This window comes from Apodemus sylvaticus, chromosome 19, assembly GCF_947179515.1.
Source record: "Apodemus sylvaticus chromosome 19, mApoSyl1.1, whole genome shotgun sequence".
Taxonomy (NCBI): domain Eukaryota; kingdom Metazoa; phylum Chordata; class Mammalia; order Rodentia; family Muridae; genus Apodemus; species Apodemus sylvaticus.
The window spans coordinates 53,994,153-54,138,331 of record NC_067490.1 but is presented as its reverse complement, the minus strand read 5'-3'; the positions used below and the strand labels follow the sequence as shown (position 1 = coordinate 54,138,331).

Genomic DNA, 144,179 nt, shown 5'->3' with positions numbered 1-144,179 from the left:
GCCTCCAGACCTTTCCCCTGTCCATGTTAACATGTCTTTTGTTCTTGTTTAGCTCATGCTTAAGAGGTGACACTCTTAAGATTTTAGGGTATAGCTTCTGATATTCCTTAGAGACCACAATCTTCCAGCAACTTCCTGTTCGTCTAGCTTTTACAATTTTTCTGCCCCCTCTTCTGCAATGATTTTAGTTTTATCATGTGTCGTAGATGCATTATGTGGGGTTGGGACCCACAACTCTGTATTTTGATTGATTGTAGTTTTCTGTAATGGTCTCCATCTGTTCCAAAAAAAAAGTTTTCTTGATAAGGAGTAAAGACTAAATTTATCTTTGGATGAACAAACATTTAGAATGCAGTTATAAATCAAATAAAAAGAATCCATTATGGGGTTAGAGGGAATGGCAGGGAACAAAATAATCTGATTGGGGAGATGGAAAAAGAGGGAACTCCAGTTAGGGACAGGGATGGAGATAAACACAAAAGAAAAAGAGGAAGATGAATGATAGTAAGGATTTCTGGAAAAGAGATAAATCATACTATTAACTTCAACCTACAAATATCTATAATATTCACAAGTTGATATATAGATATACATATATAGTTTATAATGAAAATTTTCTGTCTGACAATGCTTCCTCCAACATGCAAAGATTATCAAACAAAAACCCCACAAGCAGCAGGCACGAAAAAAATCCTCTTTTGAGTTGTCAGAGTTATCCAAGAGACTCCCAAAATATTGTCAACTCCTGCAATTGTTCTTTAACTGTTTGCCAGAGATAGAAGGTAGGTTTGTGCTTCTGGAAACACCATGTATTTCAGACACAGGGTCCAGAGTTCCCTGATCTGGAAGTGAACTGAAAGCTTACTCCCTGAGTATTTGCTTTCATAGTATCGAAAGGTATCATGCAAGCATCCAAAGGATAGAAGCAACCAACAGTCCTATGAACAGCATGACCAGCATTACATGATAACAGCAAGAATGTAGTAGTGACACATATACTCAAGAAATAACTAATAGCTCTCTAGTTTGTCTAAATACCAGCTCAGCAAACCTAGCCAACTACCCAGAACTACTGAAATCACGGGAACCAAGAATTGCCATATTATTAACCAGCATAATCCTTAACTAAATGAACCAAGCAAGAATACTAGTTAATTTAAAAAAAAAAAAAGCAAAGAGCTGCCTTAGAATTTGAGCTAGAACAGTTGTATACACATACACACACACACACCACACACACACACACACACACACACACACCACACACACGGGGGATGACTTTTGAGACCCCAGAAATGTTTAAATTACACTCCAATGGTTTGTGTGCTTAAAGGGAAGGAATATATTTTTGTGTGAGAACACTTGCACATATAGTGTGCATGCATGCATTTGTAAAGGCCAGAAGTCATTAATAAGTAACATTACTCAAGAGCCATCCACCTTGTTTTTGAAACAATGTTTCTTTTTTTATTAGATATATTCTGTATATATCTAATAAATAGATTAAATATCTAATAAATGTAAATGAATTTTACATTTCAAACGATTTTCCCTTTCCTGGATCCCCACCTACCTGAAAGTCCCATAAGCCCTCTTCCCTCCCTCTGTTCCCCAATCAACCTCTTCCCCGCTTCCTTGTCCTGGTTTTACTCTACACTGCTGCATGAAGCTTTTCCAGGACCAGGGGCCTCTCCTTCATTCTTCAGCACTATATGATATGTAAATTGTTTCTTGGGTATTCCCAAGCTTCTGGGTTTATATCAACTTATCAGTGAGTGCATATCATGTGTGTTCTTTTGTGATTGGGTTACCTCACTTAGGATGATATTTTCCAGTTCCGCCCACTTGCCTAAGAATTTCATTAATTCATTTTTTTTTAATTTTTTTATTCGATATAATTTATTTACATTTCAAATGATTTCCCCTTTTCTAGCCCCCCCACTCCCCAGAAGTCCCTCAAGTCCCCTTCTCTCCCCCTGTCCTCCCACCCACCCCTTCCCACTTCCCTGTTCTGGTTTTGCCGAATACTGCTTCACTGAGTCTTTCCAGAACCAGGGGCCACTCCTCCTTTCTTCTTGTACCTCATTTAATGTGTGGATTATGTTTTGGGTATTCCAGTTTTCTAGGTTAATATCCACTTATTAGTGAGTGCATACCATGATTCACCTTTTGGGTGAATTCATTGTTTTTAATACGTGAGTAGTATTCCATAGTGTAAATATATCACATTTTCTGTATCCATTACTCTGTTGAGGGACATCTGGGTTCTTTCCAGCTTCTGGCTATTATAAATATGGCTGCTATGAACATAGTGGAGCATGTGTCCTTATTACATGCTGAAGAACCCTCTGGGTATATGCCCAAGAATGGTATAACGGGGTCCTCCAGTAGTATCATGCCCATTTTTTGGAGGAACCACCACACTGATTTCCAGAGTGGTTATACCAGCTTGCAACCCCACCAGCAGTGAAGGAGTGTTCCTCTTTCTCCATATCCTTGCCAGCACCTGCTGTCTCCTGAGTTTTTGAACTTAGCCATTCTGACTGATGTGAGGTGAAATCTCAGAGTTGTTTTGATTTGCATTTCCCTGATGACTAAGGATGTTGAACATTTTTTTTAGGTGCTTCTCAGCCATTTGATATTCCTCAGGTGAAAATTCTTTGTTTAGCTCTGTACCCCTTTTTAATAGGATTATTTGTGTCTCGGGAATCTAACTTCTTGAGTTCTTTGTATATATTGAATATTAACCCTCTGTCAGATGTAGGGTTGGTAAAGATCTTTTCCCAATTTGTTGGTGCCATTTTTTTTCCTTTTGACAGTGTTGTCTTACTGAAACTTTGTAACTTTATGAGGTCCCATTTGTCAATTCTTGATCTTAGAGCATAAACTATTGGTTTTCTGTTCAGGAAATTTTCCCCTGTGCCTATGTGCTCCAGGCTCTTCCCCAGCTTCTTTTCTATTAGTTTCAGTGTGTAAGGTTTTATGTGGAAGTCCTTGATCCACTTAAACTTGAGCTTAGTACATGAGGATAAGATTGGATCGATTTGCATTCTTCTGCATGCTGTCCTCCAGTTGAACCAGCACCATTTGTTGAAAAGGCTATCTTTTTTCCATTGGATAGTTTTAGCTCCTTTGTCAAAGATCAAATGACCATAGGTGTGTGGGTTAATTTCTGGGTCTTCAATCCTATTCCATTGATCTACCTGCCCATCACTGTACCAATACCATGCACTTTTTAACACTATTGCTCTGTAGTACTGCTTAAAGTTGGGGATACTGATTCCCCTAGAATTTCTTTTACTATTGAGAATAGTTTAAACTATCCTGGGTTTTTTGTTAATCCAGATGAATTTGAGAATTGCTCTTTCTAACTCTATGAAGAATTGAGTTGGGATTTCAATGAGGATTGCATTGAATATGTATATTGCTTTTGGCAAGATGGCCATATTTACTATATTAATCCTGCAAATCCATGAGCAAGGAATATTTTTCCATCTTCTGAGGCCTTCTTCAATTTCTTTCTTCAGAGACTTGAAGTTCCTATCATACAAATCTTACACTTGTTTGGTTAGAGTCACACCAAGATACTTAATTATGTTTGTGGCTATTGTGAAGAGTGTTTGGTCTTTTCATTTTGTCCTGGATTTCCTGGATGTTTTGGGTCAGGAGCGTTTTGCATTTTTCATTTTCTTTGACTGTTGTGTCAATGCTTTCTATAGTATCTTCTGCATCTGAGATTCTTTCTTCTATCTCTTGTATTCTGTTGTTGATGCTTGGATCCATGACTCCTGACTTCTTTCCTAGGTTTTCTATGTCCAGAGTTGTTGCCCTTTGTGATTTCTTTATTGTTTCTACCTCCATTTTTAGATCCTGGATGCTTTTTTTCAATTCCTTCACCTGTTATGTTGTGTTTTCCTGTAATTCTTTAAGGGCTTCTCCCTGTTTACTTGTGTTCTCCTGTATTTTTTAAGGAAGTTATTTATGTCCTTCTTGAAGCTCTCTATCAGCTTCATGAGCTGTGATTTTAAATCCAGATCTTGTTTTTCTGGTGTGTTGGGGTATCCAGGACTTGCTGTTGTGGAAGAAATGGGTTTGGATGGTGCCATATCGCCTTGATATCTGTTAGTAACGTTCCTACATTTGTCTTTTGCCATCTGGTTATCTCTGGTGTTAGTAGGTCCTGCTGTCACTGGCTGGTGCTTGTCCCCACTGTGTGCCTGCAAAGCTGTCTCAGCACCCCTGAGTGGCCAGCTTTCCCCTGGCACAGATTGCTGCGGGTCTGCCCAGCTTCTGGGTGCAGGTGACTAGGCCCTGGCAGACCTAGTCCCAAGTGGTCTTACACTGGGGCGTTCTCTGAGTTCCTTGCTGCAAGAGCCTGCTCAGTTGCAGGAGATAAAATGGTGCCCTCACCTCTAATCGTGGGACTCAATGCAGAGCAGATATGCCCTAGCAGACTAGGTGCACATACATGACTTTGGTGCTGCCCAGCTCCTGGGTACAGGTGGGGCCCTGGCAGACCTGGAAGTCCCAAGTGATTTTCCACTCAGGTGATTTCTGTGTACCTGTCTGCACCTGTCTACACAGTCACAGGAGCAAAGATCGTGGCGCCCCACCTCTAAATGTGGAGCTCCCTCCAAATGCAGAACCCCCACAGGGCAGATGTCTCTTCCCCCATTCCCACCCAGCAGGCAGGCGCACAGACTGCTGTGGCACTGCAGAGCCCCTGGGTGCAGGTGTAGCCCTGTTGGGCCATGTCCCAAGTGATCCTCCACTTGTGTGATCCCTGCGTACCTGTCTGCACCAGTCTACTCAGTCACAGGAGCAAGGACGGCGGCACCTCACCTCTAAATGTGAAGAGACTCCTTCTTTTTTTTTAATTTATTGATATATTTATTTACATTCCAAATAATTTCCCCTTTTCTGGACCCCCACTCCCCGAAAGTCCCATCAGTCCCCTTCCCTCCCCCTGTTTTCCCCACCCACCCCTTCCCACTTCCCTGTTCTGGTTCTGTCCTATACTGCTTCACTGAGTCTTTTCAGAACAAGGGGCCACTCCTCCTTTCTTCTTGTACCTCATTTGATGTGTGGAGTATGTTTTGGGTATTCCAGTTTTCTAGGTTAATATCCACTTATTAGTGAGTGCATACCATGATTCATCTTTTGAGTCTGGGTTACCTCACTTAGTATGATATTCTCCAGCTCCATCCATTTGCCTAAGAATTTCATGAATTCATTGTTTCTAATGGCTGAATAGTACTCCATTGTGTAGATAAACCACATTTTTTGCATCCACTCTTCTGTTGAGGGATACCTGGGTTCTTTCCAACTTCTGGCAATTATAAATAGGGCTGCTATGAACATAGTGGAACATGTATCCTTATTACATGCTGGGGAATCTTTTGGGTATATGCCCAGGAGTGGTATAGCAGGATCTTCTGGAAGTGAGGTGCCCAGTTTTCGGAGGAACCGCCAGACTGATTTCCAGAGCGGTTGTACCAATTTGCAACCCCACCTTCTAACCACAAGCGAAAAAATGTTTCTCACTGGCTTGGAGGTTATTAATTAGTCTGTGCTAGCTAGCCAAAGAGCCCCAGGGATTTGCCTATCTTTCACCTTCCCAGCAATAGGATTTTTGCTACAAGTGTCTACCAGCATGCCTGGTTTTGCTTTCTTATTTATAACTGCGAATGTTGACCTTAACTTGGCTGATACTTGGAAACTTCAAGAAATCCTGGGATATGGATAAACATTCTAACCACTTCTATTTTCAATGTACAATCAAGGTAGATATTTTCTACCACACATGGAAGAGGCATTAGAATCCAATGGGAAGAAAATGGGTTCTGTAGCCAGACAAACCAGTTCAAAAATCTTGGCTTCTGTACTTAAAGAGAAGAAATGCCAAGCCAGCAATTCTCAAAACAAAATAGTACAAGATCCTGAGAGAATGTTAAAGATGTAAAGTCTCAGGCTTCTCCCCAAACCTACTGAGTCAGAAACTTCCAGAATCCAGTCCAGCAACGTAAATCTTGAGAAATGTTCCAGATCACTCTAACGATCTAAAATTTCAGAATACTCAGCTTACAGTTTTTCTTTCTGATTCTCACATGTATACTGCTGCATGAGTTTTACAAAGTAATAAGTCAGAAGTAGAAAATAATAGATATTGAATACTATCTTTTTTAGTCAGAGAGCCATAGTTTCAAAGGTATTATAATTTGAATAATGTAGATGGCTTGGGCTCATCCTCCCATGAATAAATTTAAAAATCACAATTTTCATTTGGTATAGTCAGAAAATACATCTGCCACAGAGAGTTTAGGAAAATATTGTACAATAAAATGTCTTAAATATCTCTTAGATTAGAGATACAGATCAATTATAGAGTGCTTGCCTAGCATTCATGAGATCCTGGGTTAAATCCCTCCTACTAAAAGTAGAATCCTCCTTTTCCATATCTCTGGTGTCTACACAGGAGGAGAAGCCCCAGTCACCCACATCTGCCACCTATGCTCTGTCTCTGAGTCCTTGCTTCTTTCTCTTCACTCTTCACATCTTGCATACACGTTACCCTTACAGAGTTCTAACTTTATCTTTGAGAAATATTTCTTAGTCCTTTTCTACTCCTACTTGGACCTGTGATCTTTAATGGTGGAACTTACTATCCTATTCAGGCACTTACAAAATATAAGATTTCCAAAATGTTTGCACACTTTTGAAAAACAGACATTTCCTGGGCAATGGTGGTTCACACCTTTAAACCCAGCACTCAAGAGGGAGCTAGGTGGGGGGTAGGGGAGCAGAGGTAAGCTGTATAAGTTAAGAGACAAGCCTGGTCAACAGAGCTAGTTCCAGGACAGCCAGGACTATGTAGAAAAATCCTGTCTTGAAAAACAAGACAAAAGGAAGGAGGGAGGAAACAAAGAAATATACAAAGAAACAAAAAACATAGACATAATTACATTTTAGGCATTAACTCACCAGCTGATTGTGAGCCAGAAGTAGAAAGAGAAAGTAGGAAAGTGCAGTGAGCTTGGGGAATATAAAGATGCTACAGCCTCCCTATTGCCCTGGAGAATTCCAGTCTTCACTGAGGGCTAGTTCTTTAACCAAGCTCCTTATCTTCCTCAGGTAAGGAATACAGTCATTTTCCCCCTCACAGAAATGAGTGTTATAGAAACCAAATCTGCTAGTATTGGGTTAGATAAGGTTTTAGTTTCCTACATAAAATTCTGGTATCAACTACCAGAAACGGAGAAAAATCTCAAACTAGAAAGAAAAAAATATGTACTTCCCATTTTTCTTCTCGTCTTCACTCTGCTTAAATAATGTTCCCAGAACAGAATTACAGTGTACGCCATAAAGGGACATTGACATCAAGTACATTAAGGTTGTTATACTAAACTATATACATATATGTATACAGCAGATTGCTCAGTTATATTTAAGTCATTTTAGACTTAAACAATGCCAACTACACAGCATTGAGCTAGAAGATACTTGCTGCATGCAAGGACATGGGATCAGATGACAGGGTCCAGAAGCCCTGAAAAGTTAGGCTTGACCTCTAATAGTTATGGATTGATCATTTCTTTTCTAGAGATTTTCTCCTTCTAAAATTGTTTCTGGAGGTGAGTATGCTGGCTGGTTTTGTGTGTCAACTTGACACAAGCTGGACTTATCACAGAGAAAGGAGCTTTAGGTGAAGAAATGCCTCCATGAGATCCAGGTCTAAGGCATTTTCTCAATTAATGATCAAGAGAGGAGGCCCCTTGTGGGTGGTGCCATCTCTGGGCTGGTAGTCTTGGGTTCTATAAGAAAGTAAGCTGAGCAAGCCAGAGGAAGCAAGCCAGTAAGGAACATCCCTCCAAGGCCTCTGCATCAGCTTCTGCTTCCTGACCTGCTTGAGTTCCAGTCCTGACTTCCTTTGGTGATGAACTGCAATGTGGAAGTGTGAGCTGAATAAACCCTTTGCTTCCAAACTTGCCTCTTGGTCATGATGTTTTGAACAGAATAGGAACACTGACTAAGATAGTGAGTCAGTTTCATTCTGTGAAACCATATTTAACATCATTCTCAGCAAGTCTCTGCTCCTAGATGGTGGCAAATCAATAAAATTAAAAGATAAATAAAGACTAAACAACTTTTTATAGCTACAACATATGTGACTCAGATGTATGCTTTTCCTCTGTTCCAATGGGTTATAGGTATATTTGAAGTACATGAAAAAATGAACCAGGAGCCAAGAATCTTACTTTACAAGAAAGAAAACACCATTTTATACTGGAGCCCATTTCTAATATGCAATCTATATGTGCTGCTATGTAGAATTTTCTCCAGTCCCAACAACAACAACAACAACAACAAAAAAAAAAAAACTAGCAAAGTTAATTCTTTTTTATCTTGCCTCTGTCTCTGTTTCTCTGTCTTGCTATCTCCCTTTCTGTGTCTCTGTCTGTCTCTGTCTCTCTGTCTATCTCTCTGTCTCTATCACACACACTCACACACATAGACATACACACACACACACAGACACACATACACATGTCCATGTTGTAAGTTTGTAAGTGTATTAGCTGCCAACAGTTTCAATTGAAAAGATAACTGAATTATCCTGAGATAGGAAGACTTCTGCTACCCTCAACACCTGCATAAAAGTGTCAGGAGTTTTATAAAGCAAGTAGCCTTGTACTCATTTTCTAACACCAACAGTATTAACTGCTGAAGCTAGACAAATAACACTTGACACAAAGGATAATCAACATTCTGCCAGGGTCTTAGATAAATCTGAGTTTACTAAGATTAAGGCAGATAACACCTGGAAACTCAGCAAGCAAAGAAACTGGGGAGGTAATACCTTCCAAAAAGACAGAAGTAATGAAAAATAAATAAAAAGCAAGCACATTATAAATACTTGTAAAACAAAATGAAATGTTAAAAGTAAACTTTAGATATCAAAAGATTGCATATCAGTGTTAAATTAACCCCATCTAAACATGGAGTTTGTTTTAGAAAATGTAAATTTAAAACAAAAGCAGTCTTTAAAATTATGTAAAAGTTGATAGTTGCAAGTACTAGAGAGGGAGAAGTAAGATTTTAGGGGCACTAAAATCTAAACATTGAAAATTTTAAAGCAGTCTTTTCAAGAAAAAATAGTTTAAGATCCAAAAACACAATTTGGAATTATGAGCTCACAGTGTATGGGAGCATCCACCACCACCTGTACTTCTCTTCCTGCCCACAGCAAAGATATTGCTGAATGCCCATGATCTCTAGCTGTCAAAGAAAATTAATACCAACTCAGACCAACTAAGGACAGTTTTCTTCTAGAATCCATTTTATCTGAAAAATCCAAAATAGTACTTTGACTCAGAATCTTATCATGTGTTGATGCATATCAGAGATCTACTTTTAATCTCCCAGTAAGTATTTTTATAAGAACTTGCTATATCCCGAAACCAGCCCTGAGCAATAAAAACACAAAGACAAAGAGATGCTATGCGCTAAAAAGCCTTCATCAGAATGTTCGTAATACAGTCTCACTAGTGGGAAACAGTAACTCAGGTCACACAAAGAAAGCCAAACTGTGATCATTCAACAAAACTATTGACCAAATTAAGCAAATTTCAATAGATATTGACATATTATTAAGGGAATTGGTTTTACCTATAAAGAAATATTGCTAAGATGCACTTTAAAACCCTGCTTTTCAACTGATTTCCTCTTCCACAGTTTTTTTTTTTACGTTATCATTGTTTGGTGTCTTACAATTTAATAAGGACTAATTTCTTCAATTTCTCTCTAAAAAATAAAAACATCTACGTAAGAGTCAGGCTCAAATATTTTTTTCCCATTCTGATGTTGTATGATACTCATATCTCATCTAGAATGCTTTTCTATTTAGTCTTAATGATTAGCTTTGAAGGGGCCTGCCTGGGCACATGGAAATATTCAGTACTCCAAATGGAAGATTTTCCTCATAGACCAGAATATAAATATTGACATTCTCAGAGAAATGGAAGAGCCCAAGAGGAGAATGCAAATGAACATAGTATCAAAGACTTTATTTCTTTAAAATGTTCAGTGCTCTTAATAACTATATTACCCAAAATTCTTGTCATATTTTTAGCAGCAGAGAAACATATACCTGGCTTTAATGTTATTTTATTATTGAATTATTAGAAAACTTTTATTTGTTGGACCATTTTACATAAAAGCAATTGAGCCATACCAGGGCATTCATTATTTTAACAGAAAATTTTGCTGGAGGAAACTTCTGCAAGAATGTTGCCCACATGCAAACTGCAATCACATGTTTAGTTACTAGAGAAAGGAGAAGAGATATGATGCTAGGATTTAACATCCCTTAGAGCCCAAAGAAAGGGGTTTCTTCTGCCTTTATAGCTTGAAAGCAAGTGAAACAAGCTTTCACCCTCCAAAGAATTCTTGTTTAAAACACTCTGCAATTTAAATTCACTTCCCAGAATATAAAATCAGATAGTTTAAGAGGAGAAAAATGATCCAAGAAAAAAAGCCATGTGTCATTAATTCAGTTATAAATTATTAGCCAAAAGCAGCTTCTCAGCATTTGTATTTGATGAACAAAAATTGATTGCTTCAAGGGCATTTCAATCCTTTGATGTTCCCATCTTTTAGCTCACCACAAATCTGAATCCTTAACAGAATGATTATAGCATTATAGTAATCCTGAGAGCCAATACTAAAGGATTTGCAAGAGCAATGGAGATCAATAGTTTGAAAAAAAAGAATGTCCTTTTGAATTGACAGTGCTGTCTCGCCTGATCGTGAACCTGAACAAAATAAACGGAGTCTAAGTCCACAAGCAATCGCACAGGCTGAGCTGAGCTGTTACGATGAGCCCGTTTTCTGAGCGCTTGAATAGACCTGAGCGCTGAATATTTCTAAAGGATTAAACCCAAACTAATGGCAACCCAAAGATATTTTGCAAACAATCAGTCTTCTGCTAAAATAGTTAAGATAATACATTAAGGGTCTTGATTTGGTATTCAAAGCAGTGAATTCAGCCACAGGTTCAAACATTTGCCTTTGCATAGTTTGAGATTATGGGAAATTGGATTAGAGGTAACATTTTATTATTGGTCATCTACTTTGGACCACTTTGAAACTGAAAATCCCTACAGCAGACCAGAGTGGACTGGAAAGAACCATATCCTTAACATATAACATATTAGAAAACCAATAGTTCAGAACTGTGTAAAGACACAATTGCCTACATCTATGAAAGTTCCAAATTGTTACATTATTTGATGCCTCAAAAGACAGAAAAAGACAGAGAATTGTTAAAGACTCCGCGAACAATTGAAGGATTAGCATAAAATTATATAGGAGGGTTAGACCAGCCATGCACTTGCTTACCACAGTGAGGGCATTGTTAGTGAACGCAAATAGACTCCAAGTGTGACGGCATCTTAACATCGCCTAAGGACCTGCATGCCTGAACATTGATGTATATATTCTCCAGTTCTTTGTTTCCTCAACAAGGGGTCAGCTTCGTCCACTGGAAAAAGAAGTCAGGAGTCTCAAATGGCACACATCTGGAGAACATCCCATGGAAAAATTGTGAATGGGTAAGTAATCTCTTTCAGAACCAAGACAAGGAGTGGTAATTTATAGTTTAACAGACTGCAAAATCTGCCATTAATTCTAACATACAGACTTTAAACCAAATGATTAAGAAATGGTAGAATAAGCAACAGCAATGAAGAAAAGCAAAACAATTTTGAGTAATATGAGCTCCACCATTGTCTTTGAAGGTGAAAGACTTTTCTATAACACAGCTTGTGTTTCTGGCCACTTTATGGGATAGCTTTGGTGTGAGGGTACAGTACCCCACATTCCTGGCATCTGAAGGAGTGGCTCAAATTAAAAGTGTTTTAAAGTCAATCCCCCAGAGCTGAACTGGACAGACATGGGCACATGTGATCCCTAAAGTTAACCTTTTTATCAAGCTGTTTAAAACGTTTTGTAGCTATTCTTGTCTAAATGAATCAAAAGAAGAATAAGCAGGAACTAGCATAAATAATAGCTGCCTTAAAAGGGAGCAGCAAAATTGATAGCTCTACAAATGGCAGCCACCTGTACCAGGAAAACTCAAAGAAAGAGGGTAAGGATTTAAGGATTCGAAGAGAAAGAATAATTGGAGATGTGACAGCAAAGAATAGGAATCACTCTCCAGAAGGTGTTTAAAAAGCTCTTCTCCTACTTAATCACTGTTCCCCTAAGCCCATAAATTAAAATGCAATGCATATGTTATATGCATTATGAGTACAAGTACCCACATAATCTAAAGCATCTTAACTCTGCCCAGATTGTTTTCATACTGACAGCCTCAATCCTATTAATGTTGAAAGAATAACAAGTTCTTAAAATGACCTTTTCTGCATCCCATTCTATTATTATTGTCTTGAATTCTGGCAATAATGATATGGCACCTTCTCATGAGCAAAAGTATAAGTGATAGTTCACTAAATGAAAAAGAAATTTGCAGCTGAATAGGGCAGTCTTTTGTGACTTCCACATTAACTAGGAGATAATTCAGTAACGCCTTTATTACAGTCAGATAAATATTTTAAAAGAGAATATTCTTGGCAGAAGAATGCATTATTCTAGCTAAAATTATTAAAAGAATGGAAAAATATGTATCTCTAACTTTTTTAATAATTCAGTTTAACTGTTACAACTAATAACAACTTGCCTCATAGCAAAGACTAAAGAGAAATAAAGCACTCTGAGGAATTTTAAAATGTAGTCAGGGTTGTCCAGGTGGCTCATTGTGTGTCTGTGCTGTGACACAACACCATGGTGAGTTCTTCCTCAGATCTGGCTTGGAGTCTCTGGAAACCTTTGAATTTCCTGCACTGAGTGGTGGTTTTTCTTATTCATTCTGAGCCCCTTCAATCATGTCTGAGTTTATACTAATGAGATTTCTCTTATAGACTCTAGATGGACCATGATTGAGACTGGTTTGGTCAACAAGAAGATCAAGTCTTTTGAGAATAGGAACTTTTCAAACCCACTCGCCACACTTCAGGCACACACTCTGAAGCACTGGGAAAGGCCAGAAAACTTTCTCCTGTACCTTGACCTATGCACTTTGTTCCTTTTGCTGCATGTGAGTTGTATCTTCTGTAATAAGTTTGAAATGTAAATAAAGCATTAATCTGAGTTCTGTGAGCCACTCTAGCAAAAAACAGAATTTGGAGTGGGAACTCTTAGTATAGGCAATTGACGAGAAGTTTGAATGGCAGCCTTACGTTTGGTGACTGAAGTAGAAGCAGTCTTCTAAGATTGAGCCCGTTGAGCTCTGTAATCTGACATTACGTCTAGGTAAACAATATAAGCATTGAATTGTATTGTACAATATCCTGTCACAGAGACGTAGACAATGGCTCAGTATGAGAAAACCATAGAGTTTTATATCAGAAATGATATTAACAGAAAAGTAATGTCTTTTCAATGACAGTACAATTATTCCTCTGCCATAGACAACAATGAAAATATTTTAAAAGCTGCTCATTCTGAGGGCTTTTGACACTATGTGCACATGAAAGAGCTATATTCAAAAATGTGAGAACAGAGGAAACCTTGGACACCAGACAATGTCAGTCTTCCCCAGATGCCATTTAAGATAAAACACTCATATCATGTTCTATGAGACACTAGCCTAGAAAAATGTTTGCTATAGAAAGGATTCTACCATCATTTCTGTTAGAAATCACTATAATCATACACCTCTGCAAGACCACACCGTATCTGTGTATAAAATCTCTTCTAAAAATTCTTGTCAATAAAAGAAAGATTTTAACTCTGCTTAAATAGAACATTTCACAGCATATTTGTGTATGGAGCTTCTATAGTAACTGATTAATTTGTTACAACATTAATGTCTCTAAAAAACAACAGTTCTAAGAAATGCCCATAGGAAATTTCACTGTGGACCAGTCAGGGTTGTCCAGGTGGCTCATTGTGTGTCTGTGCTGTGACACAAGACCATGGTGAGTTCTTTCTCAGATCTGGCATGGAGTTTCTGGCAGCCTTTGAATTTTGTGCATGATGTGGTAGTTTTTCTTATTCGGGGATGAAGTGCTAGGATGGACCAAAGTAGAGATTATTTACCTCTAAATTTCAATTTCTATCACCAAAAGCATTGAGTTCTTTCTCAAACTTGTGTTGGTGCAAAGTATTTTAAATATTCTTCACAGAATGTATAGCACTGAGACAGATAACATTCAGATTCTGACAATAGACAGAGAGGGAAAAGACATCTCTGTGTGGACTGGCATCATCCATTCACACAGTAGAATTGTATCAACAAAAATTCTGGCATGTGGAATGTAGAATTTAAATTCTACAACTACATGCTTACATTGTACGTCTTCATTCCTCTGTATATTAGGTATTGCACACAGTGGTTTCTAAATGACTATGACATCATCGCTCAGGTCCTTATCCTATAGAGAAACTCCCAGGGTTTTTTTTTTATCTCACTATTGTGTAGAACCAGCCAATTTCTCTACCTGTAAATATATATAACCCTTAAAACTCCACTCTGAGGTGGTAAAGTTCTCTTGGAACCTCTCTGTATCTTCTGGGAGCTTTCTCTCTTTGGTCTTTCACTTATTAACATCCCTACTACTTATTTATTCCTGTTCTTGTGGCTCCGCCCTTGTCTACAAGACAAGGACTCTAAGAACAGAGAAATTGCAACGGTCCTCACAAAACTACATCAGGGATAAATGAATTGAATCAGCTATAATTTCTTAAGCTTATAATACAATTATAAAATTAGACAGATTTTAGATTTGTACAACTAAAGTAGAAATATTCGATATTTTTGGTGCTTAGGCAAATAACCGTTTTTTTTTTTTTTAAAGGACACAAAGTTTGAATGCATAGAAACCAAACAACACAAAGACAGATGATATTTGGGGATGATATTTGGGGGTGGATGAATTTGTGTCCTGTTTTTAATGATGACTGATGAGAACCAAAAATAGAGTAATTTTTTACCAGGCATATTAAATACAAAGAGAATTAATTATACAGATGGAAAATAGTTCATAAAATGAAGGGCAAGAATGAGCTGGAATGCCAGACTGAGAACCCTGGAGGTTACTCACTGCAAAACTTTCAAAATTATATCTTAATTTCTGTCTTTATTTATTAATGCCTGCTCCATTCGTTTCTTCTTTTATAGACAAGATGTCTCTTCTTTTCTCCATCCAGGAACCCAGATCTACCTTGTTACAAAATGTAGTTCCAGACTTGCACTAGCTAGAAGTCTCAGACTCAATGACAAATTGGGGGAAAGAATATGATTGGTTCAGCTTAAGCTAGTTGTTCAAAATGATGGTGAAGGGAAGTAGAGAGAGGGGGGAGAGGGGGAGAGAGAGGGGGGGAGGGGGGAGAGAGAGAGGGAGGGAGGGAGAGAGAGGGGGGAGAGAGAGAGAGGGAGAAAGAGAGAGAGAGAGAGAGAGAGAGAGAGAGAGAGAGAGAGAGAGAGAGAGATGAACTTGTTGCAGAAGCCTTCTAAGTCTTCTATGTCTCTCATTCTCAACTGTCAATCTGCAGTCATCAGAGGCAGCATCAATTCTAAGTTGTTCCTGGTGACAGCAGGGACCATGGACATCTGGCTTTGGCTTCTGGCATGGACCATGTACACCAAAATGGTCTCTAGTGGCAGTACAGACCACAGATGTCAACATGATCCATATCCACAGCACAGATTACAGATACCATCATGGCCTTCAGTGATAGCATAGGCCACAGATATCAACATGGCCTCCTGCAGAAGCACAGACCATAAACATCTGTCTTCAGTGGATACATGAACTGAAGACATCAACATGGCTTCAGATGGCAGCATAGACCACAGATATCTGTGTGGACCCCAGGCATAAGCACAGCCTGGGGCAGCAGCACAGACCATAGACACCAGCATGTCCCTTGTCCTTGGGCATGGTTTATGGATACCAATATGGTCTCCCTGGGCAGCATGGACCATAGAGGTTTTTCAAGGAGACCAAGTCCAGAAAAATTTCTATCTCTGACATCTTGCTCAGAACTTGGCAATAGTACATTTGGCAGCATGTTTGCAAACAAAGCCTGTGAAAAACCCAGGTTACTGCATACCACCTTGCCAGACCTACACAACAAAGACATGTTCATCTGTCCCCTGAAGCCTTCCATACTGGCCACCACTGTTGGGTCTCTAGTTCCACTACCATGGCACAACTGATTCTCCATCACATGGCTATTCATCAAAGTGGCAATGAAAACTACATTGTGTCACAGAGAATATTTTTCCCAAACATCTGTACACACAAAGACTCACTGCAAGTCAATTGGTCTAGTTCAAGTTTTCTGCTTTCTGAGGCACCATAAATACTGTACCATTGCCAAGACTCATCTCTGATACTCTACTGTTGCCCAGACTTAGGTTTATCTTCCAGGGCGGTGGGCAGGATCTGTGAAAACTCCAGGACTTCACATACCTTATGGTGTGCCCTCAGTGCTCACTGCCCCAAAACCGTCCTTGTAGCCTGCAGGCAGCACTGCAGCCCCTCCTTCTCCTCCCTTTTCCATGCTTCTGGGCTAATATCCACTAATTTCTCTAATCAGAAATGCCATGTTCTTTGCTGTAGCCTCCCACACCCTGTACAGCCACATCACCAGTTTTGCATTCTCTGCTTAGCAGGCTGCTCTGCTCCGTCATCTTATCTTCTAACGTCATGAATTCACATTTTAAAAGGGTCTACCCATAATACCTGACTTTTAGTAGTTGTTCCAGAAATATTGTGTGCTCTGCAGACTCTTTCTTTATATATATAATTTTAATATATAACATTAATAATAATTAAAATAATATTGTGGTGATATAATTAAATATTTAATTTTATTATTAATATATTTATTATAAATATAATTATTTAAATATATAAATATATTATTTTAAATACATAAATATATATTATTTTAAATATATTATATATATATTGTTTATTTACACTTCAAATGTTGTCCCCTTTCCGGTTCACCCCCACCCCGCCCCAAAAATCCCATAAGCCATCTCCTCTCCCCCTGTTCCCCAATCAACCCTTTCCTACTTCCCTGTCCTGGTATTCCTCTATACCGCTACATCGAGCCATTCCAGGACCAAGGGCCTCTCCTGCCTTTGGTGTCTAACAAGGCCACCCTCTGCTGCCTATGTGTCTGGAGCAATGGGTAACATCATGTGTACTATCTGGTTGATGGTTTTGTCCCTTGGAGCTCTGGGAGTACTGGGTGGCTCATGTCGTTGTTCCTCCTGTGGCACTGCAAACCCCTTCAGCTCCTTGGGTTCTTTCTCCAGCTCCCCCATTCAGGACCCTGTGCTCAGGTCAATGGCTTACTGAGAGTGTCCCCCTCTGTATTTGTCATGCACTAGCAGAGCCTCCCAGGTGACAGCTATATCCGGCTCCACTCAGCCAGCACTTGTGGGCATCGATAATAGGGTCTGGGTTTTCTAACTGTATATGGGATGAATCCCTAGGTGGGGCAGTCTCTGGATGGTCTTTCCCTCAGACTCTGCTCGACATTTTGTCTCTGTATCTCCTTCTGTGGGAATTTTGTTCCCCCTTCTAAGAAGGTCCAGAGTATACTTCCTTGGTTCTTCCTTCTTCTTGGGCATCGTTTGATATGTGAATTGTGTCATGGGTTTTCCATGCTTCTGGGCTAATATCCACTTATAAGTGACTGCATACTATATGTGTTCTTTTGGGATTGGGTTACCTCACTTAGGATATTTTCCAGTTCCACACATTTGCCTAAGAAGTATATTAATTCATTGTTTTTAATAACTGAGTAGTATTCCATTGTGTAAATATACCACATTTTCTGTATCCATTCATTTGTTGATGGACATCTGGGTTCTTTCCAGCTTCTGGCTATTATAAACAGGGCTGCTATGAACATAGTGGTGCATGTATCCTTATTAAATGCTAGGTAATCCTCTGGGTATATGCCCAGAACTGGTATAACAGGGTCCTTGGGTAGTATTCTGCCCAGTTTTCTGAGGAACTGACAGACTGATTTCCAGAGTAGTTGTACCAGCTTGCAATCCCACCAGCAGTGGAGGAGTGTTCCCCTTTCTCCACATCCTTACCAGCACCTGCTGTCTCCTGAGTTTTTTACCTTAGCCATTCTGACTTGTGTGAGGTGAAATCTCAGGGTTGTTTTGATTTGCATTTCCCTGATGATTGAGAATGCTAAACATTTCTTTAGGTGCTTCTCAGCCATTCAATATTCCTCCATTGAAAATTTATTGTTTAGCTCTGGACCCCATTTTAATAGGGTTATTTGGTTCTCCGGAGTCTAAGTTCTTGAGCTTTTTGTATATATTGGTTGGATATTAGCCCTCTGTCTGATATAGGGTTAGTAAAGATCTTTTTCCAATTCCTTGGTTGCTGTTTGGTCCAGGATACTGATTGCCCCAGAAGTTCTTTTACTGTTGAGAATGGTTTCAGTTATCCTGGGTTTTTTGTTATTCCAAATGTATTTGAGATTCTATCTCTATGAAGAATCGACCTGGAATTTTGATGGGGGATTGCATTGAATCTGTAGATTGCTTTTGACAAGATGTCCATTTTTACTATATTAATCCTGCCAATCCATGAGCATGGGAGATCTTTCCATCTTCTGAGATCTTCTTCAATTTCTTTCTTCAAAGACTTGAAGTTACTGTCACACAGATCTTTTACTTGTTTGGTTAGAGTGATACTTTCACCAAGATATTTTATATTGTTTGTGGCTATTGTGAAGGGTGTCATTTCCCTAACTTCAGTCTCAGCCTCTTTATCCTTTGAATATAGGAAGGATACTGATTTGCTTGAGTTAATTTTATATCCAGCCACTTTTCTGAAGTTGTTTATTGTGAAATGACACTCTTCACAATAGCCACAAACAATATAAAGTATCTTGGTGTGACTCTAACCAAACAAGTGAAAGATCTATACGACAAGAACTTCAGGTCTCTGAAGAAGGAAATCGAAGAAGACCTGAGAAAATGGAAAGATCTGCCATGCTCCTGGATTGGCAGGATTAATATAGTTAAAATGGCCATCTTGCCAAAAGCGATCTACAGATTCAGTGCAATCCCCATCAAAATCCCAACTCAGTTCTTCACAGAGTTAGAAAAAGCAATTCTCAAATTCATCTGGAATAACAAAAAACCCAGAATATCTAAAACTATTCTCAACAACAAAAGAAATTCTGGGAGAATCAGTATCCCTGACTTCAAGCAATACTACAGAACAATAGTGTTAAAAACTGCATGGTATTGGCACAGTGACAGACAAGTGGACCAATGGAATAGAATTGAAGATCCAGAAATGAATCCACACACCTATGGTCACTTGATCTTCGACAAAGGAGCCAAAAACATCCAGTGGAAAAAAGATAGCCTTTTCAACAAATGGTGCTGGTTCAATTGGAGATCAGCATGCACAAGAATAAGAATTAATCCATTCTTATCTCCATGTACTAAACATCACTCCAAGTGGATCAAGGACCTCCATGTAAAACCAGACACACTGAAACTAATAGAAAAGAAACTGGGGAAGACCCTTGAGGACATGGGCACAGGGGAAAAGTTCCTGAACAGATCACCAATAGCTTATGCTCTAAGATCAAGAATTGACAAATGGGGCCTCATAAAATTACAAAGTTTCTGTAAGGCAAAGGACACTGTTAAAAGGACAAAACGGTATGGGCCTTGAATTCCTGTTCTCTCCAATACTTTAAGCATGAAAGGATGCTGAATTTTGTCAAATGCTTTTTCAGCATCCAATGAAATGACCATGTGGTTTTGTTCTTTGAGTTTGTTTATGTAGTGGATTGTATTGATGGATTTCCGTATATTGAACCAACCCTGCATTCCCGGGATAAAGCCTACTTGATCATGGTGGATGATTGTTTTGATGTGTTCTTGGATTCGGTTGGCAAGAATTTTATTGAGTATTTTTGCATCGATGTTCATAAGGGAAATTGGTCTGAAGTTCTCTTTCTTTGTTGGATCTTTGTGTGGCTTTGGTATCAGCGTAATTGTGGCTTCGTAGAAGGAATTGGGTAGTGTTCCTTCTGTTTCTATTTTGTGGAATAGTTTGAAGAGTAATGGCTAAGATTAAAAATTCAGGAGACAGCAGGTGTTGGAGAGGGTGCGGAGAAAGAGGAACACTCCTCCACTGCTGGTGGGGTTGCAAATTGGTATAACCACTCTGGAAAGCAGTCTGGCGGTTCCTCCGAAAACTGGGCACCTCACTTCCAGAAGATCCTGCTATACCACTCCTGGGCATATACCCAGAGGATTCCCCACCATGTAATAAGGATACATGCTCTACTATGTTCATAGCAGCCCTATTTATAATTGCCAGATGCTGGAAAGAACCCAGGTATCCCTCAACAGAAGAGTGGATGCAAAAAATGTGGTATATCTACACAATGGAGTACTATTCAGCCATTAGAAACAATGAATTCATGAAATTCTTAGGCAAATGGATGGAGCTAGAGAACATCATACTAAGTGAGGTAACCCAGTCACAAAAGGTGAATCATGGTATGCACTCACTAATAAGTGGATATTAACCTAGAAAACTGGAATACCCAAAACATAATCCACACATCAAATGAGGTACAAGAAGAAAGCAGGAGTGGTCCCTGGTTCTGGAAAGACTCAGTGAAACAGTATTTGGCAAAACCAGAACGGGGAACTGGGAAGGGGTGGGAGGGAGGACAGGGGAAGAGAAGGGGGCTTACGGGACTTTCGGGGAGGGGGGGGCTAGAAAAGGGGAAATCATTTGAAATGTAAATAAATTATATCGAAAAAAAAAAGGACAAAACGGCAACCATCAAATTGGGAAAGGATATTCACCAACCCCACATCTGATAGAGGGCTAATATCCAATATATACAAAGAACTCAAGAAGTTAGACCCCAGGGAACTAAATAACCCTATTAAAAATGGGGTACAGATCTAAACAAAAAATTTTCACCTGAAGAAATTCTCATGGCTGAGAGGCACCTTAAGAAGTGCTCAACATCATTAGTCATTAGGGAAATGCAAATCAAAACAACCCTGAGATTTCACCTTACACCAGTCAGAATGGCTAAGGTCAAAAACTCAGGACACAGGTGTTGGCAAGGATGTGGAGAAAGAGGAACACTCCTCCACTGCTGGTGGGGCTGTAAGATGGTACAACCACTTTGGAAATCAGTCTGGCAGTTCCTCAGAAAACTGGACATGACACTTCCGGAGGACCCCGCTATACCTCTCCTGAGCATATACCCAAAGGATTCCCCGGCATGCAATAAAGACACATGCTCCATTATATTCATAGCAACCTTATTTATAATAGCCAGAAGCTGGAATGAACCCATATGTCCCTCAAAGGAGGAATGGATACAGAAAATGTGGTATATTTACACAATGGAATACTACTCAGCAATTAGAAACAATGAATTCACAAAATTTTTAGGCAAATGGTTTGATCTGGAAAATATCATCCTAAGTGAGTTAACCCAATCACAAAAGAATACACATGGAATGCAATCTCTCATAAGTGGATATTAATTAGCCCAGAAGCCCTGAATACCCAAGGCACAAATTGCATAACAAATGACTCCCATGAAGAAGTATGGAGAGGGTCCTGATCCTGGAAAGGATTGATCTAGCATTGGAGGGGGATATAAGGACAGAGAAAAAGGAGGGAGGTGATTGGAGAATGGGTGGAGAGAAGAAGGATTACAGGACATATGGGGAGGGGTGATCCGAGAAATGGGAAATCAATTGGAATGTAAACAAAGAATATAGAAAATAAAAATATTTTTTAAAAAAAGAAGTTCTCTGGTGGAGTTTTTGGGTCATTTAAGTATACTGTCATATCATCTGCAAATAGTGATAATTTGACTTCTTCCTTTACAATTTGTATCCTCTTTTTATTGTCTAATTACTCTAGCTAGGACTTCAAGTACTATATTGAATAAATATGGAGAGAGGGCAGGCTTGTCTAGTCCCTGATTTTAGTGGGATTGCTCCAAGTTACTCTCCATTTAGTTTGATATTGGTTACTGGTGTGGGGTATATTGCTTATAGTATGTTTAGGTACGGACCTTGAATTCCTTTTCATTCCAAGACCTTTCACATGAAAGGATGCTGAATTTTGTCAAATGGTTTTTCAGCATCTAATGAAATGACCACGTAGTTTTTTGAGTTTGTTAATACAGTGGATTACATTGATGGATTTCCATGTATTGAACCATCCCTGAATCCCTAGCATGAAGCCTACTTGGTGAATGATTGATTGTTTTGATATATTCTTGGATTCAGTTGGCAAGAATGTTATTGAGTATTTTTGTATCAATATTCATAAGGGAAACTGGTCTGAAGTTCTCTTTCTTTGTTGGATCTTGTGTGGTTTTGATCAGTGAAATTGTGGCTTCATAGAACAAATTGGATAGTATTCCTTCTGTTTCTATTTTGTGGAATAGTTTGAAGAGTATTGGTGTTAGGTCTACTTTGAAGGTCTGATAGAATTCTGCACTAAAGTCATCTGGTCCTGTACATTTTTTGGTTGGGAGACTCTCAATGACCACTTCTGTTTCTTTATGGGTTATGGGAATATTTAGATGGTATATCTGATCCTGATTTAACTTTGATATTTGGTATCTGTCTAGGAAATTGTCCATTTCATCCAGATTTCCAGTTGTGTTGAGTATAGGCTTTTGCAGTAGGATCTGATGATTTTTTAAATTTCCTCGGTTTCTGTTGTTATTTCTCCCTTTTCATTTCTGATTTTATTAATTTCAATACTGTCTCTGTGTCCTCTGATTAGTCTGGCTAAAGGTTTATCTATCTTGTTGATTTTCTTAAAGAACCAGCTCCTGGTTTTGTTGATTCTTTTTATAGTTCTTTATGTTTCTACTTGGTTGATTTCAGCACTGAGTTTAATGATTTCCTGCCTTCTACTCCTCTTGGGTGTATTAGCTTCTTTCTGTTCTAGAGCTTTCAGGTGTGCTGTTAAGCTGTTAGTGTATGCTTCCTCCAGCTTCTTTTTGGAGGCCCTCAGAGCTATGAGTTTTCCTTTTAGCACTGCTTTCATTGTGTCCCATAAATCTGGGTATGTTGTGCCTTCATTTTCACTAAATTCTAAAAAGTCTTTGATTTCTTTCCTTATTTCTTCCATGACCAAGGTATCATTGAGTAGAGCATTGTTCAGCTTCCATGTGTATGTGGGCTTTCTGTTGTTTGTTTGTTTGTTGTTGTTGTTGTTGTTGTTGAAGACCACCCTTATGCCATAGTGATCTGATTGGAGGCATGGGATTAGTTCAATCTTTTTATATCTGTTGAGGTCTTTTTTATGACCAGTATATGGTCAGTTTTGGAGAAGGTACCATGAGGTGCTGAGAAGAAGGAATATTCTTTTGATTTAGTATGAAACGTTTCGTGTGTGTGTGTGTGTGTGTGTGTGTGTGTGTGTGTGTGTGTTAGATCCATTTGATCCAAAATGTCAATTAGTTTCACTGTGTCTCTTTTTAGTTTGTGATTCCCTGATCAGTCCATTGAGAAGAATGGGGTGTAGAAATCACCCACAATTATTGTGTGAGGTGCAATGTGTGCTTTAAGCTTTAGTAAACTTTCTTTTATGAATGAGAGTGCCCTTGTATTTGGAGCATATATGTTCATAATTGAGAGTTCTTCTTGGTAGGTTTTACCTTTGATGAGTATAAAGTGTCCTTCCTTATCTTTTTTGATGACTTTCAGTTGAAAGTCAATTTTATCCAATATTAGAATGGCTACTGCAGCTTGTTTCCTGTTGACCATTTGCTTAGAAAATTGTTTTCCAGCCTTTTACTCTGAGGTAGAGTTTGTCTTTGACACTGAGGTGCATTTCCTGTTTGCAGAAAAATGCTGGGTCCTGTTTAAGTATCCAGTCTGTTAGTCTATGTCTTTTTATAGGAGAATTGAGTCCATTGATGTTGAGATATTAACAAATAGTGATTGTTGCTTCTGTTACTTTTGATGTTATTTTTAGGTTTGTGTAGTTATCCTCTTTTGGGCTTGTTGAAAGAAGTTTACTATCATGCTTTTTCTAGGGTGTAGTTGCCCTCCTTGTATTGGTATTTTCCATGTATTATCTATCCTCTGTAGGGCTGGAGTTGTGGAAAAATATTGTGTAAATTTGGTTTTATCATGTAATATTTTGTTTTTTCTCCATCTATGGTGATTGAGAGTTTTGCTGGGTATAGTAGTCTGGGCTGGCATTTATGTTCTCTTAGGGTCTATATGAGATCTTTCATGGTCTCTGGTAAGAAATCTGGTGCAATTCTGATAGGTCTTCCTTTATATGTTACTTGGCCTTTTTCTCTTACTGCTTTTAATATTCTTTCTTTGTTTAGTACATTTGGGGTTTTGATTATTATGTGACAAGAGGAATTTCTGTTCTGGTACAGTCTGGAGTTCTATAGTCTTCTTGTATATTCACGGGCATCTCTCTCTTTAAGTTAGGGAAGTTTTCTTCTATAATTTTGTTGAAGATATTTACTGGCCCTGTAAATGGTAAATCTTCACTCTCTTCTATAACTATAATCCTTAGGTTTCATCTTCTCTTTGTGTGCTGGATTTCCTGGATGTTTTGGGTTACAAGTTTTTTACATTTGTATTTTCTTTGACTGTTATATAAATATTTTCAATGTTATCTTCAGCACCTGAGATTCTTCTATCACTTGTATTCTGTTGTTGACGTTTGCATCTATGACTCCCGATTTCTTTTTAAGGTTTTTAATCTCCAGAGTTGTCTCCATTTGTGATTTCTTTGTTGTTTCTACTTCTGTTTTTAGATCCTGAATAGTTTTGTTCAATTCTTTCACTTGTTTGTTTGTTTTCCTGTTATTCTTTAAGGAATTTTTGTGTTTCCTCTTTAAGGGCTTCTGCCTGTTGACCCTTGTTCTCCTATATTTCTTTAAGTGATATTTGTGTTTCCTCTTTATGGGCTTCTACCGTTTATGCATGTTCTCCTGTATTTCTTTAAGGGATTTTTTTGTTGTTGTATCCTTTTTAAGGGCTTCTACCTGTTGACTTGTGTTCTCATGTACTTCTTCAAGGGAGTTATTTATGTCTTTCTTGAAATCCTCTATCAGCATAATTAGATGTGATTTTTAAATCTAGATCTTGCTTTTCTTGTGTATTGGAGTAACCAGGACTTGCTGTTGATGGAGAACTTGGTTCAGATGGTTTTGTTTCTGTTGGTAATGTTCTTCATTTGCCTTTTGCCATCTGGTTATCTCTGGTGTTAGCTGGTGTTGAGGTCTTTGTGGCTTATCTGTCATGCAAGCCTCTGTCTGTGCTCCTGGGAGACCCGTTCTCTCTGTGTACACTGATATGTAGGTACTCCTACGAGACTGGATCTCTTGGTTGAATTTGGTTATGTAGCTCTGTGGCCCCAATCAACTCTGGGTGCAGGAGAAAATCAGAAGACTCCTGCCCCAGGCTGCACCTAGGCTCTTGTGCCCTCAGAGTTTCAGGCTGTTTCCTCTGAGCAACAGGGGTGATCCTACCTGTACTCTCTGACCTCTCTGCACTCCTGAGTGGTTAGCTGCCTCCATGTGCCACTTGTATATGGTGGTTGTGGCAGAGGGTGATCCCAAGCTGTTGACAGAAACCAGAGGGCTTCTGCCAGAGGATTCTGAGCGTGATCCTCTGAGTGGCAGGGGTGGTTCTACTTGTGCAGGTATGCCTCTCCACATTCCTGGGTGGTTAAGCTGCCTCCCTGCGCCACTTGGGTATGGTTTGCTGTCCAGACACCCTCTTAAAGCACAGCAGGGCAGGCCAGCACTCCTCACATGTGGCTGAGCAACTCAAATGAGTTGGGATATTCCTTACTTTCCTTGTGAGATAATGCAAATATATTAAACATTAAAAGTGCAACTTAAGGGATTGGAGAGTTGGCTCACTAAAATGAGTGCTTATTTGCATTTTAACCAATGAAGACATAAATTTGAATTCTCAGCATGGAGGTAAAAAGCCAGGACTGGCTGCATGTGCCTATAATTACAGCATCCATGGGGATGGAGACAGGTGGGTTCCTACAGCTGATCAGCTAAATCTAGATGAAATGGTAAGCTTTATTTTAGTCAGAGACCCTGTCTCCAGGCAAAATAGCAGAGGATGTTTGAGGAAGATACCCAACATCTTGCCCTGCCCCGCACACACACACACACATTTGTGCTATAACTTAAATCAATGTTCCAACAAAAGCTACAAAACACAAAATTCCAAAACAAACAAAAAAAATATGGCTCCTAAAGGCAGCCAGCCATATGTGCTTTACACCATCCAAAAGACACACTCAATACTCAGGTTCTAGGAATTAAATTCTTCTTTTCATTTATGTAAGTTGAGAAAGAATTAAAAGAGTTTTTGTCAGAGGAAAAAGCTTTCCAAGCAGGTTTTGCTCACTGAAGTTAGAGAACAGTTAATTTTAAAATATGTGCACTTAAGAACAACGTTTGATCTGCCAGCAAGTGAACCAAGAATTCAGTAAAATGGAAAAAGTTTTAAAATCTGGAAGTGATATAAAATTGTCTTGAAAAATAAAATGCTTCAGTTGTGTTCAGATAGTGGCTTAGTTCCAGGTCTGATGTACGTATGGAACCCAGAGATTTCCCAAACTAGGGTTCTGTAGTTAGAGAAGTGTTAGGCATACCAATCAGCTCTGATAGGCAGCAGCATTTCAGCACTGACATTACCAGTTTCCCAATTAAGTGTTGGGAGTTCCCTTAGTTCTAGGGTGGCATTGGTGAGCTACACTTTGCCTTTCAAACTCACTGTTGTTATTTCAAGACACACTTCCCCAGGACATGATAAGGCCCCAAGATGCTCTCAAATACCACACACAGTTTCCAAAGAGGTGAGAACTCTTTTTGCTATAGAGCCCACTCTAAATGGAACTGCAAAGGTAACAAAAAATGTCAACAGATAGGAAACAATTTCAGAGATTAGGATAAACTGGAACTGAAACCAAAGGCAGGAGAAGTCTTGTAGGGATTAACATAAGTATTTGGTAGAGGAGAAATCTGAATGTGGTTATCATGGGACTTTCTGTGGGAAGAGGCTGTCTGGAATTTGAGGGGGGAGAATGCACAGTGGGAAACACTAAAATGTGTTTTTTCTCTCTGAACTCAGCAAAGGAGCCTTGACATCCTCCCCAGACAGCACAGCTAACTTTACCAAAAAGTTCTACTTAAAGATGAAATAAGAAGGAACATAAGTCAGTCATTCAAGAGTTCATTAAGTACAAGTTCCCCAAAGCCTTATTAGAAATAAAATTAACAAATTAGTCACAGCTATTAAAATACTCTGTTAATTATGTATGCTATATGTTACAAGTTTTCAAATATGTGAGTGCATATCTTTCTTAAACATGAGCTGGCACAAACTATTTCAGGCCTTCTTCACATGCATATGTCTTATGTTTATTAAAGTGACTACATTTTTCTTTCCCTTACTGGTGCGGGAGGCCTCTGAAGTTCTCATTCTGTGGCAGGCACAACATCATTTAGCACCATTTATCATTTAGTTGAAGATGTGTGAAATTGCTAGTTAACACAATTCCCTTTGACAGTCTGTCATACAAAAAAAAAACAGTTTCTACTGTTTGCAGTATGTGTTCTATATATAAATTAACATATTATGACAGAAGTCTAAACCACAGCTAATATTGACATTATCATATCATTAAGCAAATACCCAGTAGGTGTTAGGAACTCCATGTTGCATCCTACATAGATGACACCCACATTCCACTCCCTCTGCTCCAACAGGTTCTTAAGTTACCCTGTACCACATTGCCATCTTATTACTTTTTAACTTGGCCAGCATTTCTTATTATGCCTTTCTTATATTTCTATGGACTGTGGCATATATTTGTTAAGTTAGGATGTGAAAATAACTCAAGAATGGAAACTGACAAAATTTGATAGAGTATTAAGCATCTTGGAAGAAGGGAGGATCTAATGGTTTGCAGGGAGGGGGTAATGTACCGTCTGTCCCAGCAGATAACATAACCCATTAGCATTCTAAGCAGGCTGTGTGAAGCTTTCAGACAGTGAAGCTGAACTGGCCCCTCTCCCCATGCACACATATCCCAGGAGTGTCTCCATTCAGGGAGGGGGCTTCACACAGGAAGCTGGCACAGCATCTGGCATTTAATCATCACAGCAGAGAATAAATCTGGACAGACCTTCTGCTGGCTTCTCCAAATTTTTCTCAAGACTGAATGATTTGATATGCATTAATTCACATGGTTTTCTTTGTAGTTGATTTTTGCAGATATTTGGTCTTTTGACACATTTGTGTTACAAAGGAAAACATATGTCCCTGCCAACTATTTCTATAAGTATAGGTTCCAGAGTTTTCTTATCCTTTTATTTCTAAGTTAGCTTTTCAAACACACACACACACACACACACACACACACACACACACACACGCACACAAACCACCTATTTCTATTTTAAAGATGGTTTTCTATAAGGGCCATATAACAGTCATATTACTTAAAATTCCTTAAGACGAATAGCATTGTAGTGAGTATATATTTACTTAGGGGATAAATAATGACCTTCAGTAGGATTAATTAACATGACCTGTGAAGAAAAAAAATCCTATGGATTTAAAACACAGAGGGATGTGTTTTGTCTATAGAATGGCTATGCCTCTTCTGGCATTTCTGCTACTCACCCAGATTCACACAACCCATTTCCTCTGAAAACTGGAGTTCAGAAAGAAAGGTAAATGATGTGAACCAGTATAATAATAATAAAAAAAAAGTAAGTCAGACAAAAAAAATAGAAAGTCCTAAGGTGTTATGTCTCAGCTAAGGTATCCTGGCCCTCTTGATCTGATGTTCATTTGCATCATTGTCAGTGATGTAATAATTACCTATTATCAGTGATATAATAATTACTCAATTATATAAACTATTTTCAGTTATGAAAGTTGTAGCCCCTTGAAGACATGTATAGTGTTTTCTGTTTACTTATCTCAAGAGTCTATAAATGACTGGGCCAAAAAAACTGAATTTTTTTGTGATTTACTTCTGTAATCCATATATAATGGATTCCTTGTTGTTGTACGATTAAAATTTCTGTTTATATTTCTAGCTATCAGTGTAGATTCTGTCTACTCATTAAAACTTCTCATTCTTGGGTATGCAGCTCTGATCATCCTCAAACTAGCCACGGTGCATAAAAACTCATTTGTGCTTTGAACAACTGCCTTCCTCTTCTGGCACCAGCTAGAGAGAAACTGTAATTTTAAAGGGGAGGTCGAAGTATGTCCAGACCACTGAACTCTCTATCTTGTGAGCATCAATTGACTTGTAATTACATCTGCAAAATCCCTTTCACAGTAGGATGTGGATTTGTTCAAGTAACCAGTAGATGGGAATTTTGATTGATGCTAGGGCCACATCTTTAATTCTGCCTACTAAAGAAAGTTTCAAAGCCACCATTTTGTAACACATTAAATCAGGCCTTAGCTCTCTGCTCAGAGGATTTGAAAATGTTGCTGCCTTGTAAAAGTTGAGACATCCAGTGCTTTTATTAAGAATCTTAAAGTAACTGGTCACACAGTTGGTAAAATGGATAATGGCCTCAAAGTATTAGATGAGGTCAGGAGTAGACAGTTTTCTGTTGTTGCAAAGTAAAACAGAAGACTCGTTGAGATGCTGGGAAGAGGTCCAGTTTCACAGGCCTAGTCTTTTCAAAGCAACACAAGCCTCAGAACATCTCAACACAAATCTATATAAGTCCTTCCTCCGCCATTTTTCTTCTTTTATTATATTTCTACTACATGTCCCTATTTCCTGAGGACATTATCAAACTTTTCCATAGAAAGAAGTATGAACTAGTTCTCCCTTGGGAACAAACGCTTGGTGGAATGCCTGTCTAGTCCTTCCAGCACCCATTGCACAGGTCTCTTTCTTCACACACCTCCTCAGAGCCCTCTAAAATGAGCACATTGTGTGAACTGTTTTTCTCTGCCACTTCTCAGCTGTGCCCCACATATACAGTGTGCAAATAATTTTGATTATGGATTTCCAAACAAATGCAGTTTTCCAGGACTAAGGATAAAACCTTCTGGGGTGTGTGTGTGTGTGTGTGTGTGTGTGTGTGTGTCTGTGTCTTTGTGTTTGTATTTGTCCTTTATTATACCACCCTGGGACTTTTAGGGCATGGTCTTGCTGGCCTTAAGGTACCTGCCTCTATCTCTTCCTTGTCTCCCCAGTGCTGCATTGTAGTTGTACACTAGCATGCAAAACAAAACAAATTTTTAAAACAAGAAGTCAGACAAGACAGAAAGCTCTACCTCATAATACAAACAAACAATACAAATTATTTTTTTTCTTTGGTAGAATGTATCATTAATGTTATTTGATGTCATTGACAAAATTTCTTAACTCTCCCTCACTAAAGTACAGGGGGAAATTTCATAGAGTAGTAGTTTCATAGAGATTAGTGTGTGGGTATAGAAAACTCAGGCTTTGGTTTCTGCAAGACAGTGATACAGATCATCAGTTCTGGAAATTGAACCACATAAATGGCTATTGTGAGAATTCAAGCAAGAATCTACCCTCACTTCCTAATGTGTTTGGTCTGCACAATTCCAGTAAGAGTGGAACTTAATTCACAGGTCCAAGTGAGGCACTGAGAGCACTGTCTTAAAGTTTTCCACACAGAAAGCATCTGATAATTATTCATCATTTTTATGAAAGGGTTAGATTAAAATGCCAAACTGCCTTCCTCTGCTAGTAATCTATGATGAAGTTAGCATAACATGTCATCATTATTTCTGTTTCTTAAAATCTATTTCAAGCATTTAAAATCTCTAATTTATTTCAAAAATTTTTAGCCAGAGTCTCTAATGAGACTGTGTTTCTCCTTCTCTACAAAGGACAGCCAAATACCTTGGCAGACAAAAAAAAAGTAACAAACCCTGAATTGTAGAACAAGTTTGTAAGACTACAGAGAAAGGAAGAGAAGTAACTTTAAGTTAACAGCAGAGCAGTGTAACAATCACACCAGAGATTCATGCCCACACAGTCTTTATTGCAGCACCTTCAGTCCCAAATGTCCCATCTCACTCCACTTAAGGGGAGCATAATGAGCGTTCAGGAGCCGAGAAGGCAGGACAGGATGGCTGCTCCAGGAAGCACTCAGTCCCCTCCCCCAGCCCTGAGTGTCAGCAAAACTCCAGCTCACAGGCAAGCTGCAGGAAGGATATGCTTTCTTGCAGTATGGGATAAATGAATAACGGATGGATGGCAAAAGAGGATATTCAAATGTTCTCCATTCTTTTTACTTTTCTCAGTTGGTGTTTGCCATGCAAAGGGTGAGAAACTTGTTCTTTTTTTAGTCCACTGAAGGGTATTAACGTTTTATGGAGAGAAGATGGATTGGTCTTTTTGAAGTGCTTGCTTTGCTATTATTGCTCAAAGAAAGAAATCAGTTCCGCATTAAGCTGAGGCTCTCGTGGTAGCCTGGGAGGCCAGGGGGATGTCATGTTTCCACTTTCTGAACTCAACACACACCAGCAAAGAGAAAGTCGTGGGCTTCCTCCAGGCTGCTGAGAGCCACTTGCAAATTAGAGTCTATAATTGGATCAACACTACCCAGCTGTGTTTGTTGCTAAATGGGTACAGAGAGAAGAGGCCCTTCTGGCCCCAGTGAAACTATCAGAGAGTGGGGGTAAAGCCTCAATCAGGCTTCTGATTAGACAAATAGTGATGTGCTCTCTTGAGCATCAGAGACTTTTACTTAAACTTTCTCCCGTGCTAGATAATGAGAAAATTGCGGGCAGCAACTTCAAGCATGCACACATATACTCATATTACTTCCGCTGGGCTCCCAGGTCATCATGTCTGAAAACTGGATGCTTTTCCTTGCTGTAGCTGAGCAGGCTGCATTCCAAGAGGACACATGACCTTTCCAAGTTATCTCACTACCCCATTCTCTCTCAGAAAGCTCTCTGGCTATCCCCCCAACAGCTCCAGTGCTAATATTGTCCTTATAGTCATTTCATGATTGACATATGCTCCTTGTACCACAATTGCTAAGCCAGACTTGCTTTTCCCACTGCATTCAGGCAGAAGCCTAGCACTTTATACTCAGAGCCTTACCCCAAATTATCTGACATCATTATTAGCTGATGAAAAGTCTGACTCATGACTCAGGTAACCTGAGAATGGTAGTCGAAAGCAGTAAAGATTTAGTGTTTTCATAAGTCCAAAGAGGAATAATAAGATACGAGGGAAGAGCAAATATTAGAAGTATCCCAGGCCCCTGCGCCTTTGTCCATTGCCAGGGTTACTAATTCCATGTTCTGAACACTGGAGTTCATATGTTGTTCCCCCTCCTAGTCCCCCCTCCCAGAATTCTTCACCACATCTCTCCTCCTCTTTGCCTCTGAGAATGTGCTCCTGCCCACTCACCCACCTCCTTTACCCACACCCTGCTGTCTCACCCCCACCCCAGCATCCCCACTCCCTGGGGCATCAAGTCTCTTCCGGATTAGCTGCATCATCTCCTACTAAGGCCGGACAAGGCAGTCCTCCATTACAAATGTTCCAGGGTCCATGGACTAGCTAGCCCATGCATGCTCTTTGCTTGGTGGCTTAGTGTCTGGGAGCTCTGAGGAGTCTGGGTTAGTTGATACTGTTGGTCTTCCTATTGGGTTGCCATCTGCTTCTGCTCCTTCAATCCTTTCCCTAACTTTTCCATGGGGTCCCCAACCTCAGGCCAGTGGTTGGCCATAAGTATCTGCATTTGTCTCAGTGAATTACTGGTAGGGCCTCTCAGAGGAAAGTCATGCTAGTCTGCAAACACAACATGGCATCAGGAATGGTGTCAGGGTTTAGTGCCTGCCCGTGGGATGGATCCCATGTTGGGACAGTCACTGGATGACCTTTCCTTCAGTCTCTGCTCCATTTTTGTCCCTGCATTTCTTTTAGACAGGAACGATTCTTGGTGAAAAATATTGCAGGTAGGTGTTTTCCCCATCCTTCCACTGTCTATCTACTGGAGATGGTCTCTTCCAGTTCCATCTCCCCACTGTTGGGCATTTCTGCTAAGGTCATCCCTACTAAGTCCTGAAAGGCTCTCATATCCAAGGTCTCTGGGATTTTCGAGAGGGCCCTCCACCCCCACTTCCCACAGCTGCATATTTCCATTCATTCTCTTGGCCCTCTGGGTTTCTCTCCTGTTTTTCCCATACTTGATCCTGCCCTCCCTCTCCTCTCTTCCACCCAGGTCCCTCACTTCCTATGCCTCTCATGATTATTTTCTTCTCCCACCTAAGTGGGATTGAAACATCCTCTCTTGGGCCTTTATTCTTGTTAAACTTCATACAGGCTATGAGTCCTTGGTATTCTGTACTTTTTGGCTAATATCCACTTATCAGTGAGTACATACCATGCATGTCATTTTGGGTCTGGATTAAATTGCTCAGAATGATATTTTCTAGTTTCATCTATTTGCCTGCAAAACTTATAATGTCTTTGTCTTAAAGTTCATGACTCCAGCAAGTGAGATTAAGTCACGTGAAGTTGGAAGATAGGTAAGTGACATCATTCCTTCAAACTTCACTCCCTATAAAGGGTTTTATTCACTGGTGACATCTTAGCTGAAAAGGCAGTGTCCTTTAGAGGACTCTTGCACTGAGGCCTAGAAGAAACAGTCTTGCACCCCACTGCTATTTCCCCCTTTCCCTTCAGAGGGTTTGGGTTTGCAGCTTCCTTTCCAGGTCAAATGTATCAGGAGGAAATGGTATGTTTCTGCTTTCTCTCTGGGCACCAGAGCAGCATATTTTATAGTGAGCCACAGATGCTAAATTGTTTGCATCCTTCTTCAGATGTTGCTAATTTACATTGTCTGTGGCAAATAAAAAGATAAGTACAATCATATTGCAAATACATCATACTATGATAAATCTGTAGGCTTCTTTCTCTGAGTCTTCTCCACCTCGTGGAATTTATATTGTAGTCATAATAATGTCAGACCTGCACTATGAATATCTTCCTGGTAATTATGCCTAGTTTGTAAAACAGTCCCCATTTATGAAGACAGCATTATGGTATGCTTGATTATCCCCTAAATAATTCTGTAAGCATAAAACATGCTGAATAATGCTGGGATTCCACTAAAGAGCTGCAATAAAAATAAAGCTATCACATACATTCCAATGTTGTTTTCCCTTCCACAAAGAATGTTTTCAATAAAATGCCGTGTCCTCTAAACCCTTCTTAACTAACAAGCCCACAAATTTCAATTCTTACAGGGCAACACTAGAAACAGGCATTACAGAATTTAGACCAAAAAAAAAAGCCAAAATGATATTTCTAATGATTAAAATAGTAATTGTAATAAATGTTTATTGAGTGAGAACTTATAATCTCTCAGGTAATGTGCTTCCATGTTTTAATGACATTGTTTTTATTATCCTTTATTAATTCTTCAAGGTAGATATACTTTTCACCCCATATTAAAGTTGAAAATATTCTCTTGTGTTCTAAGTATTTTGCTGATGACAAAATAAGATCTTGAGATCATATGCATTTAAGGTATGCAAACTAATTTCTCAGCTCCCAAATGCCCCAAAAACAGAAATGGAAAACAGTTCCTGTAGTCAGGCTCCCAGCCTATGTGCCCATCAATTCCTTTTTATTTTAATACAAACAAGAAAGACCAAATTAGAAGAGTTACATTGGAGGATTTTATAGTCAGAATCCTTATGTCAACTTCATAAAGTAAATGTCTATACATTGTTCTCTAGTCCAGCTCAGCTGCTTTGGTCCAGAAAGGCCATAGTAAAGCCATGCAAGACTATCACAATGGACCTGACATCCAGCCCTTCCTTACCTCAGCCATACTTTCACTGCTGCAGGCGTCTTAGAAAGGTAACCATAGCAACAAAGTTCACCATCTAAACATGGTCTTTTATGACTAGAGCAACCAAAGAACCACTTGCCATCCAAATAGCCCTGGCATTTTAAAACCTTAATTTTGGTTCCAAAGATTAATTGACAAGCAATTTGACAGAATGTACAGTTCTAAAGAACATATGTGGACCTATGACAGCATCTGGAATGTCAGTATTCTATCAGGACAGTTGTCTGTAGTGGGACCTGAATGTGAATCTAGAAAGTCCTATGAGTTGGTGGGAATATCAGTGTTGGGATCAGACCACTAAGAGTAAGAGATTCAATTTTACTCAAATGAACTTAAACACATTAATAATTATGATAGACTGAAGATACTAGAGTGTAATCATTGTTTATCATATACCAAAAAGGACAGATCATATTTCCCCATAATTTAAATTTTAAAATCTAGTGCTATAAAAAAAATTGAAAGGCTAATAGCATCATTAAAAACTACAGTTATTCCTACAAAAAACAACCTTAAATCTTACTTGATATAATTAAGTTATCTGGTATCTTCTATATAAAGCAACCTGAAATTACATGAATAGCACTTATGTTATCCCACACCCCAGGACATTACCACAAACAAAATCTCACACTTAACAAAAAGAAAATGACTCCATGTGACTTGGAGGAAATGGGAAACATTAGCACAGATCTCTACAAATGAATGTTTTTCTAATCAATTATAATTTATTAAGTGAAATTTGATTCAAAATTAATATTTCAAGGTTTATGATATTCTAATTCTTTCATATTTAAAAGATTTATATTTATCATTACCCTCACAGTTATTTTTAGAGAGAAATGAAGCAAAAAAAAAAAAACCCAGTTCAATTCATTTCTTCCAATATAGCCTTCTTGGACTGACTGATTTAAACCACAGATAAAGTCTCCTCTAGTCTCTTTCTCCCTGGAGCCTGAATCCAGAGAGACTCTCTCAATGTATGCTCAGCCACCAGCTACCGAAAGTCACTTAAGTAAACACATGGGCACCTTGGTGAAAGCAATTGCATGGTCTGAATACCATCAACTGACACTTCTAGTCAGTGACCCTCTCAGGTCTCAGAAATGGTCTTTTCAAATTCCAGGTCTTGAGGTATTGATTTCAATCAGCAGCTTTTCCTAAGAGCATCATCTCAAAAATAGCCCTGTCACAATTCTACTATCTCATCTTCACTTCATCTGGGCTTTGTATTCCTGTTTGAAACCATTTCATGAGATGACACCAGAGGCTTTTACCGAGGCATTGATTGAGCGTGAATCATACATGAGTAGTAGAATTTATTCTTCTGTATATGGGAAAATGTCCATATTTAAGTTTAGTGGAGGAAGGTTTGAGATTTAACAAACGAAATATTTTTTTCTCTTAGGAAAATATAATGTCAACATTAAATTATAGTCATAAAGCCTGCAAGCTTGCGGCTGACCTGGTGACAAGCCAGCATCAGTTTTACCTTTATGTGACATATAAATGACATTCAAGAAAAAACACCAGAAAGATGTGTGTGTGTGTGTGTGTGTATCTATGTTTCTGTCCCTGCCCATGTATGTACAATTGACTTAAACAAGAAACATAATGATTTCAATGTAATTTTTCCTTACTGGTCATCACATCTATACTTTTTCTGAAATTGTAATTATAAGCTACCCAACAAAGCTTTATTTGATGGCAGTGATGAAAGGGATATTCACTTATGGGATTGCAAAGGATTCTAAAAATTCTTGGCTTGCTTTTCTAACAATAATTTTCTGGTAAAAGAAAAGTCAAAGTGTTTCTTTCTACTTAAAGAAAATGAGTCAACATTAAATGCTTTCTATGTCCTATGGATACCTTTGAAAATGTAATCCAATGCACACATGAAGAAATTCATTTACAGGTATAAATAAATGATTTGTCAGTAAAGAACTGAAATCCAGGTCTTCAGAGAACAAATATGGGCACAAATTTAGCATCTATTGCTTTCTGTCACTATCTGTGGTGTGATGCATTGGTGACTGAATGTTAGGTACCCCATGCCTGTCCATATGAAAATAAAGTCAGCAACAAGGAACTGAATTACAACTAGCAATGTAGTGGAAATTAGACAGTTAAACTTTACACATTGAAATGTAGAAATATACATAAATTATATATATATGTATATATGTATATTTGTATCCAAAGCTCCTCATATTCATATTCATATACATGTTTATGTCACAAAGCAAGAATTTTTCACCTTAGGGAAAAAATGTTTCAAGTTAAAATAAATAACTATTCTGCTTGCCAAAAGGCATTTCATAAATTTAAGCATCCACCAATAATATAAAAGAATTTATAATTTTAAAATTTTTAAGGAAATACATTTTAAAATTGTGAAACAAACACTGCTGTTTACAATGGACAATCATTAAAGGAATTGATTCCCAAATAGCACCAGGAGAGAGCTAGCCTCCCAGGAGTGTAGACAATCCTGTGAGCGCAGGTAAAAGCACTACTGCTGCTCAGAGGGTACCTCCAAGAACCCTCAGGACACAGGAGCCAAAACGTGGACTGGAATAGGAGCCTCCAGCTTACCATCTGCACCAGAGCTGATCATGTGCCACAACACTACATACACAAATACCACCAGGAGAGAGCTGATCTCCCAGGGCTACTGACACAGAGGATTGAAGCCAGAGACAGGAAGCCCACCTAACACCAGAGATAACCAGATGGTGAAAGGAAAGGGGAATAACCTAAGCAACAGAAGCCAAGGCTACTTGGCATCACCAGAACCCAGTTCTCTCACTACAGCAAGCCCTGATACCCCAAGGCACCAGAAAAGCAAGACTGATTTAAAATCACATCTCATGATGATGATAGAGGACTTTAAGAAAGACATAACTCCCTTAAAAAAATATTAGTCTGGGCTGGCATTTGTGTTCTTTCAGGTCTGTAGAAGATCTGCCCAGGATCTTCTGGCTTTTATAATCTCTTGTGAGAAGTATTGTGTAATTCTGATAGATTTGCCTTTATATGCTACTTGACCTTTTCCTACACAAGTACACAGGTAGAAGCTCTTAAACAGGAAACACAAAAACAAACAAACAAAAATAACAGTAGGGGAACCTACTGTTACTGCTCTGCTAAATGAATATTGTATTGAACCAACTTCTAATGAACTTATCACTAAACCCAAAGGTATTTCTTTAAGGGAGTTATTCATGTCCTCCTTTTTTTCCTTTTTTTTTTTAAATTTTATTCGATATATTTTTTATTTACATTTTAAATGATTTCCCCTTTTCTGGTTCCCCACTCCCCAAAAGTCACATAAGCCCCCTTCCCTCCCTCTGTTCTCCCACCCATCCCTTCCCACTTCCCTGTTCTGGTTTTGTCTTATACTGCTACACTGGGTCTTTCCAGAACAAGATCCTGTATCATCATCATGAGATGTTATGTTTAAATCCCAATCTTGCTTTTCTGGTGTTGGAGTGTCCAGGACTTGCTGTGATGACAGAACTGGGTTCTGATGATGCCACGTAGCCTTGGTTTCTTTTTCTTAGGTTCTTGACCCTGCCTCTCACCACCTGGTTTTCTCTGGTGTTAGTTGGTCTTGCTGTCTCTGACCAGAACTTGTCCCTCCTGTTGGCCTGTGACTCTGTGATCTAAAGTGTATCAGCACTTCTGGAGAGACCAGCTCTCTCCTGGGCAGGATATGGGTGCAAGGGCTATGGGACATCTTTAGCTCCAGGGCACAGATGGAGACCATAAGGATCCTGTCCCAGCTGCTCAGCTGTTCCTGTGCCCTGTGCACTCCAGGGGCTCCTGCTTTGGACAGTTTTGGGAGCAAAAGTGTTGATCTCACCCCTGGGCTTAGAAGTGAGAGCACTCCTGGGAGACCAGCTCTCCTGGCAGGATTTGTATGCAGAGGGCTGTGAGACAGCCTTAGCTCCAGGTGCAGATTGAGACTGGCTCAATCATATCTATAAATAACCCCACTAATATTCATTGGTTTACCACATTGGACTTTGGTGATTTCCATATTTTGCTTTGTTGCCAGTTAGTATCTGTAAACAGTTGTTCAGGTCTCTATGGTTTCTTCCATATGTAGAATTTAGGAGAAAAATAAAGTGCATAGAAGTAAATAAATGGGACAGGGAATAAGATAATAGGGTAATCATGCAAGCAAATGTTATCTAAGTACACTATGTGCATGTATGAAAATGTCACAATGAAACCCATTACTTTGTATAAGGAAAATATGCTCCAATAAAAATAAATGAAACAAGAAATCAGATTAGGCTAAATTCATATTGGTGGAGAGACACTGAAATATGCAATGAATTGGATCACAAGTAATTTTTAGTTTGGTCAGTGTATATGTATGTGTGTATATACTTGGGAAAAGAATTAAAAATTCTATTGCAATAATGCAATAGAATATAAAACTTCTAAAGAAGGAAATCTAGCCAAAATTAATCCAAAGGAATAGGAAAGAGATGGTAAGATTGCACCAACCTGGTTGGGAATTCGGCTGCCCAGCAGAGTGATCAGCATGTGGAAAAGGTCCCAGCAACATATACCATCAGCACTCCCTGAAGGAGCAAACAGGCATCACCTGGTTCACAGAGACAGTCTGGGGCAAGGCACATTAGGCCTCCAAGGGCACCCAAGATGAGGGCAGCACATCAGCAATCTGTGACAGGGGAAACCCAGCCATCCAGTGTTGTGAAAATAACCTGACATCCTCACAGCAGGCTCAAACACCAGGCAGATGCAAGACCAACTAAAGCCAGAGATAACAAGATGGCAAAAGGTAAACATAGGAACTCTACTAACAGAAATCTAGGCAATATGGCAGTGTCTGAACCAAACTCTCCAACAACAACAAGTCCTGGATACACCAACACACCAGAAAAACAAGATTTGGATTTAAAATCACTGGTCATGATGCTGCTAGAGGAACACAAAAAGGACATAAATGAATCTCTTAAAGAAATACAGGGGAACATGAATAAGCTAGAAACCCATATAATGGAAAAACAAAAATCACTTAAAGAAATTCAGGAAAATAAGGCTCAAGAGATAGAAGCCAATAAAGAAGAAATGAAAAAAAAAAAAGAAAAGAAAAAAAAACCTTAAAGAACTGCAGGAGAAAGAGAGTCAAATGGCAGAAGTCATGAAAGAGGAAACACAAAAATCTCTTAAAGAATTAAAGGAAAACACAAACAAACAAATGAAGGAACTGAGCAAAACTTTGGAGATAGAAAACCTTGGGAAGAAATCAGGGGCCATAGATGCAAATAGCAACAACAGAATTCAAGAAATAGAAGAAAGAATCTCAGATGCCAAATATACCATAGAAACCATTGACTCAACAGTCAAAGAAAATGCAAAATGTAAAAAGCTTGCATCCCAGAACATCCAGGAAATCCAGGACACAATGAGAAGACCAAACCTAAGGATTATAGGTATAGATGAGAGTGAAGATTTACAATTGAAAGAGCCAGCAAATATCTTCAACAAAATTATGGAAGAAAACTTCCCTATCCTAAAGAGAAAGATGCCCATGAATATGCAAGAAGCCTACAGAACTCCAAACAGACTGGACCTGAGCAGAAATACCTCCTATCACATAATAATCAAAACCCCAAATGTACTAAACTAAGAAAGAATATTGAAGGCAGTAAGAGAAAAAGGTCAAGTAACACATAAAGGAAGACCTATCAGAATCATACCAGACTTCTCACCAGAGGCCATTAAAGATAGAAGATCCTAGGCAGACCTCATGCTGACTCTAAGAGAACACAAGTGTCAGCCAAGACTACTATACCCAGCAAAATTCTCAATCACCATATATGGAGAAACCAGGATATTCCATGACAAAACCAAATTTATACAATATCTTTCAACAAACCAAGTCCTATAAAGAATAATAGGAGAAAAACTCCAATACAAGGAGGGAAACCTCACACTGGAAAAAGCAAGATAGTAACCTTCTTTCATCAAACCCAAAAGAAGATAATCACTCAAATATAAAAATAACATAAAAAATGACAGGAAGTAATAATCACTATGATTTAATATCTCTTAACATCAATGGACTCAATTCCGCAATAAAAAAAGACATAGACTAACAGAGTGGATAAGGAAACAGGACACTATATTTTGCTGCATACAGGAAACACACCTCAGTATCAAAGACAAAAACTACCTTAGAGTAAAAGGCTAGAAGACAATTTTACAATACAATGGACTCAGGAAACGAGCCAGAGTAGCCATTCTAATATCAGATAAAATTGACTTTTAACCCAAAGTCATCAAAAGAGACTCTGAGGGACACTTCTTGCAGGTCAAAGGAAAAATACACCATGAAGAACTCTCAATCCTGAACATCTATGCTCCAAATGCAAGGGTGCCCTCATTCGTAAAAGAAACTTTAAAAAAGTTCAAAGCACATATTGCACCTAACACAATAATTGTGGGTGACTACAACACTCCACTATCCTCAATGGACCAATCAGGACAACAGAAACTAAACAGGGTCACAATAAAACTAATTGAAGCTTTGGACCAATAGCATTTAACTGATATTTATAGAACATTTCACCCTAAAGCAAAAGAATATACCTTGTTCTCAGCACCTCATGGTGCTTTCTCCAAAATCGACCATATAATTGGTCACAAGACAGACCTCAACAAATATAAGAAGATCGAACTAATCCCATGCCTCCTATCAGATCACTATGGAGTAAGAGTGGTCTTCAATAGCAACAAAAACAACAGAAAGTCCACACACACATGGAGGCTGAACAATACTCTACTCAATGACACCTTGGCCAAAGAAGAAATAAAGAAAGAAATCAGAGATTTTTTTAGAATTTAATGAAAATGAAGGCACAACATACCCAAATATTTGGTACACAATGAAAGCAGTGCTAAGAGGAAAACTCATAGCACTGGGTGCCTCCAAAAAGAAACGGGAGAGAGCATACACTAGCAGCTTAATACCACATGTAAAAACTCTGGAACAAAAAAAAGTTAATTCACCCAGGAGGAGAAGAAGACAGGAAATCATCAAACTCAGGGCTGAATTCAATCAAGTGGAAACAAAGAGAACCATACAAAGAATCAACAAATCCAGGAACTGGTTCTTTTAGAAAATCAACAAGATAGATAAACCCTTAGCCAGACTGAGCAAAGGGTACAGAGAAAGTATCCAAATTAACAAACTTAGAAATGAAAAGGGGGACATAACAACAGAAACTGAGGAAATTTAAAAAATCATCAGATCCTACTAGAAAAGCCTATACTCAACACAACTGGAGAATCTGGAGGAAATGGACAATTTCCTAGACAGATACCAAATACCAAAATTAAATCAGGACCAAATAGATCATCTAAACAGACCCATAACACCTAAAGAAATAGAAGGGGTCATAGAAAGTCTTCCAACCAAAAAAAGCACAGGACCAGATGGTTTCAGTGCAGAATTCTATCAGACCTTCAAAGAAGACCTAACACCAATACTCTTCAAACTATTCCACAAAATAGAAACAGAAGGAACACTACCCAACTCCTTCTACAAAGCCACATTTACACTGATACCAAAACCACACAAAGATCCAACAAAGAAAGAGAACTTCAGACCAATTTCCCTTATGAACATCGATGCAAAAATACTCAATAAAATTCTTGCCAACTGAATCCAAGAACACATCAAAACGATCATCCACCATGATCAAGTAACCTTTATCCCAGGGATGCAGGGATGGTTCAATATAGGGAAATCCATCAATGCAATCCACTACATAAACAAACTCAAAGAAAAAAATCACATGGTCATTTCATTGGATGCTGAAAAAGCATTTGACAAAATTCAGCATCCTTTCATGCTTAAAATCTTGGAGGGAACAGGAATTCAAGGCCCATACCTAAACATAGTAAAAGCAATATACAGCAAACCAGTAGCCAACATCAAACTAAATGCAGAGAAACTTGAAGCAATCCCACTAAAATCAGGGACTAAACAAGGCTGCTCCCTCTCTCCTTATCTTTTCAATATTGTACTTGAGGTACTAGTTCAGGCAACTAAACAACATAAGGAGGTCAAAGGGATACAAATTGGAAAGGAAAAAGTCAAACTATCACTATTTGCAGATGATATGATAGTCTACCTAAGTGACCCAAAAAACTCCACTAACTGACTAAGTGACTAAAAAACTCCTACAGCTGATAAACAACTTCAGCAAAGTGGCAGGTTATAAAACCAACTCAAGCAAATCACTAGCCTTCCTATACTCAAAGGATAAGCAGGCTGAGAAAGAAATTAGGAAAATGATCCCCTTCACAATAGCCACAAACAGTATAAAGTACCATGGGGTGACTCTGACCAAACAAATGAAAGATCTATATGACAAGAACTTCAAGACTCTGAAGAAGGAAATGGAAGAAGACCTCAGAAAATGGAAAAATCTCCCATGATCATGGATTGGCAGGATTAATATAGTTAAAATGGCCATTTTGCCAAAAGCAATATACAGATTCAACGCAATACCCATCAAAATCCCAACTCAGTTCTTCATAGAGTTAGAAAGAGCAATTCTCAAATTCATCTGGAATAACAAAAAACCCAGGATACCTAAAACTATTCTCAACAACAAAAGAAATTCTGGGGGAATCAGTATCCCTGACCTCAAGCAATACTACAATGCAATAGTGTTAAAAACTGCATGGTATTGGTACAGTGACAGGCAGGCGGATCAATCGAACAGGATTGAAGATCCAGAAATGAATCCACACACCTGTGGCCACTTGATCCTTGACAAAGGAGTTGAAAACATCCAGTGGAAAAAAGATAGCCTTTTCAACAAATGGTGCTGGTTCAACTGGAGGTCAGCATGCAGAAGAATGCGAATTGATCCATCCTTATCTCCTTGAACTAAACTTCACTCCAAGTGGATCAAGGACCTCCATGTAAAACCAGACACACTGAAACTAATAGAAAAGAAACTGAGGAAGACTGGTGAGGACATCGGTACAGGGAGAAAGTTCCTGAACAGAACACCTATAGCTTATGCTCTAAGATCAAGAATTGACAAATGGGACCTCATAAAATTACAAAGTTTCTGTAAGGCAAAGGACACCATCAAAAGGACAAATCGGCAACCAAAAAATTGGGAAAAGATCTTCACCAACCCTTCATCTGATAGAGGGCTAATATCCAATATATACAAAGAACTCAAGAAGTTAGACCCCAGAAAACCAAATAACCCTATTTAAAAAAGGGGTACAGAGCTAAAGAAAGAATTTTCACCTGAAGAACATTGGATGGCTGGGAAGCATCTTAAAAAATGTTCAACTTCATTAGTCATTAGGGAAATGCAAATCAAAACAACCCTGAGATATCACCTCACACAAGTCAGAATGGCTAAGATTAAAAATTCAGGAGACAGCAAGTGTTGGCAAGGATGTGGAGAAAGAGGAACACTCTTCCACTGCTGGTGGGGTTGCAAATTGGTACAACTACTCTGGAAATCAGTCTGGAGGTTCTTCAGAAAACTGGGCACCTCACTTCCTGCTATACCACTCCTGGGCATATACCCAGAGGATTCCCTAGCAGGTAATAAGGATACATGCTCCACTATGTTCATTGCAGCCCTATTTATAATAGCCAGAACCTGTAAAGGACCTAGGTATCCCTCAACGGAAGAATGGATGCAAAAAAATGTGGTATATACACAATGGAGTACTATTCAGCCATTAGAAACAATGAATTCATGAAATTCTTAGATAAATGGATGGAACTGGAGAACATCATACCAAGTGAGGTAACCCAGTCTCAAAAGATCAATCATGGTATGCACCCACTAATAAGTGGATATTAGCCTAGAAAATTGGAATACCCAAAACATAATCCACACATCAAATGATGTACAAGAAGAATGGAGGAGTGGCCTGTTTCTGGAAAGACTCAGTGTAGCAGTATAGGGCAATACCAGAACAGGGAAGTGGGAAGGGGTGGAGGGGGAACAAGGGGAGGGAAGAGGGCTTATGGGACTTTCGGGGAGTGGGAGGCCGAAAAAGAGGAAATCATTTGAAATGTAAATAAAAAATATATCAAATAAAAAAAAAAAAAGAAAATGTCCCCAAGAAAACAAGCAAATATCAGGGGCTAGGGATACATGGTTGAGTGGTGTAGTGCTTGCCAAGCACACACAAAGCTCTACGTAGTATCACAATGCTTTTAAATCAAATATCATAAGGAATCTGTGACTACACACATATTAAACTTCACACATCAAAGAAGAAAGGCAGAATGTGTTCAAGGGGACCACAGGGCTGGCCTGGCTCTCTTTTTTTGGATTTGGTTTTTTCGAGACAGGGTTTCTCTGTATAGCCCTGGCTGTCCTGGAACTCACTCTGTAGACCAGGCTGGCCTCGAACTCAGAAATCCACCTGCCTCTGCCTCCCAGAGTGCTGGGATTACAGGCGTTTGCCACCACCACCCGGCATGGCCTGGCTCTCTTAAGGCTGGTGTTTGTATCAGTATAACTGAAGAAGAGCAACCTAGTACTTAGGAAATACACGGGGTCTGCTGGAGTTGCCTTTTATTGGACGAGCTGACTTGATTTATGAAGCCATCATTTAGACACGGCTTTCCTTCTGCATATGTAGTATGATTATTATTACATACAGAAAGCAGAACAAACCACAGTATTGTTCTATATCAAATGTGCTGGTTCAAGTTTTCATCTCCATCACTTCCAAGCTTTGTGATTGACCAACTTAAGCACTCGAACCTCTGTTCCTTCAATAATAAAATAGAGAGAGCTGGAGTCCGCTTTTCTTGTAGGAAGAGATCTTCTCACTAACTTCTATAGTGAACTAACTTTGGTTTAGCATTTGATACACTAAGTACAAGTTTGTGTAAGTCTGATATTTAATAACTGACCATTGTTCTTTTTAAAAGTAAATTTATTTGGAATGAAAATATAGAGTCATCTCTGCCATTTCTTCTGGGAAGAGGAAAGGAGGCGGGGCAAGATTCAGGAAGGTTGTTCTCTTATAGTACAGGAGAACTTGGCCTTGATATGACAACCTTCCCTGGCAACAGTGACAAAACCCAGGTGTTAGTTCCAATCTATGCCCTATGAAGAGACAGGGAATATTTTATTAAATGATTATTCAAAGAACTTATATTTTTTTCAAGTATGTGAGAAAAAGGTATATGAGTGTTTTATGCTTACAATACTCTACAATGAGAAAGGATATTGGTCTCTATCTACTTTGTCATGTCCCCTATCTTCCTGCCTTATTGGGATGTGAATTTATTAAAGAGGTGGGGCCTGGGAGAAAGTATTGCAGTCACTTGATGGCATGTCCTCAACTCCAGTCAGGATGTGCTGCCTTGCCAAGGCCCCATAAACATGGAGCCAAATGATTCTGGACTGAAACCAAGAGAAAATTAACAGAAGCTTTCTCTTTATAAACTGTCTCAGGTGTTTGTCATTGTGACAGAAGGCTAACACAATATTCAATAAATATTATGGATTAACTTGGAAGTACAGTTATTTTGGAAAACAGGGTAGGTAAACATAAATTTATCATTGAAGTAAAAAAACACTAAAACAAGTATTTCTTATAAAATGTTGGAAAATATCTGATAAGTGTTTCACTGGTGATAAACATATTGATAGTGTTGGTGTTCTGCTATTTTGTTTGGCTTCTTTTTAAAAAAAAAAAAAAGCTTTGCAAAATACAAGCAACATCATTCCTACTGAATTTAAACAACACTGTCTAGGTTTGTGAAACTGGGCAGTAACATTATCTGAAATACACTATTACAAATCATAAATCTTGGGTTATAGAACAAGGAAACCATGAGGCTCACAAAAATTACCTAGGAAAACTATTTGTTTTTAACTCCTAATTTTGAACTTTCAAGGTGCTTGGAATGCCAAAACAAAAATTATACAGATATGATTTTTCATGTGCTTTTGAATGACAACATACTGAATCATCATCTGAAAAGTATAGGTTTTTTTCCCCTCTTAGGCGCTGAAGAAGTAACCTGTACCTGTGAATTGTATACTTAGTAAAGCGTAGTGAGAAATTTGCTGATGCATGGGGTCCGCACCAGATGCGGTCCTAGAGAGACAGGAGATGTGGACACATGCCCCGCCCCTAGCCCAGAAGCAGTCTACAATTGATAACTACTTGCAAATGAAAATTTAGTTTCCTCCAAGGGAGTTCCACTGGAGAAACAAACCACTCTTAACTGCTTAACCACCACAGGTGTGTGTAGACAAAGACCACAAAATGAACACCACAGCATCCTTGCAGATTCTTTTTTTTTTTTTCATATTAAGTCAGTATGTTTTATTGTTGCTGTTCTTTTGGCTTTTGGATTTTAGTTTAGGGTGTCCCCCGCCCTCATATTACAGGTTCTTCTTGTGTATTATAGCTTTTGGCTTTATGAGATTCCTTTCCTGAGTATGTGAATGTGTATGTGTCTTTATATCTATGTGCAATTCTAGTGCTTGTTTATTTATCTTATTTTATTATTGTTCCTTAGATGCCAATTTATTTTCTAATGAGAGGCAGAAAATGTGTGAAACTGGATAGAGGTAAGATAAAGAGGAATTGAGAGGAGTTGGGAAAGGCACAGTCAGAATATATGGGAGCTTGTGGAAGGGAAACTGGGAAGGGGGATAACATTTGAAATGTAAATAAGTAAAATAACCAATAAAAATGAAAAAAAAGAAATGAACAAAAAATAAAAGAAAAATAAGTTCTGATGCAAATATCCTGAGGACACACTAAGAAAGTATGCTCTGCTCTGGTGTCTAACAATAGACCCTTTGTAGACAAGTTACTATGTGTACATAAGCTGGTGGTCCTGTGTCTCTGTGCTTAGTGTGTTTGCAGAGAGTTGCCCAACCCCACCAAACCAGAGCTGTCATTTCTGCAGAGCACCAGTCTGGCTAACAAATCTCTTTTGTCCTGTGAAGAATCTTCTTTTGATGAATAACTCAGACTCAAACTGCATATTGGTAACTATATTTTAAACCAAAAATTCCTCACATAATAAATACATTTTATGCACATTAACTTCAATTTTACTTCAGAAAGCTATTTACAATATAAATAATTATAAATGGGACACTTTGCAAGATATCATTGACATAGCTATTATTTCCTACTTTACATTCCAAAGTAAAAGTTCAGATTACAAGTTTATACTACAATATCACTAAAAACTATACATTGCAAGAGGGTATTTCGAACCAGTATCTTCTCTCACAAATATAATCCTTTTTATATCATGTCAGTCAAAAAACAAGCATAAAATATTTTATTTTTCTTGAAGTGCCTCTAGTTTGTTTCTTTCTCTTTGAAATCTGTTACTTTGAAAAGAAGTGACAATTACTGTAAAAATTTGTCCATGCCAATTTCATTGCTTTTGAAATATAAATACATCGTAGTTATTGGGTAGAAATTGACTAGATATGTCTAAGATTAGCAGATTAGGACAAAGTCCTCCTACCTAGGTTATGAAGGCAAGTGCACACAGCAAATCCAAGTACATAAAACTACAATGCTTAGATTAAAATTATCAATTAGGATTTCTTTTGCGAATCATACATTCACATGACATATAGCACATTTTTAACTCCTCAAAGTAAGATAGAAGCATAGTGTGTGTGTGTGTGTGTTTGTGTGTGTGTGTGCTTTCTGCACAGTTTTAAAGAAGGAAATTTGAACAAATGTCCATACAGAATTGAGTGTCATCTTATCTTTTGAATTTAAGCACTATCCGTACAACCTTTGCGCACAAGAACCACACAAAACTTTCCTCCAAGAATATTTTCTATTTATGATATACTTGCATGTATCAGCTGTTCTGACACCCACTTAAAATTTAGAATGTCTTATGTACCATGTATTTTCACAGTAAGAGTTAGCCAACAGATTTTACCTACAGTGAAATCCTTATTCATAAAAACCTGGCATTTACATTAATTCTCAATTACATATTTAGAGGACTTTCTTTCTTAAGTCATTCACAAAATTGGATGTGTGTCTACATCTATTATTTGAATGAACTAAGATCCCAAATCTAGACATTCAAAATTTTTGACAAGAATTACTAATATCACGGTGGTAAGATGAGGGATTCCCAGTCAAATACTCAGTTCTCACTCTGTCAGTCCCAATTTCTGCTATTACTAATAGATCATACAAATAGCTTAGTTGTTAGCATGTTTTGAGAGAAAGAGACAGAGAAATACAGAGCAAGAGATAAAGTTATAACATAACAAGACTGTATCCAGTGTTGCCAGACATACTATCACTTACATTACCTAGATGTTGGATGGATGGAAATTTCATTTTATTTTAAGATATCTATTCATATTTTCTAAATAATCTTGTATTAAAATAAACTCCATTTAAATAAAAGAAAGGAAAATGGAACATATTATCCTTTTTAGGAGATCTCATTAAAGATTACTTTAAGTGAGACTCTCTGCCCAAAGGCAGTATACAGACAGCATTAAGAACAGTACATGCTGGGAATACTCTAGCCCTATAAACTATAACCAGGAAATAAGAAGTGGTTTTCTGTATAAACACTGAAGGAATTGTTTATTGCATCCTGTCTTTTGTGTGTTTATCAGTTCTGTCTTGTACAGGCAAATACAGTTTTTAAAAAGCTATCACATTAGATTTTGCATGTGGTGTCAAAAGATTTGTGAAGTTGAAGCACACGTAAATGTCTGGCTACAGTGTTTCTGACCTTAAAAATATATCAAAAAATAATACATCAACTGTATGTTTTCAGAAATAATTTTAACAGAATTTTCCCAAGGAAAATTTGGGAAACATGTATTTCATGGTCATCCACAGTTTTACATTTTATCTTGGTAAAACAAGCAAATGAGCACCGGAGATATTCTTACTTTTTCTAGATAGAATGGGCTTCATGGAGACTAAAGAACTGTGTGTGTTGTTCTTGTGTAATTGTATGTAACATGATTTTATGAATCCCCGAGGTGGGAGAAGGAAACATGCTTCCCAGGATTTCCAAGTTTTCAGTAAAGATAGGAAAATCAAGGATTAAAAATGAAGCAAATTTAAGCTTAACTAATTAATTGATTTAGTTATTGGGAATGTATTTATTTTACATCCCATTTTTTTACATCCCATATTTTTAAGACAGATGGCACATTCTTTATGAGCAAATATGTTCCTGTACAGAACAAAATAATGTAGGTTACAAATTCATTTTATATATCTACATGAACAGTAAGAAGTCACCTAATTGTGAAGATCAATTGATTTGGGATCATTTATAATAATCATGCCATTCAGTAAAACAATGTAAGCTATATATATTTTGAGTTTATGAGTCATTTTATGCAAAATTATAAAATTGCCACTGCAAAATGGACACTTGTTTAATGGTTAATATATTTTAAATGGGCTCATCTACTAACATTGTTAATCAAAATGTGATATAAGTGAATCTATCTTCCTTTAAAAATATTAGTTATGGCATTCTGGGAAGCATAGTTCCTCCTTATTAGGCTTTGTCTGTGGAGGTCACAATTTATTCTTGTATGAATTATTCTCTACATAAAAACTCTGCTGGAATTCCTTTAGTGACAAGCACCTCTCAGAAGGTACCTCTGATCCACTAATGTATACCTACCCAGCAATAGAAACTACTTGTAGAGATTTTCTGCCCAAAATACATATTTATCAAATATTTGTCTGATCTATAGAATTCTGTAAAACCTTCACCATCCTGAAAACCTCCCTCATGTTGAAACTTTATTCAAATAACCTGTCCTGTGAGTTTCTTTGACACAATTTTCTCAAAATTGTTGAATATTTTTCTTATGGAATTAAAATTTTAATTTTAATTTTCCTTTGAATATTTTTCAAAGTTATTTAAGTACATAAACTATATTCCCCACTGATTTGTGCATTTCCTAATTTTCATTGACAATGTTGTTCTGTTATGCCCAAGAAGTAGTGTTTAATTTTATGTAGTCTCTTCTCTCATGTACAAGTAACTCATTATTCAACTCCCAACTTACTGTCTTACAGACGGTCACCAAATGATTGTGTTGAGTGACGAAAATACAGTACTTATCCCTGAGTGTCCAATGCCGTGTAAAGTTTTCATAATTATCAAATCCACCCCCTCCTTAAATATGGCAAGAGTAACAGGCGTGGGAATTCTAAAAAATATTATCTATGAAACTTTTCTAATCATGCATGTCATTTTTCTTTGAATACTAGAGAACAGTGTATTAAATAAATTTTACTATTTTTTTTCTCGCATAAATTTCTAGCACCTACATTTGGCTACATCTTAAGAGAAAGTTGCCTGTAACTCTTCCTGCCTGAAGGAGCCCACACCTTGCTTAAATAACAAAGTATCTAGACCTCTGCTTATGAATGGAGAATCCGGTACCATCAGTCTTGGAAATTTATAGCAGAGTTTTAACTGCTTACAAGTTTACTTTCAGCGTACCAATGAATCCCAGAACCATGGACAAGAGCTGCCTTCCAGACCAGCTAGCCAAGACCCATGGACTGTGAGCAACGCATCTATGAGCCCCGAATCAAGTGAAAGGCAAGGTCAGAATGGAGACCTTGGCATATGATTCACTTGACTTTCTACTGTGTCACATGGACATATGAGCAAGTATGTTGTCTTGTTTACAAACAGCAAAGAAAGTCAGCATTTTCCCTGTGGCTTCCACACACACTCTTTGAACCACTTGTTTGTCTGCCTAAGCTTTTATCTTAGACTTTCTCCTGAGACTTTCCACATACTGACACACTGGCCTATCTGTGCTCTGAGATGTTCTTAAATGCTTATCCTGTTGCCATGTAGTGCTTGACAGATCTTTTTTGGTTATTTGTGTACTTACCAGCATTTTGTCTGGGTGAACTGATTTAAATTTATTTAGTATCTTCTGTATAGTAGCCGCCAAAATGTTTGCCTCCACCTTAAAAGTTGTTTAGAGATTTACTAACACTCTGCTCTGTCCTTTCCTTCACTGAGCCACTTAAAATTAAGTAAATCATATTTTTTATGTATCTCCCAACATATCAGTGGTATGACTTAGAAAATTCCTTACTGTTGTGCCAATACAATACTGGTCTATGTCTAACTCAAAAGCAAGTGGAACATCACCTTTTCCTGATTGCTTACAATGGATACCAGGTAACACATTGGTGTACCACAGCCAGAACCATTTCTCTAATTTATGCCTGAACCAAATGAGTAGACTAGTTTGAAATGATGAAGAAGAAATTGGTTTATGAGATATATCCCATTCTTCCTTAGTTATTTTGGGAACTGGTATTTCTTTGCGATCAATAAGGAAAAGAAGGCATTTGTATATTTATGCATGAGAAGTGTACATAGCAGTTTGTAAGCAGCATATGAGCTGTGTGTATAAGTTCTACTAGATTGTCACAACACAATGATTTTTATCCATCAGCCCTTCCATATAGTATATATGCTTAATTTGCATTAGTATTTTTCAATTCAAATGTATCAATTATAGTTCCTCTACAATATGTGGGCAATTTCTGTATACATTTTAGCTCATTTACCTGTGTATAACCTTGAATGTTGATACTGTTTTCTTAGATTTCACAGGAACTAATATCAAATAACCCTAAAATTTAACTTAGACTTTCTAACAATCTGTGGCATAGTAAATGCTGTTAATGGGGTATTTAGACTATAAATATGTTTCAGAGACCCTTGAAGAACAAAATATTTTAGAAAAACATCAACTTCCATTGGTTATTATAACAGATGTTCCCTTGTGTCCTTGTGCTGGGTCTGGTTGCATCCTTAGATGGGAAGTTACATCAAAGTGTGAGCCATTGCAGCCCAAGGAATAGTTTCTAATCGTCTCACTGTCATATAAATGTTCCAGGGCATAGCCAGTTAATGTATAGGCATGCTTATCAAAATACTGCCGGTGGGAGCCAAAACAGTTTGGAGAGATGGCAGGATGGTCTCCTGCAGTCTGATGAGGAGACATATCTGAATGTAGATAGTCTTTAGCCAGGATTAAGCTGGACTTTGTAATGCGATCAGAACTGGGACTACTTATCCGAGACAGTGCAGTGGGGCTGTTGTCATAGTCGTTCTCATGAGGGCTGAGCATTTTTCCCTCTCTCTGCTGGATATGGTCACATGGAGAAGAGCTGGCAAGAGCAGAGCTGTGGCAGACCTCACCTGCCTGTGGAGGCTGTTGATAGTTTGCAAAACAGAGGGAGTGTTTTTTCCCAGCTCCATTAATGGAAGCCAGCTGGTCTGGAGAGGCTTTCCTTAGCTGTAATCTGTTCTCTTCCTCTTTAATCATCTGCTGGGTAGCTCTTATGAGAGTTTCAATTTTGCTAGGTTCGTGTGGGCTATTTTGATACTGTTCGGTGCGGTATCGGTCACCGGATTCACTGGCTGACCCAGGGTCTGGCGAGCTGACCACACTATCTTCATCCCAGTGACCTCGACCTACATCACACACACAAAAAAAAAAAAAAAGCAGGTGGTGTCAAAATTCACACACACAAGTACATTTCTCTCCTGGAAAAAAAATCTTACATTTTTTATTTTAATGCAATGTTGAAGATAGAAAGAGGTCTATATGACAGAATATTGGCATTTGTACTAGAATTCAGATGAATGTTGGATTCATATGTACTGTAATCTGTACTTTAATTGCAGATAATATTTATAAAATTTTCTTAGAAGATAAACCTCACTCATGGGTTGAGAGTATCAATTAGTGATAAAGTTAAGTGCATTCATACTTCTCTGTATGTTATTGAACCTATACATCTACAAACTAGTATGAGAAAGATGAATGCAATTTGGTTTCTGCTATTTTCTAGAACACACTTACATTACATGGATGCATAGAAGTTTTTTTTAATCTACTTTAAAGAAGACAAGTGCATAAGGTGAACTATTATATCTTAAATGAATCATAATTCTAAGTTTATTTTAAATAAAGCTCTGTTAGTTTTTAGAAAATTAGAAGTTCACAAAAATGTTTGTATACGGATTTATGGATGGATGATGATTTAGCTATAGAGTCATAATCAAAAAATATAAATACTTAGTTAGCAATAGTAGAGCAAACACATTAGCTTCAGAGTAAACACATTAACAATGGAAACTCTGGTTATTTCTGAAACAGAAACATATTGCATTCCTGAAGCAGGCTCCTGAATATTAGTATTTTTCTGTAACAACCTGTTCTGAACAAAAGAGGCAAGTCTAACTAACCCTGACGAGTAATGTATGCAAAATACATTTCACAAACTGAATTACCCTCAGTCTGAAATAAAATTTTAAACAAAAATAAAATCAGGTAGGGACATAACAGATTTGTAAACTGCCTATGGTGGCAGAGTAGCCTTACATCACACAGACCATTACTTCCTTTCTTCTTTTCTTCTTTTATTTCTAAAATTTTCTTCCAAACCATATGGGTTAAGCCAGAGTTTTTCTTCTCACCTTTATCTACCAAGTAATTGCTCTTTGCCCTAGATTTCCATTGCCAGACTACAGAAATGTTCCTTGGTGCATAATAGATTGTTAACTCAAAGGAAAAACAGAAACATAAAAGGCAGCAATGGAAAGAAGTTAAACTTGTTCGCAGACGCCTTTGCAAACAGGGCCTTGTGCAAAGGGCCCATGGCCTCACATGGCTCTCGTGCTGAGAGTAGGGGTATTGAAAGGGCCTTCACAATGACACTGACTTTTAATAAATGGGGAGATCATCAAAGATCCACCTAGATCCACATTTAGAATTGCCAGAATAGTCTCTTCTTAACACATTTTCTTTGAAAAAAAGTAATTACTAAAGTAATTTACTTTTACTTTGTAATTTACAGAATAATTTAGTTTGAAGAAAGTAGTGCCAATTATCAAAGCTTTAACCCTAATGTCCTTCTTTTTTTTTTTTTCCGGTTTTTCGAGACAGGGTTTCCCTGGCTGTCCTAGAACTCACTCTGTAGACCAGGCTGGCCTTCAAACTCAGAAATCCACCTGCCTCTGCCTCCCAAGTGCTGAGATTAAAGGTGTGCACCACCACTGCCTGGCGTGATGTCCGTTTCTATGGGCTGGGGAAACCGTATATCTAACCCAAGATGAAAATCCTGGCGCTTCCTATACCTTTTCTCAGTTTGGTGTTTTGGTTGTCATAGATGGGAGGCAGTTTCTGGTAACTGATTCCAAGAAAAGCTAAACATCTATAAGCAAAGTCATAGTCCACTAAACAAAAGGTGTTCTTTCCAACATATCAATGGCACCCTCACTGATAAACAGCTGCTGTGTGAGGACACTACGGAAAATGTCATGGAAAAAAAAAACCTAAATACAACTACAAATTCAATAAATTTATAAATCACTGAAGCTTAAAATATAATCTTTACGGTTTTTAAAATGAGAAATGCACTTTGTTCTGGTCTGACATAAATATGTTAACACTACTAAAATACACTTAAGCTGAACGGACTCAGTGTACATTTTACAGCCTCCATCTGGGAATCTGGTGATCTTCACGCCCTTACCGTGGATTCTGTGGACAGAGGTGATGTGCGGCATGCAGTTCTCATAGGCTTCTCTGCTCTCCGGGGAGGCCTTGGTAAGCGGTAAAGCTGCCCGAGCACCCCACCAGGGGTCTCTCCCAGCAGGTGACGCTCCCAGGAAGTACCTGCCTGCCTCGCACCGCCCTCCCTCGCAGGCTTGGGTGTGGAAGTGCCTGTCCTCCACCAGCCTGGAATGATCCAGAGCAAAGCCATAGCAGAGCGAACTGCGATCTGGGAACTGCCTGTATGCACAGGACAGCTCGTGCTGAGAGCCAGGCCTCTCTGGGTCCAGAAGCTGTGGGGAGGCAGTATCAGTCAGGGGACTTCCACCCCACTGGCTGTCATGGTCAGATTCAGATCTCTCAGTGTGGAATCCTGAATACTGAAACCAAAGGGACAAGGGACAACATCAATAGTAAATAAGTCAACTTAAACAGAAACAGACTTCATTCTGTAAGTGCCAAAGGTCGCACAGGCCTAAGGCAGCCAAAATAAGACTCACTGTATCATTAAGGATTCAACAATTTAATTATCTAATTCCTATACAAAAAAATCCCCTGATTGTTGGAAGAGATAAAAATGATAGCAAACATCAAAGCCCTAGGCACTGAATGAATGAACTACCCCTGGTAGTTCTAATAATCCTTCTCTAGTGTAATATCAGTGTCCCCAGTGTGATGTCAGTGTCCCCAGTGTAATGTCAGAGTCCCCAGTGTAATGTCAGTGTCCCCAGTGTGATGTCAGTGTCCCCAGTGTAATGTCAGAGTCCCCAGTGTGATGTCAGTGTCCCCAGTGTAATGCCAGAGTCCCCAGTGTAATGTCAGTGTCCCCAGTATAATGTCAGAGTTCCCAGTGTAATGTCAGTGTCACCAGTGTAATGTCAGAGTCCCCAGTGTAATGCCAGTGTCCCCATTGTAATGTCAGTGTCCCCAGTGTGATGTCAGTGTCCCCAGTGTAAAGTCAGAGTCCCCAGTGTAATGTCAGTGTCCCCAGTGTGATGTCAGTGTCCCCAGTGTGATGTCAGAGTCCCCAGTGTAATGTCAGTGTCCCCAGTGCAATGTCAGTGTCCCCAGTGTAATGTCAGAGTCCCCAGTGTGATGTCAGTGTCCCCAGTGTAATGCCAGTGTCCCCAGTGTAATGTCAGTGTCCCCAGTGTAATGTCAGAGTCCCCAGTGTAATGTCAGTGTCCCCAGTGTAATGTCAGAGTCCCCAGTGTAATATCAGAGTCCCCAGTGTAATGTCAGTGTCCCCAGTGTAATGTCAGTGTCCCCAGTGTGATGTCAGAGTCCCCAGTGTAATGTCAGAGTCCCCAGTGTAATGTCAGAGTCCCCAGTGTAATGTCAGTGTCCCCAGTGTAATGTCAGAGTCCCCAGTGTAATGTCAGAGTCCCCAGTGTAATGTCAGTGTCCCCAGTGTAATGTCAGAGTCCCCAGTGTGATGTCAGAGTCCCCAGTGTAATGTCAGTGTCCCCAGTGTAATGTCAGAGTCCCCAGTGTAATGTCAGAGTCCCCAGTGTGATGTCAGTGTCCCCAGTGTAATGTCAGTGTCCCCAGTGTAATGTCAGAGTCCCCAGTGTAATGTCAGAGTCCCCAGTGTAATGCCAGTGTCCCCAGTGTAATGTCAGAGTCCCCAGTGTAATGTCAGTGTCCCCAGTGTGATGTCAGTGTCCCCAGTGTAATGTCAGAGTCCCCAGTGTAATGTCAGTGTCCCCAGTGTAATGTCAGAGTCCCCAGTGTAATGTCAGAGTCCCCAGTGTAATGTCAGAGTCCCCAGTGTAATGCCAGTGTCCCCAGTGTGATGTCAGAGTCCCCAGTGTAATGTCAGAGTCCCCAGTGTAATGTCAGTGTCCGCAGTGTAATATCAGTGTCCCCAGTGTAATGCCAGTGTCCCCAGTGTAATGTCAGAGTCCCCAGTGTAATGTCAGAGTCCCAAGTGTAATGTCAGTGTCCCCAGTGTAATATCAGTGTCCCCAGTGTAATGTCAGAGTCCCCAGTGTAATGTCAGTGTCCCCAGTGTAATGTCAGTGTCCCCAGTGTAATGTCAGAGTCCCCAGTGTGATGTCAGAGTCCCCAGTGTAATGTCAGTGTCCGCAGTGTGATGTCAGTGTCCCCAGTGTAATGTCAGTGTCCCCAGTGTAATGTCAGAGTCCCTAGTGTGATGTCAGTGTCCCCAGTGTAATGTCAGAGTCCCCAGTGTAATGCCAGTGTCCCCAGTGTAATGCCAGAGTCCCCAGTGTAATGTCAGTGTCCCCCAAAATTTGCTTTTCATGTTTCTTCTTAGAAAAAGAAGATAAAAGACCAAAGCTTAAGGTACCAAGTGTTCTGAGCCTTAATCTTTTTGTTAGATTCTATTTATTTGTATATTTATTTTTAATTATATACTGGGAGGGGTGTGGCATATGGATGTAAGTAATGAGTGCCCACAGAGGCCAGAGGCCTTAAATTCCCCTGCGACTATAGTTACAGGTAGTTGCAAGCCACCTAACATGAGTATTGGGAACTGAACTTCAGTCAGCAAGAGCAATATCATCTGTTGACCAAGGAGCCTTCTTTCTAGCCCCTGGATAATTTGTGCTAAACTGTTAACCATCTGAACTTGTGCCAGGTACATCATGAGTACAAGACAGAATAGCTACTAAGTGCTTCCCTAACTAAAGTGCAACGTAACTTTAAATGCCTTGCCCCATGTAAGCTGGATCTGTTCACAGTTATGCTTCTGAAGTTCAGTTACACACAGGATCATATGGGAGGAATTCAGGCCATTTGTGTTAGTTGGAATTCTGCTGATCACCTTCTCCAAACTATAACATCAGGTATTAAAACAAAATTTAAAATCTAAGCCAGCAGGATGACTCAGTGGGAAAAAGCATTTGCTGCCTAGAACTGAGTTCAATCTCCAAATCTCATAGCAGAAAGAGAAACAATTCCTACATGTTGCCCTTCTATCCTCCACACATGCAATGTGTGGTATATCCACATCCACACTCACACATGCACAGCACACCTATACACAGAGGTGCATACAAACATACATGCAATCATAAAAATTTATTAAAAACAAAAATATATAAAATGTTTCTCAGAACTCCTGAGAAATGTGCCCAGTTACAGGGTCCCCCTAAGCCACTAAAATTGGTAGTTTATTAGAGTTCGTGGTACTGGAAGGTACTCTAAATGCTACAAACGGAGAAAGGTAATCATTTATACAGCCACAAAGTGTGGGCCATACAACAGTGCCTGCGTACAAGATATGCTGGTGCAATAGAGGCACAAAAGTCATAGGAGTAATCAACCCTCATTGATAAAATTTCGGGCCCCGTACATGAGGTGTAGCCCATTCCTGACAGACACTGCTAGGTGGTTAAGAACCTGAGACTACATAGGCCATGGGCCTAGTGGAAAATCATGTACCATAGCAACCATGGCAAGAAAATGATTCCTGATAACATTCTAATATACTAATAGATCTATGCCTCACTCTACCATCATCAAAGAAGCTTCTGGAAGTAGATGAGAACTCACATGACGACACAGAACTGAGCAATACACAGAGAATAAAAGACTCTGGAGCACTCTGTCCTAAATGGGATATCTTCACTAAACTGCTCCCCTCAAGGAGCAGGTATCTGTTCAGAAGAGGAAGAGGAAAGATTCTCAGAGCCAGACGTAAGAGATGACTTAAAGTAAACAGCATCTTCCAGACCCAAGAGGACCGATGCACATTTAAACTACTTGAGACTGAGGCCACGCTCACAGCAGGGCCTGCATAAGTTCAGGCCTCACAGAGTTGCAGCTCTGAGAGGACAAAGTGCGCAGGGGATCCCACCCCTAGCCAAGAGACTCTAGACAACGGACACCGGCTTACAAAGGAAAAAATATTTTTTCCAATGCACTCTTACTGGTTTACCACACCTAAGGGCAGGTTCTATGCCCACGAGTAGTTGCCCAACACACACACACACACACACACACACACACACACACAAACCCTCAATGGTATTTTTGGTAGGCTTTTTGTCTCATATTGCTTTATTTCTGGGCTTTTCTTTTTTTAATCTTGTTGGTTGTTTAGCTTTGCTTTTATATTTTGGTTTGTATTATTTGTGTGTGTGTGTGTGTGTGTGTGTATTCCTTGTTTGGTTTGGTTTCGTTCATTTGTTTTTTAAAGAGAAAGAGCATGGAGTTGGGTGAGGGGAAGGAAAGCGTCTGGGAGGAGTTAGGAGAGGATATGAAAAATGTGTTTTCAATTAAAATAAATACAGAAAAAATGGCAAAAAGAAACACATAAAAATGGTAGTATATTAATTTCTGACAGAAATTCCTTAATACCAATCATGATTTAGATAGGAGAGATTATATGCTATGATAATTTATTGAGAACTTGATATTTGTTTGCTGAATGCCAATGTCTACCTACATTTATCAAGTGGTCTCCATAACCACTCTAATGCAGATATTAAACATTTCTGTTTAATATGTGAATGAACTGCTCCAATGTTTTCATTCTTTTTTTCCAAAAAAACCTGGACTCCAAAGCACAATTTTATACTTGAAGTCAAACACTGTCATTAAAACAAGGAGATGGCCAGGGAAACGTTTGTCACACAAGAATGAGGATCAGAGCTATAGAATCCTCATGACTGACATAAAGCTAGACATTCCCAGCACACACAACAGCAAACTAGATTCAGTCTCCAACAAGGTAGGAGAAAGGTGTGAACCAACAGCCAAGATAACCCTCTTACTACACATTCACACTGTGGAATGCATTTACCTTCAGATATATCTGAACACAAGCACACACACACACACACACACACACACACAGTCATACACAAGCAAAAGAAAAAAAGAATTTAAGGAGCTAAGAGAAAACAGGAACTAATGTTGAATACAATATTATATATTCAGACAGGAAGCACTGCTTTATAGATGCTGAAGTCCACAGCACACTTTCTCTCCTAGTCCACCAGGGGACTAGCAATACAGGGAGAAGTGTGCTCCACTACCTTTGTCACTAATTAGTTAAACAAATAATCTTGGCTGAGCCCTTCACAGGACAAAGCAAATGTCCCACCTTCTACAGGCCCACCCAGAACCTGACTCTTCCTACCTGGATGCAAGCAAGCAACTCTCTCTACTCAGGCCTCTTGGGAAGAGAGATGAGGCACCCCGGTTCTTGTCAGGCAACCAAAAACTATGTTAATAGGAGTCACACTCAGGACAAATCTGAATGCAAATTTCAACTTCAAGAATTTCAAGAATTTGGAATGGCCATTCTAATTATTATTTCCCAAATGAACACTTAAGAGCAATCAGCATTTTCTGTTAAGAAAAAGAAGTCTAACTTGTCTCCAAGCAGGACTGAACATGGAAACACCAAGGCAGCCTGAGTTCTGATGCCTGTATCATAACTCCCTGCCACAAACCCATTCTCCCATCACACCAGTCTCTTCCCACAACATAACAATTACAACAAAGCAAGGATTAAAAACACTACTCTTCCTGAGTTGGGAACTGAATTGGACATTTGTCTCTTCTTCAACAATGCTTACCTCAGAGAGGCTTAGACATCTCTGCTGTTCCAAGCTAGGAGTCAACCAGACATCACTTGTTTTTATAAGTATAAACTAGACCTTTTTTTTTTTCTGAAGTACTCCAGTCAAGACCTCTGAGCCTGTTGAGTGGGGAAAGCTTTCCTTGAGTGTATATGGGAAAGTAATATCACAGCAGAGAACAGCTCATGAAGAAAATACAACAGGAGGCAACCAAGGCATATATGAAGCACATATTTCAATAACACCTGAAAAGAATCTGAGAGGAAACCTCTTGTCAATAGCCTGGATAGCCTGGAAACTATAACATTAAAGACATTCGAGCAGGCATAGCAGAGTGGCACTCTTAAGACCATGAGTTTAAAACTGTTTTGACACTACAGTTGAAGTTAAGATAAAAATGTTTGGATTTTAAGAAAAATGAGTGAAGTTTTACCGGCATACAAAAATAAAACTCTGATACATAATTACTCCTTTTTTGTTTTATGTTGGCTTTTGTCTGAGTGTGTGTTTGTGTGTGTGTGTGTGTGTGTGTGTGTGTGGTTTTTTTTGTTTTGTGAGATGGGGTCTCACTGTATAGCCCTGAATGTCCTAGAACTCAATATGTACATCAGACTGGTCTACAGTTCAGAGACTCACCTGCGTCTGTTTCTCTAGTGCCGGAATTAATACCTGCACTAGCATTTCTAGCCTCAATTTCTTTTTAAAATGAATGCCACTCAATATATAAACTTTGTTCTGAATACTAAATCCCCATTGTTTGATTTGAAATATTTCTTTTTAAATTTTTGAACAATTCTTAACCATTATTTGATGAGAACATGCATCACAACTCAAAACATCAAGCTTCATATAAACCTCTGTATGGACAAAACATGAAAATGGAAATACAAACATTTGAGGAATAAAATTCTAATCAAACAATGCCAAAAATAAAAACTGTAAGGCTTCATTGTACATTGAATTAAGTAATATAAACCAATCTGGAGCTGCACATCTAAACACAAACATACATGCATTGCTGCACATGAATTAGGTGCTACCTGGGATTAGGAGTCTGACTTAGGTCCATTTAGAATTGGACCACAAATACCTACCACATGGCTGGGTTTGTTTTCAGTAGTACAGAGCTTAACGAGTATGTGTAATTTGAGGTTTCACACCCAATTCCATAATATATAAATAAATACTGTGAAAAACTGGATAGATTTTAATAAAAAAATTAATAAAGGAAACAGAAAATAGGATAAAACCACCTAAAAGAACAAAAATTAAAAGAAATAAAGAGAAAATGGTTGAGATTTTTCAAGTTTGACAGTTATATGACTAACAAAGGAACTAGAATTGTTAAAAACTGGGAAAAGAAAAATTAAGATAATGTGTCTGTCTAACATCAAGACACACTGTATCACTACTAGTAAATTTCTAAGAGACATACGTAGGTGGTTGTTAGAACCCAGGACTGGAATGAAGCCATGCAAGGAGAAATCTGAGTGTTTGTGAAAAAAAATCCAAGAAAACAAGACAAGTCCTGTGAATTCGGTTTCTTCAAAAGCATAAAATTGTTCTTGGAATGTGTTTTCATGACCCTCCCAGGTGTAGTGGGTAAGAGTGAATTTACTTCAGATTATTCAGATTATTAACAAATGGCTGATGTTATTTGTTGATATGCTTCTATGGAAGAAACATGTTTTTGTTCTATGTGATTCATCTCTACCTGGGGCTGATGCTCTGAATAAAGTAGGCTATTGCCTGGGGCTTCAGCCCACCTCACCCATCGGCTCCATTCTCCTAGGCCCCGCTCTACAGCAATGAACAGGTCATCAGACTAACAGAATATTACAGAGGACCCAAAAGCAATCCACGGAAATATCACCAATGTATGTTTGACGGACTTCTGACCAGTGTAAATGGTGATGGAGTAGCCTCTAAAACAAAACCAAATGAGCCTTAACTTAAGAGTTCCACTGACAATTATTTAAAAGAATGAGTCTTTGGTACTGGGAGGATGACTCAGCAGTTAGTAATCTTGTAGAGCTGGGCTCAGTTTCCAGCACTCACATGACAGCTCAATGCTGCCTCTAACTCCAGTTTCAGAGAGCACAATGCCCTTTTCTGGACCCCTCTGGTATCAGGGACACATGTGACATATATTACATGCATGCATGGATGCATACACATAAAATAAAATAAATATTAAAAATAAATATTAAGGCTAGGCGGTGGTGGTGCACGCCTGTAATCCCAGCACTCTGGGAGGCAGAGGCAGGTGGATTTCTGAGGCCAGTCTGGTCTACAGAGTGAGTTCCAGGATAGCCAGGGCTATACAGAGAAACCCTGTCTCCAAAAAAACAAATCCAAAAATAAATATTAAAAAAAAATAATCCTCTACCCTGACTTCTAGGTCCTTTCCCATTGTTCTCTTTCTTTTAAAATTATTTTTATATGAATAGAACTTATCATCTTACCAAGTATTAGATGAATAGTTTGGTGCCATTACTGTATTTTCACAATTCTGTGCCAGTGTCTGTACATGTGTGTGTGTGCGTGTGTGTGTGTGTGTGCGTGTGTGTGTGTGTGTGTGTGTGTGTGTGTGTGTGTGTATGCATATTCATGTGCTTATCATAGCCATTGCAACGAAGTGTGACTGGACTCTTTATCCTGGAAAACTGAATTCCATAGTCACTAAATGATAACTGTCTTCCTTTCTATTCCCTTTCCTTTGGCAACTACCATTCTACTTTCTGTGTCTATGAATTTGACAATTATAAGTATCTCAAACACGCCTCTAGGTAACTGTCTTATTTCACTTACCAAAATGTCCTCAGGTTTATCCATGTTACAGACTGCATCATAATTTCCCTACACTTTAAAGATGTAGAATAGTTCATTTGTTTATATGACATTTTTTACCTCCCCTTTCATTTACTGATGATTTGGCCAGTTTCCATTTTTATAATAAACATGCATATACAGAGATCTCTGATTAAGGTTCAATAGCTCCTCTGTAGAGTTCAGTCCACTGAGGGAATTGTGAACAAAAGTAGGGCTGCTAAATTATATGAAAATTTCACTTTTCATTTTTGAAAATTTGTCGTACTATTTTCCAAAGAAGCTACATACACTGTGCCTTCCTACTAACACCATACACAAAAATGTTCTAATTTTTCTGAGCATTCATCAACACTTCTTACCTCCTTGCTGTGTGGATCTATGTACATGTATACATGTCTGTGTGTGTATGTATACGTGTATGTGGGTACATGCGTACATTCAAACTTATCTGTGTATCATAGCCATTGTAGTGAAGGTGCAAGGCTGTATTTCACTGAGATTTTTATTAGGATTTCTGTAAGACTGGTGATCTTAAACCTTTTCAATGATCGCTGTACCTCTTCTTTGAAGAAACATTTATTAAAATCTTTTGCCTATGCGTTGGAGATATGGTTCAGCAGTTAAAAGCACTCCCTACTCTTCCAGACATCCTGACTTCAATTCCCAGCAACCACCTGGTGGCTCACAACCATCTCTAATGGGATCTGGTGCCCTTTTCTGGTGTGTCTGAAGGTAGCAATAATGTACTCATAAATAAAATAGGTAAATAAATATTTTAAAAAAATCTTTTCCCTATTTAAATGATTGCTTGATTTTAGTTTGAATTCTTATTGCAGAGCTTTTCTCTTTCTTTAATTTTTTTGTTTTCAGAATTCTAGACAATCAGTTTATGACTAGACTGTATCAAAATATGCTCTAATTTTAACAACCCCAAACTAGAAACAAACCAGTAATCCTTCAGACTGTGAATGGCTAAGTAAAACATACTGGATCTCTGCCATGAAACATTATTCAACAATAAAAGGGAATGAAATATTAATATATACAACATGGATGAATCTCTAAAGAGTTATGCTTGGGGAAGAGAGAGCCAAACTTAGGGAGTTATATAATTCTAATTATATACCATTCTTTGGTTATTATTCTATTTCCTCAGAACTTGAAATTAAATCCAGGGTTTTATGCATGCAAGGAGCTATATCTCTAGCCCTCTTTTTATTCTTTCTTTTTTAAAGACAAGTTATCATATTGCCTGGCTTTAGTCTTGATTGAGCTCACTTTCTAGCTCAGGCATGTTCTGACATTGCAGTCCTCCTTTTCAACCTTCTGAACAGTTGAACAGCTGAGGTGACAGGGCCGAGATACCAGTTACAGCTATATAAAATTCTTGATGGCAAGATTAAAAATAGATACAAAAATCTATAGGTGCTTGCTAGGGTTTAAGAACAAAACTGAAGAAAAATCACTGTGACTATGAAAAGGTCCCCATGGAGTTAAATGTTCTATATCTTGGCAATAACAATGCAATATCATTTTTATGATAACATATTGCAGTTTAGTGAGATGTTACCATTATAAGTATTGTGACAATTCTGGTAAAATAGCACATATATTTACAATTTTATCAATTACATGCTTCAATTTCATATGAACTTATATTCATATCAAAGTTAAATTTTAACTAAAATAGCTATAAAATAAATCAAAAAATATAAAAAAGCACACATCATCTGTAATAGAAAATAATATGACAGTGTTGAAAAATATATCAATGATGACAATAAGTTTAAATCAGCTTACATTACAAATAAGAAACAAGGTTTTTTAAACTAATCACAAAACAAAACATCAAACTACAATGATGATAGACAATATTTCATGTACTGAAAACATAAAGACTGTTGTGCAAGTGTGAGGATTGGAATTCAAATCCTAATACTGATATAAAAGTGGGGCCTGATCCTATGTGCCTGTGAATCACTGGAACTTGTTGGCCATCACCCTAGATCCAGGTTTAGTGAGAGACCCTAGCCCAAGAGAATAAGAAAGTAACAGAACAGGACACCAAAACCATCACTGTGGCTTTCTTGTGTACATGGGTATGTATACACTCATGTACATATACATGTTCCATGTGCCACACACACACCACATATACCTCTCTTACACGCACATGCACACACACATATGTGGCTCACAACCATCTGCACTGGGATCCGATGGCCTCTTCTGGTTTACCTAAAGACAGCTACAGTGTATATATATATATATATATATATATATATATATATATATATATATACATAAAACAAATAAAACTTTAAAAATATCTAATATATATACATTAGATAGATAGATAGATAGATATATTAGATTACATATATATGTGTATAATATAATGCTACCTTTCACGTAAATATAGGAGAAGTAAAACATTTATATCTTCTAATATTTACATAAACACCAGATGTATAAACCAAAGAACAAGCAAATCGGTTCCTACCAGGAAGGAGAAGGACTGAAAAGGAGGAAAATAGGAAGCTAACTCTTAACACTATCTGCTGAAATGGCCTAAAAGCAATGATATGCGCCCCAGAGAATAATCACACTAAATGTGTGTATCTTTGTTTCTAAATATCATTCTTCTCTGAAAGAACAGAGATCATTGGAGAAATTAATCCAGGATTGGGGGAGGAAGGAGGGGAGTCTGAAATACCTTGGAGAGGCATAAAGTAGGAAAGTGCTCAAAAAAAAAAAAACAAGATTCTGGAGATGTGTCAAAAAGATATAGAAACCAATTTTAACGAATTTCCACTGTCAAAATAGAGAAGATTTAAGCAAAGGCAAATAAAAGCAGTAACAGAAGATTCAAGTGCACCAAACACAGTAACATCAGTGAGCTTATGATCAGCAAAGAAATGGACAAACAGCGGAGAGCAGGCCTTCCCCACAGAACAGTGCCAATCAGCTGTGTGTCGAAGGAGGATTTAGTTTAGAAAATATTCCTGTAACCAACCTAACAAATATTTCTTTAAGCATAAATGACTACAGATGAGGAATCAAGAGAGTTTCATAAGGCGTAAACAACTTTTAAGGTCTTCAAGAGTGTAACCAAAAAAATTTCTTTTCAATTGAAAAAGATAAGAAGTGGTTATGTAGTGGAGAAAACAGATTATACCTTGGCCAGGTGATAAACATTGGCATCTTCAAACAACTCAGATGGATGCCAGAGGCCTCTAGGTGAACATACTCTGGTGATGGTGCTCATGGGAATACTTTAGCGGTAACAGGCAATTGGAGTGAACAATTGAGATGCAGCACAAACTCAAAAAAAATACACAAAACAACTGTGCTTTTTTCTCTAAAACAGACAATAACATAGAAGAAAAGTATTGAAAACAAGGATCTATTTAAATAAAAAAAATGTAATCTACAACATCTATGTGCAATATAAAGTCCTGGGTGGGAATATGTACTGCCAGGAAACTGCAGACACTTTGACAACAGTGCTGCCTTAGCTTTCCATCTGTAATATGAGGCTAAGGGTTTTACCACTGTGAGTTTCTGCAGACTGATCGTTATACTGAAGTTAACTGGAAGAATGCCCATGTCCAGATGAAATACACAAATACCAAGGTTTAGGTAAGCCTCCATCATGCATCTACTCTCAAATGATCCAGAAAAAAAATATAAAGTGAGAGTAGAGAAAAAATCATGGTAGAGAAAATTGAGGAGACCATTAAGTATTGGGAATGTAAACAGTGTATGTAGATAAACTATAAATAGTAGTGTTAGTGTTCTTTAAATATTCAATAATTTCAAAGTAAATATTTGAAAAATCAAAAAAAAATCTGATGTGTCTTATTTTTATAAAATGACTTGAAACAAAGTCCTTTATAAAAATACATTTTCCTGAATAGAAACTTGATCTAACAAATCTTAAACTTAATTGTTCAAACATCTTCATTCTCATTAGCGACTATGATCTTTGATCATAAAAACCAAGTCAAGGGCCTGGAGAGATGTCTCAGCAGTTAAGAGCACTGACTGCTCTTCCAGAAGTGCTGAGTTCAAGTCCCAGAAACCACATGGTAGCTCACAACCATCTGTAAATGGGATTCAATGTCCTCTCTTTTTAAGAGAAAAAGAGAAATCCCAGAATCCTCTATCTGTCCACTACCCCTGTAGATACGTGAAGATTAGAAAAGAGAAAAGTAACAACATCCTTCCTTTAATGTTTATACAAAAGGGACTATTTCCAACTGGTACACCCTACTAAGTGACCTTCACAATCACACTAAGTGTCCCACAATCACTAACACTCTCGAAAGGTTACACTCCTAGACACTCCTTTTTGTGCTATCAGTGCTAAAATCCAGTCTGCTTCCACAGTATTCCAGACAAGTGTCCTGCAATCCGGCTCAGGAAAAAAAAAAAATGCCAGGTGTTCCAACAATAGATGTTACAGTTATCTATTTTTATTCTAGCAGCTCATTGAGGTTTGATCATTTTTCGCTGCAAAATGCATTAAGAGACCCTCTGATGGTGAAGTTCTGTTTTCCATGAAAAACTTGCATGGGATCAAGCACAAGCAGCTTTCTTCTTGATTTGTGTCTGAATCATGAGAGAAAAAAATCGCAGATGCAGACTGTAGTGTATTGAGAACATATGCATACTTTTAAATCACTTTTATCTTACTTTTACTAATGTAATCCTGAAACATAAAATATGTAATTTTTTTCATTCATTGCTATGGGAAGAACAGATGGTGAAAGACTTAAAGTGCTATGGCATGTCCATTAGAATAAGATCACTGCATGGGATGCGTCTCTTAGTCAGGAGTCCTGTCTAAAACATGGCTCTGCCTTACACAGAGACGGAGTGGTAGAGGTTTCCTTGGGGATGAGGAGCAATTTTAAAAATGAAAATAAAAAAAATTAAAAAAATAATAAAAAATAAAAAATAATAAAATGAAAATAATGCAAGTTATTAATTTGAGGCTGACTGACTGCATGCGCCTATGATCACATAACTGTACAACAGGCAAACAATGGAGTACTTTTCTAACTTGAAAGAACTTAGGGCTCCAAAAACATTTCTGTAATTGTGAGATGAATACCAAAAGTGAATCACTTTCTACATTCTTGGTATCCTTCTAGACAAACTTGATACCTCTGCTTCAACTATAAATCATTGTCAGAAGAATAAGAAACAAGAATTCTGCATAAAATATATACCTAGAAAGGATAAGTGTAATGTGATTGCTATATAAATGTCACAAATACTTGGAAAGATCCCTCTGAGAAATTATTTAATTTATCATATGGTCCCAAAGATATTTTTAAAATATTTAAAAAATTAATAATAGGAAGTGGTCTTCCAGCCTGGGCCTTTCACCGGGGCAGATCATCAGTGTGTCTGTCCCTCTGAAGACCCCATAGTCTGAAATCCTCCTAGGGTATATGCTACACCCAGGGTAACAGGTAAGGGACCCTTCCAAATAATTGCAGCAGTCGGGACAACAGATTCAGGACCAATCCGCTCAGCATGAACTCTGCCTCCCTCTGGCCTGAGCTTTCCACCAGGGCAGATCATCAGTGAGTCTACCTCTTTGAAGACCCTGTAGTCTGAAGGCCTCCAAGGAGGTCTGCTGCAGACAGGGAAAAGGACCCATAGGCTAAAGGGAAAAGGCCTTCCAGGAGATAGGATGCAGCCAAGACCATAGGTCTCCTAGGAGACCTCCAGCAACCCAGGGACACTGGAGGCAAGTTCCATACAGAGACACCCAGACCAGTTAATACCAAAAATAACCAGATGGTGAGAGGCAAGCACAAGACCATAAGCAACAGAAGCCAATATACTTTGTCATCTTCAGAAGCCAGTTATCCCACTACAACAACCCATAGATATCCCAACACACCAGAAAAGCATGATGCTGACCTAAAATCCTATCTCATGAAGATAATAGAGTCCTTTATGAAGGTTATAGAAACTCACTGAAAGAAATACAGTAAAACAAAGGTAAACAGGTAGAAGCCCTTAAAGAGGAAAATTCCCTTAAAGAAATACAATAAAACAATCAAACAGGGGAAGGAATTATTAAACAAAGCAGACAAAGACCTAAAAATAGAAGAGGAAACAATAAAGAAATCATGAATGGAGGCAACCCTGGAAATGGAAATCCTAGGAAAGAGATCAGGAGATAGCAATATAAGAAAACAGAATAAAAGAGATAGAACAAAGAATTCCAGGGTTAGAAGATACCTTGGAAGATATTGACACAACAGTGAAAGAAAATACAAAACATAAAAACCCCTAACCCAAAACATCCAGGAAACTCAGGAAACAATGAAAAGTTCAAACCTAAGAATAATAGGAATAGAGGAGAATGAAGATTCTCAGCTCAAAGGACCAGAAACAATTTTAAACAAAATCATAGAAGATCACTTCCCCAACTTAAGTAAAGAGATTACCATAAATGTACAAGAAGCTTATAGAACACCAAACAGATTAGACCAGAAAAGAAATTTCTCCCATCACATAATAATCAAAACGCTAAATGCACAGAAAAAGAAAGAATATCAACAGCTGTAAGGGAAAATGGCCAGGTAACATATAAAGACAGACCTATCAGAATTACACCAGACTTCTCAACAGAGAACCTAAAAGGCAGAAGAGCCTGTACAGGGGTCATGCAGACCCTAAGAGAATACCAATGCCAGCCCAGGCTACCTTACCCAGCAAAACTCAATTGTAATAAATGATTTTGAGAGAAACAAAAGTAGTCCTTGACAGAACCAAATTTAAACAATATCTATCTACCAATCCAGCCCTACAGAGGATTCTAGTAGGAAAACTCCAACACAAGGAGGGTACCTACACACACACACATACACACACAGACACACACACAAACAAACACACACATACATCACATCACATAATTAATCATCTCACGACAACAGCAGAAGGAGGAAATCACATACACATAATGCCACCTACAACAACAAATATAACAGGAACTAACAATCATCTGTCTTTAGTATTTCTAATACCAATGGACTCAATTCCCCAATAGAAAGACATAAGGTAACATACTAGATATGCAAGCAGGATCCAGAATTTTGCTGCATAGAAGAAATACACTTCAATGACAAACAGACACTACCTCAGAGTAAAAGGCTGGGAAAAAAAGCTTCTAAGCAAATGGTCCCAAGAAACAAGCAGGAAATGCTATTCTAACATCCAATAAAATAGACTTTCAAGCAAAAATTATCAACCAAGGTAAGGAAGGACACTTCACATTCATCAAAGGAAAAATCCACCAAGTCTCATTTCTGAACATCTATGCCCCAAATGCAAAGGCACCCACATTCATAAAGGAAACCCTGCTAAAACTCAAAATATACATAGAACCCCACACAATAATAGTCATAGACTTCAGCACCCTACTCTCACCAATAGGCAGGTCATTGAAACAGAAACTAAACAGAGACACAGAGAAACTAACCAAATGGATTTAACAGATATGTACAGAAAGTTCGAGCCTAAAACTAAAAAATATACCTTCTCAGCATCTTATAGTATCTTCTCCAAAATTAACCATATAATCAGTCACAAAATAAACCTCAACATATGCAAGACAATTCGAATAATCCCATGCATCCTATCAGATCAGCATGGACTAAGCAACAAAAACAACAGAAGACCCACATACCCATGGAAACTGAACAACTCTCTACTCAATGATAACTTGATGAAGGAAGGAAGGAAGGAAGGAAGGAAAGAAGGAAGGAAGGAAGGAAGGAAGGAAGGAAGGAAGGAAGGAAGGAAGGAAATTAAAGACTTCCTGGAATTCAATTAAAATGAAGACACAGCATACCCAAATTTATGAAACACAATGAAAGCAGTGCAAAGAGGAAAATTCATAACACTAAGTATACTGGTAAAGAGATTGGAGAGATCCTAGAGATTTTACACTAGCAACTTAACAGTACACCTGAGCACTAGAACAAAAAGAAACAAAAACATGGAAGAGGAGTAGAGGGTAACAGTCAAACTCAGGGTTGAAATCAACCAAATAGATACAAAGAGAATGATACAAAGAATCAACAAAACCAAAACCGGGTTCTTTGAGAAAATTAACAGGATAGATGAAACCCTAGCCAAACTAACTAGGGCACAGAGATAGCATCCAAATTAACAAAATCGGAAATAAAAAAGGAAGCATAGTAACAGAATTCAGGAAATTCAAAAAAATCATTAGATCCTACTACAAAAGCCTATACTTAACAGAACTGGAAAATCTAGATGAAATGAATGGTTTTCTAGACTGATACCACATACCAAAGTTAAATCAAGAGCAGTTAAACTATGTAAACAGTCCCATATCGCCAAAAGTAATAGAAGAAGTCACTAAAAACCCCTCAACCAAATAAATAAATAAATAAATAAATAAATAAATAAAAGAAGCCCAGGGTCAGATAGATGTAGCATAAAATTCTAACAGGCCATCAGACCATCAAAGGCAACCAAATACCAACACTCCTCAAACCATTTCATAAAATAGAAACAGAAGGAACACTACCTAATTCATTTTATTAAGCCACAGTTATCTAAACCACACAACGACACAACACAGAAAGAAAACTTCAGACCATTTCACTTATGAATATCGATGAAAAAATACTCAATAAACTTCTAGAGAGCTAAATCCAAGAACACATCAAAAACATCATTCTCCTTGATCAAATAAGCTGCATCCCAGGGATGCAAAGTTGGTTCAACATATGAAAATCCATTAACATAATACACTATATAAGCAAACTCAAAGAAAAAATTCATATGGCCAACTCATTAGATGCTGAAAAAGCATTTGACAAAATTCAACACCCCTTCATGTTAAACATATTGGAGAGATCAGAAATTCAAGGCCCATGCCTATTATTTTAAACATAATAAAAAGCAATATACATCAAACCAACAGCCAATACCAAATTAAATGGAGAGATACTTGAAGCAATCCCACTAAAATCAGGGACAAGACAAGGCTTCCCATTCTCCCCATATCTGTTCAAAATAGTATACAAAGTTCTAACTAGAGCAATAAGACAACAAAAGGAGATCAATGGGATACAAATTGGCAAAGAAGAAGTCAATATATCACTATTTTCAGATGATATGATAGTATACATTAGCAACCTCAAAAATCTACCAGGAAGTTCTACAGCTGATAAAAAAAAACTTCAGCAAATGTGGCTGGATATAAAATTAACTCAAACACATCAATAGCCTTCCTTTAAATAAATTATAAACTGGCTGAGAAAGAAAATATGGAAGCAACATCCTAATAGTCACAAATAATATAAAATATCTTGGGGTAACTATAATCAAAGAAGTGAAAGATATGTATGACAAGAGCTTCAAGTCTCTCAATAAAGAAATAGAAGAAGAGCTCAAAAGATAGAAAGATTTTCCATGCTCATTGATTTGTAGGATTAACATAGTAAATATGGCCCTTCTACCAAAGGAATCTACACATTCAAAGCAATCCCCAGCACAATTTCAACACAATTCTTCACATGTATAGAAAGAGCAATTCCCAATTTCATCTGAAAAAACAAAAAACCCAGTATAGTGAAAACAATTCTCAACAATAAAAGGACTTCTGGGGGAATCACCATCCCTGACCTCAAGCTGTACTACAGAGCAACAGTGATAAAACCTCTATAGAATTGGTACAGAGACAGACAGGATGATCAATTAAATAGAATTTAAAACCCAGAAATACACCCACACATTTATAGTCACTTGATTTTTGACAAAGAAGCCAAAAATATATAGGGAAAAAAGAAAGCACCTTCAAGAAATGGTGCAGGGCAACTGGTCTGTATGTAGAAAACTGAAAATAAATCCTTATTTGTCACCTTGCACAAAGCTCAAGTCCAAGTGGATTGAGGACCTCCACACAAAACCAGATACACTGAATCTAATAGAAGAGAAAGTGGGAAAGAGCCTCAAACTCACTGGCACAGAAGAAACTTCCTAAACAGAATTAAAATGGCTCGGGCTGTAAGATCAAAAATTGATAAATGGGACCTCATGAAACTGAAAAGCTTCTGTAAGGCATCACTGTCAATAGGATAAATCGGCAACCTACAGATTAGGAAAAAAAATCTTCACAAACACCACATCTGATAGAGGGGATATATCCAAAATATATAAAGAACTCAAGAAGCTAACCTCCAAAAACACACAAAAAAATGGGTATAGAGCTAAATAGAGAATTCACAATAGAGGAATCTCAAATGTCTGAGAAGCACCTAAAGAAATATTCAAAGTTCTCAGTCATCAAAGAAAGGTAAATCAAAATGACCCTGAGATTCCACGTCATACCAAGCAGAATGACTAAGATCATAAGAACATGTTGGTGAGGATGTGTAGGAAGAGGACCATTCCACCATTGCTGGTGGGATTACAAACAGGTACAACTACTCTGGAAACCAATCTGGAGGTTCCTCAGAAAATTGGAAATAGAGCTACCTAGGTGGAGGGTGGGGAGGAAGGGTGTGGGGGAGGTTAGAGACATCCTCCTGGAGACAGTGGTGAGGAGGAATGTGATGAGGAATTGTGGGAAGTGAGACCAGGAGGGGGACAACAACTGGATCATAAAAAAAATAAATAAAATAAAAGTCATTTAAAAATAATTAAAAGAAGCATTCTCTCTCCTTCCCTCCTTCCCTCCTTCCCTCCTTCCCTCCTTCCCTCCTTCCCTCCTTCCCTCCTTCCTTCCAACCTTTTTCCCTCCTCCCCTAATTTTTTAGTGTAAGATGCTAGGTATGGAATTCAGATCACTGCTCATGATAGACAAGCATTCACCAATGAGGTGTGTATCACCAGTCCAGAGAAAATATTTCATTAGGCCATTCCTAAATACTGATTTTGGGAACTTGATAGTTTACCTCTTTCTAAAATGAAGAAAGAAATAACCCAAACATTTAGTTTCTAATAATTTAAATTAGTATTAGCTTTCCAATCTCTTGTAGATGAGTTTATTTACTACACACTTTCAAATTCAATACTCTTTTTACTTTAAAATATTTTTTAAAACAATATATTCCCATAGCAGTTTCCCCTTCCCCAACTCCTCTCAGATCCTTCCTACTTCCTCACCACCAAATCCATAATTTTTCTGGCCCTCTCTCATTAGGATACAAGCAGACATCTAGAAAAACAATTTAAAAAGTAAATATAAAGAAACCAGAATAGGACAAAACAAACAGAAAAATAAAGAACTGAAAAAAGCACTAGAAACACACACAGATACCAAGTCACACACTCACACACAGGCCGTCTCATAATACACCCCCAGAGACGAAGGTGTTTCTGGGATTTCATTTACTCCTTTGTCCCAGAAAAGTGACCATAATAGACATGTCATCTGCTGTCCAAATGATATGTACCTGGAACACTATCAGCATGCCAGACCAGGGGCTAAGTTTCCTCCAGTGTCTTTGTATAAGGCATCTCCCATCAGGTACAGAGCTAGTCCCAAACATGAGATCTGTAATCCATCCCTTTTGTAAATTCAAAGACAAATTCCTATGGACTTATAAGCATTTTCACTGCACAGATAATTTTAAACAAGTAGGAATAAACATGAAATAAATGTTTAACTAAAGCCTTTAAATCCAATAAATTCTAGCTGTAAAGATCAAGGATGTACCAGCTTGCTGTGGCAATCTTAAGTAGCTGCAACCCAATAAGTAAGCCCTGGGTTTCCAGAACCACTGGTGTTGATGTGAATGCTAATTATGGAAGTAAAGGTTATAGCAGCCAGAGCAACACTGTGCTCCGACTCACTCTCAGGTCGTCCACATGTCGGGAGCAGATTAGTTGGATTTGAATTAGATGCATACAGATTGTGTCACCTGCTCCAGCTCCTTGAAGCAGCTTTGCCTGGTATTTTCTGCTTTATTCTGGATCTAGAAAAAGGAAGCATTGCCCAACCTACTCTTGGCTGTGCCCTGAAACTATGTAGATATGTTGATAAGACACCAAAAAACATGTGTACTCTATAAGAAGACTTATATTAATGGCTTTGTGAAAAGAAACTGAAGATTGAAGATCCTCTGCTGAGTTAGCTCGGTCCACACTGTAGACATAAGCAGGAGGGAAGGTTTACAATTTCTTCTAAATACAGAGAAGTGAAGAAAACTCAAATGGTACAGATGAGATAGCAAACAATATGCACTGGACCTTTCTATATCTTAGTTGAGCATCATATATTTAAAGTATATATAACAAGGTAAGTGCACATTGTAAAATTATTACCACAAGCAAGTTTGTTAATACATCCATCAATTCTCTTGGTTAATGATTGGCATCTGTTATGACAGCTTAAATTTTCTTTCAACAAATATCAAGCACACATGTTGTCGCTTATCTACAATCATCATATTTAAGATTAGGATCCCAAACATATCCATCTTAGAACTGAAACTTTATACTCCAACCAACAGTACACAGTTTTCAGTATCTGGCAGTTACCATTCCACTCCAATGACTATGAATAGTTTATATTCTACATACAAGTGAAAACATAGATTATTTCCCATAATCTGTTCTATTTCATAAATTGCAAGATTACCTTCTTTTTACATTGAGTGATATTAGGTTATATATACATTTCTTTAGCCATTCATACATCAGTAGACACTTGGGTCAATTCCATTCCTTCACTATTGTAAATAATGTTTCATTACAGTTTGAGACACTGATTTACTTTCCCATAGGAAATGGGATTTACTAATCCCCAGGAAATGGGATTAATACAGGATGTGGTTACACCAGTTGTTTTTTTTTTTTTTTAAAGATCTCCTAGACTGTCTTCCAAATAACTATTCTAACGTGCATTCTGCTAGGGGCACACAGTGGGTGCTTTGTTTTGTGTCACATCTTCAACATTTTCTATCACTTCTCCTTCAAACTTTGTAGTCTACGGTTTTTCACTCAAGTCAAGCAATTTTTGTGTTTGAAACAACAGAGGTCCAATGCATTGTTTTAGTATCAATCAAAAGCTAGGTATCCAATTCCAGTTTTCCAAACATTACTTACTGAAGACACTGGCCTTTCCTGAGGCTGTGCTTTGGTGTGCTAGCTAATCAAGTAGGCATAATTTTATTTTTAGGCTCTGTTTTATGCTGATATGATGAGTTGATTACTGTAACTTTGTAATATAGTTTGAAATCAGGAAGCATGAGGCCTCCAGCTATGCCATTCTTCCCCTGAGTGATACGTGTCCTTGCTTTAGTGATCCCAGCTCAGCACAAATTTTCTCAGCATATATCTTGTGTTGATACTGATCTTTTTACATTTTATTCGTATGTATCAATATAGGTTTTGATATGAAAATATCATGGGTTTCATTATGACACTTTCATACACGTACTTTGATTATACAAAAAAAGAGGTGGGGGTTGGCTTTTCATCATGAAATACAGCATTAGCATCAAGTATGTCGTCTTCATTATACTACACTTGCTCTGTAACCATTTTTTAAGATTTTTTTTAATAAAAACATGCTAAATTTTGCTAAATTGCTTCATTGACCCTGTTTGGATAACCACATAAATTCTAAGCTTCACCATGTATAACATTCACTGGTCATGTATGATTTTTTTAATGTGTTCATCAACTTAGTATGTTAGCAGAGCTAAAAAGTCTGCTTTTTTGTTCACAATACTGCTGTCTTCTTTTTTTTTCTCCTTTTTTTTAATTCGATATATTTTTTATTTATATTTCAAATGATTTCCCCTTTTCTAGCCCCCCACTCTCTGAAAGTCCCATAAGCCCCCTTCTCTCCCCCTGTTCTCCCACCCACCCCTTCCCAATTCCCTGTTCTGGTTTTGCCAAATACTGCTTCACTGAGTCTTTCTAGAACAAGGGGCCACTCCTCCTTTCTTCTTGTACCTCATTTGATGTGTGGATTATGTTTTGGGTATTCCAGTTTTCTAGGTTAATATCCACTTCTTAGTGAGTACATACCATGATTCACCTTTTGAGTCTGGGTTACCTCACTTAGTATGGTGTTCTCTAGCTCCATCCATTTGCCTAAGAATTTCATAAATTCATTGTTTCTAATGGCTGAATAGTACTCCATTGTGTAGATATACCACATTTTTTTGCATCTACTCTTCTGTTGAGGGATACCTGGGTTCTTTCTAGCATCTGGCAATTATAAATAGGGCTGCTATGAACATAGTAGAACATGTATCCTTATTACATGGTGGGGAGTCTTCTGGGTATATGCCCAGGAGTGGTATAGCAGGATCTTCTGGAAGTGAGGTGCCCAGTTTTCGGAGGAACTGCCAGACTGATTTCCAGAGTGGTTGTACCAATTTGCAACCCTACCTACTGCTGTCTTCTTAACATGTCTTTTTCTGGTTGTTGCATAGGTAAAGAAAGAATCTGGCCTGTCAAATTAGTTTAAAAACTTGTCTTCAATTTTTTTAGACGACTTTAAAAAGATTTACATAAAATTCTTCTGTAAGAAAATCATAACTTGTCTTTCTTGGGAGAGTGGGAGGTTGGTTTGGTTTGGGTTGTGGTTGCTTTGTGCATGTACTCTTTGTGAGAATGTATGCCATGTATGTGAGTGGCCACAGAAACCAGCAGGGGGCATTGGATCTCCTGATTGAGGATTACTACATGTGGGTGGTAGAAAACAAACTCTTGTCCTTTAGGTATACACTCACTGATAAGTGAATATTAGCCCAAAAGCTCAAAATAAACAAGATACAATTCACAGACCACATGAAGCTCAAGAAGAAGGAAGACCAAAGTGTGGGTGCTTAGTTTTTTCTGAGAAAGGGAAGAAAATACTCACAGGAGCAATTATGGAGATAAAGTGTAGAGCAGAGACTGAAGGAAAGGCCATCTACAGACTATCCTACCTGGGGATTCATCCTATAAACAGTCGCCAAATCCTGCCACTATTGTAGATGCTAAGAAATGCTTGCTAAAAGGAGCCTGATATGGCTGTCTCCTGAGAGGCCCTGCCAGAGCTTTACAAATATAGAGGCAGATTCTAGCAGCCAACCATTGGAGTGCAGGGTCCCCAATTGAAGAATTAGAGAAAGGACTGAAGGAGCTGAAACTGCAGCCACATAGGAAGAACAACCATGTCATCCAACCAGAACCCCCAGAGCTCCCAGGGACTAAGCAGTTAACCAAGGGGTACACATGGTTCCAGCTGCACTGTAACAGAGGAATGCCTTTCGCATCAGGGGAAGAAGAGTTCCTTGGTCCTATGAAAGCTCAATAGATGTCCCAGCATAGGGAAATCAAGGGAGGCTAGGTGGGTAGGTTGGGTGAAGGAACATCCTCATAGAAGCAGGGGGAGAGAGGATAGGATGGGGTTTTTCTGGGAAATGTTATTTCCCAACCAGGATGGGAATAACATTTGAAATGTAAATAAAGAGGATTTTCAATTTTAAAAAAGTGGAATAAGTACTCCTAACTGCTACACCATCTCTCCAAACCTGTGGGATTTTGTTTTAAATGCTGATTCAATCTCCTTTCTTCCATTGATTATCTACTTATTAATGTCTTGTTCTTTGTAGGCATTATCTTCTAGAAGTGCATTTATTCTAAATTAGGCAGTTTTTTCATGTATAATTGTTCAGTCCTCTATATTTCCATAAATGTATAAATATCTGAAATATTGAAATGTCTCATTGCATTTAAAATTTATTTTATTTCCCATATTTATGCAGCTAATGATATGTTAGTTTGTGAAGGCTCTATTGCCAAAGACACCACTTACATAATTGAAAATGGGGGAATTGAGCTGGTGTTGAAGACTAGCAATCATGGTACTTGACGGTACTCTACAGACTACCAGAGAAAAAAATAATCATCACTATCACCCAGCTACACCTCCTGAAACCTACATTAATAACCTGCCTGAAAAATATACTAGTATAATAGCATCAAAATATTATGGGAGTTACCAACCAATATTTTAAAACTGGCCCAGTTCATGAAGATGAAAACTGCATCTAACATTGCTAAAGTGATCAAGAATCTACAACTACACAGGCCCTGGGCCCTAAGGAAAAACCTACTATGATTATTTTCCTAAAAAACCATAGCAACAAAGTGACTCTTAATGACATGCTTCTATGGTCTATGCCCATAGACTCAGGCCTCATCAGAGAAGCTTACAGTAGATGGTAATTAACATAGAAAACCAAAGCTAGACAATATGCAAAGAGTCAAAGACTTTAGAATATTCAGCTTTAAATGTGATATTTATATTAAGCTTTTCCCAACAAAGTTCAGGGAAGAAGAAGTAGTAAGATTGTAAGAGACAGAGGTGATGGGAGATTCCAAGGAAACAGTGTCTTCCAGACACAACAGGACTGATATATATATTATCATGATTATCATATATATATACATATATATATGATATATAGTATATATATATAGTATGAACTCACAATGGCTATTACAGCATATACAAGACCTTTGTAAATTCAAACCAGTTAGAATCCTAGTGCAAAGAAGGAAAAAATTAGCAAAACCCATGACTCTATGTTCAAGTAATACCTTATATAAAGGGAAATTCAGTATTCTCCATACTCTAGCTACTCCATTCTCATAAGTAGTTGGCCAACACAAAACAGACTTTATGGATTTGGGGTTTTTATGTCTTATTTTGTTTGAATGTTTCTGTGTTCTCATGGTTTTTTTTATTTTTTGAGAAATTAAAAAAAAATTAACATGAACTCTGATGAGGTAGGAAAAGTCTGGGAGGATTTGCGGGAAAGATACGATCCAAATATATTGTATAGAATCAAATGTAAGACAATAAATACAAATAAAAAATTTATTTGTATTTATTGTCTTACATACTTTGGCTGATTTTTCCATTTTATTTACTTGTAATCTTCACTTTATTCTTCTTTCTGTGAACTTCATCTTTAGGTATAAAAATAAATTGAAATCATTCCCTTTTGTTTCTGTTGGTTTGGGGTTTTGTGGGGCTGGGTAATAGGCCCAGTGGCAAATACTCTGCCTTGAGTTACACTCCACAGAGTCTTATTCTTTCTTACCAAACTCTATACTTATAAGCTTTTTCTTAGCATTTTTCTTGCTCTGTCTGGTAAAGCTTGGCAGATCTTATTTCCATTTTCATCTGTTTCAAGATTTCTGTTAGCCTTTGTTTCCCTTTGACTCATTGCTTGCTCAGGAATACATTATTTAATTTCCACATATTTGTGAATTTTTTTCAATTTTCTTCCTGTTATTGATTTCTTTGGTTTGATATCAATGTAGTCAGAAAAGATACTTGATATGATTCCAAGCTTCTTGAATGAATTAAAGGAAGAGTGGGCAGAGGCCAATATTCCTGAATACAACTCTCTTTTCTCTGCCGTACAGTTACCAAGAGAATGTGAAGGCAGAAGCTTCAGATTTGAGAACCCATGACTGACCACATCTTTTAATTCCTAACAGGCTAGTTTTGTCTCCCCACTATAGACATGGTTTCTAATACATTCACCTTTAGCACTTTATTGCCTACCTTAGGTGTTTAAGTAAATAAAGAACTTGACAGAAAACAAAGCAGAAACTCAAAGTGCATAGGGCTCAGCATACTGAAAAATATTTTCTAAAATAATACTGGTGTTTATATGTTACTTAGTTTCTCATATTCTGCTATGGTAATAGAAAATGGATTAAGACAGCATGTATAAGGCAGGAGAGATGGAGTGCTCTATCTCATAGTGAAAGAGTGGGGGAGAGGCCACAGAAACAAAGGGAAGACCTCATACCCACTAGGCCTAGTGTAGGCATAAGTCTCCCTGTAACCACGCTGACCTCACATACATTAGGCTATTTTTTTCCTGCACGTGGAGACTTTCTGTTCCTCAGCACTTAAGATGATCCAAACAGTATTTATGTAAGTCTTGTTTCCTTAGTCCATGTTTGGCCAAATATTCAGTCCAACAGAATATTGGAAACAGAAAAATGTGTCTGTTGCATTTCTGTAGTCAGAAGTGCAGCAGAGATGCACAGAGGGTGAAAGGGTGAGCAGAGCCATTGTGAGAACTAATGCGGACTTCAGACATCTCAGACCAAAATATTAAAACACTCTAGCATACTGTATTATTTTAAGTTTGTAGGTGTTTTGCCTACACATACATCTATGTACCTTGCATACATGTCTGGTATTCGTGGAGGCCAGATGAAGACTTTGGATCTCCTGAAACTGGAGTTTCAGACAGTTATAAGCTGTCAGATGCATGCAGAAAGTGGCAGCGGGGTCCTCTGGAAGGGCAGCCAGTGCTCTTAACAGCTAATTCATCTCTCCCTCTTGTCCCCAGTCCTCTTTGAATTCTGACAATTTAGTAAATAGCACATTAGAAGAAATCATTTGGAAACCTCTATTTCACTGTGCCCTATCTTTTTTTTTAACTGTATATTATACATGATGGTGGGGTTTCAGTATGTTGTAAGAGGAACTTAACCAAGAGGGCCCAGCTATGGATACTTCCTCCCTGAGCCAACCTAGAATATGCTGGCATGGCTAGAAACCACTGAAGCTCAATACCTGAGCCAATGTGAGAGAGGAGGGAGAGAGGAGAGAGAGAAAGAGAAAGAGAGAGAGAAAGAGAAAGAGAGAGAGAAAGAGAAAGAGAGAGAGAGAGAGAGAGGTGGCTACTTGAGAGCCAATGAGATGCTGGGAGGGAAGTATAAACGTTTGCCCAGCTCCCACAGGAGAGGAGTCTGCTTTTGTCACTTGTCTGACTCCTAGAGTCTCTGTCATTGACTTCTTACCCTGATCCCCCAAGGGTCTTGGTTGGGAATGCAAGCAACAATATGCTATTTTCATACATGTTTGTATAAGGTATTTCTATTTTACCCCTCCTCCTTCCTCATACTTACCCTTCCCCTCTCTGGCTATCCCATTTCTATTCCCTCATATCCCTTTCTCATGGCCTCCATGTCTTTTTTCTTCTACCTTCCATGAAAGAAAGAAGACCCAAGAGATCTGTCTTTCCGAGAATAGTTTATTTCGTTTGACACAATGATCTTTAGCTCTAGTTCTTTTCCTGAGAACAGCCAGTTTGCTGATGGAAGTAGTCTCAAGGTAGTTCTGATTTGTATTTCTCTTATGGCCAAAGAGGTAGCAGCCTTATTTCTTTCTGGAGAAATCTAGATGGATCAACAAATAGTTGTTGAGCTCAATGTTGAAAGCAAATCCAGTAATATTTAATGATGGATTATCCACTAGAAATTGCCTTGAGGATAGAGGACATGTCTGAATTTGGTATTTCCCTGTTTCTATGTATATCTCTTTCTTACATGGAGTCTTATAGTAAATATTGTGTTAAGAAGCAGTAGTCTCCATTGTGGAATGGTATATATGGACTGTTAATAGGTGAACAGATACCATGCCCAAGGCAACTCTTATAAGGACAACATTTAATTGGGGCTAACTTACAGATTCAGAGATTCTGTCCATTATCATCAAGGCAGGAAGCATGAAAGCATCCAGACAGGCATGGAGCTGAGAGGTCAATATTTTGTTCCGAAGGCAAACAGGAGAAGACTGGCTCCAGTGGAGTTATTAGGAGGGTCTCAAAGCCTACCCCCACAGTGACATTCTTACTTCAATAAAGCCAAGTCTACTCTAACAAGGCCGCACCTCCTAATAGTGCCGCTCCCTGGGTCAAGCATATTCAAACCACCACAGTACATTCGTAACTGTGATTTCCACATTACCTCACTGCTGTGGACGTAGGTATATCTGTGTGTACATTCATCAATATCTGTAAGATTGCAGGGGTTGTCATTATAGCTTAACTATGTCCTTTAATTCTATTATTGCCACTGGCTTTACACTATCCTTATCATTTTCTAACTGTGTTTTCAGTGTCCATCATAGAAATTCAGAATATAAGTTTGGCTCCAGTGAATGGCAAATAATATAAAATGCAAAAAATATTACTCAGGTTTTAGGCCAGTTTTCCTTCTGGAATCTTCAGTTAAAAGAGTATCTGTAACATAAATAGCCAGATTTGGCAGTTGTTGGGGCACTCAGGACCTATAGAGGAAGTCACGTGGGACTGGGCTTGCTGTCATGACAAGCCAATGATTTATTTTTGTCCCAGTGAGGTTGTATTGCCTTAGATATTTGCATGCCAACTCCAGGGGAGGGTTCTAGTTGTCATTTAGTTGTGACTGTATGTTTTAAATATGTTATCTGAGAACATGGGCTTTAGGGTTTAAGTCCCTCCCTGTCCCTTGGTTGATTTGGTTATCAACTTGACACAACATGGAATCACCTTGGGGAAGGATCTCAGTGTTGGCCTGTCTATGTTGGGTTAGTCTTTGAAGATGATCTTAGTCAATTGATGTGGCAAGAAACAACCCACAATGGGTAACTCTGTTTTACGGGCTGGTCCCTGAACTATGTACAAATGAAAAGCTAATTAAGCTTTCTTCGCTGGTGCATTTATTCTCTCTCTATTTTTAGATATGAAGTGATTAGCTTCATAGTTGAGTCCCTACCTTGACTTTTCTGCAATGGAAGACTGTAACTCGGAACTGTAAGCCGAATAAACCTTTTCTCCCCAAATAATAATAATAATAATAATAATAATAATAAAATAATCATAATAATAAAATCAGAAGTTCATATATGAGAAAAATCTAAAAGAATAAAAATTGTTGAAATAATCTCCTGATATTTCTAGAGAAGACAAGTCCTAAATTTGTATGTGGCCTAATCCTAGTATTATAAACTAGCCTGCATCTCATAAGACTTTCTGTAAAGACAGTTTCATTTTTATACAAATAAATTAATATTTTTCAAAATTAGTAAAGAATTCCATGTTTTCATGTGATACATAAAACATCAAATGAAGAATCTTTCAAAAGTAGTGATAAAAGTACTATACGTAATGGAATCACTTTCTTACAAAATTATTGGTACATTTTTCCTGTAATGTGAAATGTCAGGATTCCAGTGCAGTAGTAACCAGAGTATTGTTGAAGCCAAAAAATACTGTTTCCAAGAGTTTCTACCTTCACCAAAAAGGAATCCAGACTGCTGGCCATGAAAATTAAGAGGGTTCTGTGAAATCGTTTAAAGGAACAGATGTCAAATAAAACTTGCAAGTGTTACAGTGTGTCTGTGGCAAATGATTAAACACTTTCAGATTTCAGAAGTATCCACGGTGTAATACATACATCCTTATTAGTGGCGACACATTCATTGGTTACTACTGATTAGAGAAAAGGTGAGAAGAGAAGAGGGCAATGCAATAAACTCAGCTGGTATGCACTGACTGTACCAAACAACCTACCAATATAAAAAGTTTAAAAGGAATCTCTAAAGTCAGGAGGCAATTTACTGATGGCTGACATGGTAACTTTCATGTCATGGCAAGTTAACTTTCAATTGGTATTAGAGTAGATAGGACTAGTTACCAAAAAAATATGGAAAGCATAATAGCAGTGTATAACACATAAAGTCTGAAAAGTAAATTCTATAAACTCCATAGCTCAGATTCAAAAGAACTATAAAAACTGCATTGTTTCTTTTACATATATAAAACCAGTAACATTAAAATACTGCGGTGCTACGACAGGACTTCAGCCACACAGCAGCCCTGAATCTACGTAGAGAATCTTAGGAAATTAACCATAAGATTTCCTATCACAGTTTTTCTAAAAACCATTCAAAACAATTCCATTTTGACCTTTCCAAACTCAAGTAACACAGAGAGGTGCAAGGGTGATTGAGTCATTCATTAAGCAGCCATAATGTAATCAAGTCTGAAATCATTCCCAAGAGTTTCTAATTCCAAAGAAGGACCTGAGGGTTCATCTCCTCCTGCACCCTATCTAGGGGCTGGAAGTGAATTATAATTTGTGCATAACCTGACTGTCCATAGAAAAGTATGTAAATAAGTCAAAAAAGCTTTGCAGTTTTTCATTAGATATCTGCTAGAATATTTTAATGTGCATAATATACATCAGGAAAAGGGGGCAACAAATGATATAGCATCATTAAATCATCATTATCCTAATAAGGAGCCTAAGCTATTACTTTGTAGGTTCCGTTTTGCTCTGCAGTCAGCCTTCTAAAACATCAAATGAGAATTTTCAGATGGAAGTAACAAAGAAAAAGGAATACTTTGAAAAATGAGCATGTGGTATTTTTATTTGCAAGTTCTTTACATTAAAGTTTGAATAAAACGCTAAAATAAAAAGTACCAAAAATGGTCAGACATATTTAAAATGTAATTCAAGCCACCGTCCCATTACCATTATTCATTTATTAATCTACATAGAGGAATTCAATATGTTTGTCTTAAAAAACTGAAAACAAGCTGTAAAAGTAAATTCTCAAAATAATAATATAAATATGACAAAACACATCTATAACAAGAAGGGGTACAGGAGCAAGGATAAAGAAATTTAACCATTCTTTCCTATAATTTTAACAGGTCATTATCAACTCTTATAAGAACTATGTTAATTGGTCCTCTGAATAATTTGGCTGGCTTCACCGTATCATTCTCACATCCTACCTAAAATCTTTACTTCTTCTCCACAAAGTAATTAAACTTTACGGCTTAACGTGTATTGGCACCAACCTACTTTTCTAAACATATCACTTGCTCACTCAGAAACACTGTCCTCCCTCACTCCATCCCTAGGCCCAGTCACACTAATGACACGGTCTTGCCTTCCTCAATATTGGTCTTCCTGTTTCATCATCCTACTTTTTCACTTCCATATGCCTGATTCTACCACCAAAGTTAGATCATCCACACATTTCAGACACCAATTCACAAATCCCTCTATACATATCATCTCTCATTACACTTCTGACTATATTGTATAATTTACTACTTTAACTTTATTGAAAATTTTAAGAATATTTTATACCACTTGTTTATATTTTACCCAGTCCAAACCCCCAGATCTCACAATGATCACCATAGTATCTTTCTGAAACAGATCCTCAGCTCATACATATTATAGGAACTTGGAAACCCTATAAGAACAGTGCTGCATGAAACTTACAGACAAGCTATTCCTAAAAAATAATTTTGGAGGGCTGGAGAGATGGTTTAGCAGTTAAGAACATTGACTGCTATTCCAGAGGTCCTGAGTTCAATCTCCAGCAACCACATGGTGGCTCACAACCATCTATAATGGGATCTGACACTCTCTTCTGATGTGTCTGAAACAGTGTATTTATATATATAAAATAAATAAGTAATTTTAAAAATAGTAATTTGGGTCAAATAGTTTTGAAAAGATTTGTTTCTTTAAGATTTCTGAGGATTTAAATATATCTAAGATGGGCCGATTTTGAAGTTGCTTTTTTTCCAGCAGAAACAATGATGAGTTTCCTCTGGTTGTCACACTTTTCCAATGTGTTCCTGAAAAATGTTCTTACATCAAAACAATTAATGGAAAATGCCTGTTATTGACAGCCTGCAGCAGTGACTCCTTGAAAGTAGAAATAGTGGTGGGCTAGAGGGATGGCTTAGTGGTTAAGAACACTGGCTGTTTTTCCTGAGTACACAGGTTCAATTCTTGGCACCCACATGGCAGCTCACAACTGCCTATAACCCCAGTTCCAGGAGTCTGACACTCTCACACAGGCATACATGCAGGCAAAACACCAATGTGCATAAAACAAAAATAAATTAATTACTTTTTTAAAAAGTAGAAATACTATGTTACTAGGCACATACATACAAGGTAAAAATTAGTTTATACTCAATTGTGCTGCTTAAAAGGAGGCATACAGACAAAATTCTAAGTACTAGATTTATCCAACTATTAGTACACAAATAGATAAATCCTGTCTGAAAGAGGTGTGTGATTTTTGCTTTGTCTTTGTGTGTGACTTTACACATTACAAAACATCATTGAAGAATATACAATCCTAAAGAAAATAATAAAGAGAAATTTTCTACTTTCCACTGTTATATTTTTAACTACATAGCATATTTAACTTGCAAATAAATTTGTCATCGGCTAAAAAGACACAAGAAGTCATCAAATGGGAGAGCATCTACCAATTAGAGAGAATTGATAGAAAATTTAAAGATTAAGAGATGAGAATGAAGGAAAAATAAGGCCTGCAATGAAGTTTAGAACATTCAACAAGAGGAGTGTGTGTGTGTGTGTGTGTGTGTGTGTGTGTGTGTGTGTGTGTGTGTGTTAATTCCTATATAACAAAGAACAAACTCCTTCATTTAGTATTTCCTAATTTAAATTCTTCTTTCATCTGCATGTTGAACCTTCATATATATTTGAGGAAAGTACTACCCAGAGGATAATCCATTTCTAAAAGGAAGCAATAAAACTTCCTTTCCAAAGCACCAGATGGTAATATAAAAAGCTCCTCACAGAATCTCTACAGAAAGCAGCATGTCTCATTGACGATGTCTTTGGTTATTTTTTATGTCTCACAAGTAAAGTACTCAGCTATCCTGGAAGAAGTTGTGCACTTAAAAACATGTAGGCTTCACCCATCTCCCACTTTTATCTGAGTAAAGAAACCCTATCTTTGAAAGATTTCAAGCCATGCAACCTAAATCTCTTGGTGGCATAAGTCACTGTCATCCCATCTTCATTATCCAGACATTAAAATAATTTAGCAAATAGTAGTTTTTAATTTGTGAGTCAATGAAAAACAATTCTTCAAATAGTCCACAATTATTAATATCAACAAAAAAAACCAGCTCAAAAAAGAACAAAAATTATCATTTCAGTAGCCTCCAGACTGGCATTTTTTTAATAATAATAATGTTGTATAGTGCCTCTGAAAGCCCTTTAATTTCCTACTAGCCCAAGAATAATTTTCTGAGTCACCCCCAGTGAGATGAAAGAAGTCTAGCAGTCCACCTCCAGAGAGGAATGGAGGTCTTCCCACAGGATATGGGAGTGGAGAATCCTCAATCTGCACATACCTTGCCAAAACCTAGTTTCTGTTTATCACACAGTAGTCACCAAAATATTCTTTTCCTTCCAAAAAGCATTTCTCTTAATTGTACCTTGCAGTATTTCAAGGCTAACTCCTTTGTGTATTACCATTTCACACTACCTTGTAGAGAGACTTGTTTCTACTCTATCATCTGGAAGATTCTATCTGTTCCATTTCTCCCATATGCAGTCTTTGCACAAATCTCAAACTGAATCCATTCCTTATTCTTAGTTTTAGCCTCTTCTTTTTAAGTTTTTATTGAGCCCTTATTTCCTATATTTTATTATGTTAGCTAAATCTTCAAAGTTAATCATTGTTTGGAGTTAGGGAAGTAGAATCAATTGAATAGCAAAGAAATTTTGATGTGAAAACTAAACTCTCATGACCACAGCAAACAGCAAAATCAATTCACAATTCCTCTTAATAGTTTTAATCAGTCAATAAAACATGATCAGTTCTGTTTTATACCTCTTCCATGTCAAGATCAAACCAAGTCACGAGGAGAAAATAGTTGTAAACGATCCATGTGCTTACCTGGGGATATGGGGAAGTCCTTGATTTTGACTTGCTGCTCGAGAGCCTTGACTTGGCCCCCTTCCTGTTGTCAGTGATGGTAGGTGTGGAACTGCTGGTATAGGAGAAAGTGGGTTTAGAGGCTGATATCTGGTCCAGGGAGAGCTGCAGCCCTTTGTATTCTGTGTCTCTGTGGGAGTGAGGGACAAAGGCTTTAGTCAGCCAGCATAAGGAATAGATCAATGTATTCTCTCATCTAGAAAGATAATCCTCTCTATTTACATAAAAAAAACAAAAGTCAATCATAGAGCCACTTTCCCCAAACAGCTGTATTATTCTAGAAAGACTCACATTTAATTAACAAATGTGTGTGAATGTGGTTGCCATCTATTGATTTTATTAAATAGAAAATAAACCTCACATTTATCTACTCAAATAAGTATTTTTAATTAAAAATCTAAGTAGTAAGTGTAATGAGTCAGAAAGCCCTTTGGCTTTCTAGCAGCCCAAGAGAAATCTGTTGAGTTACCCTAGTAACCCCCAAGTCTAGCAGCTCTAGTCCTGAAAAAGATAGGTGTTAAGTGGTTAAAGTGAGATTTTGTGCCCTGGATTGTGAGATATGAATTATTAAACCTGTACTAAAGGTTTCCATGTAAGTGAACTCAATAAACAACTGGTGATACCAGCAGCAATAATATCATTGTGATAAACCTTCTAAATGTTCTTATAGATAGCTAGCTTCAAAGTAGCTAAAAGTCCCTTTCAACAGGCTAAATCAGCCTTCTCAGAGTACATTTCTTCACCAGGGTTTTTTCCATTCCTTCATTCATCTGATACACATTTACTGTGCTCCAGATAAACCAGATTTTGCGCTAGGTGGAGACATGAGAAGGAAGATGGTAACTATAACTTGTAGCACATTATAATCCTTTCAGGAGAAAAGCATACATACTGACTGCAGACTGATATGAAGGGATCAAGGCGCTTGTGTTATGAAGTCCCCACAGGCACAACCTCAAGGCATTTCAGACACCATCAGATGTCACTCGGAAACTCTAATTTTGTTCAGAGAACATCTACTTCCCACTACTCCCTAAAAATAACTTTTTCAAATAGTCTTCTTTATCACCACATGTGGGAGAAATTTCTTTTTTTTTTTTGTTTGCCTATTTTTCTTTTGTTTGTTTTTTGTTTTTGTTTGTTTGTGGGAGAAAATTTTTATGGATTCCAGAATTAACTGAAATGAATCAAGGTAAGTGACCAGTTGTGACTAATTGTTTTTACTCTCTAGAACACTGTAAAGTTTTATTTATTTATTTATTTATTTACTTACTTACGTACTTATTTATTCATTTATATCATATATATGTATATATACACTTAATATATCCAATAATGTATCATGCATTCTGAGAAAAAAAGTTATTATCCTATGATCATTGAGATTTCAAGAGACTAGCAAAATCTGATAAATAGAAAAGTATAATTAATTAATTCAAAATTAGTGTGACAGATGATTAAGCGTCCTCACTATGAAAAACTTGCATTGTAAGTGTGTGAGCTGGTGCATACACAAAGTATGTTTGATTTGACTTAGCAACTGTACAATGTATAAATATGTCAAGAACCCCACCATGTACAGATGGAGCGACCCATAGCTCGAGCCACATATGTAGCAGAGGATGGCCTTGTTGGACATCAATGGGAGAAGAGGCCCATTGTCCTGTGAAGGCTCAATGCCCCAATGTAGGAGAATGCCAGGACGAGGAAGAGGGAGTAGGTGGGAGGGTGGGGGAGCACCCTCATAGAAGCAGGGGGGAGGGGGATGAGATAGGGTGTTTTCAGAGGGGAAATCAGGAAAGGGGAAAACATTTGAAATATAAATAAAGAAAATATCTAATAAAATTTTTCAAAAAAAAAAAAAAGAAATTTAAAAACAGTGCTCAGTGGTTAAGAGCACTGATTGCTCTTCCAAAGGAACTAAGTTCAAATCCCAGAAACTACATGGTGGCTCACAACCATCCATAATGAGATGTGATGCCTTCTTCTGGTATGTCTGAAGACAGCTACAGTGTACATACATATAATAAATAAATTAATAAGTAAATAAATAAATAAATAAAATTTTAAAACAAATATGAATAAAAAAGAAAGAAAAGAACCCTGCCACGTACTATAAATACATGTAATTTACTTATCAACTCAAAAAGGCAAAAATCGTAATTCAGGTCTTTCCAGTGAGTAAGAACGGAAACCAGCTTAACAGTTTCAGTATTGTCCTGAGTAGTGCAATGGCACATACCAGCAAACTACAATAGAAAGTCATCAGACTCAGTCAGTATCTTCATCTAAAAGTTACACATCTGTGGAACCAAATATTATTGGATTGAGAATATTTTTAATTGCATTTCTCCTGAACCATATACCTGCTTTTCCCCATTGTTACATAGTCGATAAGGTACAATAACTGTTCATATGGCATTTATATTATTTTAGGAATTTTAAGTACCTAGAAAAGATTAAGGCATACAGGGGATTGTAGGTAGATTATATACAAATACTCCATTTGATATAGAGGACTTCATAGACTTTGGTGTCTATGGGAGAATCCTGGAAGCAGTACCGTTTAAAATCTGACAATGACTATTCAAATTGCTCAATAAGAGTAAAAATATTCTTCTACAAGAGCAACAAAGATTCAAACAGAAGTCAAGCCCCTTGTCTTCCCATCACTGTCAGTACTTCTCTAATCACCTCCTTCTGAAGACAGTGTAGACCATAGGTAGTCCAGAGTCAGAAATGCAATGAGGTCCACAATACAACTCCTGATTTGTTTTTCTTCTAATATATTGAGGTTTTCCTTCTTCAGCTCCTCACTTTATCTAAACAATAGTCCCTAAACTAAGCTTTCAATTTTGGGGCTTTCACTTTCCCCCAACATCTTTTATCCCATCTGTTCCTACAAAGGTCTTTTCCTATCTTCTGAGATCATATAGTTTATATTTACAAGTGGGGCTTCTGTTCTACAGGACTTGTAGAGATCAGTGATCAGAAGGCCTGATCATTGAGAGATAGTCCCAGGAAAGAGGCACCAGGGCTGATCCTGAAGGAAGTACAGAGGAGACCAGAAAACCATTTCCTACTCTAACATTAGTTGTCAAATGATTATGATTTCTCACAGAAAACTCTAAAGTTCTGGAATACATAAGCAAAGAGATAGTTTGTTACAATATGAAAGCAAATGTATAGTATATCATATAACTGAAAGAGAAAGACAAAGACACAACTTTAAAAATACTATTTCCCCAAACAATGAGTACTAATAACTTAAAGCCAGCAGTTTTAAGTGGGAAAAAGACACTGGTAGGTTATAGACTGTGTGACCTGCCTTCCTGCAGAAAACAGTAAGCCAAGCCCACTGACCTCTGGCAGGAGGTGGGACTTCCACTCTTAACCACTCTATCTAATACACTTTTGTTCACCAGACAGAGAAAATCCATTCAGTCCCTGTCTTTTTTTATTAGATATATTCTTTATTTACATTTCAAATGATTTCCCCTTTCCTGGTTCCCCCCTCCCCAAAAGTCCCATAAGCCCTCTCCTCTCCCCCTGTTCTCTAATCAACCCCCTCCCTCTACCCTGTCCAAGTACCCCCCTACACTGTTGCATCCAGCCTTTCCAGGACCAAGGGCCTCTCCTTTCTTCTACTTAGGCATCATTTGAAATGTGAATTATGTCCTGGGTATTCCAAGCATCGGGGCTAATACCCTCTTATCAGTGAGTGCATACCATGTGTGTTCTTTTGTGATTGAGTTACCTCACTTAGGATGATATTTTCCAGTTCCACTTATTTGCCTAAGAATTTCATGAATTCATTGTTTTTAATAGCTGAGTAGTATTCCATTGTGTAAATATACCACATGTTCTGTATCCATTCCTTCATTGAGAGACATCTGTGTTCTTTCCAGCTTCTGGCTATTATAAATAGGGCTGCTATGAACATAGTGGAGCATGTGTCCTCATTACATGCTAGGGAATCCTCTGGGTATATGCCCAGGTGTGGTGTAACAGGGTCCTCCAGTAGTATCATGCCCAGTTTTCTGAGGAACCACCAGACTGATTTCCAGCTTGCAATCCCACCAATCTCCACATCCTCACCAGCACCTGCTGTCCCCTGAGTTTTTGATCTTGGCCATTCTGACTGGTGTGAGGTGAAATCTCAGGGTTGTTTTCATTTGCATTTCCCCGATGACTAAGGATGTTGAACATTTCTGTAGGTGCTTCTCAGCCATTCACTATTCCTCAGGTGAAAATTCTTTGTTTAGCTCTGTACCCCATTTTTAATAGGGTTATTTGACTCTCTGGAGTCTAACTTCTTGAGTTCTTTGTATATATTGGATATTAGCCCTCTGTCAGATGTAGGATTGGTAAAGATCTTTTCCCAATTTGTTGGTTGCTATTTCGTCCTATTGACAGTCTCCTATGCCTTATAGAAACTTTGTAATTTTATGAGGTCCCATTTGTCAATTCTTGATCTTAGAGAATAAGCTATTGTTGCTTTGTTTGGGAAATTTTCCCTGTGCCCATGTCCTCAAGGGTCTTCCCCAGTTTCTTTTCTATTAATTTCAGTGTGTCTGGTTTTATATGTAGGTCCTTGATCTACTTGGACTCATTTCCTGTCTTGTATCACATACATGAACAGCAAAAATTATTCATTATTGCAAATATGGCCTATTTCAATACAGGATTTATATGAAAGGAATAAATAAGATTTATTTTTCTTTTCTTTACTCATAAATTCCAGAAAGCATACATTTGTACTATCAAGTTATACAAGGTCTTTCTGAAAAACAAATTCACCCAAACACATTCTGTGCTGCCAGCATTAACCTGATATTCAAATCAGACAAAGGCACAGCAATAACACACACACACACACACACATATATATATATATATATATATATATATATATATATATATATAATCACTGTCTTTGATGAATATAAACCTAAAAAATCTTTAATGAAATACCAGTAACCCAAGCTAAGAGCACAACAGAAAGATCAAACCTGGGGATGGGCAAGACAGTGTGGCAAGTGAAGATACCAACTATGAAAACCTAATGATCTGAGCTCAACCCCAGATCACACATAAAGACGGAAGTAGGGAACTAACCCCAAAAAGTTGTCTGGTCTCTGTACACATGCTTTGGCACATGTTCTCACACACAATGATAATAAGTATAACAAGAAAAAAATTAATCCAGGCCTCGTGGCATACATCTTTAATCCCAGCACTCAAAAGGTAAAAGCAGGTGGATCTCTGTGAATTCAAAGCCAGTCTCATCTACATGGAGAAATCCAGGAGAGCCATGGCTACATAAAAATGAAACTTTATCTCAAAAACACAAAAAGTAAAAACTATTACACACCATGAACTATTCTAAGCATACAGAGATAGTTTAACATATACAAATCAATAAATGTAATGCATGCCACCAAAATAATAAAAAACAAAAGCCATATGATCACCTGAATAGAAACAGAAAAATAACATAAAGAAATTAAACCCTATTTAATTTATAAACTTTCAACTAATTAAGTATAGAAGAAATATTTCTCAACATAATAATATAACAAACACATAGTCAAACTTACTTCCGGGAGAAAGCTGAAGACATTTCCCCTAGGATCTAAAAAAAAACAAAAAGAAAGAAAAAGAGGATCTCTATTGCTGTAATAGAACACCAAAAGCAGCTTGTGGAGTAAAGGACTTATCTTACTAACAATTCTACATCATAGTCTACTATCAAAGGAACTCATGTCAGGAACTCAAGGTAAGAACAGATACAGAAGCCATGAAGTAACACCACTTACTGGCTTGGTCCTCAAGACTTTTTCATAAAGAAATGTTCAACATCCTTAGTCATCGGGGAAATGCATATGAAAACAACCCTGAGATTTCACCTCACACCAGTCAGAATGGCTAAGATCAAAAACTCGGGGGACAGCAAGTGCTGGTGAGGATGTGGAGAAGGAGGAACACTCCTTCACTGCTGGTGATATTGCAAGCTGGTACAGCCACTCTGGAAATCAGTCTGGCAGTTCCTCAGAAAACTGGGCATGATACTACTGGAGGACCCTGTTACACCACTCCTGGACATATACCCAGAGGATTCCCTAGCATGTAATAAGGACACATGCTCCACTATGTTCATAGCAGCCCTATTTATAAAAGCCAGAAGCTGGAAAGAACCCAGATGCCCCTCAATGGAGAAATGGATGCAGAAAATGTGGTGTATATACACAATGGAATACTACTCAGCTATTAAAAACAATGAATTCATGAAATTCTTAGGCAAATAAGTGGAACTGGAAAATATCATCCAGTGAGGTGACCCAATCACAAAAGAACACACATGGAATGCAATCACTAATAAGTAGACATTAGCTCAGGAGCTCTGAACACTCAAGACATAATTCACATATCAAATGATGCCAAAGAAGAAGGAAGAACAAAGTATGGATACTCAGGTCCTACTTAGAAGGGGGAACAAAATACCCACAGAAGGAGATACAGAGACAGTGTGGAGCAGACTCTAAGGGAAGGACCATCCAGAGACTGCCCCACCTAGTGATCCATCCACATAAAGTTACAAAACCCAGACACCAGTATAAGTGCCCACAAGGGAAGATGGGATAGGGGGTTTTCTAAGGGGAAGTATTTGAAATGTAAATAAATAAAATATCCAATAAAAAGAAAGAAAGAAAAGAAAAGAGAAAAAGTAAAAGATAAAATAAGATGAGATGAAATGAGATGAGATTAGGCTGGGTGTGGTCGTTCGTGCTTGTAATCCCCAAAGTTGGCAGAATAAAGTAAGAGTAGCCTAGGCTACAGGGTGAGGCACTGGAGAGAGGGTGTGGGGGGAGAGAGGGTGGGGGGAGAGAAGGGGTGGGGGAGAGAAGGACTGGGGGAGAGAGAGGGTCGGGGGGAGATAGGGGGTGGGGGAGAGATGGGGTAAAGGGAGAGAGGGGCTGGGGGAAAAGGAAGTGAGGGAGAAAGGGGTGGGGGAGAGAGGGGTGGGGCAGAGATGGGGTGGGGGAGAGAGGGGTGGGGGAAGGGAGGGGGTGAGGGAGAAAGGGGCTGGGGGAGAAAGGGGGTAAGGGGAGAGAGGGGATAGGGGAAAGAAGGGTTGGGGGAGAAAGGGGTGAGGGAAGAGAGGGGTGTGGGAAAAAGGGGGTGGGGGAGAGAGGGAATATTTTATATACAAATAGTTAACTAACTTTCTGAGAAAGAAATCAAATAAAAGTAACCCTATCTACAAGAGATAATTGTAAGTAAAATACTTAAAAATGAGCTTAGCCATGGACGTGAAAGTCCTCTGTAACAAACATTACAAAGCACTGAACAAACAAATTGAAGAAGACACAAACACTTAAAAGAATTCCCAATGTTTAGGAATTTTGTTATGATGTCTACACTACCCAACATGAATTAGAGATTCTGTACAATACCACACACACACACACACAATACCATTAGTGGGCTAGGATTATAATCAAGGATAAATCACTTGCTCTGCAAGATTATGGGTCTGCCAAATAAAAGAAAATATTTGCCTATTATTCAGCTGACTAATGATTACTATCTAGAATATCTGAGGAACTTTATGACTGAAACTTGCAAATATAACAATTTAAAATTGGACAAATGGGCTGCATAGACAGTTTTCAAGTCAACAAGCACACAGGGAAAGAAATCAATATCATCATCTATCATTAAGATCACAAAAAGACTCACTCCAGTCAGAATCTTAAAAAACAAAACAAAGCAAACAAAGATGAAATGTGCTACTGGGAGTGCAAGAAACGTGAACCTTTGTACCACCACACTGCTGCTGAGAGTGCTAATTAGTGAGCACTATGTGATAGATGCTCAGAAAACTAAAGATAGGGCTACACTGTAATACATTTACCACGAATGAAGTTCTAAAAGAAAGAAAACCAACATATCAAAATAGGTACCTGAATTCCTGTGCTTGCTGCATCACTAGTCCCAATAGCCTACTGAAGAGTTTATACACAGATGAGTGGCTACAGAAAATACCAAACATGAACACACATGCACACACAGACAGACAGACAGACACACACACACACACACACACATACACACACAGGCACGCACGCACACACAACATTTTGCCATAATAATGAAACCTTGTAACTTGAAGCAACATGGATGGAACTGAAAGACATTATGCTAAGCGAAAACTCCAAATGGTAAGGCCAGGGATGGACCTTCCTGAGTAGAGTTCTTGTCTATTAGGCACCAGGTCCTGGTTGGGTCCCTAATACCTCATAAACTAACCGCAGTGGCAGATGCTTGCAATCCCTCACTTGGAAGATGACAGGCAGGAGACTCAGAAGTTTAACACCATCCTCGGATACATGTCAAGTTTGAGGCCAGTCTAAGGTCTACAAGAGGCTTTTTAAAAAAAATCCAGACAGAGAAAGACAAAAACCATATGTTCTTCCTACACATGTAAGTTCTCAAAGTAGAACACAATACAACTACTACTTGAGTCTAGAAAGGTGTGGGAGTGGGGAGGAGAAGTTGAAACTTTGCTACTACATAACTTCTAGTGTTTAGCAGCATAGGAGGTAACTACTGTTCATATCCTATTATATATTTATAATGAACTAAAAAGAGATCAAAAGCTCCAAATACATAAAAAATAGAAAGAGATATTTAATTAACATTGCACCTGACACACATGTGTTGAAATATCAGGGTGGACCCCATAAATGTGCATAATTACCATATATTCATGAGAAAATTAAAATGTCTGAAGTCTTTCTAAAAGTTTTTGCATAGCTTTGTTTGTTTGTTTTGAGACAGGGTCTTGCTATGTAGCTCTGGTTATTTGGTTGTCTGTCCACCTCCCTCTGTTGGTGAAGCTAGTCTAAAACTCACAAAAATCACCTAAAGTCATGCAGCACGGCACTCAGCTTGCATAGCTTTCAATAATAGAAATACTACAAATTAAATCAATCTAAAAAACATTTTACATCCAATATATAGTTTAAAAGTATGTGCATTCATATAATTGTCAAATATAAGAATTACATACATACATTGATGATTTAATTGAAAATGTTGTTCTGATCCTCAATAGAAATAAATTAAATAAATAAATATATAATCCCAGGGGATCAAGAGGTGGCTCAGCAGTTTAAATGCAGAGGTTCCAGGTTAGCTCGCAGTCCCAGTCCAGGGCATCTGACGCCCTCTTCTGGCTACTGTACCTATAAGGCATTCATATGGCGTGCAGATGTGCATGGAGTAAAGACCCTCACACGCAAAATTAAAAACTATTTTTACATTTTAAAAAATAATAAAAATAATTGCTCAGATTTATCAGCACTATGCAGATCAGTGTTGAAGCCAACCTCGGTCTCTTACTAACAACCTGCCATCTAGGCTCCCGTGTCTAGTATGTGATTCATAAAGACCTAGTGAGGCTTACAGGAAATCAAGAGTGCACAGTGCCTGGGACAGCACATACTCCATCCGTAGTGTCATCTCGGAACTCCTCGCCGCACCACTCTATCTCACTTAGATGCGTGTTATCAAAAGCACTGCTTTGAAAAAGAGAGTAGCAACAAAGGCAAGTGTGTAGGGGAGGATCTGAGAGGAGTTGACAAAACAAAATCAAAATGGCATAAAGAATAGGTAAAAATGTTTTAACTTTAAAAGAGAACAAACACTTCTTACATTTTATTTCTTTCCCTTTCATCCCAAATGCATTTTAACTTGGTCTGTTACATTTCCATCTTTAAGCTCAACTGCATGTGGTCAAAATACTAAGGTAAGTTCTTTACTGCTAAGTAAGCACATGGAATCGTTAGAGAAACACAGTCATCCAGTATAGCTCAGCCTTCCTGCTTCTCTATTCAAAACTCCAACAGTGACATAGATATGTTAGGATGAAAAGCATCATAAAAAAATACCCACTTAAAGACATTTCAAGTGCGGTTGATGTGCTGCCAAAAGTATCTCCGAATTGCAGATTTGGGAAGAACAAAGCATTTGTTTTACTTTTAGACTTCTATTAAATTGAGAATTTCATTTGTACCGCTTAAAGGGATAGATGTTCATGGGAATTACAAGTCCCAGTTCCCTCCTCCAAACTCAGACTTCAAAAACAGTCTGGCTCTACTTCTTTCCTTGTCCTCTAGTGAAGTAAGTCGGGTACCACACATGTACTCAAGATCACATGTGTGCTTAGTGAAGCCACTTACTTAACGCTTCCCTCCTGGTATAGGGCAATAAATACATAAATAAATAGGAAGGAAGAAGAAAGAAAGAAAAAGAAAGAAAGAAAGAAAGAAAGAAAGAAAGAAAGAAAGAAAGAAAGAAAGAAAGAAAGAAAGAAAGAAAGAAAGAAAGAAAGAAAGAAAGAAAGAAAGAAAGAAAGAAAGAAAGAAAGAAAGAGAGAGAGAAGAGAGAGAGAGAGAGGGAGGGAGGGAGGGAGGGAGGGAGGAGAGGAAGGGAGGGAGAGAGAAAGAGAGAGAGAGAAAGGAAGAAAGGAAGAAAGAAAGAAAGAAAGAAAGAAAGAAAGAAAGAAAGAAAGAAAGAAAGAAAGAAAGAAAGAAAGAAAGAAAGAAAGAGAAAGAACCTTAACTATACAGACGTTGGATTCTAAAGAGCAGAGAGTTTGGTGAGGAATATGAGTAGGGTGATTTTTTTTTTTACAATAACAAAAAGACATGTCCCTGTTCTTCAGGCTTTTGTGAGGATTATTACGTAATTGGAGCACCACACTTCATCTTTTAAAGGTAACTCATACTGACCTCCAAACATAACCAGTATATTGAAAAAGAGAGCTGCTGCTAGAAGGAACTTGATGTGGTCTTCAAAAGGCTACTGAGAATGATTTACGTCTGATTTTCTCTTCTTTTAATGATGTGCACCAGCTACAGACATGCTCGGGGTACCCACACTCCGAAAGCAAGCGAGAGGGAGTAACACGCAGTAGTTTGGACTTGTAGCTGTCCATCTCACCCATGTTTAGACACCCAAAGTAATCTTCTTATTCTATTATATAGTCAAAAAACCATTCAGTTTTTCAGAATTAGTCATCCAATCTACTTTAAACTTTATAATAATCATGTACATATTTGGAATGATTCAAATTTCTAATGAAAAAATGCAGCCATATTCAATTCACTGGCCTTCCTCGGCCATCACTTAACAATGCACCACGATCATTCATAAAATCAATGCCAACTTGTCATGTGAAAAGCTCTCTGTGAAACCCTTGTAAAGCTAACAAAAGGAACTTTCCACCTCAGAGAATTACATTAACAACATTTCTATCATTGCAGCCAAGACACTGTACCTAAAATTCACAATCTTGCAATCTGTGTACAAAGAAGGTCAACATCATTGCTGAAGTGTTTCTAGATTCTTTACAAAACAATATGTCTCCACAACACCACACTGTATCTTATTTTCTTTTTTTGAAAACCTAACTTTTGCCTCTGATACAGCAAGTTGGATCTGCAGGTCATCCTGGAGCTTCTTTGGGGACATTATGCTTCAAGGCAATTCTGAAAAAATGTTGTCAGATTTCCTGAGCTATTTTTTAACAGCTAAAATTGATCAAATTACCCAGGCAAAACGTGGAAACAGAGACACACAGCTCATTTGACTCCAAAGGTACTGGTTGAAATAAGCAGGGGATTGCATTAAACTGTGATCAGATTAAGTGGGGATGACTGTGCCTGCACTAAACTTTTTAATTGGATTCTAGAGTCACTCTTACACATAGTGCATGATCTTCTTTGTATTCTGGTGGAGTTGCTGCCTAGCCACCAGTAAGTCCTGGCAGCAGAGACACATGATTTATATTTCATATTCAGGCTCCGATGGAGTCTAACAGAAAGAGATGATAAGGAGGATTCTGTACTGAGACATTAAAATACAAAGACAGGCTGCTCGGAAAATTAGTCTAAGGCACTGTTGGAAATTAACTAGTCTCATACAAAGAGAGTCAGTTCATGTTCATTCCATTGTCATTCCCCCAAACTCTTTGCTTTCATAAACAGTGCCTTTCCCTAAAGCCCCTCTTTCTCCACCACTTTGAAGATTCCGTCTAACACTCTGTGGAGTAGATGGGAACACAAGAGGAAGACAATGCCGGAAAACAAAGTACACCTCCCGCTTTTTTTTATTTTAATAATTCTATGATGTAACTAGTAGGCAAACAGTACCACGCAAAAAGTACAGTAAAAGCTGCAGCACGTGAGGACATGATCGCCGTTGGAATGGACGTTTGGTATTTTGAAGAAATCCATGCAGCATGCTGAAAGAGTGTTAAGTGCAGGCCCGCCATCACAATGGATTTGTTTTCTTATCCCTAGAGACCACAGTGCTTTCCCCCTTTTCTTCTTAGTTCACAGACCAATCACTGTCTCAATCACTCTTGGCACTTTTTTCAGTCTGTGTCACTGAGTGGTGACTATCACATTTGGACAATAAACTACTGAATCCATTCTTCCCTAACAACCTTTACTTTCTAACATATCTTAGTAACATATCTTACTGAAATCAAGTTTCACTCACCTCAAATCCAAGTGATCAAAAATTCAAAAATACTATTTAATGTTTCCAAATAAATACAGATATCTATTAAGTAAACTAATTTATGTGAGACCTTTCTAAATTCCCAGATTAGAATTAATAGTGATGATGCAGCAGTCCTGTGAGATCCTAAGTCAAAGAGTCAAATCCTATTTTATTCTTGTAATAAATTAAATTATTTTATCAAATTTTAATTCAACTACAATTAATAGTTAGGAAAACTAGGATACTAAAGTCATCTCTTCCTAAACTATTTTTCCAAACACATTTATATGAAATGAAATAGGAAAATAAAATCTTAAATCCCCAAAGGAATAAATTTTACAATCTAATGATGAATACAGTATCTTCACGATAGGAAAGTAAGAAAAAATGCACAAATTGCTTAGAAATATTTTAAAAGTTTAGTCTCAAAAATCTACACTAAATCAGGCAACAGATAATGATTTTGCTTTTAATTTGGCAGGGTATTTCTAATAATAAATTACAGTGACATACACTGGAGTAAGTAGACATTCATATTATTAGTGATTAGATAGTAAACCAATCACATCTGTCAAGAGTCTTAAGAAGGCTCATATTTAAGTCCAGCAATTTCACCTCTAGCCATGTAAATATGATATAAGAAAATAGAAAATAATCAAAAATAAGTATCACATATCTACACAAAATGTTTATTGACATAGTTTCTTATATTTACTTAGAAGTATGAAATAACCAAACCTAGAATAATTGCTAAGAGTATAATCTTGTGATAAAATTTTATATAGCACATTAAATGATCTGACTTCAATTGTGAAATATACAATAAACTGAATTTTTTTTCTTAAGTTAACAAGTACTATGCATTCCTAAAAAACACATCATTTTATAGTTCTCTGTACTATCATAATTTTTCTATAATTTAGAAATTCAATTATAATTCAAAATTTCATGTTTGGCTTTTATAATCAGAACAAATATTTTATAAAGCTCTAATTGAGGCAAGTTTCAAGTATTCCTACCATATGATTAATAGTTCCCAAATTATTTTTATAATTTTGTATTTGTGCATATTATATACAAAAGATGAAACACTATTGAATTTCTTTTTTCATAGGTTCAACATCTTAGAAATGCCATTTATGATTTTTAAATGTCCAAAACCACATATTTTCTTAGTGCCTCAAGATATCTCTTCTGTTCTGATCCATTTTCCATTCTTGCTACCTGATAGAATTATCTATCTGGATAGTGTGCATCATTTCAGTGTTGAAATGAAGTGACCTAACTTGGGGGCCACATTTCTTGCTATGAGGAATTTTTATTTTGTGTACAGAAAAGTATTCACTATTTCAAAGCTCAGGTATAGCTATTCATCCTTTAGGTTTAATATCTAAATTCTGTTGATCTTTTCTGTTTCTTATTTTCTTAGAATACAAGGAGGGATTTGGTTTTTATAAAACAGATTAAAACAAATTAAACAAAATATACCCAGACTGTTTCAAAAATGAAGTAAATTAAAACCTGATAAGCTTTCCTTTCACTGCCTTAACTGCTAATTTATTTGTTATTTGTTTGCTTTGTTTTTGTTTGTTTTTTTTTATGTTTTTAGAGCAGAATGCAGTATAACACAGTTTGTCTTCAACTCACTGCGTAGCTGAGGATGATCTTGAACTTCTGGTCCTCTTGCCTCTGCCATCTCTGTGCTGGGGTTATAGGCATGCACCACCATAACTGGCTTATGTGGTGCCAGGGATCAACTCAACACTTCCAATATGTTAGGCAAGTAATCTACCAACTGATCTATATCCTCAGTTCTTAACTCCTAATTTAATTGACTTCTAGAAAGAAGTCAAACATAAAGAAAAAATAGCCTAGCACTGTGACATATGCCTAGAGTTCCAACTCTGAGAAAGGCTGAGGCAGGAGGATAGTGAATTTGACACCAAATAAAGAAAGAAAGATACTTAATATAACCATGCTAGATAAGCCCATGGGAATTCTGTGAATGAAAGTTATTGGGGAAAGTATACCTTACACTGAGCCTTCTGCAAGACTGATGAACTAATTTGAATTTATGTTATACCGAGAAATTGGAATGTTCCAAATCCAAAGCCAAATTATCTTGAGCCTAATGGCCCATCTTTAATACCCTTAAGTAGTAACTTGTTATCCACCTCTGAATGAGACCTACATATTAGTAATTGTTAGGTAAACAAACCCTTTGGAATGTACAAACAGACCCTGGTGTCCACCAACCGAGAGGCTATGAAGGTAGGATTTATAGCCTACAGCTGATATTCCTCTGGTTTACTGTAATCTGCCTACCACATGCATTTGAAAAGTATCTCTTTGTTCCACGACTGTAAGACTTCATGGAATTGTTACTATACTGGAATGTCGAATTTTGAGCAACCTGAATCTGTTTTTCTGAGTCATGGCCACTCAAATTTGGCTCCAGAATAAACTGTATCTTATTCCCTTTGAAGTGAGAGTTATTTTGTTTGGGTTAACAATTCCCATCACATAACCTCTTATATTTGGCTTAGTCTCTATTCTAATAGGAACCTTTCTCATCTAGTTCTAAACCCTAAAAATAGCCTCCAGCTGAGCACATGGAAATGGCACAACTATTTTTGGCTCCAGGGGCGGGGTGGGTGGGGGAAAGCCTCTAGTCAAAAGATTGTAATCTTCCCATCACCCTGTGAAGTGAGAGTCCATATTCAGGTCCACAGGGTCCCCAAATTCTACCCCCACAACATCATGTGAAGAGAACCAAGGAGCCAAATGCATGGCACTGTTGGAAAATCCTCTCTGCTCTGTATATTACAAAACTAGATTTTGTGTATTACAGACTCAAACTTTGCACTCTCCAGGAAAGACAGCAGAGATGATGGCATGATGCATCGTGCTATGATGCACAAGTTGTTTGTTTTACTTAAATATTTTAAAGTATGTCATTCTTGTATGACATTTACTCTTGATTAACCCTCTTCTAGATAGTTAATCATTAATGATTTCTTTACAGTAGCTGTGCAAACAGTTCACTCTTGTCAATGACATATCAAATCTCAGGGACATGTTCTTTAATTGGATTCATTTATTTCTAATCTCCTTAAGCCCTTACTACTGTAATGCTTGACTAAATATACATTAAGCTCCATTATTTAAACAGCTAAAATAAATTTGAGGTGTATTCTATGAATAAAATTCATAATTCATCAAATGTGTACCTCAGGCATCATTTTAAATTGTCTGGCCAGGATCTTGTGTTAAATAAAGGGTTCACTCATTGGTAGAAAATTTGAGCTGCCTACTGAAATGACTTATTTTCATTTTGTCTAGACAGCCATTACAATGCTACCCAAAATATGCAGCCATCGATAGATAAATAGGTAGCTGAATATTGTTATAATTTACAAGGTTTGAGAGGCTTCCGTGATAATGTTTGTTTCAGAAGTGGCTAAAGGTAAAATTCATTGCTTTAACCTTAGGTATTTGCCCCAGAAAGAGATGGCAATGCATTTCCCGTCTGCGATTTTGTTTGATGCAGCTTGTGGTTCCTCCTCTGAACACAATAGCCTCCAAACTTTCAGTATTCCTCAGAAAGCACCTAACTTGCTGGACTCTACCATTTTTCATTTATTTACAGGTTAGGATGCAATCCAGAAATGTGCATTTTGATTTGCTCCCCAGTGGTGTTGATGTTGGGAGGGAGAGAATACTTTGAAAGCCAGAACAGTTGCTATCTGAGATTAAAAAAAAAAATGTAAAAGAAAAGAAAAAAGATAAAAGTAAAGAAAGCAAGCAGGTGAAAGGGGATTGCAGAAGGATGGAAAATTAGTACCCAAGAAAGGAGCTCTGGGACACTTTCTCAGACCCTGGCTCTCTGTCTCCTCTCAAGCTGCTATTCTTCAAGGCCCCTGCTCTGTCCCCAAGGAGCTTTTCTTGTCATCTAGTCACACTCACGGGTGACCTTGTTCCACTCTGACCTTACATTCCACACATGGATGATCTCCAATCACTATCTAAGAGCTTTCCACTCTACCAGGACTAAGTTTGTGACTTTTCCAGGCATCTCCAAGGTAGAAACCCCCAACACACAACTATGTTTGCTGCCACTGCCTGAGAAACTGCTTTATCTCACATGGCCCACAGTGCTCAGACTGAAACTTTAGGTATTCTTGATTTCTCGCCTTTTATCACACTATATCTAACATTTCTGCGAACTTCCTCTGGTCTACCTATAACAGACAATTAGAAACTTGAGCCTTCAAAGTAGTTAAATTATGGCTGAAAGCCATTCTGTCTTTCTGTGTCACACCGCAGCCGTACTATAGAGCTTGGTATGCAGTAAGCACTGGGAAAATATTTGCTGAGTATTTATACCATCCCCAGATTTAGACAGAACTTCAATCTAAAACATCCCTATCATCCCCTTAATTATTACAACAGAAATTAAGCTGATTCTTAGGACAGAAGTTTCCTCACAATAAAAATCCTATTGAGTCAACTGAGAAAACACACCAACAGAAAAGAAATTAAATTGTAAAATGCCCTGTGTTGTCTCTAATATTCCCCCCCCCCCCAGTTTTCAATTAGCCTTGGCAATAGTACACTTCTCCACACTCTGCTTGTGCATTGCATGCTCTAACTGAAGGAATAGAATCAACTCCCTCTCTACCCTTAACTTTACATGCCTCATTCTTTCCAGCATTCCTGACTCCCATGAGGTCCAGAATCCAAATGCAACATAACATAATCAATGCTCCGTTTTATGATATGATTTCCACAGTAAGCTAAATACTATGACTTCCAACATTTTGAGTTTCCTAATAACTTGAAAAATATAACATGAAGATTGAATGATTAGATTTCACAGGAGGGAAAAGGAAAGTTCTTTACCTGCCACATATTTGGACAGCAATAGTAACTACATAGTAGTTACTGGAGGAAGTAAATATCCTGGGTTTTTACCATTATGTCATCAGAACATCTTAGAGTCACCACAAACACAGAGAGTAAAATAACTGAACAGTAGCAAGCTACAAACCCATGAACTCAGAAAGCAGATTCTAGATGGCAATGCTTAGAAGGAGACATATGAGAGCCACACTGTCTGAGAATACATTACCAGAGAATGGCACTATTGTTGATGGAATGTAAAAAGTGGCTAGGGACTTGGTTTTAAAAGTACAAACACTGGAAGATTCCTACCTTAATGGATACCTTTATTATATCCAGTTCAGTATAATGAGGCTATTTCCAAGATCTGGCCAGCATTCTGTATTAGCACAGCTTTACTGATGTGGATACAACAAATTCTGTTTGAACAAGAAATCCCTAAGAAAGAAAGATCCGTTCAAGGGCTCTATCCATTTTACAATCAATCAAAGGAAAAATATCCTTCTGACAAGACAGCAGCTACCGTTGAATCCTGATAAATTTTAGATGTTCTAAGTAAACTGGTATTCAATGGGAAACATTTATCAACTGCTATTTTTAAAAAATCATTACTTGTGAAGTTTAAGTTAGTAAAGGGGTGATTGGATTGGCTCTGGAAATTGTATTGAATGGGAGCTGACTAGATCCTAGGTCATACAAATTATGTCCAAATGAATCACCTTGTAGAGACCCTGAATTAAAAAGAAGGAATAATTCTATAGACCTTGGCAAAAATAGTTGTAAGATATCACCAATTACTTCATAAAAAGACAATGTTGGGCTTTTAAATGTAGAAGTAGAAACTTCATTTTGCTCACCATAATACATCACTCTTTGTGCTTTTTTATTAAGTGCACCAAAAATGACATCCAATACAATTCAGGGTCTAGGGCAGTATACTGTTTCCATGTCTAGCTACAAAGAAATGATTGGGTCAGCTGGTCTCACTGAGTCCCATGAATCAGCCATGGATTCCAATAGGCGTCCATTTTACTTATCAATCTTCCTGAGCATGTCAGCTAGCAGAGCTATTCTCAGAGACAGCACAGCCTAGGAAACATCTATTATAAAGAAAATACTTTTTAAAATATTACAGAAACCAGGTAAGTATGATGGCACATGCCATTAATCTCAGTACTCTGGAGGCAAAGGGAGGCAGATCTAAGTTTGTAGGGCAACATGTTCTACCAAGCAAGTTCCAACACAGGCAGGACTACTTAGAAAGACCTTATCCAAGAAAAAGGTGTGGGGGAGAAAAGTAAAAACCAATTACAGGAACCTAAAATTATTGACAGTATTCTGAAAATGCGGCAAATCTACAAAGATAATCTACAGTGATTTTTCTTTTTTTAATTTCTGTATTGGATATATTCTTTATTTACATTTCAAAGTTATCCCCTTTCCCAGTTCCCCCCCTCCCAGGTAGCCCCTATCCCATCCACCTATGAGGTTGTTCCTCCACCCACCCTCCTCCCAACTCCCAGCCCTCGATTCCCCTGCAATGGGGCATCTATCAAGCCTTCATAGAGCAAGGACTTCTAAATTAACTGTGATTAAACATCTGGAATAACAAAAAACCCAGGATAGCAAAAACTATTCTCCACAACAAAAGATCTCCTGGGGAAATCACCATCCCTGACCTCAAGCTCTACTACAGAGCAATAGTTATAAAAACTGTTTGGTATTGGTATGCAGACAGGCAGGAAGATCAATGGAATAGAATTGAAGACCCAGAAAAGAACCCACATACATATGGTCACTTGATCTTTGACAAAGGAGCTAAAAACATCCAGTGGAAAAAAAGACAGCATTTTTAATAAATGGTGCTGGGTCAACTGGAGGTCAGCATGGAGAAAAATGCATATCGACCCATTCTTATCTCCTTGTACAAAGCTCAAGTCCAAGTGGATCAAGGACCTACAACTAAAACCAGACACAATGAAGCTTATAGAGGAGAAAGTAGGGAAGAACCTTGAGCACATGAGCACAGGAGAAAAATTCCTGAATAGAACACCAATGGCTTATGCTCTAAGAACAAGAATTGACAAATGGGATCTCATAAAACTGCAAAGCTTCTATAAGGCAAAGGATGCTGTCAATGGACAAAATGGTAAAGAACAGATTGGGAAAAGATCTTTACCAATTCTACAGCTGATAGAGGGCTAACATCCAATGTATACAAAGAACTCAAGAAATTAGACTCCAGAGAGTCAAATAACCCTATTAAAAATGGGGTACAGAGCTAAACAGGAAATTCTCAACTGAGGAAACTTGAATGGCTCTGACGCACCTAAAGAAATGATCAGCATCCTTAGTTATCAGGGAAATGCAAATTAAAACAACACTGAGATTCCACCTCACATCAGTCAGAATGGCTAAGATGAAAAAATCAGGGGATAGCAGATGCTGGAGAGGAGTGGGGGAGAGGAACACTTCTCCATAGTTGTTGGGTTTGCAAGCTGGTAAAACCACTCTGGAAATCAGTTTGGTGGTTTCTCAGAAAATAAGACATAGTACTACCTGAGGACCCAGCTGTACCACTCCTAAGCATATACCCAGAAGATTCTCCAACATGTAATAAGGACACATGTTCCACTATGTTCATAGCAGTCTTATTTATAATAGCCAGAAGCTGGAAAGAGCCCATATGTCCTTCAACAGAGGAAGGGATACAGAAATTGTAGTACATATACACAATGGAGTACTACTCAGCTACTAAAAGCAATGAATTCATGAAATTTTTAGGTAAATGAATAGAACTAGAAAGTGTCATTCTGAGTGAAGCAACCCAATCACAAAAGAACACACATGGGATGCACTCACTGATAAGTGCATGTTAGCCCAAAGGCTCAAAATAAACAAGTTACAATTCACTGACCACAGGAAGCTCAAAAAGAAGGAGAACTGAATGGGGGTGCATTGGTTCCTCTGAGAAAGGGAACAAAATACTCACAGGAGCAGAGACTGAAAGAAAGGTCACCCAGAGACTGCCCTACATAGGGATTCATCCTATAAACAGTCACCAAACCCCAACACTATTATGGACGACAAGAAGTGTATACCAAAAGGAGCCTGTTATGGTTGTCTCCAGAGGGGCCCTTCCAGAGCCTTACACATACAGAGGCAGATGCTAGCAGCCAACCATTGGACTGGGCATGGGGTCCCCAATGGAGGAGTTGGAGGGCACACTGGAGGAGCTGAAGGGGTTTAAAGCCCCGTGGGAAGAACAACAAGGTTGGCCACCCAGACACCCCAGGACTCCCAGGGACTGAACCAACCAAGGGTAGACATGGTTCCATCCAAAAGTGTGGCAGTGGAATGTCTTGTCAGGCATCAGTGGGAGGAGAGGTCCTTGGTCCTGTGAAGGCTCAATAGAGGCCCTAACAAAGGGAAATGGGGATGGGGAGTTGGGAGTGGGTCGGCTGGAGGGGGCATATACTTGGAGGCAGGGGTGGGAGGAGGGGTTGGGGGTTTTCAGTGAAGGGGGAAACTGGGAAAGGTCTTAGCATTTGAAATGTAAATGAAGAATACATTCAATAAAAAATCCTAACAGGTATCAAACACAAAATAGTGAGAAATTCCACTTAAAACAAAAGAAAAAAACAGCTTAACAGTCCAGAAGGACTAAAATCAACTCAGGTACAATGACTCTCTTTTCCCAAAGTAATGAGATACAAATGGACCACAGTGTCCCTGTGAGAATTAGGATTGAACTCCTTAGTGTGTGTGTGTGTGTGAGAGAGAGAGAGAGAGAGAGAGAAAGAGAGAGAAAGAGACAGAGACAGAGACAGAGAAGGACAGAGACAGAGAGAGACAGAGACAGAGAAGAGAGACAGAGACAGAGAAGAGACGGAGACAGAGAAAAAATTGGGGGTCAAGAGGATAAGAAACACCTCTAAATAGGCCCAACTCCTAGCACCACCTCAAGCACTCTCACTCCTTCCTGCCCATCACCTGATCAGGAAGGACTCTAGCCATCCCAGCTGCTCACTAGGTATGAGCCAACTTGGGCACTTTGGTTTTCTTCCTTCTTTGTAGAAAACCACTTTGTCAGCAGCAGGCCTATAGCAAAGTTAGGCAAGATCTTGTACTTAAACTTTTCCTGTCCAAACCCAACCCCCAAAGACATTCGCCACTCATTTTTGTGTCTCTCAGACTTGGCAATAGCACCTGTCATATACCAGATGTTCAGTAAATCTTTCATAATACTTTATAATTTTTTCATTTAAGAAGACTTCTAAATAACTGAAGGATCTAACAATGAATCAAAATAACTACTGATTTATTATTCTTAAGAAAAGTCCTGCCTTCCTAAAACTCATGCTTTCACGGATCAGAGACTCATAGGTATTTGTTTTGGGCTTACTAGTGCACTAAAAAGAATACTTTTTATTTCACTAAAATAAACACCCTACTAATAGACACTTTCTCAGTGTTACTTTGGATCGAGCACAGTGCCAATATGTGCACACATTATTTCATTTAATACTCAGACTGACTCTAGAAAGTAAATTGCCCACATTTTACATATTAAAAATGCAAACAGTACAGTTGAGCAATTTGTCAGCTCACAGTGCTAGTGAGGGGCAGCGCTGGGAATAATCACTAGACTCTCGGCTACTGTGCTATCTTGTATGATAATAAGTAATGACAGCTCATTTTATAACAGATTTTTCAAATGCCTTGTCGGGAATGTTCAGGGTTTGAAACATCCTAATAAGAAGCCTAGAGGTTAGACTGCACCATAGTCTCATAAGAATAGAATTAGAGAGGCAAATTCAGCCCTGCAATTCCAGATCAAGTCACACACCAACCTTGTACTTCCTGTCCTAATATACACCTCACATTTTCCTTCTGACAAGTAGTTTCACTATAAAACTACTATACATCGGTAGAATCAATATAGTTAACATGGCCATTTTTCCAAAAGTAATCTACAGATTCAATGCAATACCAATCAAAATCCCAACTCAATTCTTCACAGAGTTAGAAAGAGCAATTATCAAATTCATCTGGAATAACAAAAAACCCAGGATAGCTAAAACTATTCTCAGCAACAAAAGAAATTCTGGGGGAATCAGTATCCCTGACCTCAAGCAATACTACAGAGCAATAGTATTAAAAACTGCATGGTATTGGTACAGTGACAGGCAGGAGGATCAATGGAACAGGATTGAAGATCCAGAAATGAACCCACACACCTATGGCCACTTGATCCTTGACAAAGGGGCTGAAAACATCCAATGGAAAAAAGATAGCCTTTTCACCAAATGGTGCTGGTTCAACTGGAGGTCAGCATGCAGAAGAATGCAAATTGATCCATCCTTGTCTCCTTGTACTAAGCTCAAATCCAAATGGATCAAGGACCTCCACATAAAGCCAGACACTCTGAAGTTAATAGAAAAGAAACTGGGGAAGACCCTTGAGGGCATCGGTACAGAGAGAAAGTTTCTGAACAGAACACCAATAGCGTATGCTCTAAGAGCAAGAATTGACAAATGGGACCTCATAAAATTACAAAGTTTCTGTAAGGCCAAGGACACCATCAAGAGAACAAATCAGCAACCAACAAATTGGGAAAAGATCTTCACCAATCCTACATCAGACAGAGGGCTAATATCCAATATATATAAAGAACTCAAGAAGTTAGACTCCAGAAAACCAAATAACCCTATTAAAAAATGGGGTACAGAGTTAAACAAAGAATTCTTACCTGAAGAACATCGGATGGCGGAGAAGCATCTTAAAAAATGCTCAACTTCATTAGTCATTAGGGAAATGCAAATCAAAACAACCTTGATATTTCACCTTACACCAGTCAGAATGGCTAAGATTAAAAATTCAGGAGACAGCAGGTGTTGGAGAGGGTGTGGAGAAAGAGGAACACTCCTCCACTGCTGGTGGGGTTGCAAATTGGTACAACCACTCTGGAAAGCAGTTTGGCGGTTCCTCCGAAAACTGGGCACCTCACTTCCAGAAGATCCTGCTATACCACTCCTGGGCATATACCCAGAGGATTCCCCACCATGTAATAAGGATACATGCTCTACTATGTTCATAGCAGCCCTATTTATAATTGCCAGATGTTGGAAAGAACCCAGGTATCCCTCAACAGAAGAGTGGATGCAAAGAATGTGGTATATCTACACAATGGAGTACTATTCAGCCATTAGAAACAATGAATTCATGAAATTCTTAGGCAAATGGATGGACCTAGAGAACATCATACTAAGTGAGGTAACCCAGACCCAAAAGATGAATCATGGTATGCACTCACTAATAAGTGGATATTAACCTAGAAACCTGGATTACCCAAAACATAATCTACACATCAAATGAGGTACAAGAAGAAAGGAAGAGTGGCCCCTTGTTCTGGAAAGACTCAATGAAGCAGTATTCAGCAAAACCAGAACGGGGAAGTGGGAAGGGGTGGGTGGGAGGACAGGGGGAGAGAAGGGGGCTTACGGGGCTTTCTGGGAGTGGGGGGGCTAGGAAAGGGGAAATCATTTGAAATGTAAATAAAAAATATATCAAATTAAAAAAAAACAAAAAAACTACTATACATGGCAGTATCATACATTTTTTTCAAAAATATTTACATTCAATTTAGAATACTGATATCTCAGACTTTCAAAGTTATATTCTATACATAGGTCCAAAAATTATTATTAAATCCATGTTGAAGATGTATCTCTAACAATTTGAAAAAAGTAAGATATTTGAGAAGAACAGCTTTCGATTCTGATAGCTAAGGCCCAGCTTCAGCAAAACTGGCTCAGAGCCAAGAATGGCAGAAACCCCACTTCCAACAACAGCAGTAAAACTGTCAGTGTGCATCTCATTCCCAAGAACTTACGGAGTAAAAGGCTATGCTGCATATGGACACAGTCACTGGTCCAGGTTAAAAGAGCCCAACTCTGTCTCCAACCCTTTCAATCATCCCCTTCCCCGGAGTGTGAAACTCACCTCGGCTCCCCTTGCACTCAGTGCCCTCAGTGAGCAGTGCAAGTTTCCACAGCTCCCTCTCAAGCCGGCGGGTCTCTTGTGCTTGAGCTCCAGGGACACCCGGAATTTTGTTTCACATGTAGCTACACAGGCCATGGAGAACAAGGAGGACAGAAAGCCCCACAGAATGCCATCAAATAGGCAAACGTTTCATGTTTTATGCACTTGAAAATTATAGTAACTAACATCAGTGAGTTCTAGTTACTAACAAGGCACTGGTTCCAACTAAGAGAGAGACCAAGCCAAAGCTCTGCTCCTCTAAATGCTTTCTCTCTGGGAAAGTCACCTCTGTCACGTACTCTCAGACATCTCGGCACTGAGTACATTCTGGCTTCCCTCCTCGTCAAGCAGGTATCTCTCCTGCCTGTCACGTACTTGAGGGCAACAGCAGCAACTGGTGAGCCTGAAGAAATGGTGGAAATCACACACATGAATAGAATGTAGAGTTCAGTAACTGTGTAGAATGGAGAAGTTAATAAATACCCAAATGTGTGGCTCTAAAGACTTAAAAATTGAAGAGCCAGACAGACCCTGCACAATGTCAGTGTCCTACAAAAACAAGTCCCTCTCATTGCTCTCAGCTTCGCCATCACCACAGACAGTCCCTTTCCTTTCCAGATTCTTGGACCTTTGAATGCACAAAACACAGGAAAGGGAGACAGGTGGCTACTCTTTCAACTGAAACAGAATGTTCAGGTTCTTCCTTATAGGTATTCATCAGGAATTTCCACATTTCATTCAAGCACCAGCCAAGCCATCTTTGTATAATAACGTAAACACAGACAGCACTCCAACCCAGTGAATTTTCTACCACCACCTGCTTATCTGGAAAGACATCAAATATCATAAGCCAATGAGAAAAATGTACAGAGAGAAACACTAAAAAGAGCAGTAGTAGCTTTTATTAAATTATTAAGGTATGCATGCATAGGGTTGAACCTGGGCCTCAGGCATACTAGGCAAGCACTTTACTTCTAGGATGGATTTTTATTTTGAGATAAGATTATCTCAAAATTATCTCTCAATTATCAGGGCTGAACTTGAACTCATCCTGTACCCAAGACAGGCCTTGAACTTGTTCCTGCCTGAGCTTCTGGGATAGCTGTGACTGCACACTTGGATCCCCAGGTCCAGTTACACACGCCAAGCCATGCTTTCCTGTAATTGAAATAAATCCTTTTAATTTTTGAACCACTTTTGCATGTCTTAGCCTCCAAATATGGCAATGGTCCCTGATTATATGACTCAAAGATCAGAGCCCCTTCCTGTCAAAAGAAAAGAAAGCCAGAGGAGAGGCGAGACTGGACATCACTCAATAGATAACAGAGTCGTTATCATCCAGAAAGGAAGGGGAAGATCCTGTATGTCTATATCCTTTACAGCAAAGCAGCAACGATAGGAGCAGTAGACTCAGGAGGAAAGGAAGAAGCAGGCAGGTCCAAGAGATCAGAGGATAGCACAGAAACTGAAGAAATGCTTGGAAGTTCCCAGCTCTCAGGTAAGACAGCAAGGGACAACTGCTGTCACTAAAACCATCTCCAAATCCTCTCGAAGGAAGACATGAGACACACACATACACACACACACACACACACACACACACACACACACACACACACAAAACTCTGTAAAATCTGATAAACAGGACAGCTTGTTTTACCAGTTATCTAACATCTGGCTTAGCACATAAATACAGAACCTGGTAGTAAAAGTGAAATGAACAGCAGCAGTAACACATCTGTAATCAAGAGAGATGCAAGAAATCGGAAAAAAATATTGGACCTATACTATTACAATAATATTGTAAATGTCTTTAATAAGGCTTAAAGGGAAAATCATATGTTGTTAACTAAATATCTCTGAAAAAGTTATCACTATGCTTTAAAAGCAAAATATTAATATCTGAACAGATAGTTCTGAAAAAGTGATGTCAAGGCAGCTTTTTAATTTTCCATCACGAATTCACATTAAATCCCATCTTGAAGTTGGGTGGGCTGACCACCACAGGCCTTCCTCACTCAAACTCAACTCTCCCCCTCTGACTTTTTCTCCCTTAAACCAACTCAATCTTCATCCTCATGTAGAAAAGGTAGGATGCTCTCTTAGTCAGGGTTTCTAGTCCTGCACAAAACATCATGACCAAGAAGCAAGTTGGGAAGGAAAGGGTTTATTCAGCTTATACTTCCACATCGCTGTTGATCACCAAAGGAAGTCAGGATAAGACCTCACACAGAGGCAGGAGGAGATGCAGAGGCCATGGGAGGGGTGCTGCTTACTGGATTGCTTCCCTGGTTTGCTCAGCTTGATTTCTTATAGAACCCAGGACTGCCAGCCTAGGGGTGGCACCACCCACAATGGGCTGGGCCCTCCACCTTTGATCACTAATTGAGAAAATGCCTTGCAGCTGTATCTCATGGAGGCATTTCCTCAAGGGAGGCTCCTTTCTTTATGATAGCTCTAACTTGTGTCGAGTTGACACACAAAACCAGCCAGTACAGATGTTGTCACTGGCACAGACCTTTTAATTCTAGCTTCAGGTGAAAAAGAGAAATGAGGAGAGATTGTTCTATGGGCATAAAATCATAATTAGATAGGAATAATGAATTCTGATGTTCCATTACATGATAGGTTAGCCACTATTAACATCAATATATTTGATATTTCAAAATCTCTTCAAGAAAGTATTTTTTAATGGTGTCATCACAAAGAAAAAGAATGAATATTTGAGGTAATAGGTAGTTAATCTAGCTTAGAGCTCTGAGAACTGCAGTAATGACTAGTCTGATAAGATATTCCAACTAGTGCAATCGCGGCACAAATGTTATAGGAATAACCAACTCCTTTCTAATTGAATCTATGATTTACTCCAAGAGATGGAACCCATACCTTTGTTACAGAAGCTAAGAATCTATGTCAAGATAAGTCATAAGTCCTAGGGAATAAAACAGTATTATTCTGTTAAATAGGCTTACTATTAAAATTACTCCTGATTAGTTATTACACAACCCACAGATCATTTCTCAACCCTTATCTGAGAAGTTTCTTCTTATAGTAGGTGACGGCACAGAAACCCTACGATTGTAGAGCATTCAACCCTAAGTGAGACATATATATCACACCCTTCCCCGCAGGACTCAGGGATATTTTCAGAAAACAGGGCTGAAAGATTGTCAAGAGCCAAAGTTGGTGGATAGCTTCAAGGAAACAGTGTTTTCCAGACACAACCAGGCATTTCCACATACGAACTCATGACAGTTGTGACAGCATGCACAGGAACTGCATAATAAGTTGAACCCAGACAAGGGAGGAGGGAAGCGGCTGATTGACAGGAAGTGCTGCTGGGAGAGGGACAGTCAGTTGTCTTTAGGAGTGTGACAGTTGGGTAACACAAATTGGGCTCAGGGTTTTGGGAGGGGTATTTTTTTAATAAAAACCTTGACATTCGGTAGATAGGGAAATGAAGGGGAAAAGGGAAGACTTGGGAGCATTGGGGAAACAGGGATGAATATGATCAAAGAATTGTCAAAGAACCAGAACTTTTTCTTTTCTTTTCTTTTCTTTGTTTTTAGTTCTTGGTTTTTGAGGACTGGAGCAATGGCATAGGTGTTCTTCCAGTGGGACTGGGTGTGATTCCCAACACTCACATGTTCACAACAGTTCACAAGCTTCTGTAACTCCAGTCCCAGGGAACACAATGCCCTCTTCTGACCCCCAGGAGCACTGCATGCACATGGTGCATGATCATACATTAATAGTAGTAGTAATAATAATAATTTTAAAGATTAGAAAACTCTCTAGCTTCATCACTTACCATATGTGAGCCTCAGTTTCCTCACTTAGCAAATGAGAAGTGAGATCTCTGATCCAACCACTATATAGAACTCTCAAGAAACAAATCAAGCAACTAAGATGACTCTTTGAAAGAAATATGTAGTTAGTGTTTGTTAGTTTAGAGAACACTACATTTTCAAGTTCAAAAAAAAGATGAACTCAAAGCAAATATGGCTAATATCACACTGGTATGTCAGCATTCAGGAAGGTGAAATAGACAGATTGGGTGTTAGAGGGCTACTCAGTAAGACCTTTTAAAGCTTAAAACAGAAATAGCTGGGTGCTGTGCTGCCCCCATTAACCCTAGCACTCTGGAGGCAGAGGTAGGCAGATCTCCAAGTTCAAAAATAGCTTGGTTTATAGAACAAGTTCCAGGACAGCTAGAGATGCACAAAGAACCCCCCCCCTGTCTCAGGAATAATGCAAAACAAAACAAACAACAACAGAAAAAACTCAACCACAACGAAAAAGCTAATTTTAATTAAGGTATAATAGAACATTTTTATGAAGTTTAAGATTAAAGTGAATAGTAGTGCTATGTACATAAAAGAAAGACTAAATCTCACAGCTCTGGTGCTTTTTCAGATCTTTTTAATAGAATGTTTTGGTAGTTATGAATTGCTATTAATACCAGTGTGCCTTCAATCTGTTTCTCTGATTATTAAAGTTGATTATAAAGAATCATCTGTGAACAATTTTGATATTCAATATTATTGTGATAGATATTAAATACAATTAAGGGTGGAATCTATTTTATGGGTATACATTAGTGCATGGTTACTATTTTGAGCCATCAAAAGGTTAAATCTATACAAATACTCCATAAATCTGAGGCATAAGAGAAAACTCTTTGCCAGGTGGTGGTGGCAGACGCCTTTAATTCCAGCACTTGGGAGGCAGAGGCAGGCAGATTTCTAAATTCAAGGCCAGCCTGGTCTACAGAGTGAGTTCCAGGACAGCCAGGGCTATACAGAGAAACCCTGTCTTGAAAAACCAAAAATAAATAAAATAAAATAAAATAAATCAAATCAAATCAAATCAAATAAAAGAGGAAACTCTGATATTTACTGTAGTAAGTCAGCAAGGACTTCCTTCATCTGACAACATAAAAGAGAAGCAAATTTTGATGATTATATTGTTTACCAAGTTTGAAAAGTTATTTCCTAAGTTGTATTAACAATAGGAATATCACTGGCCCTTAAATAAATTTAAGCAAATTTAAATCTTAACATTGAAATTAATTCAGCACCATTGAACTATCTGAAAGAATAAATAAGTTTGAGAGTTTTTTTTTAACAATCCCTGGTTAAAGTAAGGATATATAAAGTTTTCTACTCACTAAATATGTTAACATTTTAAGATCTTTTTAATTATGAAAATTATGAGGCACAATATTTAACTGAAAACATTTTTCTCTGGCATGAAGTATCTCTCCTTCAACATTAGCCAACTTCTCTACTAACTAGAGGGATGTTTTGGAGATAGCCACTAATCTGGATTATCTCCATTTGTTGTTTTTATTAACAGCGATTGAAGTTGTACATTGAAAACTACTTCCTACTATATGATCTATAAATTACTAGACAACACTATTTGAGATTTCCACTAAAAATGGTGTTCTAAATTTAGTAAACAGTGAACGCCTCTTTACCAGCAAAAAAAGGAGGGTACTGAAAATATTAAATCTGTCAGATCATTCAAAATCAAATTTTTCTTTTATTTTCCAAGCATGGTATCAGAATAGTATTCGTCTATGATTCTTATTACAAATTGAGTTTAAAATAATCTATCCTTTAGGACTACAGAAGTCATCACAAAATACTGAAAATACTGCCCCTCTCTCAGTCATCTATCAATGAACACTAGGACAATATTCGTGGAGGACTGATTTTTAATGGCACATATAAACTAATGCTAAGCTATACTTTTGCTAGCTCCAATAGGTAGTAATTCAGAATATTAAAATGTGATACAGTAGCTATGCAGGACATGTAAGAACCACAATGTCCATAACTTGATTTGGAATTATTTCGTAGGAAGTGTACACGTGAAACCTCAACTGCACGCAGTTATGGAGAAACACAAGAGGAGCAGTTAAGTGTCAGCAGTGCTCTGTTCTCTCAACATCCAAGTCTGGCAAATTGTTATGATACTGTTAGATTGATCTTAAAACTAGAAGAGTAGTTTTGAATTCTAAAATATACAGAGTGTGTAATTATAAAAAAAGAATCAGGATTTTCCATTTTCCTTTAAATTACTTTTCATAGTTTATTGGGTGTTTCACATTTTCAATTTTCTCCACATCAAATACTAATGTTTTCCATCTGAACTAGTTATGAATAATTATTACTACCAATTAAACTGAAGTACATAGGAACTCCAGACTTAACTCTTCATACATTGTACTTACATTTTGTATGTTACACTCTCAGGCCTCTCCCCAGCAGTGACTGTAACTAGTTACTTTCTCAATTTATCTGTCCTCCTATACTAGGAACAGGTTAGTTCTAGAACTTAGCACACATTTGAAAGCTGTGTGCAATAATTATCTAAGGTTTTTATGTGGCAGAGAACTCTCTAAGATTATACATGCCTTACAAAAATCATAAAATAGTTGTGGTTTTGTTTTATCATGGGTGATGTTACGATAACACTATTGTTGTTCCATTGAACCTCAGGCACTGGAGAAACCAAGAATATTTGTAGCTACAGTGTTGTCTCAGCTTTCTCTTCAGATCTGCAAAATACGGTGTTCATATAGAAGCCAGTAAGGCAGAAGGTATACAATACCTTTGCTAAAATCATCCACCCTTTCCTACAAACACTATTGCAGGTGCTTATTAAAGCAATGTTAGGAAGATTTCTGTTCGTTGGTGATTTTATTCAATAATTATGACTGATTTCCCTAAGTATATTTTAACAATACATTTGCCATCAGGAACTTAGAAAAAGAAACTTCTCACAACATAGCTTCCACTAAAATATCACACTCCCATTTGACCATTGGTTGCTTAAAATTTCCCTTGCTTTCATGTCATGAAAAATCACTTCAAAGTGTATACTATGTAAGTGTTTACATTTGGAAAACATCTGGAGTGTCAAGTTATTTCAGAGCTTGCTTAGTGCTTAAGGGCACTTTGAGGTAGTGTGTTTGGAAAGGATTCACTTTACCAGTCTCTGGCTTCATGGAGAAGTAGCCCTAGGAGCAAATGTGGTGATTCACTACTATCAAGAATCAACAGCCATCTATTTAATCAGCTAAAACAATGTAAATTAGTAACGTCCAGCCAGATGTGTGATATACACATCAAACAAATAGCAACCTGTTTATTATGAAAATTCCATCAACACACACAGAGCCAACTAGTGGCATTTCATCTGAAGCAGTTTCCCCATTTGCAGATACAAAAATTGTTCTGAGGATTTTTATACAAGAAATTGGAGATGACACTCGTTTTAAAAAGGGAGGGTCAGGTAACCGACTTCAGTTGTCCATCTTGGGTCCCTGTGTGTATCCACACCTGTGCTCCCTTCTGTTTACAGTTGAGGTAAACAATGTTCAGCAAATGTGTGCATCATGTATTTATGCTTTTACAGCCTTTTAATCTGATGTAAAGTTGAGGGTCTATTTCTACAGCTCTCAAGAGTGTGTAAAGCATGGCCCAGACAATAGAAGAAAAAGAACACTTACCCGCTGGAAAACAAGACAAACGTTTCAAAATGGCAGATAACACATTAGGTTTACCCATTAGGATGTAGACCTTGCATTTGGGTCTTTTACAGGCGTCTGTGTGACTATGTACCCTGCTGTTTGATAAAGAATGAGTACTAGCCACAGCCACCACCAGAGAACTGAGGTTATATAAAATACTTGTGATGCCTCAGACATACAAAGCACTTTCTTTAAAATGCTTTTTCTCTTTCCATGGTAAGCCAATTTCACCCTTTGCTACTTCAGTTTCACAAATTCATCTTATAAATTATGCCTTGCCATTTTCTTATGATTATTTTAATAATATGAAAAACTGTGGCCATTAGGTCTATGGTTTGTTTCATGATACCCAAAATAATGGTAGGTTTTTTACTCTGTATTAAAATGCACTACTTTTTTGCTATTACAAACATCAAGTATGGTTTTTAACATTGTTTACTAAAAAGTAAACAATTAAAATATGCTAAGTAGCCATCTATTGTTCTTTTTCGTCTATTATTCATAAATAAACAATCCTTACTTAAACCAAATTCATTTGCTGAGTTTATTGGATTAGATTTCCTTCTTAAATGAAGCACTAAGTGTTATTGCTAAGTATATTTCCAGCAGCTATATTTTTATTTGTCAATTTAAAGCAATATGGAATGAATCCAAGCCTCATCGTGTCTACCCTATTCTATTCCAAAGAGCATCCTTTAGGCAACTTCCTAATGTCAAGATAGCATTTCTGCTAAGTGTCTGGTGTGTCAGTGCCTCCAAAGTAAAGGATTTTGGAGGGCCCATAAAAATCACATGTTTTCAATGCCTTAAAAAATGAACTATACACATGAAAGATTCCTTTATACAGATTTCAGCCCTATGCAACTTGACTTTCACAAACACTCTTCAGCAGGCACATACTTGACCACATGATCAGCTGTAAGGCATGGTTCTGAAAAAAAAACAAGGGTCCAATGCAGCTGCAGCAGCTGTCTGTCTGTCACACCTGCAGATCCAGTGAAGATGCACTCACAAATTGTTGCAGCTTAACCCGTAGCCTTTACATTCTAGGAGTTAAAGTTAGACTCTCTTGGTCACTCAGGCCCCCTTTGTGGTTGAAGGGGAAAAAAATACTCTTTCAGAATTCTAACTTTGATTGGAGACTCTGTTTAAAATTAAGAACTTCAAACCCCAGATCTGAAAAAGTGAAACAGATGTCCAGTTTGTTAACAGTAAATGGCTCCGTACGTCGGATCCTTCCCTCTCTCCCTCTCTTTTCTTTCTGTCGCATTAAATTTTGTTTAATACAGGGTTCGCTTGAAAAGGTTAAGAGAAAAAAGAAAGCAAATATGGACAGTATGGGGGGGGGCTCCTAAATCTTTTCCTAGAAAACAACGAATGGGGACTTCAAAGCCTTTGACCTTTGGGTGTGCAAAACCAGCATCAAACCAGAGCCTGGCTGGCATGCACACAAAAACAGACGCTCTCTGTCAGAGAAGGTAGTCCTGGTAGTCCCAGGACAGCACTTGTGGCACTCACGTGAGGACGTAGTTGACACTGACGATGCAGTGCGGCCTGGAGGAGCGGCTGTTGTGTACGATGGTGGCGTAACTCTGCACCCAGACCCAGCCGCCGTGCTTAGCCAAGAATCTGTAGTACTTGGTGGTCACTTGTCCCTTCACCAACACTGGAAGACAGAGGCAGATGATGGTGAGCTGCCTGCCCCCGACAGTGCTGGGTGCTTTGAGTGCAAACTCATTCTGTGCTGCAATAACTGCACCAATGCAGGTGGGACAGATTCCAATCAGTTGATTGACTGGCTAAACTGCATTGAGTCTGGAGCTCCCACAAACTTATAACTATTATATGCTAATTGTTGGTATGACCCCTCCCTGGTGCCCCTGTCTTCCACACACCAGCAAGGGGGAAAACACTGAAAGTTAAGGATTTTTCCCAGACTGGCTTTTCCTACTGCAGAATTCTAGCCCTAAATCCTCCTTCCTAGGAGACAAAAGCCAGGTGAGCTAATGCGCATGAGAAACTTAGCCTAGGTTGTTTAAATAGTTCTCATCTTTAGTGATGTTTGCAGGTGAAGAATAAAACTCCACTAGGGAAACACACCCCTCGTCCCTGTCTCCTTTAGTATTAGCAGTTCCATTAAGTCAGAAATACCAGACAGGGACATAGCAGTCCTTTTCAGAGTCTGTACTGCTGCCACCTCTACCCCTCTGGGGAGAACTATGAGCAATCTGATGGACTTCAGCCCACGTGGGTTTACTGGGAGTAGTGTGGGGCCTTACATAAGTGGTGTGCACAGCGCAGGTGGAAGGTGTCACAGCCATGCACATGATGGTACAGGGTCTTCTCAATCAAGTCCTGAGGCTCATATCCAGTCAGCTCTGCCACCCTGGAGAGGGGAAACACCCTAGGGATGAATGCAGGACTTTCCCCGACCCTTCACCTGCGCTCCTCCCCCATTTCTCCAAGCCTGATTAGATGCCCCGCCCCACCCGCACAATGGGCTACTAAGATCCAGGGACAGCTCTCCGTCAGCAAATGCTGCGATCTGGTGCTGCCCTTGTTCAATCTCTCTCTCTCTCTCTCTCTCTCTCTCTCTCTCTCTCTCTCTCTCTCTCTCTCTCTCTCTCTCGGCTGCCTACTCACCTAGAGTCCAGGAAAATAAGCTTCATGTCCAGACTGGCTCGGAACATGAACATGTTACTGTGAAGTTTGATCTCCGTAACAGCGCTGGGAGGCAGGGAGTGACCCACAGCCACCAAGCCCACATTTTGGTAGCACCCATCAAATGGAGACATATCCAGGCTGTACTGGCGGATCTTCAGGTAGCCGCTACAGTGAATGACCTGTGTGGGAGGGTGAGGGGCAAGAAATAGGGAAGAGCTCCCTAGCTGAAGCCGCCGTAAGATTCCACTTGGCCACAAAAGGAATCTTGGGTGCTCCCTCCCCGGAAAAGGGACTTCGTCATGGGGGAACGCAGAAGGAAAGAAAATAAAGACAGAGGGCGGTTCCCACCAAGCTACCCAGGTGAGTCAGGGCAGGGTGCTTTCAACTAGAATGTTGACTTTCAACTAGAGAAGCCCAGCTTACAGCTAAGGGTTTGGTTCTTAACTTCCATGGGCACCAAATGACTGAGGGTCCAAAAGACTTTATAGCTTTTGAATTCTAAAGCTCCTCTCTAAAAGCAGCCCAGTTCCCTGGCCCTGCAGAAACAGTCTTTTAAGTGTCCCCCAAGTTCCCACAAAGCTTAAAGACCATAGTGAAACTTTGAGGGCCTCACTATGAAGTCCTAGACTCACAAGTGTGGTTCCTGAACCAGGAACCAACTCTCCCCACCCCAGAAGCCTAGTCCTGCCTGGCCACCCTCAGAGCGCACCTTCAATGTGTCCCACACACCTTGTAGCCACCGCAGGTGAGGCCAGCATTACGCTTGGCCAAAACACACTTCATCCTTAGAAAGAAGGAGCGTTCGATCTCATACTCTGTGAGAAAGAAGAGGAAGTCTTAGGAGGAGAGAAGGTTGGCCTCCAAGCAACAGTTCCAGCGAAAGCTAGATTAGAGAAAAACCCCCGGGCTGATTGGCAGGAGCAGAAGCTCAAGGCCTGTCTGCCTTACCCTGTACAAAATGAGAGTGGTAAGGCTGATGGGCTGTGAGCACTGCTGTCATCTCATCATGGTCAGCTGGGTGGATATATTCATAGATGCTGTTCCCAGTCAGCTCTACCTGCAAAGAGGACAGTGTTACTCTCTCTGTAGTGGTGCAATGCCCCTGAAAGAAGCTGAAAACTTGGATCAAGGGGTCAGTGGGACCATAAAGAAGGAATAGGCTCTGTTACTTGCTACCTGGTGCATCTTATCTGTCTCTCAGCTTCCTTACCTGAAAAATAATCATAAATATCAGTAGCAATGAGAACAATGATCATTACAATCACATCCCTTGTAAGGTCTGGTAAAAACAACATAAGTATGTAAACTCCTCCCACACCGTGTCTGGCTTATGGTAAGAATTTCAAAAAGTTGTGTTTGTTTGACTCTGCAATAGATGCTAAAGGATGAGGGCAGTCCAGAAGTGGAGCTATTGAGTCTTCCTGTCTGTCACCTAGGATGTTTTAGTGCCCAAATGCAGATATAAAATTTCTGGGGACACCCTCTTCCACAATTCCAGCTGTGAACACTGCAGGCTGCACTGGTGAACCACTCACCTACCTGAGAAAGGCCCAGGTGAACGGAAGCTGTCTCTGAAATGTACATGATCTTTCCATCTGGGGCCACCACGAAAATGAAGCCATCCAGAGTCTGGGGAGGCAGAAATACAGTGAGAGATCTGGAGAAATGGAGGGAGGAAAGCGGTCAGTCCTGAAAGATGGGACTGTGACAGACTGTCCAGCATCAGGGCAGAGGACAGCCATGAGCGTCTCCTCTTTTGAACCTCCCAGGTCTGTAAGTATTCAGCACATTGGCAGTTCAGAGAGAGGCTACAGACAAGGCTAATGCCCTGAAATGGGAAAAGAAATCTGTGGCAGATGTCCACAAAAGCTCTGGATGTGGGAGTTGACTCTCAGCCTTCAACAGGAAATAGGTACAACCCTGAGGTCAGTGGCTCCTGTGAGAACCTGTGTCAGTACTGAGGGGTTGCATAGTGGTGTGATGAGGGGGGCGGGGGAGAGCCAGAGAGCAGACACTGATGATGTGGAAGAACTGGCAGTTGAAAGTTATGGACAGAAGCAAGCTGATAAAGACTCTGGAAAAAGTCAGAAGAGGGCAGGGCACATTTAGGAGATGAGAGGCTTCTCTGAGCAGCCAGTCTGTAATGTAGTGTTACAGCGTGCGTATCTGTGTATGTTTACACAGATGCATCAAACTGGCAGGCTCTTTGTAAAGAAATTTCCTAGACTGTCCCTGCCCCTGCATCTCTGTGAACAAGGCCATGGAGATTTAACATAACTCAGACTGCTCTCAAGGAACATAAATTAATGCATTGACCACACAATTAAGTAGATAGTGATAAACAGGCAAGAGAGTCAGCAACTAAGCATCACAGAGGCCTCACTTTGGAGTTTCAGCAAACCCTTGAAGAGGGTCTAAAGAGAAGGGCACCTCAAGCAGAAGAAATGATGTAATGAAGTCAAGGACTGAGGGGTGGGTTAACTTGGTATGTTAAGAACTGGTCTTCAATAGGACTGCATAAGTACATACTCAGTGGAGTTTTAGAGTTTGGAATGTCAATGAGACCCTGCAATTGTTCCTGCAGACATTGTGATTCCAACAGACATTCTAATCAAGAGAATAATATAATTTTATGTTCCCTTTTCCTAGCAGAATGACCTACAGGAGTTAGGATGAGGAGCCCATATAGTGCACACTAAAAGCAGGACTAAAAAGAAGGGGGGGAGAGTCTAATTTAATGATGATACTGAATGTAAATTTTATACTAATTTGGTGGCAGACAGAGAAAGTAAGGTTGATTTCCTGGCTTCAGTAAAGATATTAATCAGAAGACAGCACCATTAACCAAGGCTGAAAACTTTGAGAAATTGAGATTTTGTTGTGAATCCCTGTCATCTCTCCCATTGAAAATCCAGATGCTGTGTAAGTAGAAATCAGGAAAGGGAGATAATACATTCTTGTCTTAAATTTGTCTATTTGGCAGTGGGAAACCAAAGTTAGGAGTGGGGGAGGGGGAGGTCATCTAGACTAGAGACCAGCTGGGATCATAGCCCCTAAACAGTACAGGTGACAAGTGCTAGGTTAGATCCTTTTTGTCACAGCTTTGGAGCTCTGAGAGAAGAAACAGAGTTAGGACTTTATTCAAATCACATTACAGCCAATAATGTAAAGTCTTTTTTTTTTTTAAGAGACAAGGAGGAAGAAAAGATAAATTGAGGAGAGTATGTTATTGCAGAAACATGGGACCAACTAGAGGGTTGCCTTTAGTGTCACCTCCTTCTGGTCTTTAGCCCAACGGTGAGCATTCCCTAACTGAAAGGAGGCCTCCTCTTTCCCAATCTTGATTTTCTTTGTAATGGCTATACCACCAAAAGCTCCACAGAACCACTAAAAATGGACACATCTAAGAATGGAATTATTGGGGGGGGGGGCGGGTAGGGCTTGTTGTGCTTTTTGTGTGGCACACAATTGATCTTCCCAGTGCCTGTTGGTTGAACAAATTAAGGTAAAACCTTGATATGTAGAGCTGTGTGGGGCTCAATAAGGGAAAATCAGATTGTAGGGAAGTAGTGCCAATGGAGAGGGGAGGGAAGAACCCCTGAACTTCCAGTTTAAGGAAGAACTGCTTAGTGAAGGGAGCAAGAACAGCAGGATGGGCATGAAGGTTAAAAGCTATTTCCCTGCTCACACTGCTAGGAATACACACACACACACACACACACACACACACACACACACACAGGAGCAAGGACAGATGGCATGGGAGACCAAGGTACTATTCTGAGGCAAGATGTTTCAGTGAAGAGAGGCATAGGCTTTTCTAGATAAATTCAACATGGAGGCCATAGTGGGAAACACTCACCCAAGCTCTGTCTTTGTTCAGTAAAACTAAAATCTATTTGTTGTCTAGGAGAGAGAGGGGAAAGCAGTAATGGGAAGTGAAGCGTCCTGCTGACGGGTTCCCCAAGGCTTCAGAGTTCAAGGCTACCACTCTAGAAGACCCCAGTGGACCTGATAATAATAGAGGATGTAGGTGGAAAACAAGTGTCACCCCTAAAACTGCCACTGGGAGTTATTATTTAAAATATTTGTTCTGGGACTTAAGTGGCCAATGGACAGTTAAAAACCCCTGTGTACTACAAATAACAAAGTAATAGTTCCCTCAGATTATTTAAGCTCATCGCGCTTGTGTGGTGTGTGTGTGTGTGTGTGTGTGTGTGTGTGTGTGTGTGTGTGTGTGTGTTGGACTTGCACAGAGCTTGGACCAGCCTAAAGTGGGAAGCGCTGGCAAGGGGAAGATGCCTGGGAACTACGGGGAAGAGACAAATGAATTGCAGACACAGCTGGCTCTGGAATGCTCTGGCTTAAAGCGCTGAGGGCATTTACTGAAGATTCTGGTTATTTCTTTGGCAAATTCTTCATTTCAGATGCTTCCCTGAGCCCTACCTCCCAGGCCTGGAGCAGAGCATTTCAGTTTTCTAAGCCGAAAAGTGACAAACGGAACCCCCTCTTCTGGACAGAGCCCCGCTGGGACCTTACCAGGCTGATTTGCAAACCCAGAGTCTTGGTTGTCACTTTGCCTTTGCTTTCAGCCTCCAGAAGCAGGCACCACTGGCTCATCCAGCTAGATTAAGAGCTCAGATTTAAGGGATGCCCCTTCCACTGTTTTTACTTTCCCCCTGAAAAACAAAAGCTCTGCTAGTGCCTGGGCGACCAGGAGTCTTGCGTCTGTACCTGGAGTAGATGAGAGCCGAGTTCGCGACCAACGTTGTCCAAGGGGCTGGTTCGACTGGTGTGGCCCCACGCCTCGCCAAGCCCTGTGGAGACACACAAACATTAGCGAGAGGACCCAGGCTCTATAGGCAGTCGGGGGTCGGGGGGGGGGGGGGGGCTAAAGAGCAGTTTGTCTCGCCCTGGGAGCTGGAGCATCATAAGTTACCACCTCCCTTTTCTGGATCCAATCTGCTAGATCGGGAACTGGGTCAGCTGGCAACTCTTGCCCAAAAATTCTAGTGGCTTCCGCCCTGGACAATCCCAATGCTATCTTTGAGCGAGTTCCTGTTCTGTTTAACACAGGAGGGGGTTATTTTTCGTCCCAACTTTTCAGTTTTCATCCTCATCCTTTTAAGCAGCCCTAGAGATTCCTCACACTTTGTCAATGCAACTGCCACACACCCCCGAACAAACAAACAAACAAACACAAAAGAAAAAAGAAAAAAACAGAGGGCACCGGCTGCATAGGTTCAGTCCCTGGCAGTCTTTCTGATTGGCTGCGGGTCTTTCTAGACGTTGGTTTTCCTCAGCCTGACCTGAATATTCTTGGAGAAACCTGTTTGTGGATAACTTCCTGCTTCTCTTTCAACAGAATCCCTAGGCAATTTTCTCTTTTTCTTTTCCCTAGGTTCCCAGGCCTTATCCCATACCCTTATTCCCTCCTAAAAGAACACCAAGGACGGACTTTTCTGGCTATTTTCGCTCTATTCTGGACCTAGAGAATCGGTTTTTCTACTATTCTAATACCATCTATCAACAAAACCAGGGAATTCTTCCCTTTTGTCTTAGCACGTTAATCTTTCAAGCCTTTGGCACAATCTTTTTCTAAATATGCCTTAAGAAATTTTTATGTAAGATTCCTTGTATAGTTATATATACTATAGTCTACTGTCCGTATCAAGAAAGAAGTAAAAGTGACCAAAAAAAGGTGCAAAGGCATGCTAAACTATGTGTGGCTATCTTTTAACTGTTGCTGAAAAAATTACTGCACTAGTTAAATCTTTCGTATATACATCACAAACAAGACTTAGTTGTTTTTTAAAGGCGATCTATTTCGTTAGAAACAAATACTCTGAAATATACACCATGACAAACATGCTGGACTTGTCATATGGAAAAAGAAAGGGTTTTTCACAATAAAACACTCGGTTAGTTTTTTGAAGGTGTTAGCTAGGACCTGTTTCCTAAGCAAGTGATTAAAAACCCTGACAACGAGTAACAGTTAGCGCCCCTTAGGCTCAAATGGGGTCTTTCTGGGTGTTTGCACACCTAAATAAATCTAACGATTTCCGCACTGCTCTGCAAATACTGCAGCTCCACTCCTAAGACTGCCCCTCCCTCCATAGCGCCCTGTGATCCTTCCCGACGCCCCAGCACGCCCAGCTCCCCTCCCCTGAGTGACTCTGTGATTCTGGCCTCAGTTTTATCCCAGTGAACCAGTAAGTACTGGAGGGTCGGTAGGTCGGTTCTCAGCCACAGCCCTTCCTGTTGCTGCCTCCCTTCCTCCCCTCCCTACTCATCCTCCTGAATTTCGTCTCCAATCCAGAAGTAACCAGCGTTGGCCACACTATGGAAAAGAGAAAGGACCTTTCTGGGAGTGCCAAAGACTTGGTTGGCGGCGACCCTGGGCCCCAGCACAGTCCAGAAAACCAGAAGCTTCTTGGGATCAGAGGGCAGGACGTTTCCGCTGGCGCGCTAGAGATCTGAGGCTGCGGTTGTCTGGGACTAGTCCTAGTAACCCCTCAAGGTAGCGATATCTGTGTTTTAAGCAAACAAACGTCTTTAATAGAAAAATTTGAGGGTCGCCTGAAGCCGCCTTCAAATCACCGGGTGGGGTCGCAGGGTTGGAGGTTGATGGGGGGCGGGTAAAAATATCCTGCCTAAGAACTCTAGGTGCCTGTTTTGCCTTGTCGGGTTGTGCCCTCATCAGCATGCGCCTACAAGGGAAAACAAAACTTGCCCCACAGGTTAATAAGCAGCCCGAGCAGGTGTGGGAGCGGGTGCGAGCTAACAGGGGAGTCCCTCTCCCTGCTCTGCGCCCCCCTCACACCTGGGAGGAACTTGTTTTCACAGAGGCTGCGTTCCCTTTTGTAGGCAGAGGAAACTTACCACACGGTTGAGTCTGGGTTAATGTTTTATAAGAAACTGACTGCCCTGCTCTACCGGCGGAGCTCACCCTCCAAATCTTGGAGGACACCTCCCCAACCAGATTAAGGTTCTCATTTCCCCAAGTCTTACAGTGCTGCCAAGTACTCTCTCAACTCTTTCCTTCGGTGTAGCCCCCCAGCACCCAGTTTCAGTTGGCAAGGGGGGCAACTGAGATTTCGTTTCTGCACTTGACCTGCCGCAGAAAATTCGCAAATCCTTTGATTGTCTGTTTTAAATGAGGAGGAACCAGCTCCTTTTGCGGCGGGATTACAGTGAGAACAAGATCTAAAGATTCCCTTGTAACTCGGCGAGGCAGAGGGAACACGGTGTTGCAAAGGAAAAAGGGCTCTCTGTGAGGGAGGCGATAACTAAATCAGGTTTCAGACAAAAGGATTTTCCCCAGCTAAAGTGGCCGAAGACAAAGGAAAACATAATCTATTTTGGAAGATTTCCAAGATATGCCACGTTAACCTCAGCAGATAAATTTTGCTTCTCTCAGGCCCCTCACTTTCCTTAAAATCTGGTTTATCATATTTACATAAGTAGTATTAGAAGGGGTGTATCTATTATGAATCTAAAGGGCTAGCTCACATTTCATGTGAAAACCCAAGCAAGTTTCACTGTTGCTTTACCCTCGGTGCACGGTTGAGCCATTTCCATTTAAATACCCCCTGACCCAAGGATTACCTCAATGGACTGACTGCGCGGGTTTTGTAATTTCCTGAAAATGAGATTTCGATTTATAAAACAAGAAACCAATTAGTAACCAAATGAGGCGAAGTAGATCCACTAAAATTGACCTAATCCCACAGGCACCATTTAGGCCCGTTCTTGGTGAATGAATGATGAGCCCCAGTCTAGCGCGCGCTCAAAGCATCATCCAGCTGTGTTATTGCAGGCAGCAAAAATAAATTGATCGGGCTTTTTCTTCGAATGAATTTCATGCCCTTGACAAAATACAGATTACAGGCCAGGCATCACCGCCTCCTTTGCCGGTCAGAAAGAGAAGAGCTTGCTGTAGAGGCCCCTGCTTTCTTTGCTCCCTTACTAGCACGGCATCTCCATAAAAATGTGTCCTCTCCACAATGCCTAGTAAGTCTCCGAGGCAATAGGGAGGTCTCCTGGGACCCTTCTACTGAGGACAAGGGTGATACAAGCCCTTCCACATCCTTCTAACTTCAAGTCCCCAGAGGGTAGTGGTTGCTACTTAGGCGGAGTGCGCGAGGACGAAAACCAGGACCCCAAATACCACGTGTGTGTGCCAGGGCTGAAAGTCTTGCCCTGGCGTTCCTGGGGCTGTGGCATCAAGCAGCCTCTAGGCTCTCGTTCGTCGCGGGTGAAGTGCGGAACTCTAGGGAAGAGAGCGGCAGGGAACGGGTGCTCTGCGCTGGACCTGGTGCAGTTGCAGGGCAGAGCACTTTGTCCAACGAGGCGCGTCGGTGTCTCCGCTAGCGCTAGGAACTGTCCCAGGTCACTGCTTGAGACAGGGCTCTCAATGGCTCCGGCGATCTACCTGCACACCCGAAAGGCCTGCGCTGTGCCGGTGCATGAACCTACAGCGTGTGCCCTGCCCTTGCCTGCCCGCCTCTCCCCGGCCAGAGCAGCGGTGGCTGTGCCAGGAATCTTCTAGTGTTTGTTTGTCTGTGTCGTTCGCAGCTGAAGGCCGCGGGTCACTAGTTTCTCCGGCTTTATCCCAACCCGGGACTTGCGCTTCCAGTTGCAACCCAGCCCACACCCGCTGCGCATTTTCCAACACTACAAGAAACTGGGGTTTCCTCGGGTTTAGTTTAAAACCAGGGACCAGTGTCCTGCGTGGAGGCTGAAGGTGTCGTCGCAAAGGAGTTTAGTCTTCGGGAATGCGCAGTCTTCGGGAATGCGCAGGCTTGGTAATGCCCCCTCCATAGACCCTCGCCTCCAAAGCAAGGAAGCATCTCACCTGGTTACCTACGGATCAGATCCTGCCGAGAATGAGGGAAAGATCCCATTTCCTTTAAGCGTATAAGTACCCTGGAGGATGGTAGTGCTTTGGGCAGCAAAAAGGATGTGTCACACTCTGATATCTAGCAAGGCCTGACTTTTAGTTAGGGCTTGAGACGTCGCCAATTCTCTGAGAGCTTAAGACCAGGTTGATTTGGAAACTAAGCCCAGACATGATACAAAAATGGATCCGACGACATACCACTTGTACCTACTGGGCTAAGAGCTTTCCGCGGTGGAAAAAAAAAGTGTGGTAAGGTCATAGATAAAAAGCGACCAGAGTGTCAAACCTGCCAACGTGCCAAACCTGTGAAAAAGGTTTACCCCATTCTACCCATTCCATTAGTACCTTCGGAATAACCTGTCTGATTCAAGATACTCGCATAGTAACGCATCTAAATAATCACTATTGTTACTGTCTGTCTCCTTCTCTTGAGAAATACTTGGACCCAAAAGGGAATTCCGCAGCAATCCAGGAGTTTGCATTCGGGACTTACATCTGACTGCAGAAATTCAAAGATAACAAGATTCCCCAAAAAGAAAAAGCAACCCCCCTAAAAATAAGATCTGCCCTTCTATGTTTACATTTTAGTCTTAGGTGGATAATTGTGCCACCTTTGAAAGCATCCCACCATAGCTTATGATGTTTCGCTTCTTGTTTATTTTTCGTTTGTGATACATCCATTTTCTTTAAAAAAAATCATTGATCTATTCTACACATTCTAGTCATAAATCTGCCTTGCACACAGTTTAATTCTGCACCCACTTAAAATGCACATCAAAACTGGAATTAAGCAGAAGAAAAGCAGACTTGAACATAAACTGTGTTTAAAGGACACTTCAAATGAGAAAAACTTGTGTTAGAAAATAAACATGGAAACCCAATGCTCAATCATTTCCCTGAACAGCAAGAAAAACAGCCTTAAATCACACACCCACGGGGAAACTGAGCTTCTTTTATTCTTTAGCTTCTTCTCCCCCCCCCACCCCGACTTAACTCAAATAAATGATTAAGGATTTCAGGTTTTAGATGAATGTTGTAGGTCTCGGAAATTTTGTTTATAAATATTTACTAATTTCAACCCTTGTGATTATTTTTTATTTTTCATAGACATATTGGCAACGAAGCATAATGATACTACCAAAATTAAAAAAACAGTTAAAGATTTAAAGCCATATTTGATCTTACAGCTTATGTTGCACGAAAAAATGCCCCTTGGCCAAAGCTATAATAGAAGTAGATAAAAGTATGCACTTCTTTGAAAGTTGAATTTGTCCTGTTTTGCATATAAATTATGTTATCGTTGTTTTTTAATACGTTAATACCATCATTCTGGTTTTGATAACAACAAAGATTTGTACACTTTTACAGTCTGCATTTTTGTCTGTTTCAAGACTATTTTTAGATTGAATGTGATTAAACAGAAGATAAGCATTTTCAATGATCTCCCAGTGCTCTTCCTTAATTTCCCTTTTTAAAAAAAAAAAAATTAAATCTGTAAAGCTGATCCAAAGCTTGTTCCTTCTCCCCCAGCACTTCCACAAGTGCTCCTGCTTTGAGCCTCCACCTCTAAGAGCAAGGATCTCAGGTGTGCACCAGCACACCCAGTTTTATGCTAAATTCTTGGTTATTCCAAATACCTGTATCTTTATCTCCATCGCCCTTCTTTCTTCCTCCACCCCTCATTTCTCACTCAACTGTTCAGTATTACCTATTCTGAATAAGCACACTAATGCTAGAACATGGACCCAGATACTACAATGATAATGGCGGGGATGCACAGGGAATGACCTATTTTCTATGCTCATCCCCTTTCAGGTAAGTGTGGAATAATTTTTTATTCACTTATCAAAACATAGCCATTGGCATTACACAATAATATAAATAGTGTGATGTGTACAAAACCAAGTTTTACTCCAATGTTATGCCCATGGCCGTGCCATCAGATTTGTAATCATTTACATTAGACAGTTTATAAAATCCATGTCAAAAGTGATAGGATGTTTGCCGTGATAAAACAGCTATGCTTATTCTTAAAACAAAACTTAATTAATGTTATGTGGTGGGAAAGCTTAACGATATGTAAAGTAACTTCAAATTCTATTTAGCATCACCAAAAAGATTACAGCGATGTAAAGTGTTCAGTTCACCAGCATGCTTTAGGCTGAACCTAAGCAAAAGCTAAATCCAAATTTGGCACCACCTGCAGGTGGTGCCTGGTTTTGCGGCTTGTCACTATTTTGCGCCTTTGAAAACTGGTGAGTTTCGTAGTTGTTTGCCTTGTTGTTTTCGTTAATATAGTAAAGGGCTGTACTTCGATTTAGTGTTTTTGAAGCCCAAACAATCTTGAAACTTAAACCTCATCCCTAGGTGCCAGCCGTTCTGACGATCCTATCTTACTCATCGAGTGGAGGCTGCTCGTGAGTTATGAACTCCACAGAAGCTAGCGAAATAAATGATGTGCGCAGAGTTCACACATCGTCCATCCCCGCCCCTCATAAACTCACACTCATCCTTAGAAGAGAGGGGGAGAGGAGAGGTGGGAGGGGCCTGAGTGCGGTGAGAGAGCACTGTCGACGGCCCTGTTGGTTAAAGTAGCCAAAGGGGATGGCCTAGCTGGTCATCCAGAGGACCTCAGAGCAAGAATACACTTCGAGTTCTTCCGTTTCTTTCTAAAGGAATTTTTAATTTTTAAGAATTAGCGTCTTCAGAGGAAAACTTCTTCTCTTAAAATACAAAAATAAAACAAACACAAATACCCAGCCAGAGCCTCTCAGAGCCTACTCCCTACCGCGGGTCTGCACTGAGCAGACTAGGGCCTCTAGCCTGTCGGTTCCCAGGCTCTGTTGAGTGACTGCTGGGGAAACCAGCCCTCTACTCTTCTCCTGTGGTTATTCACTGCCCCACTAGCAGCACCATATGCTGCTTCTGATCAAACAGCAAGCGACATCGGCACCAATAATTGAGGAGACCCACTAGAAATCACGGAGAAAGGGAGCCCACTGAGACCGCAGTAGCTGACAAATCACTGCTAATAATCCTGTTAGGAACAGCGCAACAGCGGAGTTCGAAATAGCTTTATTTTTATAAAGTAGGCGCTGACAGTATAAAAGACAAGGAGATCTCTTTTTTAAGCAGAAGGCAGTGTGGTATAATGGTGATCCTCCCATCAGCAATTCCCAGTACAGTTTAGATCAGAAGTGTAATTTTTAGTTTTTCCAGCCTTTCTCTTTTCTTCTTAAAAACAAAACAAACAAAAAAAAAAGCAAAAAACTTTTTATCTATTCTAAAGTGTAGTTTCTCTCCTCCCTGGATTTCAGAAGGAGAAGAGATACTCAAGGAACTAGCTATACTGATGGGTTTGATGATAGAAATAAATTATTTAGAAGGTTCATGTGGTGTTCCTGACTAGTTTGCAACCCTTTTGCAAGTTTTAAACAAATACCAAGTGAAGAAAAACTTCATTCCCAGCAATAACTGGCCGCCTCATTAAAAATAACACCTCTCACACACCCGAAACCAACAACGGGTCAAAAAGAAGTTCTCATTTGTAAATAAACAAACATCTTTCTCTAGAAGTTTTGTTTGTCTAGTAATCATTCTTTTACAATCTTAAAACTTCCTCCCCTAACAAAATATTTTTCTATTCTGTTTGTTAGTTGGGTGAGTAAGGGTTAGCAAATGGAAGATCAAAGCACTTCTTCCCTGGAGAGCATTAACTTTTCCTGCGAAGTAGAAATGATTTCACACAAGACTATGCTTTGTGGAGGCTTCTCTGCTTCTCACAGTGAGTCTTAGTAACTGAAATTCCAACTAAAAATCATACCTGCTGCTGTTATTCTAACTTCTAGGCCCTATGAGAGTTGGCCTCGGTTTGTCGGCCACCACCGAGGATACATTTCTGTCTGCTCTACTTTCTTCAAATCGACTATTTTGAGACAAATTTATGATCTTATAGATAACGCCAAGGCCAGAAATACAACTCACAGAGCTCCAGTTTAGGAATCTCTGGGCGTCTTAAAAATTGAGAACCAAATTACTATGAACAGCTAAGAGACTGGTGGAGTCAAGGCATACAGTTCGCACACATGCCCGCTTTCGCGGAATTGTGGCCTTTTTGGTAAATTATCTAGCGTACCTAGCACTATGTTTATACGTCTAATCTATACCTAGCAAAAATAAGCAGTACTTCTGCTTTCTATTGGATACATCTCTGACGAGAGGAATAAAAAGGAAAGTCATGCTTGGATTAGCACTACTTTCAACTGAGCTAAATGTTGATAAAAACACTATTTCCTTGTTTCCCAACCAAACATAGCGAATGGGCTAGAGAAGAAAAATACGGGGAAGAAGAGAAAGACTAGGAAACGCAGGGAAAGTCCTTTGTCGCTAACTGGTCAAGTAGCTTGATTAATTTTCCCTTTTGAGAGAATGTAACCCAGAGAATGGCAAGCCCAAGAACATTTCTGTGCTGCTGAATTAGGCTTACTCCTTCGAAATTCAATCTAGGCACAGCCGCTTACCTTCTGGAAAGACCACTCTCATTTTGAGATAGCTGGTCGTGAGTCTGATGATGGATGCTTTGTCCAGTTGCGAGGTGATGGCTGAGGGTAAAGGCAGTAATTTAGCCAGTTCATAAAATTCACTGTTTTCTTTCTCTCTCCTCGTCCGGGCAGCATTTTTAGACTTTTCTTTCATTGTGTCTCGGGCTCCTCCCTTTCTTCTTACAACGTAAACTCCACAGACTCATCCAAAACCAAAAGTTAACTTTCAATTAAAGATCACACTCGGTAGAAACATAATTTTAGACGAGGAGGCTGAAGTGTGCTCGGGGAAGACACGAAAGATGCTAGGAACGGGACAACGCGGCAAACAAAATACTTTCGTGAAAACTTGAGGCGGAAAGTATAAAAGAAAGCTGCTGGTTCACGGCAAATCCGGGCAGTCCTTTGGGACTCTAAGTATAAAATGCTGGAAGGACTCCCGAGGAGCCAAGCTTTTCATCTGATCCGCGGTGGGAACCCCGGTCCTTGGGAAATCGACATAATATTACCCGACGTTTGCTTTTCAACCTCTCTGGTTCCGAGCTGGTTTGTAGAAAACCGGAATCGCGGGTGACTTCTTACAGATCACTAGGAACACAAGAACATCACGGAATAAGACATCTGTGGCTAAATTCAAACCCACTGCAATTCCGCAAACCCGGCCCCAAAGGGCCTCTGCACCCATACTCTGCTTGTCGCAACCCGGGACATTTAAAACTTGGTCGGCCCAGGGGCAGACTGGGCTTCGGCTTGCCGCGTCCGGGAGGTAGCACCGACGGCCGAAGCGAGGACTGCGGAGAGGAGCTCGGCCGGCCGCGCGCGCCAAGCCAGGCTATTCCGCGTGAAAGCGAGATTCCGCGGTGCAAAAAATTCCTCCACTGCCCCCCGACTCCGGCTGCCTCCCCCCCGCGGGGCTTATGTCTGAGGGGTTCCTTGAGAAGTGCAGCTTACGCATTAAACCCTCCGGGGACTCCCGCGGTCGCACACGGGGCACCGCAGCGCAGGGTTAACAGGTGGCACGCGCGACAGCCCCTCGTGGGCATCACCTGGTGCTCTTGGCGCCTCACCTACCTTATGTCCTCGAGAGCCGCGGAGGCTGCTGAGGCTCCCGCCCCCTAACTGCTCTTAAGCCTGCGCGCTTGCCAAGCCTCAGCAGCAGCCTCCCGGCTGTCACCCGCAGCCGGCAGAGTGCGCCTGGGTTGCCGTCCCATGGACATGAATCGGGGAGGGGGGTAGCAGCGGGAGGAGGACACGGGTTGGGGACAGGCGAGGTGTTTTCGAGTCCGAGTCGTCCGTAGTGGTTGGGAGCCGGTACTGTTCCTAATTGGGAGCCCAAAGCGCCCCCCTGCAACTTCTTTATAGCTTACCCGGTTTAGCTTCAACTTCGCTCCCAGGTTCCCTTTCTCCCACCCTTCTCAAATGTCACTCAAAAATTTTCCCTCTTTCTATTGGTCAGAGGCATCCAAGGCGCGGCGCTCATTGGCCAATCGGAGTGAGTGACGCGAATGCCCTCTGAGCCCCCTCCCTCCCCGACGCGAATGCTGCTCGGGTCCTACGGTGAGCCTGGCAGCTCCACTCCTAATGAGCCCCGGGCGCAGGGTCGCCGCTGCCCCGCTACCGCCGCCGCTCCAAACCCCGAGGCCTTCTGCGTGCCGAGTGACACTCGCGCTCCCTAGACTCGGGTGTCTGCACACAGCGTGCAGTTTTGCCTGGGCTGGCTCGCCGGGGCTCCAGGAAAGCTTGCTGTAGCATCCCAGACAGTGGCCAGGATTTCCCCATGGCTGCGCGCCTCATGCCTGCAGGACTGGGTGAGGGAGAACGACGCTGGACTTTTTTTTACCCTGACACCACTGTGACAAAATTCATCGCCAGATGAAATAAATACCTGCCTTTAATTCCAAAAAAAAAGGGGCAACTTTTTCGAAATGTGACCGATACAAGATGAGTAAGTCTGCTGGGCAATTTCCTCTGGGAACCAGCGAGTGGGTAGTCAGAAGAAGGATGTGATAGAAGAAACCCAGAATGTTGGAACAACTGACGCACATATAGACGTCTCACAGAGTTATTCTCCAAACTGTTGGGCAACTCTGCGGGTTTCATTTCGAGAAACAAAAGACCAGCATGAATATTCCTTGTAGAGAGGACACAATACCTGAGTGAACTTGTAAGGCGTACTGTTCTCAAAGTACTGTTTGTGGGAAAAGCTGTAGTTTATAGAGACCCTCCTGTTTTAAGTGCCTTCTCTTTCAGTCATCTCATCAGAGACAACAGATCGCAATGAAAAAAGGCTAAGTTTCCCTTAAGACAATGAAAGCTCACAGACTTCATCCCGGGCTTCACCGCCTTAGAAATCAGCAGTGCGCCAGTAACTGTGCGCACTGCTCCTCCTCTTTCCTCTGAAAAAAATAAATTCTTTGAAGAGTCATCTTGATACTTGGCTTACCTTTAAGAGTGTCCACTGAAAAATAAGACATCTGTTGCCTCCCACGGCAGCAAGGACGTTGGGAGCTCCTAGGACAATGGGAAGCGTTCTGGGGAATGGGGAATAATTACACATCTGAGCAACACCTGGAGAAAGGAAAGGAAAAGCACTAACCTAAGCCTGTAGGTGTTTCAAAACTGGAACCACCTAACAGGGTTATAATCCAGAAAGGAGTGGTTTCCCCAGTGGTTGTGGCCATTTAGAGGCCTAATTCTGGGTGGGCTCCGGATTGTAGTCCATCTAATGATACACGAGGTAGAGATATCCTATGGCTCTCATCAAAATTCAAGAAAGATGAAATAACTGCCAAGTTTCTTGGGGTGATGGTGGTAATGGTGGTGATGGCGGCGGCAGGCAGTGGCGGCAGCAGCAGCACTAGCGTTGTATGAAAAACCTTTCGTAACTCCCTCTTCCAATAACCTGCACAGAACTCAAGATGAGAGCAGGCACCAAACTAAACGGTGGTAGGTACCTGAAGGTTAAACAGTGGTTTTCTGTTCCGACTGTGTCCTGGACAGGATTTGTGCAGCCTGCCTTTACTTCACACCCCATCTCTACTTCAAACGAAGCACAGGCTGTGGAAGTGCCTCTCTGGGATCTGAAACCTGATCCTACCCTCTGTGGGGGCTGCTGGAGGAGTCTGCAGCACCAGCTCGGCTTTTCCAAGCGACGTCTTTGAAGAGGCACTGGGTATTTTGCCTTAGCGCAAAAAGAGACAAAATGAAGGTGGAAGTCTTGAGGGCAAAACATCTGTGCTGAGGATCCCAAGTTCCTCCCCCAGAAGCTCAGCTGTTCACCAAACCAGTTAATGCCCGGCCCAGAGGTGACGGCCCCTCGCTAAATCTTCAACAGATAAGTAGCAGAGCCTCGTTTACTGAAAGACTGAACTAGCCAGGCAATGAAACACCTGTTTTCCTAATTTTTGCGTTCAGGTTGGAGCTGGAACTGGAACTGGCCTTCCTGAACCCCGTCTACCAGGGCCGCTCGCTCTCCCTGACAGCCCGGGACACCAGCTGGGAACCCGAACCTCTTGTATTACCCAAGTGCTCACCCTTGCTTCCGGCGTGGGAAACAAGTTTCCTGAGTCTGAGAGTTAACCCTAACTACTTTTCCAAGCGGAAGGAGTCCAGCAATCAGGAGTCTCTAGTGCCAGGCCGTCTAGTGGCCTCCCAGAGCACGGAGACTTCAGGAGCATCCACCTCAAAACCCAAGAGGCACTGACCCCTTCTTTTCCTGACCCAAGAGGACTAACAGCCTTCTGGGAGTCCCTCTCTTCCAGGGGCGCCGGGAAGCTGGCTGGCTGGAGCCAGGATTGGGGGCGTGGCGGGCTCTCAGGCTGCATTAGTACACACCCGGGACCGTGGGCACAGTAGGATCCCTGGGGGAAGGAGGGGGATTTCGGGAATTGAAGAGCCCGTGCTGCCAGCCAAGTGCAGAAAGCCAGGGAGGAACCTCGACAAGGAGGGCGGGCTAACCTTTCTTGATCTTAGAAAAAGTCCTAAGTAGAGAGCCCAAATGTAAGATTGTACAAGAAGTGAACGCCAGAGGTAGGGAATCCCAGAACAAGTTATCAGGGTGGATTTCAGCGCAGCAGTCCGGACCTGAATTGAAGTGCTAACTCTGGCTCTAACACAGATTTCTTTCATGCCTCCTCTTAAGCCTTAGCGGCCACAGTCACTTGGACATCCTACAGCTAAATTTTAGATTTTTGTCAGACTGCCAGAGATACACATGCACTATTACTACTGTGAGTACAGTTTCCATCTTCCCAGATGTTCAATAGATAGGGATTTTATTTAATGGCAAGATTATGATGAAAACATATTTATAATCGATACAACCTATATAGATGGCCACATGAAGCACATTGAATTATATGCAGGGTTCAACTATCTACCACAGAACAGTTTAGGAAAATACTAAGGCCTTCAGAAATGGTAACATTTTTTTTTCTTTCACGGACACATACTGATTTTGATTCTATCTCGGACTGACAGGTAGATTTTGACAGTGTTGTTGAAGTTGCTGTAATTTTGAAGACCGCTTTGTCCCTCCCATGGGACAAGTCTGTCATTAAAGAAAGAAAGAAAGAAAGAAAGAAAGAAAGAAAGAAAGAAAGAAAGAAAGAAAGAAAGAAAGAAAGAAAGAAAGAAATCTTCAAAAAAGAGTCAACATTAATATTTTAGAAATTACAGTAAATGTTGCTTCTCTAATCAGGAATCATCGAAAATGGGCAGGGAGGGTGGAAGGGGAAATAAAGAGACAGAAAGAGATCATTTTCCTGAGCTGTTACCCATGTATCTGCCTTAATTGACCTTTGAAATATCAGGAAGCTGTTTAGTTCACTGGCTACAAACTGGAAAATAACACCAACTACAAGTAAAGACCTTGTACTGCTTTCCTGAATATTCTGGGTATTTTTCCATCCACATTTTGAAACCGTAGTCTAAAATACAACCTTGAACTGGCTGCTGACCAGTGACTGTATTGTTCATCGTTTTATGGGCAGGCGCAACTTTTACACTTTAAAATGAGATGTGTTTTAAACGCTGTAGGTGCAAAGCAAACTGATTCTGCGCATCCTGAAGCTGTAGGCTGATGGGAACCTGCTCCCCCTTGCTTCTTTACAGAAACCGAGCTAGGAAGTTAGAGAAGTGGGCTCGAAGCCTCTTCTCACGAGCCTCTAAATAAGCTGGCTGAGACAGGATAGTGCGTTCTGAGCGAGCAAGTATGGACCGCCCCCCGACCCCCGTCAGTGGCCCGCGAAAGGGTGAGAGGTCACATGATTAGGCAGCTCCAGTACTTTCAGAGTCTTGGAATCGCTTTCTAGGTTTTCTAGACCTAGAAAAAGCCCCAGGTTTTTGTTTGTTTGTTTTGTTTTGTTTCTTTTTTATCTGCTAGTGCCAGTGCACTCCAAACTATGTTGCCAGTCTATCCGTGAGCTCTTTAAAAAGTGTGGGAAAGGAATTTTGGTATGATGGATGCCTTCAAGAAAGTAAAGTAGTTGCTTATTTCCAGACCTAACCAATCCTTTTTGGGTAACCTGTGGTAGAGCTGGGGGACAGAAGGAGACATTGAAGTGTGGTTCTCTAGCCTTCCACTGATTTAAGAACACAGCATTTTATGGCAGGCAGTGTAATATGACACTCGCTTTGCAAGTCTCATCGACAAAAGAAGTGATGGCTTTAGCTGGGGCACCAGTTCCACCCCACATTTAGGGCTCCTGGAACCAGTGTGAATACTAGTAGACTGTCATTACTTAATGTAACTAGGGTGTTGCCCTAGGACAGGAACCTCAAGTAGCTCTGAAGGGACAAACGCCTCACTGCTGAAGTAGAAGTAGAAGAGGGTCGATGCCTTCTAGATAGGAACTGCCTTTCTGCTTCTACCGCCGGGTGGGAGCGCCATCTCTTAAAGTCTCCAGACAGGCTAATTACAATACAGAATGCTAAGACCACTTCCACATTAATTGTCGCTTACCAAGCGCTGCTGTGTGGCTAGCAAAGGAACTACAATAGGAAACCCCTTGTCTTAGTCTCCTGAGAAGCTGTAAGGGATGGAGGGTTTGGATTGATAGTCCTTTTTTGAGGAATCACAAGCATAAAGTGGCATGGCTGTCTGGGTGAAGCCCTCAAGCAAGGAGAGATTCTCCTCAGATGGCCCATTCTGGCTTCTTGTTGGACACTGCATCCTCAGAAAGTAGGGGATCCCCCAAACAAGGGCAAAAAGTATCAAGCCATTCATGAAGATCACCTCTCCCACCCCCATCCCTCCCTCTCTTCCTTTCTGACAGGGGCTTACTATAGAATTCACTGTGTAGATTCCAAACTCACAGAGATCACCTGCCTGAGCCTCTGAAGTTTAGGGATTAAAGGCCTGC

The 144,179-nt window shown here is 39.3% G+C and overlaps 1 protein-coding gene across 1 annotated transcript; it reads right to left on the bottom strand.

Annotated features, from left to right (window-relative positions):
* Window positions 1-52,841: 52,841 nt before the first annotated feature.
* On the bottom strand, window positions 52,842-137,971 carry Sim1 (SIM bHLH transcription factor 1). The gene is made up of 11 exons (XM_052164086.1): window positions 137,797-137,971; window positions 129,109-129,191; window positions 125,914-126,003; window positions 125,323-125,431; window positions 125,104-125,189; window positions 124,354-124,553; window positions 123,990-124,096; window positions 123,229-123,376; window positions 89,607-89,775; window positions 55,639-56,038; window positions 52,842-53,572 (listed from the first exon to the last, which is right to left on the bottom strand). Exons 1-11 carry the CDS (start codon window positions 137,969-137,971, stop codon window positions 52,842-52,844), a joined length of 2,298 nt encoding a protein of 765 aa, XP_052020046.1.
* Between the last annotated feature and the right edge of the window lie 6,208 nt (window positions 137,972-144,179).

Excerpts from the sequence above, each read along its gene's own strand:
- Sim1 (XM_052164086.1), bottom strand. The coding sequence starts at position 137,971 with ATGAAAGAAAAGTCTAAAAATGCTGCCCGGACGAGGAGAGAGAAAGAA. Across the intron at positions 126,004-129,108 it reads TCGGCTCTCATCTACTCCAG|ACTCTGGATGGCTTCATTTT; the intron begins GTACAGACGCAA and ends CTGCCTCCCCAG. Across the intron at positions 124,097-124,353 it reads CTTATTTTCCTGGACTCTAG|GGTGGCAGAGCTGACTGGAT; the intron begins GTGAGTAGGCAG and ends TCCCCTCTCCAG.